General features: G+C 40.9%; 2 protein-coding genes and 1 non-coding gene across 3 annotated transcripts; 2 read left to right on the top strand and 1 right to left on the bottom strand.

Annotated features, from left to right (window-relative positions):
* Positions 1-17,838: 17,838 nt before the first annotated feature.
* LOC100767997 (melanoma inhibitory activity protein 2) lies at positions 17,839-87,941 on the top strand. The gene is made up of 18 exons (XM_027419639.2): positions 17,839-17,972; positions 43,370-43,501; positions 44,882-44,903; positions 44,999-45,087; positions 46,659-46,724; positions 48,784-48,891; positions 50,084-50,155; positions 51,491-51,595; positions 55,864-55,986; positions 59,586-59,655; positions 66,314-66,372; positions 67,487-67,727; positions 78,614-78,672; positions 79,869-80,142; positions 84,022-84,319; positions 85,257-85,315; positions 86,278-86,518; positions 87,648-87,941. Exons 2-15 carry the CDS (start codon positions 43,394-43,396, stop codon positions 84,051-84,053), a joined length of 1,428 nt encoding a protein of 475 aa, XP_027275440.1. The 5' UTR covers positions 17,839-17,972; positions 43,370-43,393; the 3' UTR covers positions 84,054-84,319; positions 85,257-85,315; positions 86,278-86,518; positions 87,648-87,941.
* Positions 42,101-42,220, top strand: LOC113836220. The gene has a single exon (XR_003486207.1). It is a non-coding gene; the product is annotated as a small nucleolar RNA SNORA26 (small nucleolar RNA).
* A 4,947-nt stretch (positions 87,942-92,888) lies between the features above and the next one.
* Fbxo33 (F-box protein 33) lies at positions 92,889-119,256 on the bottom strand. The gene is made up of 4 exons (XM_027419638.2): positions 118,325-119,256; positions 98,342-98,452; positions 96,977-97,662; positions 92,889-94,927 (listed from the first exon to the last, which is right to left on the bottom strand). Exons 1-4 carry the CDS (start codon positions 118,924-118,926, stop codon positions 94,656-94,658), a joined length of 1,671 nt encoding a protein of 556 aa, XP_027275439.2. The 5' UTR covers positions 118,927-119,256; the 3' UTR covers positions 92,889-94,655.
* Between the last annotated feature and the right edge of the window lie 24,923 nt (positions 119,257-144,179).

The following is a 144,179-nucleotide window of genomic DNA, read 5'->3' on the forward strand; positions in this document are numbered from 1 at the left end:
CTTTGAACAATGGTCTCCTTCTGCCTTCCCAGTCACTGGAAACAGACTGAGCCTTGCTGTGCTGCCCTGGCTTCTGGGTCATGCCTCTTTCTCCTTGTCCCCACCTTTCCTTCTGCTCATGCAGCTCCCAATGAAGTATTGTCCAGTCCTCTCCCACGCCTCAGCCCAGGTCACATTCCTCCAGGTATCAAAGGCCAGTTCAAGATCAGGACATCCAGAAAGTCTTGCTGTAATTTTTCCCACCCTGTGTCCAAGGGGCTGATGTTTCAGTTCCATCCACCAGCTTGTAAACTCCTGCAGTCATGGGGTTATTCTGTACTTCCAACCATAACTAGCACCTGCATTATTTAACCAATACATGCAAAGTTGAAATTCTTAAACTTCTGCTTGTTTGCTCTGCTGAGCAGTATACCACCACAACTGCCCTCTATGGGCTAGCAGGACCTAATGAAAGATCTTGCTTACAAAGTATGGGAGCAGACTAAGCTGCCCACCTGCCAGACTCAATCCTTCATTCAGTCAGGCCCAACACTCAACACTGAACATAAAAAAATGACAAGCAACCAACATATATGAATTCCAATAAGGAAGGGTCTAGGGGAAAGTTCGTTGTTCATTTTTTTAAAATGCCAAGGACAAAATGTTTCATATCCTGAGAGAGGTTAATAAGTGGTACATGGCTGAAAAAGCTATCACTTGGAACAGCCAGAGGGAGTTCCTGTGCATTCTGTGTTTCTAACTCACAGCAAAACCTTAGAGGGAAGAAAGGTCGTCCCTACTGCCTATTTAGCAGGTGGAGGTGGTACCCAAAGTGAAAATTGCCATACAGCTCTCCTCTAGAAAGCCTACCAAATTCAATGAGGCCTGAAGTTATGTGAAGAGGTTGGGATGGTAGGCAATAGGAGCACTCAGTACCGCTCCCTGCCCCAACCCTCTTCTCTCGACCACACATTAATATTAATCTCTTACAACAAAACACCAAAAGCCTGAGCTGCAGATTTGGCTCAGACTTTAAGAGCATTGACTGCTCTTCCAAAGACCCTGAGTTCAATTCCCACCAAACACATGGTGGCTCATAACCATCTATTTATAATGAGATCAGATGCCCTCTTCTGGCATGCAGACATGCATGCAGATAAGGTATTCATACACATAAAATAAATAAAAAAAATCTTTAAAAAAAGAAAAGCCCACATTACAACCTCTGAATTAATTCTATTACGTGTTTTCTACTTGATTAAACTTTGTATTTCACATACGCACTTTTGTTTTGTTTTGTGCTGTTTTTCAATATAGGGTTTGGTGTGGAGCGTTGGCTGTCCTGGAACTAGCTCTGTAGACCAGGCTGGCCCCCAAACCACAAATATTTACCTTCCTCTGCCTCCTGAGTGCTGGGATTAAAGGTGTGCACCACTGCGGCCCAGCTCACATTCGATCTTCTTAGAAGAGAATTGAGATAACATTTTATCTTTTTTAAATTCAAAATAGAAACAATCTTATTTTATGTAGCAATCCCAGTTCCCTCAAGAATTGAGATAACATTTAAGGGAAGATTATTACTCATAAAAGAAATTTCCCTACCAAGCCTTTCTTTGCTCACAGATAAATCTAATCAGACTCCCACGTCTGAAAGAGTCACCATAGCAACAGAAGATGCTGTCAGTCACTACAACTCAAGTGTGTCAAATTATAGTGGATGCTTCCAAAAGTCACAGGCATATAAGTGGAGACACACAGACAGGCTCTCAGGCTGATACACATTCAGATAACTGGAAGTAAAATAATGTGTTTCCCATAAACCAGCAAATATGAACTTTATTCCTGACCACATAAACCTTGCTCATCTATAAAAACAAGCTTAATGATAATGAAACTTGAATATAGCCTGACTTGATTTGAGTTTGGGCAACTGCAGCTGAAATTGGTGACTCTACTTCAGTCTTTCAGTACTGACGTGACAGTTATTCATCTCTGCTTTCTACATTCAACTGCCTGCTGGTCTTGCTGAAGCTACTATCAAACAAAGAAAGGAAGAAATGAGTCCAAGAAAGAGTCTCATTGTTGAGCATACAGCCATTACTTCTAAGCAGACATGTCCCTTTCCATAGGTAACTGGACTGGCTACAGTTGGAATGAGAGAACACATTCTACACTCCCCAATTCTCTGTGGACCAGTGGCAAGTCCCACAGGATTGTGAGAAACCACCATGTACAAGGCCACCATGTGCCTCATACAGAAGCTGAGGTTTCTGCCTTTAGGCTTTCCAGGCTCTAACACATTTTGTTCCCAGCTCAGAGACCTGAGTCCAAAACAGGGAAGGCCTACTTCTCAATTGACTCCATTAAACTATTTTGAAATTTGAAAAACTGCATTTTTATTATTTATTTTAGCAGCTTCATCTGAGAGACTTTTAAATTGAAAATGTATGTAAAATCTTGCTATGGAACAGAATGTTTAATGTTTGCTGTTTGGAGCAGTAAATGCTGGCTCCCACCCTGAGCTCTCACAAGCCTCAAATACAGGTCTTGGTTTCAGTGAGACAGTGATTTTTCTGGAATGATGGGTGAGGAGAGGAAAGGAGGTCCATTTCGTCTCCCTCTGTGACTCAGTAACTTCTGGCTGGATGGCACTTGATATGGAATTATTATGACTTGAATATGTAATGTCCCCACAGGCTCATGTCTGAATGCTTAGTGCCCAGCTAAGTGGTGCCATCTGGGGAGATTATACAGCCTCTAAGGAGGAGAACCACCTGGAGAAAGGGGGTCACAGGATGGAAGCAGCCACATCACACTCCCTTTGCCACAGCCTCAGAGGTTCCTGTTGCCAAGCTTGCCAGTTACCATAGGCATAACCACACCAGCCACGAACCAAAAGAAATACTTCCTTAAGCTTTCTGTCAACGAGTCAGTCCCAGCAACAAGAAACTTAACTAATAGAAAAAAGATTTCAAACCTTTGGGATGTGAGAACAAGATCTTCCCACAAGACATGGAGACTGAAGTGCACTTCCCACAGTCCCAGGGTGAGACACAACCATGACAGGCAGGCATGAAACACTGTGGGCCAGACAGAGACAAACTTAGGAGATTAGACAGCAAGGGGGCTCAACTGAGGAAGGAACAGATCCACCAGGAAGAAGCGCCACCCTTGAGAACTGGTGTGTTTTGTGGTAACAAGAGGGAAAAGTCCAGGGGCTGAAGAGGTGCTGCACAATTAAAAGCACTTGCTGGTGAAGGACCCAGTCACAGCACCCACATGGCCACTCACAACCATCTGTAATTCCAGCTGCAGGTGATCTTCTGGCCTTCATGGGTACTGGTATACAATCAGTGCACAGACAAACATGTAAGCAAAACACTCATACACATAAAAAATATAAAGGAAAAAATAATAATAATAAAAAGAGACAGAGCTACAAATCAAATCAACAGAGAGCTGACCAGTTAGCAGATGACTTGAATATTGCCTACTTTTTTGGTAACTGCTTGAATGAACGAAGGCTAAAACCTCATTACTCCAATGTTCTTGACAGATTCTCTCTCCACAGGCCTGGTCATGTGAGTATCATGTAACTTCTGCATGTTTGAACCATGTTTTAAAATTTAGCTTTAGTTTGCTGGGTACTATGTACTATGCCATTGCTAACCATGTCCTTAAGATGAAACCAAATTATATGAATTATCATAAAGAATAATTGATAATCATTTATTTTAAAAAAGAACTGTTTTTATCCTGTTCTCTAGTTTTCCTTGTCCATATTATTTTCAGCTTAACACATTTTACCCACCTAATTACTAAATCTCAGTTGTGAATTCGGGAAACTTGGGATTAAAGTACATTGATATAGTCATTGATCCTGGGAATTAGCTCTTATTTTAGACCATAAAATGTGAGTTGAAGTAATTTTTGTTTGTTTTTTAAGGATTTTTCTGTACAACCGTCCTAGCTATCCTAGAATTAGCTCTTTAGACCAGGCTGGCCTCAAACTCACAGAGATATGCCTGCCTCTGCCCCTCTGCCTCTGCCTCTCTCTCTGCCTCTCTCTCTCTGCCTCTCTCTCTGCCTCTCTCTCTGCCTCTCTGCCTCTCTGCCTCTCTGCCTCTCTGCCTCTCTGCCTCTCTGCCTCTCTGCCTCTGCCTCTGCCTCTGCCTCCTGGGTCTAATGGTGTGAGCCACCACTGCCCTGTGATTTGAAGTAATTTTTAACTGTAATAAAGTATACATAAGATTATTTAGTTTGAGTTTTTGTTTTTTGTATTTTATTTATTTTTATTTCAGTTGCATTGGTGTTTTTGCCTGCATGTGTCTCTGAATGAGAGTGTTGTGTCTCATGGAACTGGAGTTACAGACAGTTGTAAGCTGTCATGTGGATGCTGGGAATTGAACTTGAGTCCTCTGGAAGAAGAGCCAGTGCTCTTTCTCCCCTGCCCCTTGGTTTGGGTTTTTATTGCTGTGAAGAGACCCCATGGCTAAGAATGCTATGTCTTGCAGGCAACAAGAAGTCGGTTCACAGTCATAACAGAGGAAATCTTGAGTAAAATATACCTCAAAGCCTGCCCCCACAGTGACACACCTTCCTCCAACAAGGCCACACCTTCTAATCATGCCACTCTCTCTGGAAGCCATTTTCGTTCAAACCATCATAATTACTATTTTAACTATTGTCAGTGTATGGACACTCTGTATAGCCACTGGAACTATCTGTAGAAACTGTGCATGGAGAGGGTGTAAGGAAGGCAGGGGTAGGTAACAGGAGAAAAGGGGGCAGGGGAAACTATGGTCAGGATGTAAAATAAATAAAAATTTTACTAATAAAAAAAGAATCCTGTGCATTTTTCCAAACTGAAACCCAGTAAAAGACAAATAACAAATCCTCCTTACCCCTCTTATATGAACTGATCATTTAAAAAATGTCCCTTCCATGAATTATTTTAAAATTACCTATTTCTACATTTTCTAAATTGTTCAATTTGCTACCAGTATAAATAAATAGGTAATCAATGTTCCTTTTATATACAGAACTAGCCCAGATGCCAAGCAGGGTTGACTCATATTTATAAAGACTGGTGCACAATTTTCCCATGATATTAGTTGGTTTCCTGGGTGACAGAGTCTTGTTGCATCATATTCTTTATCTTTCGTCCAAATTCCAATTAAATGTGCAAAAGCATACAAGCTGCATTTTTGTTTCAGAGGTTATTGGGAAAATATGCCAGTCTGACAATTTGTAATAAAGGTTTAAATGAAATATTGCTTTCATTTCATCTGAGATTCTGAGGATTTAAATGAACATATTTGAAAAAAATATTAAAAATGAAAGTGGATGGTAGCTTGAGTATTCTTAAAACCTGGATAAATTCTTATAGATGTGTCTATTTAGAACTGTCCTGATTTTATTTCTGTCTGTCTTTCCTGTCGTGCTCATTTACACTTCTCTCTTTCCTGACCTGTAAGTTCACCAGTTTCCTATGGTTTTCTCCATCACTCTTTTGTTTGAAAAATCTCTCTTTTTCCTGTTTCAATCTTCTCTCAATGGGTGAAACTATCCTTATAAGACAATATTTCTTAGTGTTTGACTCAGAATTCTGCAATAATTCCTTAGACATGATCTACTATTACCTAAAACAAAATGTTTATTATAGGAATCATTGTTTTCCATTCACTCTGTGAGTCCCCCAATCACTGGATGGATGGATGGATGGATGGATGGGTGGATCGGAGTGTGTGTGTGTGTGTGTGTGTGTGTGTGTGTGTGTGTGTGTGTGTGTGTGCGTGCGTGCATGCATGTATGTGGGATAATTTGATTGTACTCTGACAATGCAGAGATTGCTAGTAAGGTTTACTTAGGATCAGAGGACAGAGCTAGCTACTAAATGACCCAAATTAGCCATAGAGGTTTTGGAGGACCAAGGACATAGAGAGGGACACACAAAGTAGTAGGGAGGGGTTTAGAAAGACTCTCAGTCTTTCAGGATCAAGGGAGGAGAGAGAGAAGAGGGCACTGGTGTCTTCTCAGCTGCTTCTCTGATCGTTTAGGTTCTTACCCCAACATCTGACTCCTGAGTTTTTATTGATAATGAATAATTAGAAAAATGCTTCAGATGGATGCAGGGATGGATGAATTGATTGACTGATGCTAGGGACAGGTTCACAGCCTGTCACATAGTAAGCATGGGCTAGCTACCTTGGACCACTCCTTTTATAATGCCACTTCTGCTCTTATCACTATCCAAGTTCTATATTTCACGGGATTTCTCATTCTATTCAAAGGACCATTGGACCTAATTTTGTCTATTTTCCTAAGATCTGTCTCTTTGCCATGGTTAGTGAAAAGCTGACAATTATAGTCAGAAGATGATAATAAAAAGAGCACTTGGGAGAGTTTTGAAAGCATAGCCCATCCCAACGAGGAAAGCAAAGAGCTTTTATTAGAGTTCTCATGCATAATCATATAGGGAAAATAATCACATGAAATAGAGGCATGTTCCTCGGTACATATAGCTGGAAATCATGCCAACCTCTACATGGGATTTTTCAAAACTAGCAGTTAGAACTACCCATGGCTGTAGAATTGAGATTACTAATGAGAATATTAGGAGGAGAGCTTACTGTAGGTCACCTAGGAGATGGACTGAGTTGTGGAGCTGGTTTAAAGAAGTTCACTGGATTTTTTTCAGAGTGGGGGGACCTTATCAGTACCAGAAATACAACAATAAAGGGCTGTTAATAGGTTAACAGTGATTCTAATGGTACAGCTGTTCTCTTCCCCCACGACAGAAATTGCCCATATAAGTACCTCCTAGTGGCTAATGTCTTCCTCCTCATGTCCTCTGAAAACTGTACAGTGTAGGGCCCAGGGAACTGATGTCTCGTCCACTACAATAGTTATCTGCCAACATAATTTTCTTTCTTTTTAAAAATATTTTGTATATATTCATTTTATATGTATATGTTGTTTGCCTGAATATATGAATTTATGTGCATGCATGCAGGAGACCTTGGAGGTTAGAAGAGGCTTCAGATCCCCTGGAAAAGGAACTACAGACAGTTGTGAGCCACTGTCTGGGTGCTGGGAACCAAACACAAGTATTCTGCAAGAGCAACAAGTGCTTGTAACTGCTGAGCTACCTCTCCAGGTCCAATACTCATTTTCATTCTAGAACTTACAGTACTGTCTGCCAATTCTCATGTGAATATTTCTTTTAGATTATAGTTGACTTGTATTTCATCACTGTCTTTTTCATGTTTGATACCTCCCTGCTCCAACAAAAGCTTTGTATCAGTAGCTGGTACTCAGTTTTTGTGCATGTAAATAATAGTATTCTGACTATCTCTTTTACTTCTATGTACTTTGTACAGCATTGTTCTTACATCATTAAACAAACATTTCAATAATGTGTCAAGGACTCTTAAAATTAAGGAGATAACAGGGAGCCATTATAGGTTTAAAGAGAAATCAGACACTAGGGAAATGTCTGTAGATCTACAACTATGACACCAACTAACAATCTAAGCAACAGAGAAGAGGCTACCTTAAATTGCCCTCCCCTAAAAATGAGATTGATGACTGACTCATCTGCTATCCTAGAGCCTTCACCCAGTAGCTGGTGGAAGTGGAAGCAGACACCCACAGCTAAACACTGAACTGAACTGGAATCCAGTTGAATAGAAGGAGGAGTGATGAACAAAGAGGTCAAGCCCAGGCTGGTGAAACCCACAGAAACAGCTGACCTGAACAAGGGGAAACTCTTGGTTCCCAGACTGATGACTGAGAAACCAGCATGGGACTGATCCAGACCCCCTGAATGTGGGTGTCAGTGAGGAGACCTCAGAAATCTATGGGGCCTCTTGTAGTAGATCAGTACTTATCCCTAGTATAGGAATAGACTTTGGGATCCCATTCCACATAGAGGGATACTCCCTGAGCCTAGACACAAGGGGGTGGGCCTAGGCCCTATCCCAAAGGATATGACAGACTCTGGAGACCCCCTATGGAAGGTCTAACCCTTCCCTGGGGAGCAAAAAGGGTATGGGATAGGTAGGGTGTTAGTTGGGGGGCATGGGAGGAGGGGAGGCTGAGGGAACTGGGATTGACATGTAAAATTATCTTTTTCTAATTTAAATAAAAATGGAGAGGAAAATAAAATAAAAACAACAGATATGCAAAAAATTAAGGATATAATAATCAACAAACACAAAGCTATGGCCTCTGGATGTCTTAATTCTCGTGAAACTCAGCAATGATAAATTGGCAAAATACATACTGTGCTGGTGATGACTACTGCAAAGAAAAATTGAATGAAGAAAGATGAGTTTCATATTTACCTAGAGGTAGTGTGCTTGCCTGGTATGTGCAAGCTCCTGGGTTTGGATTCCATCACGTCCCACACTCAAAGCATGCATGGGCTGTGTCAGAGGAGAGAGGTTGATACTCAGGACAAAGTGGTGCAAAAAGGCCCTTCTGTAAGGTGGCGCTTAAGTGAAACCACGAATGAAGAATACAGTAAATATGTGGGGAGAGAGAGTTGCAAGTCAATTGTGGATGTAGCTGAAGATGGGCATGCAAGCTGACTGGGGATTCAAGGAAAAAAAAAGTGAAAATGTGCCTTTTGAGATAGGCATAGAGATTAGCGATGGAGATCAGACTAATAGCCATATGGGAGAATCAAAGGGTGGGAAAGGGGTTTGGAAGTAGAGCAAGAAATCCCAGAGTATCCAGAAAGTATGTCCAGGACATGGCAAGTATTTAAAAGAAAAAGTGAGAAAGAAGAAAACAGGAAAGTTATAGTTTTGTTCTGTTTCTCTTTTTTCAGTAAATTCAAAAATTGGGCAAGTTTAGCCCAGGTGCATGTCAGTATCTCCATAAGTAACTGTGCTGAGAGTAAAGGTTGTGGGAAGGAAAGAATATTATCTCATGAAAGGGATAATTATTCCTCCCATCTCTGTCACATGGTTTAAGGTGAAGAATTCTTGCTAAAGTGAGGTGTCAGGTAATGAACTGAGCTAGCTGGATTAGTGCCTATGTTTTGGGAAGCTTGGAATCTTTGATCTCTACCCAGGGCCAGAGATAGAACATAAAACTCAATTCTTTTGACCAGAAGAAAGTATCTTTGTTTTAATGGCCTCAACAAAACACAGATAGCCTTCAAAACTACTATAGCAGCTCCCTCTCTGAATAGGTAATCCTAACATCATTAGGAGATGGTCTGAAACTAAGGAATAAGTGTAATGCATTTTCATTATGAAAATTCTAGAGAATTGGGGCTTAGTGGTTAAGAGCAGTGGCTGTTCTTCCAAATAATCCAAGTTCAATTCCCACCACTGGCGTGGCACCCCCCAAATGTCTGTAGCTCCAGTTCCAGGAGATCTGACATTTCCACATGAAATAAAAAATAAATAAATCATTTGAGGGGCAGATGTGGCACATGCCTTTAATCCCAGCACTCAGATAGCAGAGGCAGGAAGAGCTCTGTGAGTTCCTAGACAGCCTAGTGTACAAAGTGAGTTGCAGGATGACGAAATGTACACAGAGAAACCCTGTCTTGAATAACAAACAAAAAAGGAAAACAAAGATATCCTAGAGAACTAAATCTAAAGCTGGTCACAAAAAGAAATTAGCATCAGGACTAGAATTTTGGTCACACCCTGATGTACCCTCTAAGCACAAGTGTTCCCTTGGAAGAAGGTAAGAAATCAGAGCTCCCTTCTGACATTCCTAGAGTGAGACTCAAGGATATTTTCTGCCTCTGACCAAGGACAAGGAAACTATTCATTCTGAGACCCTTGCTCCTAAACTGCCTGCCAGTTTTTATCTCAGGCCCTCATCAGTATTCCATAAACCAACTAACATCTGCATGTCAAGTAAACCTTTTGCCCCCTACTTTGATTAGCATTTATTGTATGAGAATACTTGGTTTCTGCCTTTTCTGGAACAAATGTTTTTTAAAAGATTATTTTCAAAGAGTTACATATTAAATTCTATAACAGGAATATTGCAGTAATTTCTCACAATTTACCTCTTTATGACAAAATTTGTATGGTCTCAAGAAGTATGATAGATATTTCAAAAGGCTAGGACTCCAACAAATTCTAGGCCTATCCAACTATTCTAACTACCTAAAATGGCCAATTTTCATCAGCTTATACTTTTCTTTCCTTTATTTTTAGGGATGGGGGTGTTTTGTTTTGATTTTTGAGACACTGTCTCTCTATTACTTATTTTAACTGTCCTGGAACTCACATTGTAAACTCACAGAGATCCACCTGCCTCTACCTCCCAAGTGCTGGGATTAAAGATGTGCTCCAACACACCTGGCCCTTATTCTTTTTCGAAACAAAGAAAGAAGATTAAATGTACATTGGGCAGAGGAACAAACACAAGGGTGTAGTAAATCCAAAGTTGTCTTTAGGGTATTGATACAAAATTTGAGCATTAATAGAAAAATAATTAGTGTTGCGGGCATAATTAAACAATACTGATCAAGATGTAGTCCTCATTACTTTCTTGGCTCAGATCCTCCAAGATGAAGCAGAAGTTATTAATCACTGTTATGCCCAAGGAAACTGATTTAGCTTCTTTTCCTTTTGCTGTGACAGAAATACCTTAAGGTGCAGTTCAAAGTACAGTCCATCATGGCGAGGAACTCAAAGCAACAAGAGTTTGAAGTGAAAGACCCCCGAAGAGGTACTTTCGTAGAAGGAGACCCACACCCAGGAATCAGCGAGACCACGAACTTGGATGCAAAACCGCAAGAGGCTTTATTGGAGATAAGGGTACCCGGGAGACTTAGCTTCTGTGAGGCCAAGCGCCCCGAGCCAAGGGAAAGGGGTCCTTATATAGGGAAAAAGGCGCAAGCTAGGAGCAGGGATTCTATTGGATAATTCTAATGAGGCATTGTACAGAGCTATTCCCATTGGTCAATGTAAATGAGGCGCTATACAGGGTTATTCAAATGAGGCGCAGTACAGAGTTATTCAAATGAGGTGAAACACAGAGTCTTTCAAATGAGGCGAAATACAGAATCATTTCTATTGGATGGTTCAAATGAGACACAGAGCCATTCCAGATCAGCATATTCTCAAGGTCTGGTGTCTGGTACAACAGACTCAATCCCCCCCCTCTGCGTCCAGATGGCTGACCTTGGGGGCGGAGACCTTGGGACGGAGTGTTTCTCATCGGGCGGGGGCTCAGGGGCAGGGCTCCAGGCCGGCTCACTTGGTGTTCGTTCTCGTGCCGGCCCACCTGGTGCTCGTTCTCGGGCCGGGCGTGCGGTGGGTGGCGGGGGAAGGCCGCCGGGGGTGGGGATCGGGGAAGCCGCTGACAGGAGGAAGAGGAGACAAACTTGAGAAAGAAAGGGCTAAGGGGCAGGGGTCTTTCATTCCCCCATTTCTCTTGTAACTGAATGGAATCTTTCATTCAGAGGTCTCTGGATACTCTGGATCTATTTGCTTTAGCTGGTGGTATTGTTGAGTTAAGACTAAGGCCTGTACAACAGATAGTCGTTCTCTGATGAATTGAGTCATCTTGTTCAGAATACAGGAACCAAATATGAGGATCAAAAATAGAATAACCAGAGGTCCCATGAGCGTGGATATAAGGGTAGTCAACCAGGGGGATTTAGCGAACCATCCTTCGAACCATCCTTGTTGAGATTCAAATAGCTGTTGCCTCTGTTTAAGCCTTTCCCTAAGTTTGGCCATGCTGTCCCTAACTATTCCTGTATGATCTGCATAAAAACAGCATTCTTCCTTGAGGGCAGCACATAGTCCTCCTTAGAAATAACAAATCTAATCCTCGTCTGTTCTGCAGGACTACCTCAGAGAGTGATGTCAAGGATTTCTCAAGTGCGCTTACTGACTCTTCTAGGGCCTGGATATCAGTATGCATGGCTTGCTGTAGAAGTTTGAAATGACTAGTTTCCTGTAAGGCAACCGTACTGGTCCCTATGCCAGCTGCTATACCTCCCATAGTTATTCCCCCTAATAATAGGGCCACGGTTAAGGACATTGGCTCCCTCTGATATCGGGTTGACTTTTCTAGTACCCTATAAATATATTCAGGTTGGTGATACGTGACTCTGGGCCAAAGTTCTGTCAATATACAAAAGTCAATAGTGGCATTGAGAACGGTAGTAGAGACGCAGGGGGTCAAACCAGTACTGCAAGCCCAATAAGTTCCATAGGGGGCAACAAGGTATCGGCTGTCCTGAGATAATGGCTCTGTTTGGTTACATAACTCTTGATATGAGGGAGGAACCCTGCCTATGCATAGCCCCTTTCCTGAGACCTCAGACAATGTGAGCTTGTGCTGCATAGCAGTTCCACAATTGGTAGGCACTGAGGTTTGGTTAGAGTATTTACCCAATACTGCTATGCCTTCATAATATGGGGGCTGGGAAACTAGGCATAGCCAGCATTCCTGAGTCTTGCTGGGGTCTGAGAAATTGAGGGCCAAGTAAGCCCCTTGTACTAGTTCAAATAATCTGTCCCCTGTCCCTGGATATGGGGAGGTGGGGATGTGAACTGGAGTAGTAGTTTTGGATGAGGGCGTTGGCGAGGGTGGGAGATGGGGTAGAGGCCTATGGGGCCGAAGCCCATGAGGCTTGGTGGGAGGTTTCTGGTCTGTCAGAACTGGGTTTGGGCCCATGGTTTTGGTGATAGTTTCTATTTTGAGTCGAATTTTGAAGATGGCCCCCCGGTCTGGTCCCGACAGGTACCAGCGAAGGCCCCAAACATATCCCTTCTGCCATTCTGTTGCTTTCTTACCCTTATCCGTAAAGGAAATGAGGAGAGGCATAGAGGTGGTACCGGTGGAGCCCTTTTGCCATCCTCTGGTTACCTGAATCTTGTCCCATGAGGATGAAGGCTTCCAGTAAGCATCCCCTGTTGTTTCACATCCCCAAGCGGCACAGAAAAATTGTCCATGACCCCCACAAGTCTGAGTCTGCTTCCAGGCCCGTCCGTCTCTAGGGCAGACATAAAAGTCCTTGCCCGACAGTTGGTCTTTGGCCCATTGACTGCTGCATCCAGGAGTGGTTTCTCTCGAACTTTGGAGTGACCTGCGCATTCGTGGCAAACTGTTGCCATTGCTGCAAGCCTTAGGGTAACAATGTGAAATGTCCCAGGTATCTAGACCAGCGACCAAGTCACAGAAATCGGGTGTCAATGTAGGCCACCATACACCGAGGGCATGGTTTTTGGTGGTCTCATAAATGACCTCCCCTGTCTGGGAAAGAACCTGCCAAGTTAACGCATGAATGGTATGGGGGCTGGTTGCTACATGGGGAGTAAACAGGCAAACAATCAATAGGAGGGTGTACGAGAGAGTCTTATCTTTAAAGGATTTTGAGTGCGGTGTACGGTCCATTCTGATGCAGTGGCTGAATCGGTGGGTCGGGCTGGTTTTACATAAGAGGCATGTATCCAAGCTGCAATGCCGTCTACTTTGAGTGCGGTGGGGGTGGTAAGCAAAACGATGTAGGTCCCTTCCAGCGGGGTTCGAGGTTCTTGGTCTGGTGACGCCGGACCCAGACTGTGTCCCCGATCTGGTAGGAATGGGGAATGGCAGGATGGTCCCTCTGGTCTTTATAAGCTTGAGCAAGGGGTTTCCAGACCTCCCGTTGTACTAGTTGGAGGGCCTGTAAATGAGCTTGGAGAGAAGGGGAGTTAGCAAAATCTGAGACATCTTGATCAAGAAAGTTAATGATAGGGGTAGGTACTCCATGCAGGATCTCAAAGGGTGTGAGCCCTTGTGGTCCAGGGGTATTACGAGCTCGGTAGAGTGCTAGGGGGAGTAGGAGGACCCAGTCTCTAGTGCCAGTTGCAAGCGACAATTTTGTTAAAGTCTCCTTGATTGTTCTATTCATCCTTTCTACCTGTCCTGAACTTTGGGGTCTATAAGCACAATGTAATTTCCAATCAATCCCCAACAAGGTGGCCACTGACTGACTTACCTGGGAGACGAAGGCGGGCCCATTGTCTGTTCCCAGTACCTGAGGCATCCCATAACGGGGAAAGATTTCTTCAAGCAATTTCTTAGTAACGATCTTGGCTGTTTCATGTTTAGTAGGGAAGGCTTCAACCCATCCTGAAAAGGTGTCTACAAAAACTAATAGATACTTGTATCCATATTTACCTGGTTTAATCTCAGTGAAATCTATCTCCCAATGTGTTCGGGCCGGTAGCCTCTGACCCGGTTCCCGGGAGGAAGCTTCAGTCTGGATGCGTTGACTCGGGCGCACGCATCACATTGCTCAGTTACCTGTTTTAGAATATCATTCTTCCCCAAAAGGAAATTGAATTCCTCTTCTCGTTCGAGGCGGGTGGCAGGGGAAGGCCGCCGGGGGTGGGGATCGGGGAAGCCGCCGACAGGAGGAAGAGGAGACAAACTTGAGAAAGAAAGGGCTAAGGGGCAGGGGTCTTTCAGAAGCACCTAATTAAATTGTATCAACAGTCAATAAACCAAGCAAGGAATGCTTGACAGTGCTCAGTTTGCTTTCTCTATTTTATATAGTTCAGGATTCTGGCCAGGGAATGATGCCACTCAAAGTGGAAAGTCTTCCCACCTCAGTTAATTTAACTGAGATAATTACCCTAGAGGCATACCCAAAGGCCAATCCCCAGCAATTCAAGAATCTGTCAAGTTGAAATTCATAGTAACAACACAGACACTAATCTAGTTCTGTGAAGGCCAAAGTTATTTTTTTAAGTTTAATTACTATGCCCAAGAGATCCTTTGATCTACAAACCCCTTGTCCAAGCACAGCTAGTTCCTGAAATAATGGAGGCTATTACTTATGGGAGTTTGTTTGATCTATCTGCACCAAATTTGCTTGATCACATGTGGGAGGGAGGTTCCCAGGCAGGAAATAAATCAAGATGTACACCTGTCCTTGATTGGACCTGATGGGAAATAATTTAAACCCCTGCAAACCATGACTCAGGGTCATTTTCTGGGAACCCAAGTATGGACCTGGCCAGAGAGCCCACCAACTTGCTAGTATTTAATAAAAACTTGATTCTAATTTGGCTTTAAACAATGATCACCAAGAGATTAGTGCCACCACTGGTGCTACATGCCTTTAATCCCAGCAGTCTGGAGGCAGAGGCAGGCAGACCTATGTGAGTTCAAGTCCAGCCTATTCTACAGAGTAAGTTCCAGGACAGCCAGGGCTACACAGAGAAACCCTGTCTAGAAAAACAAACAAACAGACAAAAACAAAACCTCATTTGGGAAAATACTTTTAAATTTGAATATGTAATGTCAGAAAACATTCAAACATTTTGTCAACTGTGAAGTTATCTTTGCAATATTTTTATAGAGACTGTATTGGTCAGGGTTCTCTGGAGTCACAGAACTTATGGAATGAGTCTCTGTACGTGTATTGGTGGGTGTGTGGAAATGACTGTAATGACTTACAGGCTGCAGTGAATGGAAAATTCAAGAATCTAGTAGCTGCTCAGTCCCAGGAGACTGGGTGTCTTAGTGGGTATTCCGTATATTCGGGAATCCCAAAGTAGGCTCCAATCCAGTGAAGGAATGGATGCCTAGCAAGGCAAGGACAAGCAGGCAAAGAGCCAAACCTTTCTTCTTCCATGTCTTTATTTAGGGTTGCAGAAGAATGTGTGGCCCAAATTAAAAGTGTATCATCCTGACTCAAGATCCAGATCAGAGGTGTGTCTTCCGGATTCAAAGGTCTGGACTAGAAGTGGAATCACCCATTTCAAACAAAGCAGAATATCTTTCAGAGGTACTAGCTATATTTCTGAATTATAGTTCACTCCAAATATTGTCAAGCTGACAACCAAGAATGCCGGCCACAGAGATGTACACTAAAGTGAGGCTCCAGAAGTCTATGGCTCTCAAAAAACACTTAATGATTTTGAAACTGAATTTCAAATCACAGTCTTAATTTCCTAATTTACTCTTACCACTTAATGTTCATAGAATGCTCAAAAAAACATAATAATTACATAGAATTTTATAGGCAAGGGTTCAGAGCAGTGACCTATCTTGAATATATTTTTATTAAAAATACCAAGTGAGCAGATGGAAATTCAGAGGTAACAGGATGCTACTATCGGTAGCTTATTAGGTGCATGACACCAAAACGTATTAAATGAAATGTGAGTGGAAAGGTCTGCTCTCATAGGGCTAAAAACATCTACAACAGCTCGTTTCTTAGTGTGTGCAAGACTGTTCCAACCCTTTGAAGCAGCAGACTCTGTTCAGCAGTCCCCAATTATTACATAAAATCTCTACTCCTTTCTGATTTTGCTGCCTCTTACAATTTGAGTGAGCTACTTCAAATGCTGAGAATCTGAGGGCCTGTGTCTTGACAACTTCTTTCTGTGGGGGATATCAAACTAAGAAAAGCTCTCCTCCCCTACTTGTTCGCAGGAGTACCATTTAACATTATAATACTTATTTTAACTCTTGTTATTTTTATATACCGAGGTACATGGTTATTGAGGTGTATGTACACTGATACACAGACGATCCTAGTCTGTGGGACTGTCTTCAAAACCACTTTAATGGCTTTATGAAGCTGAAAAGCAAAACCTGTCTCAACTTCCTAATTTACTGTTGTTGCCACTAAATGATCGGTAGCTATTAATAAAACATACTAATTCCACAAAACTTTTGCAGACCAGGTCCAGAGAGCCTAAGTCTGGGTACCTGCCCGAAAGGTGAAAAGCATTAGCCTTTTTGCTTCCTGCCCCTCTGAGGACAAGGGGTGGCGCTGTCCTCACTCCTTGTTCCTCACTGGGGCGGAAGAGGCCTTGTACGTCGTGGGAGGCCGGTCCGCGTGCCGCCTACACCTGCCCTCTTGGTAGTCGACTTTGTCGTACTCCGAGCAAGGAGGACGGAGAAAGACATCGATGCGGGTCCTGGGCTCCGCGGCCTCAGCTGAGGGCATGAGAAAGTGTCGGGAAGTTTCGCATCACTCAGAGGCGCTGCCGCGCAAACACCAAATGCTGGACTCAGCCTGCAGGGGCGCTCCGCGTGGCCACGCCCCCTCGCCGCCAGCCACGCCCTCCAGTCGGCTGGCGTCCTGGATCACGTGCCCCTCTTTCCAGGGACGCAGGAGCTTCCTGGGGCTCATAGTCGCGCCCAGCAGCGCCAGGCTCCGCCCCTCGTCGCTGACGTCAAGCTCAGTCCCTACCAGTCCCCGGCCTCCGGGTCCGGGGAGAATTGCAGTTTTTTCAGAGACAGCTCGTCCATCTCCGGGCCTTGGGTCCGTTGGAGCGAGGCTGTCTAGGTTGTTCGGTAGGCTGGCCGGGGCACCCCTGCTTGCGGTATGGAAGACCGGCGGCTGGCAGCGAGCAGGCCTCCCCGCCCTGCGGTTCCGCCCCCTTCTTCCTTGTCATTGATGTTGTTCTTGTCAGTGCCGCAGCCCCGACCGCCGGGAGCGCGAACCCGTTCCGGGGCCGCCCGGGTGGTGCGGCAGCGGCGGCGGCAGCGGCGCCGGCTGCGGGGGCTGCTGCGAGGACTGCGCGGGCGGCGGCGGCGGGCGGCGGGCGGCCCGGCCGGATGGCTCTGTGCGGGCAGGCGGCCGGCGCCGCGTCGCTGCCCAGCGAGCTCATCGTGCACATCTTCTCCTTTCTGTCGCCGCCCGACCGGCTGCGGGCCTCAGCCTCCTGCTCGCACTGGCGCGAGTGCCTCTTCTACCCGGCGCTGTGGCCCCAGCTCCGCATCTGCCTCCGCGTCTCGCCCGCGGAGCAGCCGCGGCTGGAGTTCCTCATGCGCAAGTGCGGCTGGTTCGTGCGGGAGCTGCGTGTCGAGTTCGCCGCGGAGAATTCCCTGAGCGGAGGCGGCGGCCCGGGCGACGGCGGCGGCGGGGGCGGCGCCGACATGGGCACCGAGGGCGAGGACGGTGAGGCCCTGCGGCTCTCCTCTCGCTGGCTGGAAGTGCTGCGCGTCTACTTGGAGCTGGTGTTGTGCGTGCTGCTCAGCATCCGCAACAACAGGTAGGCTCGCGTGGGGACCGCGAGGGTCTCTCCCTTCCCACGCCTGGGCAAGACCCCTGGGCTACGCTGGCCGGTCCCAACGTGGCCTTCAGTAGATGCAGCTCTCGGTCCTGACCTGGTTGTGTCCTGAGACAAGAGGTGATAATGGGACTTGGCCTGACACTTTATCTGACACCATTCCAGGCGCCTCCCATGCACTGTTCACTCATCCGTTCTTGGCCTTGAGATAGAGCTACTGGGCAGTTTCATTGTATTTTATGCGTGGGAAGAGTTGTGAGTTGAGTGACGCCTGTGCAAGAAACAAGACCGTTTACTTGATTCTGTGCTTGACCATTGGTAATAGTAATTCCTAGTGAGGGAGTGAGTAGCTTTACTGCTGGTGTCCATAATCATAAGAATTAATCTACAAGAAATCTTATGCCGGGCGTGGTGACTCGTGGCTCATCGCTGTAATCCCAGCACTAGGGAGGCAGAGACGGGTGGATCTATGTGAGTTCGAGGCCAGCCTAATCTACAAAGCGAGTTCCACGACAGCCAGGGCAGTTACACAGAGAAACTCTGTCTTGGAAAACCAGAAAAAGAAAGACGTAGTTAACCAGTCCATTTCTTACGTGGAATAGTTATATTCTTCTGGGTCAGGGCCAAAGAGTGAGGAGAGTGTTAAAGTTATTGGGGAAGGAGATTGCAGAGTTGAAGCCCTTCCCCATGCATCGTCAGACTAAACTTACTCCCAGGGACTCACACAAAAGAAAGGCAGTATAACTCGGGGGTGGGGGGACTAAGTATGAAACTGTCATTTGGGGTCAGAACTTTACCATAACTCCACCTAGAACTCATAATGAGTGTTCAGACTCCAGGACAGTCTCCATATCCTAATCAGTATTTCTCTATTGCCCTATGGAAGTGTATTGTTCTTCCAGCTGTATTTATAATTTCTTTATCTGGATATTTATTCCAACCTTACAATGTCACTCTTAATTTTGGAGAAAGTTTAAGAAAACAAAAAGGGAGAACCTTATATAGTTGTAATTGTAGCAGTTTACAAATACTTTAGTGGGTTTTTTGTTTTGTTTTGTTTTTGAGTTGACCCTCTGACATCATCAGTCAGAGTCAGGGTAGAAAGTATTTTCCCACTTTACAGACTGGAAACAGGTACTTAATAGGTCAAGTGATGTGCACTCTGTCATAAGGCATTAGGCTAAATAGGGTTGAGAACAGGTTGTAGATAATGCTAAGCCATAAATGTCTGTATAGAAAATACATTTTTCATAATCTGTGTCTCAATCAAGAGGTATAGCATATCATATTTGTGGAAGCCATACATGTTACAGATCTGGAATCCCCTTACTTGGGAGCTAGAGGCAGGGAGATCAGAAGTTTAAGGTCATTTGCTGATGAACAGCAAGTTCAAGGCCAAGCTGGGTTGTGAAATCCTGCCCCAAGACACAATACAAAAAAAATTTTTTGTTCATGGAATATGGCTCCAATATACCAGGGGCCTGTTTCTTAAGCTTTTTACATTAAGCCAGTTTACTTCCTTGCTTTGATTTTTGTCAAGATAGGCTATTAAGGCTTAAAATGCCCTTAATCAGGTTGTAGGCTTTCTGTCAGAGTTGAACATAGCTATGGACCACCTGATTTGTTCTGAAATCAGCTGGCCCCACAAAGGTGCTGTCGGGGTGGGGGGACAGCTGTGAATGCAGTAAAAACCAATCCTCACAGTTCTTTTAGGTATTTTAATAACTGATGGGTGGAATATATGGCATGTATACACAATAGTAGTATACCACATCTTGCCCTTTCATCTGCTGTAGTGATGGAACTGTACATTGCTGCTTTGATAGAGTAGTCTGTGTGTGTCTTTCTCTGTGTGTGTATGTCTGTGTGTCTGTGTGTATGCGTTCGTGTGTGGGCGAGCACATTGTATATTCTCTTGCTATTCCTTTTAAACTATTTTATGTTGGACTGGGGTGTAGCTTTGGTTAGTGTTATTTTCTGGCATACTAGAAGACCTGGGTTCAGTCCCCAACACCACTTAAATTGGCAATGGTAGCACACCTGTACTTTAGCACTTGTTAGAGGCAGAAGGATCCAAGTTCAAGGTCACCTTGGCTGTATAGTTCGTTTAAGGCCAAGCTGAAATACACAAGAACCTTTCTCTCTCTCAAAAGTCTGTGTTTATGTTTGGAAATATGTTAATGTTGTCTTTATTTTGGGGAATGTCTCAATACTCTGATATTGGAAGTATTCAAATGGTAAAAATATAAACAAGACTTTTGAGTTTTAACAAAATCATTTTAAACTAAGGTTTTTGGGATTTGTTTTGTTTTGGGGGGATTTCTCTATGTAGCCCTGACTGTCCTAGAACTCACTTTGTAGACCAGCCTGAAACACAGCTGGAGATCCACCTGCCCCAGGGTTAAATTCCTGTGCTACCACTGCCCAGTATTAAAATAAGTGGTTCACTATCTTTAGTTTACTAAAGATTAGTAAAGCCAGTGACTTTCTTTTAGTATATGTGCTTTTAGTGACATTGGTGATTGTATGATCCAAATCTATAGACCTTTAATTCCAGCACTGGGGAGTGAGAGGCAGGAAGATCTCTGTGAATTGCAGGCCAGCCTGCTCTACAAATCAAGTTCAAGGACAGCCAGAGCGGTTTCACAGAAAAACCCTGTGTCAAAAAACCAGGGGAATAAAGTTATTCTTTATCAAAACTATGGACCTAAAACAGGGTGATAACAATATCACTCAGTAGTTTTTTGATTGTTTTCAAACCCTAAAATTGAATAACTAATGAGAAATATAAATACTAACAGATTCCTTTAAAATTCATAATGCTCTTGCTTTATGATTTCTGCCATGTTTTAAGCATAAAACTATGAATCATTGTATCAGGCATTCCACTTCCAAGCTTTGTGCTGAATTGCTGTATTCAGTTCATAGTCATTTTATTTTGTTCCAGATATGTTCATGCCCTCAAAGGAAAAAAAACTAAAATCTCAACTATATTTGTGGGAGAGTAACTGGCAGTTTGGTTTTTTTGATTTGAATTAGATGTACTGTAGAGGGATTCTGGCTGCCATGCTGGTTTCTGAGGTGTGAAGAGCAGATGGTGATCAACAGAGGTAAAAGAGTACCCCTTTGAGGTTAAACTGTCCTGCAGGTTCCAGAAAAGCTTTCTCTGCAGAAGGCAAGAAGTCCTGTCTTGACTAGAGATATAGTAAGAGTTCACTAAAATGTGTGTTAAAAGGGATCACCTTTTGCAGTGGCTCCACAAGAAATTCTGCTACATTTAAAACAACTAGTTCAGAAATGTATTTGTAGCTTTCAGCCTAGATGCCAGGTTAAATACTTAGTAATGAAACATTGTGTTCCATATTTAGGGAAAATGAAAACCTTAAAGTTATCAGTAAGATTTGAGAGAATTTATAATAGGCTCACTCATTAAAAATACTCTTTTCAGGAGCATTCCCAGAATATCATGCATCCTAGGCAAGTGCAGTTCTTCAGTAGTAGTTGTGGAGGCATTAATATCATCCAGGTGAGCCGGGCGTTGGTGGTGCTCGCCCTTTAAACCTAGCACTTGGGAAGCAGAGGCAAGGCGGATCTCTGTGAGTTCTTGGCCACCTGGTCTTCAAAGAGAGTTCCAGGACAGTCTCCAAACTGATGGGGAATGTACTGTGTATGTTTATCTTTTTGATTGTTAAATAAAATACTGTTTGGCCAATGAGGCAGCAAGTAGACTGGACTAGGAGTCAAAGAGGATTCTGGGAAATGTAGTAGAGAAGTGCTGATCCAGGCAGGAAGTGACATAGCAAGGAGACTCATATTTAAGCAAAGGAGAAACAGGAAGGGCCCTCTTTTCCCCTTCCTCCTCCAGCGGCAGGATGTGAGCCACCGGCAAGGAGGGACGCCAATAAGGCGCCCGATAAGATAAGTCTTATAAAATATATAGATTTTTGATAGTTAAGACTGAGTTAGCAGATGAGAATCCTAGTCATTGGCCAAGCAGCTTTGTACCTAATACAAGTTTCTGTGTATTCATTTGGGCCCTAACTCGGGCAGGTGGCTGGCCTAAAGCGCACACGTGGCGGTGGGGCTCAGGCAGCTTTTGTTGGAAAGATTTATCGTAACACCAAACCTACAGAGAAACCCTCTCTGGAAAAAAAATCATCCAGTGATGTTGATCTTCCATGTGTACACATTTCATATGAGCTTCTCTGAATCTGAACACTATGGTTTCTAAAGACTAGGTGTTTCATCAGGCCAGATTTTTGTATGGACTTTGTTCTTCTTTACAATTCTAGGTTCTGCCTCTCCTTACTAGTTTGTTTTATTGCTTTGTTTTTTGTTTGTTTGACTTGTGGTTTTTCGAGACAGGGTTTCTCTGGAACAGTCCTGACTGTCCTGGAACTAACTCTGTATAGCAGGCTGGCCTCGAGCTAACAGAGATCCATCCTCCTGTCTCTGCCTCCCAAGAACTGGGATTAAAACTGTGCCACCACCACTGTCCTGCATCCTTACTAGTTTGTAGACTGGCCATTTCATGGTTGTGTCTACTTCATTGTCCTCTGTGTTAGCTTTTCATTCCTATGACAAATGCTTTAGATGAAACGAGTTGTAAAGAAAAGTTGCCAGGCTTGGTAACCAATGCCTTTAATCCCAGCACTGGGGGTGCAGAAGTAGGTAGATTTCTGAGTTTGAAGCTAGCCAGAGCTACACATGAAAGGCCCGCTGCCTCTCTGTCTCCCCCCGCCAATGCTGATGCTGGGTGTTCTCTCTGGAGCAGGGCAGAGCCAGGATACCGCCAGGGGCTGGAGAGTGCAGCGCGGGCGAGCTGCCGCAGAGCCGCCCTGCTTCCCCTTTATCCTGCTGTCCCTGCCCCCGCCGGCCTCCACTTCCCCCGGCTGCCGTTTTCCCTCCCAAGCCGGTTCACCCAGGCGGGGCTGCCCTGGCACCGCGCCGGGGCTGGGGCCGAGCAGGGAAAGGGCACCCCTCGCCCCCACGCCCCCCCCCGTTGAGAAACACTCCGTCCCAAGGTCTCCGCCCCCAAGGTCAGCCACCTGGGCGCGGAGGGAGGAATCAAGTCTGTTGTACCAGACACCAGACCTTGAGAATATGCTGATCTGGAATGGCTCTGTGCCTCATTTGAACCATCAAATAGAATCCCTGCTCCTAGCTTGCGCCTTTTTCCCTATATAAGGACCCCTTTCCCTTGGCTCGGCGCGCTTGGCCTCAGAAAAGCTAAGTCGCCCCGGGTACCCGCGTCTCCAATAAAGCCTCTTGTTTTTACATCCAGTTCGTGGCCTCGCTGATTCCTGGGTGTGAGTCTCCCTCTACAAAAGTATCCTCTTCGGGGGTCTTTCATTTGGGGGCTCGTCCGGGATCGAGACCCGCCCAGGGACCACCGACCCACGTCTGGGAGGTAAGTGTTGTGCGGATCCGCTGTTTTGTCTTGTCTGGTCTGAGTCTGTCTTGTGAATTGCGCTTGCGTTTGTAGTATACAGCTGTGTACATTTGTAGGCGGATCCGAGGAGGGACTGACGGGTTCGAACTCCCGACCGCGGCTCCAGGAGACGTCCTGGTAGCGTTTGAAGCCCTCGATGTGAGGGATTTGTACTTTGAACTTGGGAAGCCCTCGATGTGAGGGATTTGTACTTTGAACTTAGATCTATGACTGGACATCTTCCCAGTCTCTTTGGAGAAGGCCCTCGGCTTGAGGGATTTGCAATCTTTACTGGGGACGAAGAAGGAGGGCCCCCTTCTTCGACCCCCCCTCAATTCTTTCGACTCTCTGTCGAAACCGCGCTGCGAAAACCTGTTCTGTGTTCTATGTTGTTTGGCCTTTGTTTTGTAATTGATGTGCATAAACGCAAATGAATTACTCTTTGTTCCTCAGCTCGAGCGTATAAACTTATCTGGCCTGATCCGGACATCTAAACGGCCTTAAAGTTATTAAGAACTGTAAAAAGGACTTTGATAAAATTTTGATGTTAACTGAGAAATGAAAAAAAAATGTAGGAGACTTAAATAATAAAGAGGGAAAGGAAAAAGGAAACTTGTCTAAGAATGTCTAAGAGAGTCAGAGAAATGAACTAAAAGGTTATAGAAAATTAAAGCAAGCAAGTCATAGCAGAGAAGATTGTTACAGAAAGTTATGGAGGGTCAAAGCAAGTTGTAAAAGGTCAGAGGAAAGTTGTTAAAAGTCAGAAAAAAGGTTATTATAAGTCAGAGAAAAATGTAAACTGTGCTATGGTTTCTCATGTCTAAAATTTTAACCATATTAAGCTAATTCTGTTTTATATATACTTGTTTTAAAATGTTCATATGACTTGACTGGTCGCCATTTTGCTAAAATTAAAAAAGGAATACTTAAACCGCCATCTTGACTAAAGATGACCGCATGGAAATTAGAGGTACCATCTTAGAAACAAGTTTTTCAATTGAGATTTACAATGTTAATGCTTCTATATATTACAGAAAGACCTTAAGGGAATTTAAATTTCTTTTTAAAACCAGTTTTTTTTAATGTTTGTTTTTATTAATATTTATACTTAAAGAGCTTCAATTTAAAATTATTTTTGAGCAAAGCCTGACAATGTAAAGTTTTTGTTTTATGAAAGATGCTGATCTATTATAAGATATTACAGTTTATATTTTAGAAATAAGTTTAGGATGTTGATAACACACACCTTTAAGCTCAGGATGTTGGTAGCACACACCTTAAGTTTAGAACATTGGTGACACATGCCTTTAATCCCACCACTCGGGAATAAGAGGCAGATAGATCTTTATGAGTTCAAGGCCTGTCTGGTCCGGCAGATCGAATTCCAGGACAGGCTCCAAAGTCACAGAAAAACCCTGCCTAAGAAAGAAGTTAAGCTACTGTTTAAGGAATATAAGGTAGCTCTATGCAGTTTTAAGTTCAGCTGTGCTGTTTCAAACATCTTACTAAGTTAAAACCAGTTACAGTCAGACTAAAAATTATTTACAGAAATAAGACCTTACCTAGCCACCTGTATACTTAATGTATGCTTAAGGCAAGTAATTAAAACAGACAAACAGACCTCTAATGCTTCAGAGATCTTCAGAATATGGCATTTAAATTGTTATCTCTAAAGTTTATAATGTCAGACAGACTGCCAGATCCTGACAATGACCCGAAGATTACAGGCACCTCAGTTCCTGCACCTGGACCAATGAGCAGATGCTCAGATATGAAACCTGCCGCCTGCCAGAACCTGGCCGAGACTGTGGACAAAGCTGCTGGACGCTGGAAAATTGATTGTACCCCTTTGCCTAGACAAAACAAGGTCAGTCTTTTCCATGTCCCTCTTCCACAGAGAGAAAATAAAACCTCTCACAATATAGGCCTGGCGAAGATTGCTGTTCTTTGAGACAGCTGCCTCCAACGGTAATGGAGAAACTTGGGTTTGGCTAACTGTATATGGACTTGCTTCTGACTGGCTTCTGTCCTTTTTAGTAGATTCGGATAAAATATACCCTTCTCAGATCTCTGAAATATTACTGGTTGTCAGCTTGACAGCATCAGACAGTCAGATCCACTATAGACTAGTCAGTATGTTAGCTGATAAAATAATGACTATCTACTGTTCAGGCACAAGCTCAAGGTTTTTAAGTTTATTTTGGTTGTCATCTAAGTACAAACTTAAAGGGCTTTTCATCAGGCCAAAGGCACCCCTGTCCAATCCATACCTAGCTCTCTGGACAGAAGAAAAATGTACATGCTTATAGCCCAAATCTGTAGTTTTTGCTAGGACTCAAAGTTATAAATATGTTCTTGCTGTTTGAACAGATATCCAGATATCTGCTTTTTCTGCACTGTGGGCTTCTATAAATAAGTTTTAACCTCTGTTCCTAGTTTAAATATGTCTTAAACAGGTTTCTGCTTCTGACAGACATCTGAGTACCAGTTGCTGACTTCAGACTGTTCTAAGTAGACTGCGAACCCTAGACTTGCTATGGATGTGAACTAGTCTGCTGATATGGACACCCCCTATCTCTGCAACAGTGTCTGCTAACCAGAAGCCCCTGATGGATTCCCCGTTGCCTAAATTCCTTTTTGCTTTTGACTAGCATTTCAACCTTCTGGGGTCCCTAACTTCGTCCCAAAGTCAGCAGGAAGCAGTTTGGAAAAGAATTTCGCCGTCCATTCTCCCTGGTTGAAATGCTAAGTCAAAGGGAACTTCCTTGCGTGGGGATGCCAGTACCTATCACTCCCTGATGGGGACTGGGCCCTCCTACTCCCCCTAGCATACCCCTAGGCCATATGGGCTCACACCTTTTTAAAAAAACTTATAAAGACCAGAGGGACCATCCTACCATTCCCCATTCCTACCAGATCGGGGACACTGTCTGGGTCCGGCGTCACCAGACCTCAGCGCCTACCAGTTGTGAAACTGCCATGCAGCACAAGCTCACATTGTCTGAGGTCTCAGGAAAGGGGCTATGCATAGGCAGGGTTCATCCCTCATATCAAGAGTTATGTAACCAAACAGAGCCATTATCTCAGGACAGCCGATACCTTGTTGCCCCTTATGGAACTTATTGGGCTTGCAGTACTGGGTTGACTCCCTGTGTCTCTACCACTGTTCTCAACACCACCATTGACTTTTGTATATTGATAGAACTTTGGCCCAAAGTCACATACCACCAACCTGAATATGTTTACAGCGTACTAGGGAAATCAACCCGATATAAGAGGGAGCCAATATCCTTTACCGTGGCCCTATTATTAGGAGGGATAACAGTGGGGGGCATAGCAGCCGGCATAGGGACCGGAACCATTGCCTTACAGGGAATTAATCATTTTAAACTTCTACAGCAAGCCATGTACACAGATATCCAGGTCCTAAAAGAGTCAGTCAGTGCACTCGAGAAATCCTTAACATCACTCTCTGAGGTAGTCCTGCAGAACAGACGAGGATTAGATTTATTATTTTTACAGGAAGGGGGGCTATGTGCTGCCCTCAAGGAAGAATGCTGCTTTTATACAGACCATACAGGAATAGTTAGAGACAGCATGGCCAAGCTTATAGAAAGACTTAACCAGAGACCTCTGAATGAAAGATTCCATTCAGTCACAAGAGAAATGGGGGAATGAAAGGCCCGCTGCCTCTCTGTCTCCCCCCGCCTATGCTGATGCTGGGTGTTCTCTCTGGAGCAGGGCAGAGCCAGGATACCGCCAGGGGCTGGAGAGTGCAGCGCGGGCGAGCTGCCGCAGAGCCGCCCTGCTTCCCCTTTATCCTGCTGTCCCTGCCCCCGCCGGCCTCCACTTCCCCCGGCTGCCGTTTTCCCTCCCAAGCCGGTTCACCCAGGCGGGGCTGCCCTGGCACCGCGCCGGGGCTGGGGCCGAGCAGGGAAAGGGCACCCCTCGCCCCCACGCCCCCCCCCGTTGAGAAACACTCCGTCCCAAGGTCTCCGCCCCCAAGGTCAGCCACCTGGGCGCGGAGGGAGGAATCAAGTCTGTTGTACCAGACACCAGACCTTGAGAATATGCTGATCTGGAATGGCTCTGTGCCTCATTTGAACCATCAAATAGAATCCCTGCTCCTAGCTTGCGCCTTTTTCCCTATATAAGGACCCCTTTCCCTTGGCTCGGCGCGCTTGGCCTCAGAAAAGCTAAGTCGCCCCGGGTACCCGCGTCTCCAATAAAGCCTCTTGTTTTTACATCCAGTTCGTGGCCTCGCTGATTCCTGGGTGTGAGTCTCCCTCTACAAAAGTATCCCTTCGGGGGTCTTTCACACAGAGAAACCCTGTCTCAAGAAATGAGACATGCATGCATGCATGCATGAATGAATGAATGAATGAATGAATTTTTTGGCTTACCATTTTGAAGGTTTCAGCCTATGGTCAGTTGGCCCTGTTGCTTTTGGAGCTATCCCATCTTTAGAGTTTTCTGCCACCCTCCAGAATTGCTCAGGCCTACTTTCTTTTTTTTTTCCTTTTTTATTATTTTTAATTAATCGTATTTACATATCCACCCCCCCATTCCCTTGCCTTCCAATCCTCCCATGTTCCCCACCCACCTCTCCACCCCCGACCCCTCCCCAGGGATAGTGAGGCCCTACACCAAGGACCTTTAAAGTCTGTCATATTGTTTGGGGGAGGGTCTAGACCCTCCTTGCTGTATCTGAGCTACAATAGTATCCCTCCATAGGGAATGGGCTCCCAAAAGTCCATTTGTGCTCTAGGGATAAAGACTGGCTCCTCTGTTAGAGGACCCATAGACTGTCTTGGACTCCTAGCTGGTACCCACATTCAGAGGGCTTGGTTTGGTCCAATGCTGTTTCCCCAGCTTTATGACTAGGGTCTCCATTCTATCAGTAGGTCAGGTCCACTGTTTCTGCAGGTCTCTCCAACCTTGTCTTGGCTCCTTTGTTCAACCCTCCTCTAAACAACTAAATTCCAGTAGGATGGTTCAGTGCTTAGCTGTGGATGTTTGTTTCTGCTTCGAACAAAAACTGGATGAAGACTCTCCTTCCTCTCCATGCCCCCGGGGCTCCAATTTGGTCAGGGGTTCTTGTCCCCATCCCCTTCTTCGAGGGACTATGCAATTTTCTCTTGGGTTCTTCCTTATTTCCTAGCTCCTCTGGCAGTGTGGATTGTAGGCTAGTGATCCTCTGCTCTATGTCTAAAAATCAAAAATCAGTCAATACATACCATGTTTATCGTTTTGTGATTGGGTTACCTCACTCAGGATGGTTTCTTCTAGTTCCATCCATTTGCCTGCGAATTTCAAGGTTCCATTTTTTTTTTTCCTTCTGAGTAGTACTCCATTGCGTAAATGTTAACACATTTTCTTTATCCATTCTTTGGTTGAGGGGCATCTAGGTTGTTTCCAGGTTCTGGCTATTACAAACAATGCTGCCATGAACATAGTTGAACATATGTCCTTATTGTATGAGTGTGCATTCTTTGGGTATATGCCCAAGAGAGGAGTGGCTGGATCTTGAGGTAGACTGATTCTCATTTTCCTGAGAAACTGCCATACTGATTTCCAAAGTGGTTGTACAAGTTTGCACTCCCACCATCAATGGAGGAGAGTTCCTCTTTCTCCACATCCTCTCCAGCATAGATTGTCATTGGTGTTATTGATTTTAGCTATTCTGACAGGAGTAAGATGGTACCTCAGAGTGGTTTTGAATTACATTTCCCTGATGGCTAAGGATGTTGAACACTTTCTCAAGTGTCTTTCAGCCATTTCAGATTCCTCTGTTGAGAATTCTCTATTTCTGTACTCCATCTTTTAATTGCATTGTTTGGTGTTTTGGTAGCTAGCTTCTTGAGTTCATTGTATATTTTGGTGATCAACCCTCTGTCAGATGTCAGGTTGGTAAATATCTTTTCCCATTCTGTGGGCTGGCGTTTGACTTGCTGACTGTGTCCTTTGCTTTACAGAGGCTTCTCAGTTTCAGGAGATCCCATTTATTAATTGTCGATCTCAATGTTTGAGCTGCTGGTGTTATGTTCAGAAAGCTGGCTCCTGTACCAATTTGTTCAAGGGTGCCACCTACCTTCTCTTCTAGGATGTTCAGTATGGCTGAATTTATGTTGAGGTCTTTGATCCATTTGGACTTAAGTTTAGTGCATGACGATAGATATGGATCAATCTGCAATCTTCTACATGTCCAAATCCAGTTATGCCAGCACCATTTGATGAAGATGCTTTCTTTTTTCCATTGTATAAATTTATCTTCTTTGTCAAAAATCAAGTGTTCATAGGTATGTGGGGTAATATCAGGGTTTTCAGTTAGATTCCATTGGTCAACCTGTCTGTTTTGTGCCAATACCCAGCTGTTTTCAGGACTATGGCTCTATAATAGAGCTTGAAGTCAGGGATGGTGATTCCTCCAAAAGTTTCTTTATTGTACAGGGTGGTTTTGGCTATCCTGTGTTTTTTGTTTTTCCATATGAAGTTGAGTACTGTTCTTTCAATGTCTGTGAAAAATTGTGCTTGTATTTTGATGGGGATTGCATTGAATGTGTAGATTGCTTTTGGCAAAATTGCTATTTTTACCATGTTGATCCTACCTATCCAAGTGCATGGGAGATCTTTCCATTTTCTGGTATATTCTTTAATTTCCTTCTTTAAAGACTCAAAGTTCTTTATGTTGTTAGTTGCTATTTGTAAAGGGTGATGTTTCTCTGATTTCTATCTCAGCACATTTATCTCTATATATAGTAGGGCTACTGATTTTTTTTTTTTAGTTAATCTTGTATCCTGCCACTTTGCTGAAGGTGTTTATCAGCTGTAGGAGTTCCCTGGTAGAGTGTTTCGGGTCACTTATGTAGACTATCATATCATCTGCAAATAGTAAGACTTTGTCTTCTTCCTTTCTGATTTGTATTCCCTTGACCTCCTTTTGTTGTCTTATTGCTCTAGCTAGGACTTCAAGTACAAAATTGAAGAGATATGGAGAGAGTGGACAGCATTGTCTTGTTCCTGATTATAGAGGAATCACCTTGAGTTTCTCTCCATTTAGTTTGATGTTGGATGTTGGTTTGCTGTATATTGCTTTTATCATGTTTAGGTATGTTCCTGTTATTCCTGATGTGTCCATACCTTTATCATGAAGGGATGTTGGATTTCGTCAAAGGCTTTTTCAGCATCTAGCGAGATGAGCATGTGTTTATTCTTTTTCAGTTTGTTTATATGGTGGATTACATTGATGTATTTTCATATGTTCAACCATCCCTGCATTCCTGGGATAAAGCCAACTTGATCATGGTGGATGATTTCTCAGATGTGTTTTTGGATTTGATTTGCTAGAATTTTGTTGAATATTTTTGCGTCGATGTTCATGAGGGATATTGGTGTATAATTCTCCTTTTTCCTTGTGTCTTTGTGTGGCTTAGGTACCAAATTAATTGTAGCCTCATAAAAAGAGCTTGGCAATTTCCCTTCTGCTGCTATTGTGTGGAACAATTTGAGGAGTACTGGTATTAGCTTTCCTTTGAAAGTCTGGTAGAATTCTGCACTTAAACCATCTAGCCCTGAGCTTTTTTTGGTTGGTAGATTTTTGATGACTGCTTCTATTTCATTAGGGGTTGTAGGTCTGTTTAAATCGCTTATTTGTTATTGATTTAATTTTGGTAAGTGATAACTATCCAGAAAATTGTCCATTTCCTTTAGATTTTCAAATTTTGTGGAGTACAGGTTTTCAAAGTATGACTTGATGATTTCTGGATTTCTTCAGTGTCCATTGTTATATCCCCCTTTTCATCTCTGATTTTGTTAATTAGCATGCTCTTTCTCTGCCTTTTGCTTAGTTTGGATAAAGGTTTGTGTATCTTGTTGACTTTGTCGAAGAACCAACTCTTTCTTTAATTGAGTCTTTGTAGTGTTTTCCTAGTCTCTACTTTATTGATTTCAGCCCTCATCTTGATTATTTCCTGGTGTCTTCTCCTCTGGGGAGAGTTTGCTTCCTTTTGTTCTAGAGCTTTTATTTGTGCTGTTAATTCTCTAGTGTGACTATTCTACAGTTTCTTCATGTGGGCACTTATTGCTATGAACTTTGCTCTTAGCACTGCTTTCAACTTGTCCCATGGGTTTGGGTATGTTTGGGTGTCTAAATTCTCATTAAGTTCTAGGAAGTCTTTAATTTCTTTTTTTATATATATATATCTTCCTTGACCCAGGAATGGTGCAATTGAGCATTATTTAATTTCAATGACTTTGTAGGTTTTCTGCAATTTGTGTTGTTGTTGAAGTCTAACTTTAAAGCATGGTGGTTTGATAAGATACAGGGGGTAGTTCCAATTTGTTTGTATCTGTGTAGTTTTGCTGCATTGTCAAGTATGTGGTCAGTTTTAGAGAAGGTTCCATGTGGCGCTGAGAAGAAGGTATATTCTTTTGTGTTTGGATGGAATGTTCTATAGATATCTGTTAAACCCAACTGGATCATAACATCTGTTATTTCTTCGTTTAGTTTCTGTCTGGTGGTCCTATCTAGTGGTGAGAGTAGGTTGTTGAAGTCTCCTACCATAAGTGTGTGAGATTTTATGTATGATTTGAGCTTTAGTAATGTTTCTTTTACAAATGTGGGTGCCTTTGTATTCGGGGCATAGATGTTCCGGACTGAGACTTCATCTTGATGGACTTTTCCTGTGATGAGTATGAAATGCCCTTCTTCATCTCTTTTGATTGACTTTAGTTTGAAGTGTAATTTGTTAGATATTACTATTGCTACACCAGCTCGTTTGCTGGGTCCATTTGATTGGAAAATCTTTTCTCAACCCTTTATTCTGAGGTACTGTCTGTCTTTGAAGTTGAGATGTGTTTCTTGTATGCAGTAGAAGGATGGATTCTGTCTTCGTATCCACTCTGTTAGCCTGTATCTTTTTATAGGCAAGTTAAGACCATTGACATTGTTTGTTTTGGATTTCTTGTTGGTGGTGTTATTGTGTGTGGATTTCCCCACTTTTTTGTTTCTTTGTTTTTGGTGTTTGGTAAAGTGAGATTATCTATTGCCTATGGTTTTGAGTGCAGTTATCTTCGTTGTGTTGAGTTTTCCTACCAGTAATTTCTGTAGTTCTGGATTTGTAAATATATATTATTTAAATCTGGTTTTGTCATTGAATATCTTGTTTTCTATACTATCTATAGTGATTGAAAAGTTTGCTGGATACAGTAGTCTGGGCTGACTATGTTCCCTTAGCGTTTGCAGAACATCTATCCAGGATTTCTGGCTTTCAAAGTTTCCATTGAGAAGTTGGGTGTAATTTGGATAAGTCTGCCTTTGTATGTTACTTGGCCTTTTTCTTTTGCTGCTCTTAATATTTTTTCTTTGTTCTATAAGTTTGATGTTTTGATTATTATGTGGCAAGGAGATGTCTTTTTGTGGTCCACTATATCTGGTGTTCTGTAAGCTTCTTGTACTTTCATAGGCATATCCTTCCTTAGGTTTGGGAAGTTTTCTTCTATGATTTGGTTGGCTAAATTTTCGGTACCTTTGAGCTGAATTTCTTCGCCTTCTTCTATACCTATTATTCTTAGGTTTGGTCTTTTCACGGTGTCCCATATTTCCTGGATATTTTGTGTTAGGAATTTGTTGGACTTGAGATTTTCTTTGGTCAATGACTGTATATCCTCTAATGAGTCTTCAACACCTGAGATTCTCTCTTCCATCTCTTGTATTCTATTGGTTATACTTACATCAGTGGTTCTTGATTGTTTACCCAGCTTTTTTATTGTCAGCATCCCCTCATTCTGTGTTTTCTTTATTGTTTCTAATTGTGCTTTCAAACAGTGAACTGTTTGAATTGTTTCCTTCACTTGTTTGGTTGTTTTTTTCTTGGTTTTCTTTAGATTCTTCAAGAGATTTGTTTATTTCTTGAATTTTTTGGTTTGTCTTTTCCTCCATTTTATGTAATTTCTTGCTTGTTTTTTCTTCTATTTCTTTAAGGGTTTTTCTTGTTTCCTCTCTAATGGTCTCTATTATCTTCATAAGATAATTTTTAAGGTCCATCTCTTCTTCATCCTCTGTGTTGAGCTTTTCAGTTCTGCTGGTGTGGTGTCCCTAGATTCTGGTGGTGTCATATTGGTCTTTGTGTTGTTGAGTGTGTTCTTAATCTGTCGCCTTCCCATCCCTTCTTCCAGTGGGTGCAGGTGGCATCTCTCCCTCTCTCAGGCAGCACTCAGAGGGCTCAGGCAGGCTCAGGCTCAGGCAGCAACTGGAGGCCCGAGGGTGGAGGGCGTACAAGGGTGAAGTGTGTCCGGACTCAGGGTGAGCCTTCCAGTCTGGGCAGGTCCACTCTTGTCCAGGGTGGGGTTCAAGCAGAGTTGAGCAGGGGTTGATGGGGGCCATTGGGGGACAGAGCAGTGCCCAGACTCACCTCAGGCTTAGGCTGCAGCTGGAGGACAGATGGTGGTGGGAGGACAATGAGGCAGGCCTACTTTAATACTTGGACTTAGAGAATAATCCATATCCAAATTTCATCACTATCTCAGTAACAAAGTCTACTAAGCATGATGGGGAATCCACAAAGAATCAATTTTAAAAAGTCTATTAATTCTTAGATTTGGTACTGCTGTTTGACTTATATGGGGAAGAAATCATGCTCCTCATTGTGATCCTACTAAGACATAATAACACAACAAGTCCTATAAAAAACACTAATTAGGACCTGGGGAAATGGCTTAATGAGTAAGAGTATCTGCTGTGGATGCCTAAGGACCTGAGTTTAAATCTCAGTACCCATGTAACCTCAGAGGACACACACAGGTAGATCCTAGGAGCCCACATGCCAGCCAGCTTAGCAGAAAAGGTGAGCTTCCTGTTGGGTGAAGGACACTGTGCCAAGATAGTCAACAGCCTCCTCTGGCGTCTGTGTGCATGAACATGCATATGAGCATGCACAGCTGCATACATGTGCATGCACCACACATGCATCCAACACACCACACATAGCAGAGATATTTGCACATCCATGTTTACTGCTGTGCTACTCTCAGTAATCACAAATGAAGTCAGCCTGGATGCCCATCAAGACGTGATTGAATGGATCAATGAGATGTATCCACAAGAGAATTTTCTTTAGGTGTGAAGAGCAGCGACATCCTTTGCAGAAAAATGCATGAAATGAAAGATCTGCCAGATCGGGACTACAAGTATCACATTTTCTCCTGTATGTATTTCAACTATAAATAAATATAAAGTCGAAGTTGTCTAGAAAGTCAAAGGGACCAGCAGAAGTGGAAAGGGGAACAGCAAAGGGCGATGGGAGGTAGATATAATCAGATACATTATATTCATGTATAAAAATGTCATACATGGAAATAGCAGGAAACCCATTAGTTCGTATAGTAGATATACATTATTAAAATCTCAAGGTAAAGTTTCTTTTTCTTTTTTTTTTCTTTTGTTTCTCTAGTAAGGGTTTCTCTGTCCTAGAACTCCCTCTGTAGACCATGCTAGCCTCTAACATACAGGGATCCACTGTCTCTGCCTTTGAAGTGCTGGGTTTAAAGCAGTGCACCACCAACACCCAGCAAGTTAGTTTCTTTAGCCTTGTCAGATACTATCTCAGATGATAAGGATGCCTTGAAGTTGAAGGTGTCGTCTCCATCAAATTTGAGCCTTACTTACCTTGAAAGAAAGTGTTTCCCAGCAAGCCACAAATAACATATAAGTCAGTTTTCATTTTGATGAGCTTATTGATTATTCATTGCTTTTAAAAGTTCATTTATAGAATTAAAAAAGAAAATTTGGGGACTGACCAATTCATATTGTTCAAGAAGTAGTGCTTGTAGAGAAGATGGGTGAGTCTGTGCATTCCCAAACAGGCTCCACCTTAAAACTGACCTTATCTTCCCCAAAAGTAACATAAATATCACTGAGAAGAGAGGCTAATCAAACTTGTTGGGAGTGCTGCTATGAACACGATCAGAGTTTCTCTCTAGGAAATTGTAAAATCTTATATGTGTTGACAAACTGATAGAGAATAGGATATAAAACTCAACAAGAAAAAAAATCTTAAACGAGTGAAGTAATTAAATCCACAATAATGAAGTATTATCTGTAAGGCAGCATTGGAAGAGTTCTTATAACTTGAGACCCAAAGTGATGATTAAAGAAAATAAAGGGAACTTTTATCTTTCTAAATATTAAGAGCCTACTATGTGCCAGAGGGTATAGACATTAGTGATGACAGCACCAACCTTTGTCCTCCGAGGGGCAGGAAGCAAAAAGCCTAACGCTTTTCACCTTTCGGGCAGATACCCAGACTTAAAAGCTCTCTGACCTCATATGCAAAAGTTGTGTGTAATTAGTATGTTTTATTAATAGCTACCGATCATTTAGTGGTAACAACAGCAAATTAGGAAGTTGAGACAGGTTTTGCTTTTTAGCTTCATAAAATCATTGTAGTGTTTTTGAAGAGGGTCCCATAGACTGGGATTGTCTGTGTATCAGTGTACATACACCTCATTAACAATGTTCCCCTGTATATAAAAATAACAGAGAGTTAAAATAAGTATTATAATGTTAAATGGTACTCCTGCGAACAAGTAGGGGAGGAGAGCTTTTCTTAGTTTGATGTCCCCCACAGAAAGGAGTTGTCAAGACACAGGCCCTCAGATTCTCAGCATTCGAAGTAGCTCACTCAAATTGTAAGAGGCAGCAAAATCAGAAAGGAGTAAGCGATTTTATGTAACACTTGGCGACTGCTGAACAGAGTCTGCTGCTTCAAAGGGTTGGAACAGTCTTGCACACACTAAGAAAAAAAGCTGTTGTAGATGTTTTTAACCCTGTGAGAGCAAACCTTTCCACTCACATTTCACTTAAAATACATTTTGGTGTCATGCACCTAATAAGCTACCGATAGTAGCATCCTGTTACCTCTGAATTTCCATCTGCTCACTTGGTATTTTTAATAAAAATATATTCAAGATAGGTCACTGCTCTGAACCCTTGCCTATAAAATTCTGTGTAATTATTATGTTTTTTGAGCATTCTATGAGCATTAAATGGTAAGAGTAAATTTGGAAATTAAGACTGTGATTTGAAATTCAGTTTCAAAATCATTAAGTGTTTTTTGAGAGCCATAGACTTCTGGAGCCTCACTTTAGTGTACATCTCTGTGGCCGGCATTCTTGGTTGTCAGCTTGACAATATTTGGAGTGAACTATAATCCAGAAATATAGCTAGTACCTCTGAGAGATATTCTGCTTTGTTTGAAATGGGTGATTCCACTTCTAGTCCAGACCTTTGAATCCAGAAGACACACCTCTGATCTGGATCTTGAGTCAGGATGACACACTTTTAATATGGGCCACACATTCTTCTGCAACCCTAAATAAGGACATGGAAGAAGGAAGGTTTGGCTCTTTGCCTACTTGTCCTTGCCTTCAGACATCCATTCCTTCACTGGATTGGAGCCTACTTTGGGATTCCAGCTTACACAGAATACCAGCTGAGACATTCAGTCTCCTGGGACTGAGCAGCTACTAGATTCTTGAACTTTCAATTCCATGCAGGCTGTTAAGTCATTACAGTCAGTTACACACACACACACACACACACACACACACACACACACACACACACACACACACACAGAGAGAGAGAGAGAGAGAGAGAGAGAGAGAGAGAGAGAGAGAGATTCATTCCATCAGATCTATTTTTCTAGAGAACCCTGACTAATGCAGTCTCTATAAAAAACATTGCAAAGATTACTTCACAGGTGACAAAAATGTTTAAACGTTTTCTGACATTCCATAATCAAATTTAAAAGTATTTTCCCAAATGAGGTTTTGTTTTTGTTTGTTTTTCTAGATAGGGTTTCTCTGTGTAGCCCTGGATGTTCTGGAACTCACTTTTTAGAACAGCCTAGACCATGAACTCACATAGATCTGCTTGCCTCTGTCTCCCGAGTGCTGGAATTAAAGGTGTGTGCCACCAACACCCGGCCAATATGGTTTTGTTTAATTTTTTTTAAGTTCTCGTCCTATTGTATGCTTGACAACTGATGGACTCTGAGGGGGGGAAGGGGAACAGTTATTGCCTTCAGTAGTGTACCAGGTAGTGAGCCCATCAGGCTCCAGTGAATAGTTCCAAACCTGTGGCCACTTATATAGTGCTGCATACAATTAGTAGATCCCAAAGCAAAACAAAACAGCATGAATTCTGGAAGGGCTCAGTGAAGAAGTGGGAGGGGTCATGGGTGAGAGGGAAACAAAAGGAGGTGGTGGAGAGAGTAAGCAGAATGCACTAAAATATGCATGAAAACAAATTCAATCCGTAAAAGAGTAAATTAAAACAAAGATTCCTTGCCTGGGGTTGGTGGCTCATGCCTTTAATCCCAGCACTAGGGAGTCAGAGGCAGGAGGATCTCTGTGAGTAGGCGGCCAGCCTTGTCTACGGAGCCAGTTCCAGGGCAGCCTCCAAAGCAACAACAACAAAAAGATTTCTTGAGCAGTTTCAGTAACACTGAGTGGGGGTTTCTGCAGCCTGACAGTGGTGGAGCACATCTTTAATCCCAGCACAAGGCAGGCAGAGGCAGGCAAATCTCTGAGTTCTCTGCCAGCCTGGTTTACAGAGTGAGTTCCAGGACAGTTAGGACTACAAAGAGAAACACTGCCGCAGGGAAAAACAAACAAACAAACCAGGAAACAAACAAAACTAAACAAACAAAAAGAAATATCCTCCACTGAAAATTATACCAGAGAAATTAAGAAGTTGAAAAAATAATTTAATAATTGGAGCATGATATTTGAGTCTCTGTTAAGTATTTAATGAAACCTACTAAGTATGCTTACTTTTGTGGGCTTAGTAAATATTGTCAATTATATTTTCCTTAACTATGTTGGTTGAAATTATCTAGACATGAAGTGTGCTTGAACAGGAAAGGTTAAACTCTGAAGCCTCAGTGTCCAAAGTTCTAGAACTCTGAACTGGTGCGCCAGACTATTTTCTGACCCTCATTATGATGCAGGTCAGATTCTCTGCATAAGAGGGAGGGTTGCCCCTGGTTTCCACAGTGTTGTTTTTGGACTGGAGAGGATAGGACAGTGCTATAGGAGCTGAGACTAGCCAGGGGGCTGACCGCTTTCACTCCGGGGCTGTGCCCCAGTCTCGGGGTGTAGGTCTGCAGCCCCACACTTGGTGTTTCAGCTTTTCGTGCTCTAGCTCTTCCCTACTCCGGTTTTGGAGGGCACAGTGAGTGCCCTTTCAGTGCTAGCAGGGAAGTGTCCCCAGAGCTAAGGAGGTAAAGGGGGCCTCTCCTCCAGGCTTCCAAGACCAAGGGTGCAGCCAGGGCTCCCCCAACAAGGCAGCAGTGGTGCAAGCCCACCAAAGCCTTCCCATTCACAGCACCCAGCTCACTGAGCCCAGGTGTGCTGCTTGCCGGATGGCCAGCTACAGGGCCTCCACCCATCACCTCAGCGATGCTGGGGCCCTGGACCGCTGTGGTGTGTGTGCAGTGGATTTTGGAGCTGCTGAAATGGGTGAGTCCTGGACTCTGGAGCTGGGGGTTCTGGACGCAGTAGCCTTGGCCCCATGGGGCTGAGCAGCCTTGGCAGGGAAGCCCAAGCTTGGGCACCAGGCCTGTGTTTGGCTGTTGCTTGCAGCACATGCAAGGGGACCCTGGGACCTGGAAGGCATGGTGGTTTTGACAGGGGTCAGTTACAAGTGGTTCGCCTCACTCCAGGAACCTGGAGTTTCTTGGTGATGAAACTTCTTAAGAGGACACGTAAGGTGGGGCCAGAGCTAAGATTCTAATAATACTGCATTATGTTTCCCCCAAAAAGGAATGCCCTGTGGAGATGCTTAAACCATGGAGTTCCTTCCTGCTTTTTGTATTGTTACTGTAAAAGGTGTTCTTGTAAACTCTAGAGATAGTGAATGGTCAGGATCCAATATATAATTTGTTTTATTTTTTTACCAGTTGCTAGAGATTTTCCTCTTTAAGTGTTTGTAGGCAGCTGTGTTGTTGTTGACACCTTTAGGGACACACACACACAGTTTTTGAAAACTGCATTACATTTTTTAAAAGACCATTTAAATATTGAGGCTGTTCCATTTAACCAGTTCTATTATCTTTATGTTCTGTGAATTTAAAGTAGTGTTGTCATGCTCAGGGTTCATTTGCCCGTGAATGAAATGAATGGAGCCCTCTAAGGCAGTGTAAATTCTGGGTGGAGGTGTGTGTAGAGGAATACTAGGTTCACTGGTCATCTGCTTAGCAAAGACTGTGACCTCTAGATTCAGTGAGAGACCCGGTCTCAGGAAAGTTAGGGTGGAGATGGAAGACATTGCCACATCAACCTCTGGCTTTTCTGTGCATGCTCATGCAGCAGACACATAAAACACACATGCACCTCGCAGTTACCAACAGTGGGTTTTGATAAGGTTGGGAATGAGGGGCGTGAAGAAATTTTGCAGACTTGACAGGATTTCTGTCGTTCAGTGATCTGTGTGGATGTGTTTGGCTGGTCTTAGGGGAACAGCCCTTCTCTCACCTTCAGGATGGTGTTAGCTGTGGGTCTTATATTGGTCCTGTTTGTCAGATTGAGAAATGTAATCATAGTTTGCAGTCTCTTGATTTCCTTAAATATATTCTTAGTATCTGTTGATGTCTTTTTTACTTTATTTTACTGTGATATATTACATTGATTTTTTTAACTTGAAAATTACACGCACGCATGTGCACACTTGGGTGTGTGTGTGTGTGTGTGTGTGTGTGTGTGTGTGTGTGTGTGTGTACATGGAAATCCAAATACCCAAGAGTCCAAGAGTCTGTGTTTTCCTTCTACCATGTGGTTCCTGGAGGGTTCAAACTCAGGTCGTCAGGCTTGGTGGCAGAGTTCTTAAGTGTTGAGCTATCTTCCTGGCCCAATAACTTTTTATTGCTATTAGATTTATTTATTATATATACAATATTCTGTTTGCCTATGTCTCTGCAGGTCAGAAGAGGGCATCAGATCTCATTACAGATGATTGTGACATGTGGGTGCTGGGAATTGAACTCAGGACCTCTACAAGACCAGCTAGTGTTCTTAACCACTGAGATGTCTCTCTAGCCCACCCCCCATAACTTTTTTAAAAATGCTTTTACAACTATAATTTCCCTGTTACACACGGAATTAGTTGCCTTCTATAAGTTTTGTGTTGCATTGTTTCAACTTATCTGAAAGTATTTTATTTTTATTACAATAAATACTATTTTATGTGCATGGGTGTTTTGTTGTTGCATGTATGTCCATGCACCACATGTTTGCAGTGCCTGAAGATGTCAGAATATGGTGTCATATTCCGCTGGAACTGGAGACATGCATAGAGATGAACCAACATATGTAGAAGGAAACCTGTATCATCTATCTACAAGAATGACAAATGCTCTTAACTGCTGAGCCTTCTCTCGAGCATTCCTGTTTTTTGATGGCTAATTCCTTTCTTTTACTTATTTTGTTTCATGTGCATTGGTGTTTAGCCTGCATGTATCTCTGTGAGGGCATCAGGTCCCCTGGAACTGGAGTTAAAGACAGCTGTGAGCTGCCAGTGGATGCTGGGAATTTAACCCAGGTCCTTTGGAAAAGTAGTCAGTGCCCTTAGCTGCTGAGCCATCTCTCCAGTCCCTTTGATAGTTAATTCTAACTCATTGTAATCATATCACATGCTTCTCAAGATTTAAATTTTTTAAATGAATTTTTTCTATATTAAATTATGTGTATGTGTGTATATGTGTGTGTATGCATGTGGGTTCAGGTGCCTGAGGAAGCCAGAAGAGGGCATCAGATCTCCCAGAGCTGGAGTTATGGACAGGTAGTTAAGGACAGCCTGCCATGGATTCTGGGAACTGAACTCTGGTCCTCTGCAAGAGCAGCAAATGTGCTCAGCTGCTGAGCCATTTCTCTGAGCTGGGCCCTGTAATTTGCTTATTTAAAAAAACATTGAGGTTTATTTTAGTTTGATTCCTGGATTTGTTCTGAAGTTTCTGCCATGTACATTTGAGAATGAATGTCTTTTCTGCTGTTGTTGTGTAGTATTTTGTTAGTGTGTTAGCCTAACTGGTTTATAGCCTTGTTTCAGTTTTCTCTTTTCATACTGACTCACTGAAAGTGAGATCTTGAAATTCCTAACTACTGTTGAGGAACCTGTGTTTTCCTTTACTTCACCAGATTTCCTTCATTTTGTGCTTCTTTAGTTGGGTAAAACCCTACATCCTAAATCCTGAGCCTGCCTTGGCCATTGTGTCTTTGATTCTAGTAACAGTTTTTCTCTTAAAGTCTTTTTTTTATCTGATATCAGAGTAGTGAATCCACCTGTTGATAATCAGTTAGTATCTGGGGCCTGGTGGTAAAGAATAGAATAACCGAGAAGAGAGGATGGACTCAGGAAGAGGTAAAATACAAATCAACTACAGGCCTTAATCTGTGAGGTGTGGAAGAGCATTTCAGAAGGAATGCCGAGGGCCCAATTATGCATTCATTTTATCTCGGAGAAATGATGGAAAGAGTTGACTTTACTGAATCTCTGTCCTTGTGATCCGGGAGGCAAATCCTTTTATCATTGCCTAGCAATATGATGTCACATTTTGGTGTATCAGGCCCAGGTGAGGAAGGGCGAGACAGGATCAGGATAAAAGACTTTTCACCCTTTTCTGTGCCCTTTTGAGGTTGGTGCTGTACCTTAAGAGGCTAACAGGAAGGGTAAAGGAACTCTCCATTAAACCCAGAGCAGAGGCTGTGCACCTCCTCTTAGATCCTGTCTGGAGTCACAGATATAAAAAGGAAAATAAAGATACGGGGCTTAAAAAAAGAGCATAATATTGCATTATTTATTTGGTAGAAGTTAATAAACTGTAGATAGCAGCTTGGAAGGGAACCTTGTGGATGTACTAGCTAAAAACAGATGTCATACAGAGTAACTATCATAGGAGTTGTTTGTTGTCTATTTTGTCCCACCCCCAAGGAGAAGACTGCTGTGCAGGTTCCAGAGGGCCTGTGTTGATGTCTGAAAGAGTCAAGCCCATCATTTCTAGGGTTGTTTTTCAAAGAGCATTTTTCTTCTTGGGCTCAAACTGCATTATTTTAACTCAAGATAAGAGACAGGAGGGAAAGGTTTAAATCCCAAATCTAAAGCTCTGTTAGTTGCTTCTGACCAATCCCCCTTCCCATCCGACAAGCTGCAGATCTGTTTGTCAAACCCAGTGTGTACAGACAAATCATGAACTTGAAGTCAGGGAAAAGCAGCCAACTTAGGTCATTAGGTCATTGACATTCTGCTGTAGTTGTGTGTTTGTTTGTTTGTTTGTTTGTTTGTTTTGTTTTTTTTACAACTCTCTGTGGGTCTCATGCCCAGCTTCCAAATAAATACACAGAGATTACTTCTTGTTTATGAACTCCTGGCATTAGCTCAACTTTATTCTAGTCGGCTTTTGTAAGTTAAATTATCCTGTTTCTCTTTAACTATGTTTTGCCTCTGGGCTTTTTTTTTTTCCTTCCTTTATTCTATATGTCTTTCTTCTTACTGCATGGCTGGCCCCTGTGTCATGGTCGTCCTCTTCTGCTTTTCTCACTCAATCTTCTCTAGGTTTCTCCTATTTATTCTGTCTGCATGCCAGCTCTGCATATCCTTTCTCCTGCCTAAACATTCTTTTCTGGACACTCTGTCCTTATCCTCCAACCCTCCTGGAGTTAAGCTCTGAGGATCTCCTCATAACTCCTGTTTGAAAACCATTGTGTTTCACCACACTTAGTCACTCAGGTAAAACAATTGTAAGTTGCCAGAAAGTGTGGTTGGAGGCTTTCTGCTTTGTATTTTACAGAAGCCCATTCCATATTAATAGAGTTGACCATGCCACCTGTACCTGTCTTAGTAACAGTACTGTGGAAGATGCATGTTTTTAAGCTCAACTTCTTTGTCTTGAAGGTTGTGGCAGCACTGCCCGAACATATGACAGCAAGCTTTGATTCTAGTGAGGCATCATTCCAATTGGTGATATGTGTGCTTACTCTTGGACTGCTTGCTGTTTTTGTACTTCTTTGGAGAGGCTTCCGATCAGTAAGTAACCACTCATAGTAAGAGAATGGTCATCTGGGTTTTTAAAATTTATTTTCTTTTATGTGTATGACTGTTTTCTCTGTATGTATGTTGTATGTGTATCACATGTTCCTGGGACACACAGAGGTGAGAAGAGGGCATTGTTGGATCCCCTGATACTGGAGTTACTGATGATTATGAACTACAGTGTGGGTGATGGAAATTGAATCTTGGTCCTCTACAAGAGTAACAAGTGCTCCTAACCACTGAGCCATCTCTCTAACCCTCATTCTGTGTTTAGACTGGACAACTTATTTCAGGGAAATAAATCATGTCATAGTGTTCTGGGTTACTTGTGGTAATATGTAGTTATTATGAACTGAATACAGATTTAGAGTAATATTTTTGTGTGTAAGGATTTTTAAAGGATTTTCTTTTTAGGGATACTATATAGTAGTACTAAAGCCCCAATCTTCTTTCTTTCCCTTTTTCTTCTTTTCTTTGGGGGGAGGGGTCCTGTGTTTGTTTTTAACAGTATTAAAAAGCCAGCAGATGTTTCTACCTCCCAACTTAGAATAAAAAAACACTACTGCCATTTATATTCAGTTAATAATCCCTGATATCATCCCTCTGGCCTGCTGTGAAGAGGTACACATGTCCTGGATCCTTTATTGCCTTTCCAATACTTAATTTTGTTTTTTAGGAGGGAGTCATACCATATCCTTTTCTCTCTGAGACTTTTTTAGATATTTGCCCTTGTGCGCTGACTTCTTTTCTGTTTTCTTCATGGAGACCCTCTACTCGTGTTGTCCTTATATCTGTTTACATACATCCCACTTTATCTTGTCTTTCTATTTTTTCTTCTGATTTTCTGTCTCTGTTGTGTAGGTGGGAGAAGTCTTTTGTTTCTTTCCTTTGATCGTTTTTCCCTAGCACCAGTGCTCTCAAGGGTGGATTTCTCCCTTCTTCATTGAGAGCTGAAACTTAAAGAAGACAAAGGCTAATGAGTTTTTTAGAGTCAGTCCAGGTCTAGAGCCCCATGATATTTCATAGACTTTTATTTTGAATATTCACGGTAGGAGACTTAATAATAGGGGCTCTCTAAAATACTTTGTTTTAGGGCCAAATATATGTGTGGGAAACATAGGATTAAGTGGAATTAAACTATTGTCTTTAGAATTAGGCTATTTCAGAGGCTCAATATGATAACATATAGTGTAAATCTTCAATGGGAGATCTTACTGTGTAGCATTGTTTTCATTGAAAATAGAGTGCTTTTGGGTAATTCATTCACTCTAAGGCCATAAGAAAGTTGTTATCTTAAAGCTGGGAGTAGACTTCATATAGATTTACTTGAATTTACATTTGTTTTAATGTAATTTTCTTAAAAATTTGTTTCAGATTCAAAGCCGATTTTATGTTGGTAAGTTGTCATTTTGATTTTAGATCTTGTTGTTGTATATATTTTACAAAGTGACAACAACTTTGGTTATAATAATCTTTATTTTGCTTTCTCAGTAAGAGAGAAAAGCCTCCATCTCAAACTTTCCGAGCTAATAAAAGAGAAATGTAAACTACTTGAAAAAGTGAGCCTTGCTCAAAAGGAGGTAAGAGGTGTTTGAAAATGACATTCATCCTAGTGTGGCACTTAATGGTTCTCCATGGATTATTCAGTGCCATCAGAGCTTTGTTTCATTGCAGAGTTCCCTTGCTCCTCACCTTCATCACTTAGCCTCCTGGTGATGTATAGTGCTTATCTATCTTCCCTGGCTAAGGAGTTGGGAGCACCTTGATTTGCTCATTGCTCATTTAGATATTGTGAAATTGCCTTTTAAGTCTTCACCTTAAAAAATGACTGACTTTATTATTATTGTGTGTGTATATTTGTGTCTCTCTGTGTGTGCACACATTTACCAAGAAGGCATTTGTGTGGTTATCATAGGTCTCAGACCTATGTCAGCTTTCTCCTTTTACCAAGTGGATCCCTGGGTTGAACTCAGGTTAATCAGTCTTAGCAGCAAGCTCCTTAACTATGGAACCATCTCACTGGCCCATTTCTACCCTTTTAAAGGCACTCATAACCTTTGTCCTTTTATATCATATAGAAGAAGGGCTTTCGTTTTTTAATATTATATCTTATGTATAAGAGTTTTGTCAGATATATATTGATTGTGAATATCTTCTGCTCTGTGGTTTATATTTCTGTTTTGTTTGGGGTCTTAGAAGGTTGAGGTTTAGAATTACAATTTTACTGTGGTGTTATGTGTCATGAGATTTTCACTTAACAAGGATGTAAAGGTACTTTGTTACTTGTTATGGTATAGAGACTTTATTCACTGTTTTCATTTGGGCTTTGTATTAGCTTTCTAGGGCTGCTGTGACAAAAATGCCACTTTAGCAGTAGGAGTGAATTTCCTTACAGTTCTGGAAATGAGTCCATGGAGATGTAGGCAGGCTTTGCTTCCTCTGTGGCCTGTCCCTTGACTTGTAGATAGCGCTGTCTGCTTATTATGTCTCACTCTGTCCTAATGCTCTGCTCTTAGGATACTGTCATGTTAGGTTAGTGTCATCTTAACTGCCTCATTTTAACCTAGTGATTTTTGAAGGCTTTGTGTCCAAATAACACACATTCTTAGGTGCTGAGACTTAAGAGACAGGGTTTCTCTGTGTAGCCTTGGCTGTCCTGGGACTCTCTCTGTAGATCAGCCTGGTCTCAGACTCACAGATATTTGTCTTCCTTACTGTCTGGATCTTAAAGATTGTATCTTCCTTTCTTGCATTGTCACATTGTGTAAATGTGATAGCCAGTTACTACACATGGCTCCATTGAAAGACTGGAGAAGCTGTTGATTTGTTCAGGGGATAACAGACAACTTACTTCTTTGGATATGCTTTAGTCACTCTTGCTGTTAGAGTTTTCACCCCCAGCAGACTTGGGACAACTTTGCTGGTCAGAAGGGTAAAGTTCTGCCACATGTTACCCAGGGTGTTGGTTGTGGCTTGTTTGCGGTCCTGACTTTGCTCAACACAGTGGTTAGATTGCAAAACTAAACTCAGAAAATCCAAGGGAATTTTACATATGTGGAGATAGATTCTGTTTGCTTCGTTGACATCTATTTAGATACGATTTGATATAAAATTTGTAGTTTTTACTCATTTGTTGCCTTGTTTCATTTAGTATGAAGACTTAGAGTCATCTTTAAAGGAGCCCAGCAAGGTGTCAACAGAAACACAGAATCTGAAGGTAAAAAAAAAAGTATGATTTAGAAGCTAGGAAAAAGATTCTTATTAAAAATATGTTATCTTCTCAAAAATAATTATTTCAGATAATATGAAATGGTATATCTGGATCTTAAACTTTATAGAAAAAGTTAGGGGAAACATTTGTAGTTAGCATATAACATTAAAGAACAAAACAGTTTCAGCTCTTGTTATTACCTTGTTTTTAGGGATAGTTTATCAGAATCTATAAATTTATATGAAGAAGAAATACTTTATTCTGTACTCCTAAAGATGCATTGAAAAGACCATTCTTTTTTTTTTTTTTTTTTTTTGACATAGTTTGCTTCAGGAAAGAGAAACAGAACTCTCACAAATGTAAGCATAGTAGGAGACAATTAGGGTGTGACCATATTATCTTTTTCTTACCATGGTAGTAAGCATTACCTAAAATTAGACCAGAGGTTTACATTATAAATAGGGGCATGGAGATAAATACTTAATCCCTGTCTACACACTCCATCATGACCAGTTTTCGGTCAGTAACATGATTATCACTGATTGGAGAGTTTAGGAGAGAGAGAGAGTTAACTCTTCTGTTTCAGAGGACACAATGATTCATCTTAGCAGAGTAGGATGTGATGGAGTGCCTGGATACTGTTTGCAGATGGATGGGCTGTAAAAAGTGAGTGTGAGCCTGTATAGTAAGTAGAAGCAGCCTACTCCTGCTGGTGATAAAATAGAAATCAGACCTTGTACCTTTGATTTAGGTGTTCAGTCCAGCGTGGCAGTTCTGTCATTGTCTGTCCTCAGTAGGAATTCTGTCTTATGATTTAGAATGCCCTTGTAGAACCCACAAGAAGTTTAGACTCCAAATACATTCCTTAATTTGTTACCTATGAAATCCTTAGGAGGTCTTTGTAGTTGCTATGTTTTATTGGGTAAGCCTGAAGAACCTTTTGTGATCGCTATGTGTTATGTTTCGAGCCTCTATTGTAAGTGCTATCCCAATGGGAACTTATTAGTTTCCCAGAATGAAAGGAATTTATCAGGTGTGGGGCATGCTTATCGCTGTGGAACTTGGGGGAGCTAATGTTGGAGGATTGCCAAATCTGTCTCAAAACACACACACACACACACTCTCAAACCCAAAACACATAGAGTTTTAGAAGCTGCTTGGCATGCATGCTGACAGGAAAGTTGTTACTGGGTAAGAAAGACAAATATTTATTCAGACTTGGTGTTACAGGTAATGTAAACTCAAGTTTATGACAGTAAATTTATGAAGATTATGAGTAAGATGAGATTTGGCTACATTGAATACCTTAGAAAGTTATCTAATTTTAGTAATTGAAACAATCTTTAGGGGTATTAATCATAGTTGCACACAAACTATAATGTAATACAAGTTTTACAAAGCTTGAGAGTTGAATTTGCAGGTAATCATCATACCAGAAGAGTAGTCTTCATTCAAGCCAAAAGTCTTGTAATGAAATAGCCAAATTTTGAGAGATCCATTTTTGAGACTAATATAATACATTTTGGTTTTGTTCTTTTTAACAAGTTTGTTGAAGTTTCACAAACATTATAGGTATGTTAATTATAGTATCTAAAATCCAAAAACTAATCTAATAATTAATCACTTTAAATTAAAAATATTATACAAAATGTCATTCAATGGAAAATATGATGACATACACTTGATTTTTAAATTTATTTTTCTATTTAATTGAACTTGTCCTTTCTCCCTGTAACATGCTTTTTAACATGCTTTAGAACTGTTGACAAGCTGTGCTTACTGGATTTTCCCCTGCCTTCTGTCTTTGTACATAAAAGTTTCATTGAAATGCAACCATATTAATTCCTTCAGGAGTAGTCTTTGTCATGGTTAACTGATGGGAGCGTGTAATACTTACACTTTTCATAGTAGTTGCTGGCTGCTGCTAGGCCTGCTTTATTTTAATATCAGAGAAATGAACAAATTTATAAGGTGCTTATAAATTTGTTTGATTATACTCATCTGATTTTTACCCTAACTGAAAAATTCTTATGTCTGGCTTGTTAAAGTTAGCTTTCTATTGTAGACAACATATGAAAATCTAGAAAGACATAAATCTCAACTTGAAGATGAAATACTATCTTTAGAGAAGAAACTAGAAGAAGAGAGAGCTAAGCATGAACAAGATGAATTGGTGAGTCCTGTGTATTCCAAGAGAATTATGAATCTTACATAATACTATGATATTGATGAAAATATTCCATGTAAGCCAGCCATAGTGACACAAACCTGTGTTCTGGAACTTGGGAGGAAGAGGCAAGACTTCCATGATATCCTGGCCTGACAGTGGGAGGACACACTATCTTCAAAAGTGTAAATAAATGAAAATAAATTAATAAAACTCCAAAACCAACCAAGCAAATAATAAATCTATCCAAAGCTAAATGAAACAAACAAGAAACTCATGTATGTAAAAAATAGAATGTAAAAGACCCTGAGAACAATATCCACATCTCATCTTTTCACTTTTTTTGTTTGTTGTTTTGTTTTTTTGGTTTTTTGAGACAGGATTTCTCTGTATAATAGTCCTGAAACTCACTCTGTCAACCAGTCTGGCCTGGAACTCACAGAGATCCACCTTCCTCTGCCTCCTGTTTGCTGTGATTAAAGGCATGTGACACCACCTCCAGTCAAATTATTACTCTTTAAATGTTATGATCATAAGTGTTTTGACATTCCTTTTTTCTTTTTTTTTCATTCCTTTTTTCTTATTGTTTTCATTTGTGGAGACAGTCTTAGAATATATACCAGTCTGTATAACTGTATAACTGAGGCTGGCCTCAAACTGATGACCTTCTTGCCTATGTCTCCTAAATGCTTGGATTACAAGTGTGCACCCCCACACTTGGCTCTCTTGTACATTTACATGGGAAATTTCTATATGTGCTGTGGAAGTAACCACTAATAATATACTTTGAATAGTCCTAGTGAAGGAGAAATATTGTGTGTGCATAAAGACACATATATATTTTTTAACTTGTAGTATTTATAACTATTTTTCTTTAAATTCTGGCATAAGGAAAATCTTGATGTGTGTGGTATTATGTGAAATATGAATTAGTGGGTTCATCTTGAACCTGAAAAGTGCCGTGATACATTCAATTTGTGAAGATGTACTATTATCACATAATTTGTAAAATCCTTGTGAGCACTTGGTAAGCAAGCTGACAAGGTCTCTTCATCTGGCCTCTCACTTTTATTAATAATAAATTAACAATGTACCTAATGTACATTGTAATTAGTTACATTAGTACAATGTAACTAATGCATGTTGTCTTGGAGCAAAAGGGTCATATTAAATATACTGACTGATACTGTCTTTTCAGATGACAGACATTTCAAAAAGGATACAATCTCTAGAAAGTGCATCAAAGTGTGTCAAGACACAACTCACTGAAGTAAGTTAAGTTGAATTACTTTAAGTGGTCTGTCACTTGTGAAGAACATTCATGTTTTCAGATTATAATTAGATATATTAGTCAGAATTCTCTAGAGGAACAGAACTAACGGGATGACATCTATCCCTCTTCCCTCTCTCCCCCCCTCCCTCCCTCCCTCCCTCCCTCCATCCATGTATCTATCTACCTACCTATCTAAAGGGGATTTATTAGACTAATCATCAGACTGTAGTCCAGTTAGTCCAAAAATGGCAGTCTACCAACAGAGAGTTCAATAATCCAGTAGTTTCTCAGTCTGTGAGGCTGGGTTTCTCACCTGATATTCAGTATCCACTGGAATCCCAAAGAAGTAGTCTGAATGGACTTGCCAGTGAGAGTGAGGACAAGCATGCTTCCTCCTTCCATGTCCTTTAGATAGGCTGCTGCCAGAAGGTATAGCATCTCAAAAGATCCAGATTAAAGGTGGGTCTTCCAACTTCAAATGATTTAATTGAGAAAAATTACTCAGCATTAATTCCAGATATAGTTGATAACCAGGAATAGCCAGCACATTAGGTAATAAAATAGTACATTTGTATTTGAAATATAGAGAATCTTAAATATGCATTTGCTTTAACTTGAGTTACTTTGAGTGACATTATCTTCCCCTGGATAGATTTAAACTATGGCTGTTTCTGAGCACTCTTGAAGTTATGTAACAGGTAACGATACTAAACAGAGTTGCTTCCTGAAGTACCAAGTTTAGGGCAGGAGACAAAGAGTAAGTAGTGTGCGATCTTTCTGGAATAACTACTCCTGCACTAGTGATTGTGGAAGAGAGATGTCACCATCACCAGTGACAGGGCACCTCCTGAAAGCCTTTAATTCTGGGTCCGGTTTCTTTTCTAAAATCACAATGTGGGCAGCAAGCAAGCAAGATTTTTCTGAAGTGCACATGGCAATAGCAGGTTGCTAAGGATGATGACTCATTGTATCAGCGATTTCTTCAGGTCATTCTGTTCCTGGTAGCAAGTGAAGCCATGCTTGGCAAATAGGCAGTGCAAGCAGTGTTTTAAGTGAGTCTTGAAATAAACCAATAATTCAGTAACTAATACTTGTTCTTTTCTGTCTTTCTATTTCAGTAGTTAACAAAATTGTCTGTATAGTACATGGAATTTCAATAATTTGCTCAAAGTCACTTGACAAATGAGTGTTGCATCAAAGTAGTGTTGATACTGCTTCTGCTGTTAATAGTGTCATGTTTTGGCTTTTGCTTAAACTTTGTATTTTTCAGAGATTACATAAACAGGAGGTTTTCTGTTAAATTGTTATAAACTGTGTATTTCTTTTACTTAGGCAAAAACTAACATCAGTATATTTCAAATGAATGAAAAACACCTTAAGGAAGTAATACAAGATACCCTGAATGAAAATTATCAACTTGAGGAAAGCCTGAAGGAGGTTTGTTGCCTACAGATACTCTTTTAGATGTGAATATAGCGTTTGGTGTTCTAGACACCTCACGACTGACCCATGTGTGGAGTTGTGTAGTGAATGAGTAGGCTTTTGAGAGCAGCTAGTGTCCCATGCAGACTTCCATCTCCCATAATGGATTTAAAAGTGGATCCTTCCATCTCATCTTCTGTCATGAAAGAAGTAAGCCCAGGCTGTCCGTCAGCATTTTGACACTCACAGCACACTGCAGCTAACACCACTCCTCACAGCAGAGAATGCAGTAAGAGTGAATAGATTACCAACTGGGGCCTAGAGGAAGAAGGAGTCCTGGGGGCAGGTAAAGTGGGACTTAGCTTTTATTCTCATTCCACTCTCACTTAGACACTTGAACACATGTGCCCTCCCTTCTGTTGTCCCAGTACAATTTTTGTCGAGAAAATTCTGTTTGTCTGTCTTCCCCCTTTCCCTATCTGTCTCTTTCCTGCCTTCCTTTCCCTTGCTTGATCCCTCTCTCCCTTCCTTCCTTTCTACAGTATGCATATTGAGGTAGGAGTGTGTGTGTGTGCTGTGAGAGTTCGACTGTGCACAGGTTATGACTTGGTGTTGGTCCTTACCTTCACCTTGTTTAAGACATACTGTCCCTTTTCTCTTGCGTTAGAGCTTTTACCATCTTCCCACCCTAGTGGTGTGACAATGTCTGGTTCCATTATTATGAGTGTCTAAAAAGCAGCCTGTCTGACTTGACTATCCTGTTGTTAATAATTGCTTGGTTTCCTGTAATATATTTTTGTAATCTATCTCTATGGATATGTCATTCACTCAACCACTTTGGCTAATTTGTTCATTTAAACTTCTATTACTACTATTATTATTTTATTTACTCTTTTAGAGAGAGTCTTCTAGTGTATTTTAGGGTGACCTAGCACTCACTGTGGTAGTTAGCCTCCAAATTGCTGGTTTTATCGGTGTGTGTTACCTTGCCTGCTGCCACCTCTGTCTCTTCTTCTAATTTTTAATTTTGTCTTGAGTGTTGTTATGTGCACACATGTGCAAGTGCCTCTGGAGGTCAGAGGCATCAGATCCCCCACAGAACTGAATTACAGGCAGTTATGAGCCACCTGCTATGTGTAAGGGAAACCAAACTGAGGTCTTTTGCAAGAACACTGGGCACTCTTCAACACGAGCCATCTCTCCTCCTTCATTGCCTTATGGGAGCCATTTTCCTTGGGAACTTGGATTCTCTTGGTGGTGGTGCATACCTTTGATCCCAGCACTCAGGATAGAGGCAGGTGAATCTCTTTTGAGTTCCAGGCCAGCCTGGTCTACAGAGTGAGTTCCAGGATAACCAGGGAAACCCTGTCTCAAAGAAGAAGGAGAGAGAGAGAGAGAGAGAGAGAGGGAGAGACAGTGAGAGAGGAGAGAGAGAGAGAGGAGAGAGGGAGAGACAGTGAGAGAGGAGAGAGAGAGAGAGAGAGAGAGAGAGAGAGAGAGGAGAGGGAAAGAAAGAAGGGAAGGAAGAAGAAAGAGGAAAGAAAGAAAAAGAAGGAAGGGAGAAAAGAAAAAAGAACCTGTTCTATAGATCTAGTGGGCTTTTGTTGTCCTGAGGCTACAGTTCACTCAGCTGTGTATTGTAGGGGAAGCTGTAGCCACACCTACTTAGGGGCTGGCTACAAGTGTGCCTGACCAGGATTGTGAGGGCCTGGTCAGGGTGACATAGAGCGATACTTGCATGGGACTGCGTTTTCTCTTTTCAGTTTCACTTTTGTACTTGCTGGACAGACGCTGTAGCCTCGCCTACTTAGGGGCTGGCTACAGGTTGCCTACAGTGTATGTGTATGTGTATGTGTATGTGTATGTGTATGTGTATTTGTGTGCATTTGTGTTCATGATTAAGGTGCCCTCAGAGGCCAGGACAGGATGTTGACTCTTTTGCAGTTGGAGTTATAAGTGGCTGTGACTAGGCTGATGTGGGTTTTAGGAAGTGAACTCAGGACCTCTTGAGAACAGTGCTTGGTATTAACCACTAAGCAGTAGGTCCAACTCCTTGTTCTCTTTCATGTTCCTGATATTTAGTACTTATTTGGACTTTCTTTTTTGTTTTTTTTGTTTTGTTTTTGTTGTTGTTGTGTTTTTTGGGGGGGAATCGAGGGTTACTCTGTGAAACAGTTCTGGCTGTTCTGGAACTACCTATGTAGCCCAGGCTGACTTGAAACCCAGAGATCTTTCTGCTGTACTGCGTACAGCACAAAAGTGTGTATGTAAATAAAATTTTGACATTGCTGCATTGTCTTCCCTTTCCACTTTTGGTTTGGGGACTTGAACGCTGTGTAGATTATGATGCCTTCTTTGTTTCCTGCTCTTTTTTCTTCACAAACAATATCCTTCTGTTAACTTTAGCTCTCTGAAATTATGTGATGATGTCTCATAATGTTTCTTCATATGTTAGACACTTGCATTCTGAAATCTCTTGATTCTGTGCGTTACTGGAATTATTATAATATTTAACATTATTTATTTATTTATTATGTATACAACATTCTGCTTCCACGTATATCTGCACACCAGAAGAGGGCACCAGATCTCATAACGGATGGTTGTGAGCCACATGTGGCTGCTGGGAATTGAACTCAGGACCTCTGGAAGAGCAGTCTGTGCTCTTAACCTCTGAGCCATCTCTCCAGCCTCCATAATTTAACATTTTTATTTGTTGATTTTGTGTGTGTGTGTGTGTGTGTGTGTTTGTGAGAATGTTAACGTGTGCATGTGAATACATGTGTAACTGTGAGTAGGAACCAGAGGCCTTAACAGTGTCAGGAATGGATCTCCCCCCACCCACCTGGCTTTTAATTTTTGAGACAGAATCTCTCTATGTAATCCTGGCTATCCTGGAACTCCCTATGCTGCTCAGGCTGACCTTGAACTCACAGAATTCCACCTGCCTCTGCCTCCTGATCACTGAGATAAAAGATGTGTGTGACTGTGCTGGGCTAGGTTCCATCTTGTTGAGCTGGCTCGTCTTAAATCCAATTAGGAAGTGGTTGGTTACTTTCATAGCATTTATGGCACTACTGTACCAGTAGGCATGTAGCTTGCATGGTTCACAGGTAGGTGACATTGATATAATTTTTTTCTCTGGTGTATGCATAATACCTTCCAGCATGATTGAAGCACACCAGTAGGGCTGAAACATCCAGCTATATGCAGGCATAAAGGAAACAAAGATAAGAGATGAGTGGCAGAGAATGAGACGTGCATATGCATGTCTAGGAGAAGACAGGAGCAGGAGGGAGGAAGGAAGGAGAGAAAAAACAGGAGCATGCATGTGTGTGCTTCTGCGTGTTGGTGTGTGCATGTGTGTGCAGGCACCCTAGAGGCCCGAAGAGGACATTAGCTCCTCTGGAATTACAGGCACTTGTGAGCTGCTCAGCGCAGGTGCAGGGAATTGAGCGTGGATCCTCTGCCAGAGCAGCATGTGCTTTTAACTCCTCAACTGTCTCTCCAGTTCCCCAGTTCTTCCCTTTTGTTTTCCACTACTCCCTCTGTTAGTACTGCTTTCAAATCATGAGCCTTTCTGGATTGTGTGAAATCATCTTATTTTCTGTTTGTCTAACTGGCTTAGGTTTCTTCTGTCTATTGTCTGTGGAGTCTTTTTATCACAGCTGTGTCCCTACGTGCTATTTGTTCATTTTCTTTTTGGGTTGATGCCTTTTCCTTTTACATCTTTGTTCTGTCATCTTAGATTTCAGAGAACATGGTGGTGAGGACTCCTGTGTAGATTTCCCATACTGTAATCAATAGTGCCTCCTCCTCACTTCAAAGTCCTGCCATGTAGCCCAGGCTAGACTGGAACTTCCAGTGCAGTTCAGGCTCAGAGCATATGCAGAATATCTGTTCAAGATCAATAGTGTGCTTGAGGGTTAGCCATCTTCAGTTAACCCTGAACAAAGCAGCATGGTGACTAAAAAAATATCATTAAATAATGAGGTCTGACATATTATATGTGATACAAAGAAAGAGTTGACTAGATTTATCAGACAAGTGTGTGTCAAAATCTTGTACTTGATAAAAACTTACCTTGTAAATCAGTTGGAGAATATTGGTTATTTTCACAGTCGTCTTTTTTGAAAGTTCTTTATCAATGGGAGCCACATCTGAGTTCCTTTTTTAAATAGCAGCTCTACCTTTTTAATATCTTTTAATAATGCATATAAATATTTAAATAAATGCATCTAAACATTGTGTTGTCTTTCACATCCTTGTTGTTTTCTTATCAGCTTTTAGAGGAATTTGAAAAAACGAAAGAACAAACTGACGAACTGAATAATCAGAAAGCAATATGTGGAAGATCCAAAGTACAGGCAGAGCAAGTCCTAAATGAAAAAGAAAATGAGATCAAGGTAATGGTTCCTTGGTTTTAGTCATTAGTTGGCCACAATTTTATACTTAATTGGAAATACAAATAATTTTAACAGCTTTTATTGCTATTGTTGTGTCTTTTGTCACATTTCAAATGCTTCTTGAAGATACATAAATTTTAATATATATGTTATCACCCCATGTCTTTGTCGTCCCATATTTACGCCAGGTGTTTATCAGTAAATAAAGAAGATAATGATTTTTACCTTTTCTTGTTATGCTGACATCTGCTTCTGTTGATTAAGAAAACATTGAGAAACTGGGTTTTAGTTTATATGTTTTGGCTGAATATTCTTGTTATCTCTACTAAGTTTGTGTTACTTCATTCTACAAATGCTTTTTAAATCATTAAACTCAGGATGGGAAGATGGCTCCCAGGGTAAATCATGTTTCGTAAGCCCAATATAGGAGTTCAGATCCCCAGAATCTAAGAAGCTGGGTTTTTTAGCATAGTATCTAATGCCAGTGCCCTGTAGTAGAAAGATGGAGGCAGAGTGTGGTAGAAGCTTGAGGTCAGCTAGCCTGGCTTCCACAGCAGTGGAGAGACCTGTCTCAAGCAAGGTGGAAAGGAAAAACTGACCCCAAAAGTTTTCTTCTGACCTGTTTAGGTTTTTTATGGTGTGTGTACTTGAACCCGTCGATAGCCATATCTCGGTTCACACCCACATACACTAATTGGAACTTGACTCTAATTTTAGGAATGCAAAATAACATTACCTAGGCCGTTGAATGTACTGAGTGTGTAAAAGCATTTGCTGTACACTTCCTAACACGAGTTCATTTGATTCTTAGGACTCACTCTGTGGAGGGAGAGAATTGACTCCTAAATTGCCCTCTGATCTTCCGGCTTATGCCATGACACATATGTTGCTCCCCACCTAAATAAATAAGTGTAAAAAAAATATTAAAAATGTTTTCAAGACATTCTAGCTTTAGTTTTACTCACAGTTTGCCATATACTGGATTCTCTATCTCTCTAAATTCAACCAATCACAGAATGGTGCTCTTAACAAATTTGGACTGATGAGAGGGTTCATTGAGTAAAACAGATGACCTGAGTTTGGTCCCCAAACTACAGAAAAGTAAAAAGAGAAAGCCAGCTGACTTCAGTAGTCCTCTGACCTTCATGTGCTTGCCCTACATACTCAATTCACAGACATACCAAAACAAACACTAATAATAAATAAAAGAAAATAATGGCCTCTGACTGTGCATGTGCAGACTTCCTCTCATTCCCTGAATGATACAGTATAGCAACCGTTCTATGCAGCGTTTGTGTTTGTGTTGCACTCATTATTACAAGTCGTCTAGGAGGATTTGACGTGTACATGAAGATACATACAGGTTATATGCAAGCACTGCTATCTGATGTAAAGGACGTGAACACCCATGCAGTTTGTCTTCATGCAATGGTAGTGACAGGTATCCTGGAGCAGTGCAATGTGGATGCCGAGGGATGACTGTGCTTTCCTTCCTCTAACTTCCTTACTCTACTTGGAAGCTCAGGGTTCTTCCTAAGTAAAAAGGAATGGGATGTGAGACCTCAGCACTGCTCAGGGTTGGAGGGCATTTTGTTTTTCCAGAAGCCTTGAAGAAAGGGAAGAGATTAGCAAGTAGTTTCAGATGGGATCCTCCAGAGAAAGGCATGGTGCACAGTCATCTTGTTACTTGTACATCACACTTGGCTTTGGTCAGTAGGCTCAGAAGCAACGTTACCTGTGTTACTAGAAAATACTCTTTCCTTCAGGAGATTAAAACAGCACTGCTGAGCCAGGCATGGTGTGTACACCTTCAGTCCCAGCACTGGGAGGCAGGCAGATGTGTCTGAGCTCCAGGCCAGCCAGGGCTATATGGTCAGACTGTCTCAAAAAGCAACAGCAGCAAAAACACAGTTGGAGAACTTCCAGGGCTCCATTCCAATCCTTTTACAATGTGTCTGTCTGTCTCAGTTGGACTCTCCAGCTAGTTGTTTCCTTGAATAAATCAAGAATCTATGGCTTATTTTTTGTGGGTCTTTGTGTGTGAGTTTCCCTCCCCTCAGAAAGCAGAAGTGTTGGAGTCCCTGCAGCTGAGGTTACAGGGAGTTGAGAACTGTTGGATATGGGTGCTGGGAATTGAACTTGGGCCTTCTGCAAGACAGTGTGTGCTGTTACCTGCTGAGCCTTCTCTCCAGAGGGATGTTCATTTTTTTAACTAGTGTGTATCTGTATGTGTCCATGTGTAGGTATGAGCCTGGGAGTGCATTGCCAAGGTGTCTATGATCTTTTTATAGATTTTCATACATCTTTATAGCTTCTGTATCTCTCAGATAGATGAAACACCACACAGCTTTTACCCTATATGTTAATGGCCTCTCTGTGGATGCCCACCCAGGCCAGAAGAGACCATTGGATCTCCTGGAGCTGGAGTTACAAGCTGCTGTGAGCTGCCTGATATGGGTGCTGGGAAAGGAGCTTAGATGCTCTAGCAGAGTAACAAGTTCCTAACTGCTGAGCTGTCTCTCCAGTTCAGCTCTTATTTACTAAGACATGGAAGAAACGCCATAAGAAAATATTTTAGGGGCTGGTGAGATGGTTTATTAGGTTAGTGCACTTGGCTCTGCAAGCAAGAGGACCTGTGTTTGAATTGTAAGTAACCACTTAAAAGATGAGCATGGCTGTTTATGCCTGTAAGCTCAGCACTGGGGATAGAGACAGTGGATCCCAGAGCTTGTTGAGAGCCTAAGCTTCTGAAGTAGTGGAGTTCTGATTCCATGAGAGGTCCTGTCTCCAGGCCATAAGCTAGAGTGTGAGAGAAAAAGATACTTCTGTCTTCCTGCCTCATGTTCTTGCAGCCGGATGTGCCCCTGCACACTCAGGTGCAGATGACACAGAAGAAAATACTTTATTCTTTTGTAGTCATAGTAGTTAGCAAGTCGATCCATCATAAAATATTGTTTGATTTTGTTTCTATCTTTCCTACCTTCCCTTTCTTTCCCTCCCTGCCTGCATCCGCCTTCCCTCCCTCCCTTCCTTCTTTCCTTTCCTTTTGGATACAAGGTCTCACGAGGTAGTCCTTTCTTACCAGAACTCACTTTGTAGATCAGGCTGGCTTCAGACTTACAAAGATCTGCCTGCCTCTCCCTTCTAAGTTTTGGAATAAAAGATGTTGTACCATGCTCAGCAAGGTTTTTTTTTTTTTTTCAAGGTGTAGTAGTCAATAAATTGCAGTTACAAAATAAAAACCAAACAATTATTTATGTGTCTTAATAGCACGTAGAAAAATAGAGCACATGAGTATTTAATTTAAAAATGTATTATGTTTAAAAACTTACTTGTATATGTATGTGTCATGTATGTGCCTTCCATGATGTGTGTACGGAGTTCAGAAGACAGCTTTTGGGAGCAAATTCTCCTACCATGTGGGTTCTGGGGTTCAAACTTATATGATCTTGCTTAGTGGCAGATACCTTTACCTGCCAAGCCATCTCATTGCCTCTAGATTGAATTTTAAATTACTGTTAATTAAGTTCTAAAATGTAAAGCTATTAGTCTGAGTCATTACCTTCTCTTTTTATTTTCTTCTTTTGTTCAATATCCAGTCTCTGATGGAGAGCCTGCTGAAGACCAAAGTTTGGACTTGCTTGTTTGGAGACGATATAACAGATTATGGTAACCTTGATTTAGAAGTCAAGAGTGACTTAGAAAATGATGTGCACTTGCGTATGGAGACTGGCTCATTGTTTCCTCTTCATTCTGCATGTTTGTCGTGCTCCTTGTACACTTGAACTTGGCTGTTACACATAGAAACTCTTGTGTTGAAAAAGAAATAATCAAACAATTTTAGTGAGGAATTGGTTTGAAAATACAGTTAATAGCTCAATGGATCTTAGTTTTGTGATGGCCATACTATAACCAGCAACTGCAGTAACAATTAGTGGTGGTAGGGGTTAAGGCACTCTAAACTGTCTAAAACAAAGTGCTTCACAAATTAGTTATTCTGACACCCATATGCATAGCCAAAAAAAAAAGAGTAGGCACCACAGTGGTTATGATGCAAATTTTTAAGTTGTTGTAATGAAGAGAAGTATGATACATAGAGCAAAGGAGAAGGAGGCTACAGCTCTGAAGAGGTGATGAAAGATATACTCAAAAGTCTAGCTACATGAGGTGGTCAGAGTGCATGGCATTTCACACAGATGGACAGACTGCTCCTGAAATAGTTAAGGGGAGCTTTAATAAATATATTTGTATTTTTTATTTAAATTTCTCATGTAAGAAATAGTTTTTTAAGATGTCCTCTTTGTTCCATCGTATAAATTTGGATTGTTTGTCAAAAATCAGGTGTTCATAGGTGTGTGGGTTAATGTCAGGGTATTCAATTCTATTCCATTGGTCTACCCGTCTATTTTTGTGCCAATACCAAGCTGTTTTCAGGACTATAGCTCTGTGATAGAGCTTGAAGTCAGGGATGGTGATGCCTCCAGAAGTTCCTTTATTGTAGAGGAATGTTTTGGCTATCCTGGGTCTATTGTTTCTCCATATAAAGCTGAGAATTGTTCTTTCAAGGTCTGTGAAGAATTGTGTTGGGATTTTGATGGGGATTGCATTGATTCTGTAGATTGCTTTTGGCAAGATTGCCATTTTTACTATGTTGATCCTACCTATCCAAGAGCATGGGAGATCTTTCCATTTTCTGGTATCTTCTTTAATTTCTTTCTTTAGAGACTCAAAATTCTTATGGTACAGGTCTTTCACATTTTTGCATAGTGTTACCCCAAGGTATTTTATGTTGTTTGTGGCAATTGTAAAGGGTGATGTTTCTCTGATTTCTTTCTCCACGTGTCATCGGTATATAGTAAGGCTACAGATTTTTTTGAGTTAATCTTATATCCTGCCACTTTGCTGAAGGTGTTTATCAGCTGTAGGAGATCCCTGGTAGAGTTTTTCGGGTCACTAATGTAGACTATCATATCGTCTGCACATAGTGAGAGTTTGACTTCTTCCTTTCTGATTTGTATTCCCTTGATCTCCTTTTGTTGTCTTATTGCTCTAGCCAGTTCTTTAAGGACACTATTGAAGAGGTATGGAGAGAGTGGACAGCCTTGTCTTGTCCCCGATTTTGGAGGAATTGGGTCGAGTTTCTCTCCATTTAATTTGATGTTGGCTGTTGGCTTGCTGTATATTGCTTTTATTATGTTGAGGTATGTTCCTATTATCCCTGATTTCTCCAAAACCTTTATCATGAAGGGGTGTTGGATTTTGTCAAAGGCGTTTTCTGCATCTAGTGAGATGATCATGTGGTTTTTTTTTCCTCAGTCTGTTTATATGGTGGATTACATTGATGGATTTTCATATTTTGAACCATCTTTGCATCCCTGGGATGAAGCCTACTTGATCATGGTGGATGATTTCTCTGATATGATCTTGTATTGTATTTGCCAGGATTTTATTAAGAATTTTTGGATCAATGTTCATGAGGGATATTGGTCTGTAGTTCTCTTTCTTAGTGTGTCTTTGTGTGGCTTGGGTATCAAGGTTATTGTTACCTCCTAAAAAGAGTTTGGTAATGTCCCTTTTACTTATATTTTGTGGAACAATTTGAGGAGTATTGGTATTAGCACTTCTTTGAATTTCTGGTAGAATTCTGCAGTGAATCCATCTGGCCCCTGGCTTTTTTTTTGGTTAGGAGACTTTTGATGACTGCTTCTATTTCCTTAGAGGTTATAGAGGTATATTTAAGTTGCTTATCTGTTCTTGATTCAATTTTGGTAAGTGGTAACTGTCCAGAAAATTGTCCATTTCCTTTAAATTTTCCAATTTTGTGGAGTACAGTTTTTCAATGTATGACCTGAAGATTCTCTGGATTTCCTCAATGTTAGTTGTTATGTCCCTCTTTTCATTTCTGATTTTGTTAGTTAGCATGATCTCGCTCTGCCATTTGGTTAATTTGGATAACGGTTTGTCTGTCTTGTTGATTTTCTCAAAGAACCAACTCTTTGTTGTATTGATTCTTTGAATTGTTTTCTTTGTTTCGACTTTATTGATTTCTGCCCTCAGTTTGATTATTTCCTGGAGTCTGCTGCTCTGGGGTGAATTTGCTTCCATTTGTTCTAGAGCTTTCAGCTGTGATGTCAAATCTCTGGTGTGGCTATTCTCTATAGTTTCTTCATGTGAGCACTTAGAGCTATGAACTTTCCTCTTAGTACTGCTTTCAAAGTGTCCCATAAGTTTGGGTATGTTGTGTCAACATTTTCATTGAATTCTAGGAAGTTGGAGTATCTTATTCCAACACTTGACTCTGAGGTAATATCTGTATTTGAATGCAATCACCATCAAAATGTCTACACAATTCTTCACAGACCCTGAAAGAACAATTCTCAACTTTATATGGAGAAACAAAAGACCCAGGATAGCCAAAACAACCCTGTACAATAAATTAACTTCTGGATGCATCACCATCCCTGACTTCAAGCTTTATCACAGAGCTATAGTCCTGAAAACAGCTTGGTATTGGCACAAAATTAGACAGGTAGACCAATGGAATAGAGTTGACAACCCTGATATTAACCCACACACCTATGAACACCTGATTTTGGACAAACAATCCAAATTTATACGATGGAACAAAGACAAGATCTTCAAAAAATGGTGCTGGCATAACTGGTTGCAGATATGTAGAAGACTGAAGTTAGACCCAAGCCTATCGCCTTGCACAAAACTTAAGTCAAAATGGATCAAAGACCTCAACATAAATCCAGCTACACTGAACCTATTAGAAGACAAAGTGGGAAATACCCTTGAACTAATTGTTACAGGAGACCTCTTCCTGAACATAACACCAGTAGCACAGACACTGGGGTCAACAATTGATAAATGGGACCTCCTGAAACTGAGAAGCTTCTGTAAGGCAAAGGACACAGTCTGCAAGACAAACGGCAGCCCACAGACTGGGAAAAGATATTCACCAACCCCATATCTGACAGAGGGCTGATCTCCAAAATATACAAAGAAATCAAAAGCTAGTCACCAAAACACCGAACAATCCAATTAAAAAGTGGGGTACAGAACTAAATAGACAATTCTCAACAGAGGAATCTAAAATGGCTGAAAGACACATAAGAAAGTGTTCAACATCCTTAGCCATCAGGGAAATGCAAATCAAAACAACTCTGAGATACCATCTTACTCCTGTCAGAATGGCCAAAATCAAAAACACCAATGACAGTTTATGCTGGAGAGGATGTGGAGAAAGGGGAACACTTCTCCACTGCAGGTGGGATTGCCAACTTGTATAGCCACTGTGGAAATCAGTATGGTGACTCCTCAAAAAAATGGGAATCAGTCTACCACAAGTACCAGCAATTCCACTCTTGGGCATATAGCCAAAAGAAGCACATTCATACTGCAAGGACATATGTTCAACAATGTTCATAGCAACAGTATTTGTAATAGCCAGAAACTGGAAGTAACCTAGATGCCCCTCAACTAAGAATGGATAGAGAAAATGTGGTACATTTGCATAATGGAGTACTACTCATTGGAAAAAACAATGGAATCTTGAATTTTGCAGGAAAATGGATGGATCTAGAAGAAACCATTCTGAGCGAGGTAACCCAATTGCAAAAAAACAAACATGATATGTACCCACCCATATGCTGATTTTAGACATAGAGTAACGATTACCAGCCAACAATCCACACTGCCAAAGAAGCTAATTAACATGGGGGTCCCTAAGAGAGACATACATGGTCCCCTGAGAAGGGGAAAAGTTCAAGATCTGCTGAGCAAATTGGGAGAATGGGAAGAGGGGGGAGGGAGCTAGGAGAATGAGAAGGGGAGAAGAAGAGGGATGCCGAGGATATGAGGGAGCAGAAAATTTGAGTCAGGAAGAATACACGATAACAAGACTGGAGACATCATAATAGAGGGAGACATTTTTGGTTTACAGAGAAATCAGGCACTAGGGAAATGTCTGGAGATCTACAAAGATGACACCAGGTAACTAGCTCAGCAACAGAGGAGAGGCTACCTTAAATGCCCTCCACTGATTATGAGATTGATGACTGACTTATATGCCTTCATCCAGAAGCTGGTGGAAGTAGAAGCAGACACCCAGAACCCATAAGAGAAGGACCAGTGAAGAGCACAGAGGTCCAGACCAAGCTGGTGAAACACAGAAACAGCTGACCTCAACATCTGGGAACTCTTGCTCCCCAGTCTGATAGCTGGAATACCAGCATGGGACTGATCCAGACCATGGGTTTCTTTGAGGAAACCTTAGAAATCTATGGGACCTCCTGTAGAAGCCCAGTATTTATCCCTAGCATAGGTGTGGACTTTGGGAGCCCATTCCATATAGAGGAATACTCCCTGAGCCAAGACCCTATCCCAAAGGATACGAAAGACTCTGATGACACCCTATGGAAGGCCTCACCATCCAGGGGGAGCAGAAAAGATATGTGACAGATAAGGTTTTAGTTGTGGGGACGGATAGGGGAGAATGGGTGGGAGAAGGGAAATGGGATTGTTATGTAAAACAATCCTGTTTCTAATTCAAATTTAAAAAGTTGGGAAAAAAGAAATAGTTTTTTAATAGATTTTTTTTAATATTACTTAATTTGGAGCCATGGTTTAGTGTTTAGGTGAATACTTAGTTTGTGTTGGGACTTTGTAGTACATTAAATTGCTTTAAAAGTCTAGCTTCCTGGGTGTAGGTCACTCTACCTCATATAAATTACTATTTTTGTTTAATTATTGTTTTTCTGAGACTGTGTCTCATTGTAGCTCAAGCTGGCCTGGAATTCACACTGTAGCCCCTGCTGGCCTCTCATGGTAATCCTCTTCTCTGAACTTGGAAGTGTTGGGGTTTCAGGCAAGAGCTGCTAAGCTCATCTCCAAATTGTTTATTGTTGCAAGAAGAGAGTTTGTAAGACTAGCTGAGGAACTAATGCATTCATTTGGATGTCTTCAATAATTAACATGTATGGGTCTTAGTAAGATGTACCAGTGTAGCAAGGAATCAGTTTGCCAGTTATTCCTCCAGTCTCTCGGACAGTATCCTCCCATCCCCCCTCGCCCCAAGTAATTTTGGAAACCTGTGTCTGTGTATAGCATTCCTCCAAATCCAACTTTCTTTTCTCTTGGTATTTTTGTAATTATTTAATGGTTTCTGTTTATTTTATTGGTTTCTTTTTTTCTTGCATATATGTCTGTGTGAGAGTGTCAGATCCCCTGGAACTGGAGTTACAGACAGTTGTGCGCTGCCATATGGGTGCTTGAACTGAATCCAGGTCCTCTGGAAGAGCAGCCAGTGCTCCTAACTGCTGAGCCATCTCTCCTGCCCCGTATGGTTGCTGTCTTAGTTAAGGTTCCAGTTGCTGTGAAGAGACACCATGACCACGACAACTCTTATAAAGGAAAAATTTACTCGGGTGGCTTATGGTTTCAGAGGTTTACTCCACTGTCATCATAGTGGGAAACATGGGGTCATGCAGGCAAGCATGGTGCTGGAGAAGGAGCTGAGAGTTTTACATCTTGATTCCCCAGGACACAGGAGGTGAACTGTGACACTGTGCATAACTTGAGCTTAGGAGACTCGAAGCCCACCCCCACAGTGCCACACTTCATAGGGAGATTCATGCATGTCTCTCTCCCCCCACACACTCTTCTTGTTACTTAGGCTCTCTGGGTCTGTGATTATAGCATGACTATCCTTTTCTTAATAGCATATATCCACTTTGGATATATACCATGTTTGTTCTTCTGAGTCTGTGTTACCTCACTGCAGATGATTTTTTTTTCTTAGTTTTTCAAGACATGGTTTCTCTGTGGCTTTGCAGGCTGTCCTGGAACTAGCTGTTGTAGATCAGGCTGGTCTGGAACTTAGAGAGATCCGCCTTCCTCTGCTTCTTAGTGCTGGGATTAAAGGCTTGCCCCTCAACAACCTGGCTCTGAATTTGTTGAGTTACCTATAAGGTTGCTTTCATACAAGTATATATTATGTACTGGTGAAAGGAGGGCTCACAGAAAAGACAGGAAATGGATGCTGAATCCCAAGTTGTTCACTTAGGCTGCCGAAGCATCAAAATATCTAGAAGCCAGCTAGGCAGATCACCAGCACACTGCAAAAGAATGTCTCTTCTACTGAAATATCCAAAAGTCTCAGGCTGCTTTGAGGCCCCTAAGGGGAATACTAGTGTATTCGTGTCAAGTTGTTCCCTGTCCCAGCAAGGGGAGTGGAACATGTTAGTGTCATTTGGATCTGGAAATTGTCTGATAATGAAGTTGAGAACTCATGAATTTTTCCTGGTTTAATTTTTCTGCCTAGATGGGCCAGTATTCTCAAAATTGGAATTGAGGAAGAATGAAACCAAAGTTGACCCTGGGGTAAGTATTAGGAATTGATTTCTACCCCTGAATCCACAGCTAGTTTCTGGCTTTTATTAGAATAAGGCTAGAGCTATTCTACTTTGTGATATCAAGATATTAATATACCTCTACATAGCATTAATACTTTCATTGTTGGCTTGCAACCTTCTGTGAAATAGTACAGATCACAAGCCAAGTTTTGATGGTGCATGTAATACTGGCATTTTGGCAGGCTGAGGCAGGATTGTAAATTAAAAGCTAGTGTGGGCTATATAAGCAGATCTTATCTCAACCAACCAAATCGACTGGAGAAATGGCTTCCAGGTTAAGAGCACTGGCTGCTCTCCTAGAGGACCTGGGTTTGATTCCCAGCACCCAATTGGAGGCTCACAACCCTTCTTGACTCCAGGTTCAAGGGATTAGAAGTTCTATTCTGTCCTTAGAGAACACTGGATGTGTATGGTATGCAGACATACATGAAGGCAAAACACCCATGCATGTGAAATTTAAAATATTAAAAGACAAGAGAAAGAAGCCTGATATCTCTCACTTAAATAAGAACAACTTTTAGATGAACTTGAAAGCTTCTATGCTAGCTATACTATTTCAGATTTTCTTCCTTGAAATCTTAATGAATTTTAAAATGTATTTTAGTTTTATAATATAGCATTGATCTTGATCATTTTGAAAATATCTATCTTTTTGTTGTTGTTGTTCACTTTGAGATAGGGTTTCGCACTAGCTATGGAAGCTATGGAGCCACTCTTGAAACTCACTCTTTGACCAGGCTGGCCTGGACCTGACAGATCTATGCCTCCTGAGTACTGGGATTAAAGGCTCGAGTCCCCACCGCCTGGGGTATATCTATTTTTTTTAAAGTGTCTCCTTTGATGTGCTTGAACTGTGTTCATGCTTTAGGGAGACCCAGGTAGACTATTACTACCATGCTTAAAGTTTTCTGCTGAGTTAGTAATAATACTTCTGATAGCACATAAGGGGCTGGTGTGGAAACTGAACCTGTTCGAAGGTACTGTGGAATGTCATAGACTGCTTTCTTCTATGCCTGACACTCCCAGGAAAGGAGCTGGGCATCACGTGGTTTTACTGACTGCTGATTGTCACTCTCTTACAGAACTCAACTGTGCCCAACTCTGTTCCTGCTGAATTTGAGGCAGCTGGCCCCGGCTTCATCCCATCACCGGTTCCCCAGGATAGAGGCCCCAGAGGCCCTCCCATTGCAGAAGATCCAAGAAGTCCCATTATGAGTAGGCCACCCCTATTCCCACCGCCTCCTCTGGGAAACATCCATGCCAGTCCTCCGGATTATTTTACACCAAGGGACTTTGCTGACCCACCTTTCCCGCCATACCCAGGTAGGCTTTTTTTATAAGTCCAAGTATGTGTCAATATTCATCTGTGTGTTTCTTATTATTCTGACAAAGACTGGCCAGAACCAACTTGAGAATCAAAAAGTTTATATGACTCACCGGTTACAGTCCAGCAACAAAGGAAGCTAAGGCTTAACCTGATCCACCTTGGGTAATTTTGAATTTTAACTGTATTGTGAAAGGTCAGAATATCAGTAAATTTACAAGCAGTTTTATTTTTGTTAGTGCCCTTCCCCCAAGGCAGGGTTTCTCTATAGCTTTGGAGCCTGTCCAGGAACTCTTACTCTGTAGACCAGGCTAGCCTTGAACTCACAGAGATCCACCTGTCTCTCCTTCCCTAGTGTTGGGATGAAATTTATTGTGGCCATTAAGGTAATTGCTCATATTTATTTCTTAAGATTACTAAGTGTTTTAAAGTATTTCTCATAAACAGTAGGTCCCATATGATCATATTTAGATCATTTAGACAAGACCCTGCTTAGTTTTCATAGGTGTCTGCTCTCTGCCTTCACCTCTACTCTCTCTTTTGTTGTTGTTGTTGTTTTTTGGTTTTTCAAGACATGGTTTCTCTGTGTAGCTTTGGAGCCTATTCTGGCACTTGCTCTAGAGACCAGGCTGGCCTCGAACTTTCAGAGGTCCGCCTGCATCTTCCTTTTGAGTATTGGGATTAAAGGTGTGCACCACCAACGCCCAGCTGTCACCTCTACTCTTAAACTTCTAGTCAATTGAGATGAGTTTTGTTTGGGAAGTTTTAAGGTCATCCTTGACATTACAGGAAATGCTTTCAATAGGATATCATGTCAGGATCACTGATCTGAATATGAAGTTGAAAATTTTACTCCATTGAAAAGCTGTTTTACAGTAAGTCTTGAAGTATTGGAATCTTGAGTACCTGCCAAGATAGGACAAACACAACTGAAACTGATGGTGGGTGATGTTCTTACTAATCCTATGTAGTTTAGAAGTACATTTTACAATGTCAAGATTTATGTGTGAGATCAAGTTTTGTGGTGTTTGGGTATCAGAATAGGGGCTGGAGCTAGTGTTTCAACAAGTGCACAGTACAGGGTTTCACCTTTCAACTTTCACCGTCTTTTGCCCATCTCTTCAAACAGGAAGAACTGTGTGAGAACTGAGGGGCTTTCCACCTTACCTTTCCCCAAGAGCTGGGTTCTTCCCCTCACTCCCACATCCTGAAAGTAGAAATGAGCTACCCCCAGACTTGATTCTGCCTTCCAAACAACCTGCTCCCAAACCTCTGGAAACACAGGAGACCTGAGAGATTCCTCGGCGCTCATTTTTGGCTTAAGGAACTGCTGTTACTTAAGTGATTGTATTGTTATTTAATTGAAGCTTAATGGAATTATAATTCTCAGAATGGTAATTTGTAAAGAAAGATGATTTAAATATGAATCCTATGAGTAAATTATTTCCCTCTATTTTATTATGGATAGTATGTTTTACTTTGATTAACTCTTCCATAATTATGGTAGATTTATACATGTAATCTAATAGTTGGGGATATCTGCAACCCCAAATGCTGTGTCTTTATACTAGGCATGTGTTCGCCATGGTTGTAGAAAAATGGAAAGGTAATTGTATGTTTAATCAAATAAATTTTAATGTATTTAAAGTCTTGTTTGGCATTGATAATACTAACACCAGCCAGTTTCACATAAGCATGGCTCCATAATTTAGTCTTTTTACCTGTACCAATAATTCAGTGGTTCGAAAGGGAAAGTGTCTGGGACTGGAGAGATGGTGGCTCAGTGGTTAAGACTGGGTGCTCATGCGGAACAGAGGATTGGGCTTGGTTCCCAGCATCCATATGGCAGTTCCAACTCCAAGGAATCCAATGGCCTCTTCTGCCTCCAAGTGCACCAGGAATGCATGTAGTGCACATGCATGCATGTGGTGCACAGACATGAAGGTAGTGCACAAGGTATGCATGTGGACGCTGCATTCATGTAGAATACATCATGCACTAGTGCATCAGGCATGTACAGAGTGCATCAGGCATGCATGTAGTGTCCAGTGTGCATGCAGTGCACAGCATGCCTGTAATGCACAGACATGTATGTAGTACACAGGTGTGTATTTAGACAGAACATCTGCACATATAAATATATATAAAGAGACAAAAAGCCTTGATGCTTTTTCTGATGTGATTATCTGACAGAATATGTACCCTACTTCTTTCAGTTACATGTGACTGACCCAAATAAAATAATAAACCTTAAAGCCTTAAATATGTCTTCATTTTAAAGAAAATGGGGATATTGTCTAGTGATGAGTTTCAGAATTTATTTTAACTTAGTTCACTGATTAAGTTTTGTTTTTTTAACATTTCAAAAACAATGTGTGTGTGAGAGAGAGAGATGTAGAGAGAGAGGAGAGAGAGAGAGAACACAACAGCAGGCACACACAAGCCCACTCTCGTGCAGGATGTATGGTGATCAGAGGACAGCTGGAAGATTATCTTTCTACAGTAGGTTCTGGAGACAGCTCAGGTTCTCAGGATCATACAGTGAGCACTTTCCTCTGTATCCTGCCAGTCCTACTGAGTGGTTTTCTTACATAATTTCTCTTTCTCTTACTTTAACTATTTATCTATTTATTGATTTTGTTTGTTTATTTCTTAGACACTGGGTTTTTGTGTGTAGCTCAAGTTGTCCTGCAACATGCTGTGTTGACCAGACTGGCCTTGAATATGGAGATATTCCTGTTTCTGCCCATGGAGTGCTGGGATTAAGACTGTGCACCAGCTGGCAAATCCCACCCCAGGATCTGCGGGCAAACCCAATCAGTCCCTGAGGTCCAGGGGATCCTGACTCTGCTATTACGGCCACCAGAGAGTGCAGAGGTGAGCTTCTTCAGGCCGGCCTTGGACCCAACTTTCATCTGCCCACCCTGCCAAACTCTGCCCTGGGATCTTTGACAGGACGACTCAACCCCTGAGGTCCAAGCAACTCAGAAATGCTGACATCTCTGCGTCAGTCCTGCTCTCACCAACCTGGAGAGTGAGTGTCTCAAACCTGCCTGCACCCACCTTGAAACCCATCAGAGTATAAGAGCCAATTGCACACATCTGAAGAGAACACAGACCCATACACACCAGAAAAGGAAGTGACACCACCTGTACCCACTGGACGAAGAGATGGGAAGACGACAATAAAAGAACACATCCAACAACAGGTAAACCAATATGACACCACCAGAGTCTAGGGACTCTACACCAGCAACACATGAACATCCCAAAACAGAAGGAGCAGAAGAGAGCAACCTTAAAAACAACTTCATGTAGATGATAGAGAACCTAAGAGAGGAAATCAGAATCCTTCAGAGAACTGGAAGAATAGATGAACCAAAAGATGCAAGACATCGAGGAAAGCCAAAAAAGCCAAAAAAAATACAATGAAACAGCTGAAGGAAACAGTTCAGAACCTGAAAACTGAATTAGAGACAAAAAAGAAAACACAAATTGAGGGAATGCTGGAAGTGGAAAAGCTGAATAAACAATCAGGAACCACACATGCAAGCATAACCAACAGAATACAAGAGATGGAAGACAGAATCTCATACGCTGAAGATAAACTAGAGGAAATAAACTCATCAAGCAAAGAAAATCTGAAGTCCAACAAATCCATAACACAAAATATCCAGGAAATATGGGACACTGTGAAAAGACCAAACCTAAGGATAATAGATATAGAAGAAGGTGAAGAAACCCAACTCAAAGGCGCAGAAAACATATTCAACAAAATCATAGAAGAAAACTTTCCCAACCTAAAGTAAGACATGCCAATGAAAGTACAAGAAGCCTACAGAACGCCAAATAGAGTGGACCACAAAAGAAAGTCCCCTCATCACATAATAATTAAAACACCAAAAGTACAGAATAAAGAAAACATATTAAGAGCAGCCAGGGGAAAAGGCCAAGTAACATATAAAGGCAAACCTATCAGAATTAGACCAGACTTCTCCATGGAAACTCTGAAAGCCAGAAGGACCTGGATAGATATTCTACCAACCCTGAGAGAACACTGATGCCAGCCTAGACTACTATATCCAGTAAAGCTTCCAATCACTATAAATGGAGAAAACAAGATATTCCACTACAAAACCAGATTTTAAACAATATGTAACCACTAATCTAGCCCTACAGAAAGTACTGGAAGGAAAACTCCACCCTAAGGAAATTAACTACACTCACATGAACATTGGCAATAGATAATCCCAGTCTACAAAAACACAAAATAAAAGGCAGGGTAAATCCACATACAATACCAGTACCAACAACAAAAAAATCAAGAATAAACACTCAATGGACCTTAATTTCCCTCAATATTACTGGTCTTAACTTGCGTATAAAAAGACACAGGCTAGCAGATTAGATACAAAGACAGAATCCATCCTTCTGTTGCATACAAGCAACACACCTCGAATTCAAAGACAGACATTACCTAGGAGTAAAGGGTTGGGATAAGATATTCCAATAAAATGAAACGAGGTGGGGTAGCTATCCTAGTATCTAACAACATAGACTCCAAACTAAAATCAATCAAAAGAGATGAAGAAGGTCATTTCCTAATCATCACAGGAAAAATCCACCAGGCAGAAGTCTCAATTCTAAACAAAGGCACCAACATTCGTAAAAGAAACATTATTAAAACTCAAATCACAAATGAGACCTCACACAGTTATAGTGGGAGACTTCAGCATGCCACTTTCACCACTGGACAGGATCACCAGACAGAAACTTAACAGAGAGACAAAGGAACTAACAGAAGTTATGACCCAATTGGTATTAACAGACATCTATAGAACTTTCTATCCAAACACAAAAGAATATACCTTCTTTTCAGCATCACATGGAACCTTCTCAAAAATCGACCACATACTTGGCAACATAGCAAACCTCAACAGGTACAAAAAATTTGGAATAATCCCCTGTGTCTTATCAGACCACCATGCTTTAAAGTTAGAAATCAAAAACAAAACAAAGTGCAGAAAACTTACCAACTCATGGAAATTGAACAACACGCAATTGCACCATTCCTGGGTCAAGGAAGAAATAGAGAAAGAAAGTAAAGACTTCCTAGAATTCAATGAAAATGTAGACACAACATACCCAAACGTATGGGACACTTTGAAAGCAGTACTAAGAGGAAAGTTCATAGCTCTAAGTGCTCACATGAAGAAACTAGGGAATAGCCAGACCAGAGAGTTGACATCACAGCTGAAAGCCCTAGAACAAATGGAAGCAAATTCACCCTGGAGGAGCAGAAGCCAGGAAATAAACTGAGGGCAGAAATCAATAAAGTCGAAACAAACAATTCAAAGAATGAATATAACAAAGAGTTACGAAAATTGAATCAAGAACAGATTAGGAACTTAAACAGACCTATTACCTCAAAGGAAATAGAAGCAGTCATAAAAAGTCTCCCAACCAAAAAAAGGCCCAGGGCCAGATGGGTTCACTGCAGAATTCTACCAGAATTTCAAAGAAGAGCTAATACCAATACTCTTCAAATTGTTCCACACAATAGAAACAGAAGGGACATTGCCAAACTTATTTTACCAGGCTACAATAACCTTGATACCCAAGAAACACAAAGACACAACTAAGAGAACTACAGACCAATATCCCTCATGAACATTGATGCAAAAATTCTCAGTGAAATACTGGCAAATCGAACCCAAGAACACATCAGAGAAATCATCCACCATCAACAAGTCGGCATCATCCCAGGGATGCAAGGATGGTTCAACATATGAAAATCCATCAAAGTAATCCACCTTATAAACAGACTGAGAGAAAAAAAAACACATGATCATCTCACTAGATGCTGAAAAAGCCTTTGACAAAATCCAACACCCCTTCATGATAAATGTCGTGGAGAAATCAGGGATAACAGGAACATACCTCAACATAATAAAAGCAATATACAGCAAGCCAACGGCAAACATCAAATTAAATGGAAAGAAACTCAATGCAATTCCCGTAAAATCTGGGACAAGACAAGACTATCCACTCTTTCCATACCTCTTCAATATTGTCCTTGAGGTTCTAGCTAGAGCAATAAGACCAACAAAAGGATGTCAAGGGAATACAAATCAGAAAGGAAGAAGACAATCTTACTATTTGCAGATGATATGATAGTCTACATAAGTGACCCCGAAAAACTACCAGGGAACTCCTACAGCTGATAAACACCTTCAGCAAAGTGGAAGGATACAAGATTAACTCAAAAAAATCTGTAGCCCTACTATATACCGATGACTCATTGGTGGAGAAAGAAATCAGAGAAACATCACCCTTTACAATTGCCACAAACAACATAAAATACCTTGGGGTAACACTAACCAAACAAGTGAAAGACCAGTACCATAAGAATTTTGAGTCTCTAAAGAAAGAACTTAAAGAAAATACCAGACAATGGAAAGATCTCCCATGTTCTTAGATAGGTAGGATCAACATAGTAAAAATGAGAATCTTGCCAAAAGCAATCTACAGATTCAATGCAATCTCCATCAAAATCCCTACACAATTCTTCACCTACCTTGAAAAAATAATTCTCAACTTTATATGGAGAAACAAATGATGCAGGATAGCCAAAACATTCCTCTACAATAAAGGAACTTCTGGAGGCATCACCATCCCTGACTTCAAGCTCTATCACAGAGCTATAGTCCTGAAAACAGCTTGGTATTGGCACAAAATTAGACAGGTAGACCAATGGAATAGAGTTGACAACCCTGATATTAACCCACACACCTATGAACACCTGATTTTGGACAAACAATCCAAATTTATACGATGGAACAAAGACAACATCTTCAAAAAATGGTGCTGGCATAACTGGATGTGGACATGTAAAAGACTGCAGTTAGACCCAAGCCTATCACCTTGCACAAAACTTAAGTCAAAATGGATCAAAGACCTCAACATAAATCCAGCTACACTGAACCTATTAGAAGACAAAGTGGGAAATACCCTTGAACGAATTGGTACAGGAGACCTCTTCCTGAACATAGCACCAGTAACACAGACACTGAGGTCAACAATTGATAAATGGGACCTCCTGAAACTGAGACGCTTCTTTAAGGCAAAGGAGATAGTAGGCAGGGCAAAACGGCAGCCCACAGACTGGGAAAAGATATTCACCTATCCCACATCTGACAGAGGGCTGATCTCCAAAATATACAAAGAACTCAAAAGCTAGTCTCCAAAACACCAAACAATCTAATTAAAAAGTGGGGTACAGAACTAAATAGATAATTCTCAATAGAGGAAAGACACATAAGAAAGTAATCCTTAACCATCAGGGAAATGCAAATCAAAACAACTCTGAGATACCATCTTACTCTGGTAGGATGGCCAAAATCAAAAACACCAATGACAGTTCATGTTGGAATGGATGTGGACTTCTCAACTGCTGGTGGGAGTGCCAACTTGTACAGCCACTTTGGAAATCAGTATGGTAACTCTTCAAGTAAATGGGGATCAATCTACCACAAGATCCAGCAATTCCACTCTTAGGCATATAACCAAAAGAAGCACATTTTTTACAAGGACATCTGTTCAATGATGTTTACAGCAGCACTATTTGTAATAGCCAGAAATTGGAAGCAACCTAGATGTCCCTCAACTGAAGAATGGATGGAGAAAATGTGGTACTTTTACACAATGGATTATTACTCATTGGAAAAAAAAAAACAATGAAATCTTGAAATTCGAATGTAAATGGATGGAATTAGAAGAAACTATTCTGAGCGAGGTAGCACAATCGCAAAAAGACAAACATTGTATGTACTCACTCATATTCGGATTTTAGACATAGAGTAAAGGATCACCAGCCTATAATCCACACAGACAAGAGGCTAATAAACAAGGAGGACCCTAAGAGAGAGAGACATGGTCCCCTGGAGAAGGGGAAAGGGTCAAGATCTCCTGAGCAAATTGGGAGCATGGGAAGAGGTGGGAAAGAGCTAGGAGAATGAGAAGGGGAGAAGACAAGGGATGCAGAGGACATGAGGGAGCAGAAAGGTTGAGTCTGGGGAAGAATAGATGATAACAAGAATGGAGATATAATAGAGGGAGACATTTTTTGTTAAAGAGAAATCAGACACTAGGGAAATGTCTGGAGATCTACAAAGATGACACCAGCTAACAATCTAAGCAACAGAGGAGAGGCTACCTTAAATGCCCTCCCGTTAAAACGAGATTGATGACTAACTTATTTGCCAGCCTATAGCCTTAATCCAGCAGCTGGTGGAAGTAGAAGCAGACACCCACAACTAATCACCGAAATGAACAGGAACCAGATGCAGAGAAGGATGAGTGAAGAGCTCAGGGGTCCAGACTGGGCTTGTGAAACCCACAGAAACAGCTGACCTGAACATCCGGGAACTCTTGCTCCCCAGACTGATAGCTTGAATACCAGCATGGGACTGATCCAGACCCCAGGAACATGGATTTCTGTGAGGAAACTTCGGAAATCTATGGGACCTCCTGTACAAGTTCAGTACTTATCCCTAGCATAGGTGTGGACTTTAGGAACCCATTCCATATACAGGAATACTTCCTGAGCCAAAACACATGGGGGTGGGCCGATGCCCTATCCCAAAGGATACAATAGACTGATGGCACCCTATGGAAGGACTCACCAGCCAGGGGGAGCAGAAAGGATATGTGATAGGGTTTTAGTTGGGGGGAGGTTGTAGGGGAGGACGGGTGGGAGAAGAGAACTAGGATTGTCATATAAAACAATCCTGTTTCTAAATCAAATAAAAAAGTTGAAAAAAAAGAACAATAAAGTTGAGATAGTTAAAAAAAAATAAGAGTGTGCACCACCAACCCTCTCATTTTATTCTAACTTGTATCATGTTGATTGTGTTCTGTGGGTGTAACCACCATGAGTCCCCTCTTTCTGAGGAAGGGAGTTCAAGTGTCTTCAGACTGGTGTTCCTGTTTTTGGTCTTTCACACTGATAGGAATGGAGAGAGTGAGACCCACCACTCTCAAACCCAATGGATTTCCTTTAAATATGTTCAGCCAGTGGTTTTCACCAGTTCAGTTGGGGTTTCCGTAGGTGTCAAGCGACTGGGTAAGTAACATTCTTTAGCACAGCAATGTGATTGTGACTGGAATGTTTCCTGAGTGTCATTGGGAACAGTAGTCAAGAGGTGTTTTTGCTCACACCGAAAGAACAGCTTTGCACTGAGTGCACTGTTTCTCCTGTTCTGATTCTAGATTTTTACAATATGAACTTAACTTCATTCCCATTTTTTTTTTACTTAATTCAGAAAATGTATCAGAGTATGTATTTTTTCCCTGTAGGAAGAACATATGATTTTAGTATTTGTCTACAATCAAGTTTTATATTGAAACCTTTGTAATCTTGACATCATTAAATCTTTGTTTAAACCCACTTTTCAACAGGCATTGGTGGCACATGCCTTTAATCCCAGCACTCTGGAAGCAGATCTCTGTGAGCTCCAGGCCAGCCTGGACTACAGAGCGAGTGCTAGGATAGGCTCCAAAGCTACACAAGGAAACCCTGTCTCAGAAAACCAAAAAAAAAAAAAAAAAAAAGAAAAAAGAAAAAGAAAGAAAAAGAAACAAAAGATAGAATCAGAAACCAAAGCAGATCACATGCTTTAAACACATAATGGCACAGGACATACATTACCATTCCAAAACATAGGGAAAGGTAATAGTGAGGAAATACTGGAGCAAGCAAGATCGAAAACCAGCTGGGCAGATTCCAAACTGTACATCTCCATGTGTGAAGTCAAAACACTCTTCAGATCTCCAAATCTTTTGAGGTTTATTGACTACAATGCACTTCTCTCTCTTGGGCTGGTTGCACTCCCCATGAACAGCTCTCCTTGAGAGGTGTCCCAGGAACTCTGGCAACTCTAAAGTATTTTTGTGTATCCCATGGATGCCTGACAAGTGAGAAAGACAGAACAGGGCATCAGAGCCTCTGGAAGTAGACTTGCAGATGGTTGTGAGCTGCTGTGTGGTTGTTGAGATGAGCACAGGTCCAATGAAGGCGCATCCAGTACTGTTAAGCACTGAACCATCTCTCCAGCCCTTTCTTGTTGTCTCATATTTCAGGCATGTCACCTAATATATGTGTTGAAAGTTAGTTTTGGGATGAGAGTAAGGGTTGACTGTATCTCGCTATAATACAAACTTTACTCTGTTCCATAGCTAACTTCTCATTGTCTTTTATCCATTTACATATATCCTCTTTAGCAGTCAAGGTTATTAGACAGGCAAAAGTCAATGGTCATGTAAAAGATAACCAGTAAAATACTTTGGGTTCTTATTATTAATTAGTTATCTTATTTAATCATTTCATATTTAGTAGATTGACTCTGTCAGGAGCTCTCCAATGTTCACTCACTAACCACTGAAGCTGGGAAATATATGTTTCTATGATAGGTATTAAAGTAAATAACAGAAAAAATAAAATTCCAAAATTTAAATTTTCATTGTATATTTGTTGAGTTATCTATAAGGGTACTTTCATACAAACATATATTATGTACTGAAGGAAAGGAGGGCACACAGAAAAGACAGGAAGTGGATGCTACATCCCAAGTTATTCACTTTGGCTGCCACAGCAAGATAGCCTAAGACCTAGCTGGAAAGGTCACCAGCACACTGCAACAGAAAGTCTGTTCTACTGTAATTTCCACAGGTCTCAGGCTGCTTTGCGGCCCCTAATATGGAATACTCGTGTATTTGTGTCAAGTTGTTCCCTGTCCCAGCAATGTCAGTGTCATTTGGATATTGAAATGGTTTAGGAATAAAGTAAAAACTCATGAAATTTTTCCGGTTTAATATTTCTGTCTAGATGAACCAAAATCTTCAGAAATGATGTCCATGAAGAATTACTCCAAAAGCAAGCCTGGAGTAAGTATTTGAAATTGAATTCTACCCCTGTATCCACAACTAGTTTCTTGGTTTTATTAGAGGAAGGCTAGAGCTCTCCTACTATGTGATATCAAAATATTTATAAAGTATACTTCTACTTAGCATTAACACTGTCATTGTTGGCTTGTAACCTTTGGTGAAATAGTACAGATGACAAGCAGGTTTTGAGGATGCATGTCATCCTAGCTTTTTGGCAGGCTGAGGCAGGTGGATTGTAAATTCAAACCCAGTGTGGACTATATATATAAGCAGATCTTGTCTGCACCAACCAAGTAGTCTGGAGAAATGGTTTCCAAGTTAAAAGCACCGTCTGCTCTCCTAGAGGACCTGGGTTTTATTCCCAGTACCCAAATATTGCCAACAACCCTTTGTGACTCCAGGTATAAGTGATCTTACACACTATTCTATCCTTGGAGAACAGTCAATATATATGGTATGCAGACATATATGGAGGCAAAACACACTTACATATGAAATAAAAAGTATTTTTTAAAAAAGACAAAGAAACCTGATATCTCCCACTTAAATAAGAACAACTTTTACATGAACTTGAAACTTTCTATGCTAGCTGTACACTATTTCAGATTTTCTTCATTGAAATTTTATTTGAATCTTAAAATGTATTTTAGTTTTAAAATATGTAGCATTGATTTTGGTCATTTCAAAATATCAATATCTTAACCATTTTCCTTTTGTGTATGTTTGTGTGTATATCTGTGTGTTTGATACAAACGTCCATCTTTGTTTTCTTTTCCACTTTGAGATAGGTTTTTCCAGTAGCTCTAGAACCAGTCCTGGAACTCACTATATTGCCAGAATGGCCTCAAACTGACAGAGATCCACTTACTGCCTCCAGAGAACTGGAATTAAAGGCTTGTGCCCCCACAGCCTGGTGTTTACCTGTTTTTTTAAAGTGTCTGTTTGGATGTGCCTGAACTGTAATTGTGATTTAGGGAGAGCCAGGTAGACTATTATTACCTTGCTTGAAATTTTCTGCTGAGTAAGTAAAAATACTTAGAATAGCAAATAAGCATCTCCTCCACTGGTGTGGAAATTGAGCCTGTTCCCAGGCCTTGTGGAATGTCATGGACTGCTTTCTTCTATGCCTAACACTCCCAGGAAAGGAGCTGGTCATCAAGTGGTTTTACTGACTGCTGATTGTCACTCTCTTACAGAACTCAACTGTGCCCATCTCTCCTACTGAATTTGAGGCAGCTGGCCCTGGCTTCATCCCTCCACCGGTTCCCCAAGATAGAGTCCCCAGAGGTCCTCTCTTTGCAGAAGATCCAAGAAGCCCCATTATGAGTTGGCCACTCCCATTCCCACCACCTCCTCCAGCAATCAACCTTGCAGTTCCTCCAGGATATTTTACAGCAAGGGACTTCAGTGGCCCACCCTTCCTGCCTCCACCAAGGGACTTCCCTGGCCTACCCTTCGCACCATACCCAGGTAGGCTTTTTTTAAAGTCCATGTCAACATGTATCTGTGCTTTTCTTATTACTGTGATAAAGACTGGCCAGAACCAACTTGAGGAGAAAGAGTTTATATGGCTCACAGGTTACAGCTCTGGTGCAAAGGAAGCCAAGGCTTAGGTACTTTTGGTTTTAATTGTACTGTGTAGGTCAGAATTTACAGAAATTTACAAACAGGTTTTTTTTGTGTGTTTGTTTGTTTTGTTCTTATCTTCCCAAGGCAGAGTTTATCTATATAGCTTTGTTCCCTGTCCTGGAACTCTTAATCAGTAGACCAGGCTAGCCTTGAACTCATAGAGTTGCACCTGACTCTACTTCCCAAGTGGCTGGAATTAAGGTGTATGCCACCAAAGCCCAGCTTCAAGCATTTTTAAGATTGTAATTATGTGTATTACATTTGTGGCCATATTTAAAGCAATTTCTTATATTTTTGTCCTACAATTACTGACATAGTTTTTTGAAATATGTCTCATAAATAATAGTTCCCACATGATCATATTTAGTTATTTGTTGAATTTATTGAGATTCCTTCAACCCTACCATTTTAAAATAAAAGTACTTTATTTACTTTACAGCATACTTTATACATTGGAATCAAAGTTTCTACCCAGTAAATCATGTTTTCAAGTTCTAGATGATAGTCAGTTTAGTTGCCCTAGGTGTCTGCTCTCTGCCCTCACCTCTACTCTTCTATTTGCATGAAACCCTGAGGGCATGCAAGATATTGAGATCAACTTACTGCTTAGTATCTGCTGGATACTTAGTATCCTGGATCTAAGTGCTGGGCAAAATATTTGTATTATGTGAAATAATAAACTCTGAGTTTCTGATATTTTGATGAACATTAGAAGCAAAATGCTAATGTGGTGTCTTGAGATCTGAATTAAGAGTAAAGTTTGCAGTTTCCCTACTCCATCCTTAGATTTAAGCAATCCCATGTTTAAGAACAAACCTGTGTTTGCTAAGATTCCTTCATCTAAGCTGTGACTCCTCACCTGTTGACTTCACACCCCAAGTTGTGAAGGTAGTGAAAATTGTCGAACCAAAGACGTTTTCTGGATTACTGCCTGCTGAGATGACAAAAGTAACTGTAGAGCAGTATTTCTTTCTCTGTTTTTTTTTTTTTTTTTTCCTACTCACTTTGTAGCTCCTCCTCACCATTTCTTTTTGACATGTTGATGTGGTTTTCTTTCTTGGGCTAATAATATGTTTGAAGGTGAAATGAACTTAACTGAATTCTGCTTTCACATATGGTAAGTTGTCTTGTTTCAGCATTTCATGTGTAGATTTACATATGTGCTGCAATTGTGTCACAACTGCTTGTTGAATGAGAATGCAAAGGAAGTCCACCGTCTCTCAAATGATTGACTAGTGCCTAACAGTAACAGGTGACAGGTTTTGTTTTTAGTTTTGGTGAAATGTCTAAGTCAAAATAAGCAAAACAAAACTAGACTCATGTTTATCCTAATGAAGATATTCAAAAATTTATTTCTAGGCCAAACATATTCTGAAGCTGCTCTACAAAGGCAAGATAGATTTTATCCTAACTGTGGTAGACTCCCTCGACCAAAAAAACACACAAAGTATAATATGCCTCCTTTGCTTGAAGTCAGTAAGAAATACCTTGTGTGTGTGTGTGTGTGTGTGTGTGAGCATGCGCAGCTGGGTGTGTATATATGTAAGCATATGTGCCTCTGAGATTAAATAGTTGAGATAGTCTAGAAGACAGGGAATTGAACCTGAGGCTAATTTAATTACTGTCCCAGATTGCTCTAAATTCCAAATCACCTTCCTAAATTTCCCGTGTTTGTATTTCTCATTGACTTTTTCCAAAAGATTATATTTGTTTTTGTTATGTGTATGGCATTTATTCTTGTGTATCCCATGCATGCCTGATACCTGAGAAAGATAGAACAGGGCATCAGAACCCATGAAAGTAGCCTTGCGGATGGTTGTGAGCTTCTGCGTGGTTGTGGAGAATTAAGCACAGGTCCTGTGGAAGAGCAGCCAGTATTCCTAAGCTCTGAACCATCTCTCCAGCCCTTTCTTGTTGTCTATAAGGGTACTTTCATACAAGCATACATTGTGTACTGAGGGAAAGGAGGGCACACAGAAAAGACAGGAAGTGGATGCTACATCCCATCTTGTTCAATTCTGCTGCCACAGCAAGATGGCCTACCACCTAGCTGGAAAAATCACTAGCATACTGCAACAGAATGTCTGTTCTACTGAAATTTCCACAGGTCTCAGGCTGCTTTAGGAACCCTAATATGGAATATAGTGTATTCGTGTCAACTTGTTCCCTGTCCCAGCAAGGGCAGTAGGACATGTCAGTGTCATTTGGATCTGGAAACAGTCTGGGAATCATTGAGAACTCAATTTTTCTGGTTTAATATTTCTGTCTAGATGAGCCAGAATCGTTAGAAATGACTTCCACAAAGACTGACTCCAAAAGTGACGCTGGAGTATTGGAAACTGAATTCTACACATGTATCCACAACTAGTTACTTGATTTTATTAGAAGTCGAGAACTCTCCTACTATTCGATATCAACCTATTTATTAAGTATACTTCTACTGAGCATTAACACTTTCATTGTTGGCTGGTAACCTTCTGTGAAATAGTACAGATGACAAGCAGGTTTTGATGATACATGTAATACTGGCATTTTGGCAGGCTGAGGCAGGAGGATTGTAAATTCAAAGCTAGTGTGGGCTATATAAGCAGATCTTATCTCAATCAACCAAATAGACTGGAGAAATGGCTTCCAAGTTAAGAGCACTGGCTGCTCTCCTAGAGGACCTGGCTTTCATTCCCAGCACCAGAGTGGAGGCTCACAAACCCTTCTTGACTCTAGGTTCAAGGAATAAGAAGTTCTATTCTGCCCTTAGAGAATACTGAATGTGTATGGTATGCAGACATACATGCAGGCAAACACCCATACATGTGAAATAAAAAATATTAAAAAACAAGAGAAAGAACCCAGCGTTGGTACTGCACACCTTTAATCCCAGCATCGGGGAGGCAGAGACAGGCACATCTCTAATAGTTTGAGGCCAGCCTGGTCTACAAGAGCAAGTGCCAGCATAGGCTCCAAAGCTACACAGAGAAACCTTGTCTGAAAAATCCAAAAAAAAAAAAAAACCAAAAACCGGAAACAAAACAAAACAAAACAAAACAACAACAAAAAAAAAGAGAGAGAGAGAGAGAGAAAGAAACCTGATATCTCACACTTAAATAAAAACAACTTTCATATGGACTTGAAACCTTCTATGCTAGCTGTACACTATTTCAGATTTTCTTCATTGACTCTTAAAATGTATTTTATTTTTAAAGTATAGCATTGACTCTGGTCATTTTGAAAATACCAATATCTTAACCATTTTCCTTTTGTGTGTGTTGGTATATATGTGTTTGATACAAGTGCCCATCTCTTTTTTTGTTTATTTGTTTTTCATTTTGGGATAGGTTTCCCAGGAGCTCTGTAGCCAATCCTGGAACTCACTATATTGACAGGCAGGCCTCAAACTGACAAAGTTCCACCTACTGCCTCCAGAGTACTGGGATTAAAGGCTTGTGCCCCCACAGCCTGGTGTTTATCTATTTTTTTTAAAGTGTCTGTTTTGATGAACCTGACCAGTACTTGTGTTTTAGGTAGAGACAGGTAGACTGTTAATAGCATGCTTAAAGTTTTCTGCTACATTAGTAAAAATAATAAGCATCTCCTACACTGGTCTGGAGACTGAGCCTGTTCCCAGGCTTTGTGGAATGTCATGCTTTCTTCTATGCCTGACACACCCAGGAAAGCAACTGGGCATCAAGTAGCTTTACTGACTGCTGATTGTCACTCTTACAGAATTCAACTCTGCCCAATTCTCCTCCTGCTGAATTTGAGGCAGCCGGCCCTGGTTTCATCCCTTCACCGGTTCCCCAGGATAGAGGCCCCAGAAGCCTTCCCTTTCCATTGGATCCCAGAAGTCCCATTATGAGAAGGCCACCCCCATTCCCAGCACCTCCTCCAGGAAACATGCATGCAGGTCCGCCAGGTTATTTAACACCAAGGCACTTCAATGGCCCATATTTACTGCCTGCATGTCCTCCAGATCGTTTTCATCCAAGGGACTTTCCTGGCCCACCTTTCCTACGATACCCAGGTAGGGTTTTTAAAGTCCATGTAAGTGTCAACATTTATCTGTGCTTTTTTTATTACTGTAATAAACACTGACCAGAACCAATTTGAGGAGGAAAGAGTGGAAGAGCATCCAGTACTCGTAAGCACTGAACCATCTCTCCAGACCTTTCAGACCTTTCAGCCCTTTCTTGTTGTTGCATATTTCAGGCATGTCATCTAATATATGTGGTGAAGGTTAGTTTTGGGACCAGAGTAAGGGTTGACACTAACTTGCTATAATACAAATTTTACTCTGTTCCATAGCTCTGTTCTTCTTGTCTTTAATCCATTTACATATATCCTGTCTAGCAGTCAAGGATATTAGGCTGGCAATTATCAATGGCCATGTAAATGAAGACCAGTAAAATAATTTGGGTTCTTGTCCTTAATTAGTTATCTTATTTAATCATTTCATATTTAGTAGATTGAATCTGTCAAGTACTCTTTAACTTTCACTCAATAACCACTGAAGCTGGGAAATACGTGTATCTACTGTAAGTATTAAAGCAAGTAACATAAAGAATAAAATTGTGAAATTTAAATTTTCATTGTATATTTGCTATCTATAAGGGTAATTTCCTACAAGCACATATTATGTACTGTGGGAAAGGAGGGCACACAGAAAAGACAGGAAGTGCATCCTGCATTCTGAGTTTTTCAACTGGGCTGCCCCAGCAAGATGGACTAAGAGGCAATTGGAAGGTCACCAGCACACTGCAACAGAATGTCTGTTCTACTGAAATTTCCACAGGTCTCAGGTTGCTTTGGGGACCCTAATATGGAATACTCATGTATCCCTGTCAAGTTGTTCCCTGTCGCAACTAGGCGAGTGGACATGTCAGTATCATTTGGATCTGGAAACAGTCTGGAAATAAAGTGAGAACTCATTAATTTTTCCCCGGTTTAATTTTTCTGTCTAGATGAGCCAGAATCCTTAGAAATGACATCCACGAAGAATAACAGAAAAAGTGACCCTGGAGTAAGTATTAGAAATTGAATTCTACCCATGTATCTACAACTAGTTACTTGGTTTTATTAGAAGAAGCCTAGAGCTCTTCTACTATTGTGATATCAAATGATTAATACTGTACACTTCTACTGAGCATTAACCCTCTCATTGTTGGCTTGTGACCTTCTGTGAAATAGTACAGATCACATGCAGGTTTTGATGGTGCATGTAATCCTAGCATTTTGGCAGGCTGAGGCAGAAGGATTGTAAATTCAAACTCATTGTGGGCTATATAAGCAGATCTTGTCTCCACCCACAAAATAGGCTGGAAAATGGCTTCCAAATTAAGAGCACTGGCTGCTCTACCTGACGCCCTGGGTTTGATTCCAGCACCGGAATTGTAGCTCACAACCTTTCTTAACTCCTGGTTAAGGTATCTGAAGCTCTATTATGTCCTTCAAGAACATTGAATGTATGTAGTATGCAGATATACATGCAGGCAAAACACCCATACATATGAAATAAAAAAAAAACTTAAATAAGAACAACTTTTATCTTTTTTTGTTTATTTCCATTTGGGGATAGGTTTCCCATGAGCTCTCTAGCCATCCCTGAAACTCACTGTATTGACAGGCTGGCCTCAAACTGACAGAGATCCACCATCCGCTGACTCCCAAATTCTTGATTAAAGACATGTGCCCCCAGATCCTGGTGTATATCTATTTTTTAAAGTGTCTGTTTTGATGTGCCTGAACTGTACTTGTGATTTAGGGAGAGCCAGGTAGACTATTACTACCATGCTTGAAGTTTTCTGCTGAGTTAGTAAAAATATTTAGGATAGCAAATAAGTGGCTCCTATACTGTGTGGAAACTGAGCCTGTTCCCAGGCCTTGTGGAATGTCATGGACTGCTTTCTTCTATGCCTGACACTCCCAGGAAAGGTGCTGGTCATCAAGTAGCTTTACTGACTGCTGATTGTCACTCTCTTACAGAAGTCAACTGTGCCCAACTCTCTTCCTGCTGAATTCGAGGCAGCTAGCACTGACTTCATCCCTCCACCAATTCCCCAAGATAGAGACCCCAGAGGCCCTCTCTTTGCAGGGGATCCAAGAAGCCCTGTTATGAGTAGGCCACCCCCATTTCCACCACCAACTCCAGGAAACATCCATCCAGTTCCTCCATGTTATTTTATATCAAGGGACTTCGCTGGCCCACCCTTCCTGCCATACCCAGGTAGGCTTTTTTAAAAGCCCATGTATGTGTCAACATTTATCTGTGCTTTTCTTATTGCTGTGATAAACTGTCCAGAACCAATCTGAGGAGGAAAGAGTTTATATGGCTCACAGGTTACAGTCCAACATAAAGTAAGCCAATGCTTAGTTACTTTTGAATTTTAACTGTACTGTACAGGTCAGAAATTAAGTAAATTTACAAACATTTTTTTTTGTTTTTTTTTTTTGTTTTATTTATTCTTCCCAAGGCAGGGTTTCTCTATAGCTTTGTTGCCTGTCCTAGAACTCTTACTCTGTAGGCCAGGCTAGCCTTGAACTCGCAGAGATCTACCTGACTCTGCTTCGAAAGTGCTGGGATTGAAGGCATGTGCCACCAATGCACAGCTACAAGCATTTTTAAGATTAAAATTATGTGTATTTCATTTCATAGAATTGTATTGTGGCTATTATTTAAAGTAATTGCTTCTATTTTTTCTAAATATTACTGAGTAGAGTGTCTTAAAGTATTTCTCTTAAACAGTAGTTTCCACATGATCATATTTAAAATGTAAGATCATATTTGTTGAATTTATTGAGTTCATTCATACCCTTACATTTTAAAATAAAAGTAATTTGTTGCTTTCACTGCATAGGTTACCCTTGGAATCACAAGTTTCTGCACAGTAAATCATGTCAGTTACTAGACAAGACCCCTCTTAGTCGTCCTAAGTGTCTGTTCTCTGCTCTCACCTCTACTCTTAAACTTCTAGACAAGTGAAATGAATTTTGTTTGGGAAGTTTTAAGGTTGTCTGTGACATCACAGCAAGTGTTTTCAGTAGAATAGCATCACTGATCTGAATATTAAGTTGAAAATCTTTCTCCATTGAATAGCTGTTTTACAGTAAGTCTTGAGTGTATTGGGATCTTGAGTGCCTGCCAAGATAGGACAAACACAGCTGAAACTGATGGTGATGTTCTTAATAATCCTATGTAATAAAGAAGTACAATTTTCAATGTCAAGATTCATTTATGAGATCAAATATTGTGTTGTGAGTGTTTGGACATCAGAATAGGGACTGGAGCTAGTCGTTCAACAAATGTGCTGTACAGGATTTTAACTCCACTCTCCTTTATCCATCTCTTTGGACAGGGAGAAATGTGAACGAACCAAGGGGCTTTCTGCCTTTCCTTCCAGCAAGAGCTGGGTTTGTTCCCCTACCCCTACATCCTGAAAGTAGAAATGAGCTGCCCCCAGACTTCATTATGTCTTCCAAACAACCTGCACCTGAACTTCTGGAAACACAGGAGACCTGACACTTTCCTCAAGGGTCATTTCTTCTCATTTTCAGTTTAAGTAACTGCTGTTACTTATGTGATTATATTGTTGCTCAAATCAAAGCTTAATGGATTAGCATTTTGTAAATAAAGATTATTTAACTATGAATCTTATGAGTAAATTATTTCTCTTTTATTTCATTCTGGGTAGTATATTTTACTTCGATTACCTCATCCACCATTATGGTTGTTTTATACATAATAGCATAGTTGGGGGAAATCCTTTTTTGTTGTTGTTGTTGTTGTTGTTTCTTGTTTTTTCAAGACAGGGTTTCTCTGTAGTTTTAGAGATTTTCCTGGTGTCACTCTGTAGACCAAGCTGGCCTGGAATTCACAGAGATCTGCTGGCCTCTACCTCCTGAGTGCTGGGATTAAAGGGTGTGCCAACAACGCCTGGCTAGTAGGGGTATCTTAAACTCTATAGGCTGTGTGTTTATAACAGGAATGTGTTCACCATGGTTGTAGTCAAATGGAAAAGCAAGTATGTTTATGGAATAAATTTTAATTGAATTAAAGTCTTGTTTGTCATTGATAATTATAAAACAAGCCAGTTTCACATAAGCATGGCTCCATAAATTAGTCTTTTTACCTGTACCAATAATTCAGTGGTTCAAAAGGGAAGTGCCTGCGAATGGAAAGAGGGTGGCTCAGTGGTTAAGACTGGGTGCTCATTCGGAACTGAGGATTGGGCTTGGTTCCCAGCATCCATATGGCAGTTCCAGATCTGGAGATTCCAATGTCTTCTTCAACCTCCAAGTGTACCAGGAATGCTTGTAGTGTACACGCATGCACAGATATACATACATGTAGTGCACAGACATGCATCCAGAATACCAGGAATGCATGTAGTGTGCAAGTTATGCATGTGGTGCAGCAGGAATGGATTAATGCACAGGCATGTGTGTAGTGCACAGGCATGCATGTAGACAAACCATATGCACATATAAATTATAAAAAAAGGTAATGCATTGTGGGTTTTCTGATTTGATTATCTTACAAGATGTGTATCCTACTCTGGAGTTAGATATGAAAGGCCCAAAATAACGTAATGAACTTTAAATCCCAAATGTGGATTAAATTGTAAAGAAAGCAGGGACATTGTCTAATGAGGAATTTCAAAATTTTATTGAACTTAGTTCACTGAATAGTTCTCTTTTAACAGTTCAGAGAGAGAGGGAGGAGAGAGAGAGAGCACGAAACAGCAGGCACACACAAGCCCACTCTTGTACAGGGTGTATGGTGATCAGAGGACAGCTGGAAGATTATCTTTCTACAGTAGGTTCTGGAGACAGCACAGGATCTCAGGGACACACAGTGAGCACTTTCCTCTATATCCTGCCAGTCCTACTGACTGGCTTTCTAACATAATTTCTCTTTCTCTCACTCTATCTATTTATTGATTTTGTTTCTTTCTGAGACACAGGGTTTTGGTGTGTAGCCCTGATTGTTCTGGAACTTGCTGTGTGGACCAGGCTGACTTTGATTTTGGAGACTTTTCTGTTTCTGCTCATAGAGTGCTGGGATTAAGAGTGTGCAACACCACACCTCTCATTTTATTCTTAACTGGAAGATGTTGATTGTGTTCTGTGGGCTGTGTTAAGAGAATAACCAACAAGAGGCCCCTGTTTCTGAGGTAGGGAGTTCAAGTGTCTTCAGACTGGTGTTCCTGTTCTTGGTCTTGCACATTGATAGGAATGGAGAGAGTGAGACCCATCCAATAGATTTCCTGTTGATGTATTCAGCCATTGGTTTTCACCTGTTCAGTTGGGTTTTCCTTAGGTGTCAAGGGACTGGGTTGAAAGGTTCAGGCATTATGCTGGCCTGCCCGTTTCCTGGCAGAATCCACTCAGGCACCTGGACAGCCAAGGGTTCCATAGGAACTAAGTCTACACGAAGGTGTAGAGGACCCCTTTAAAACACAGACTCCTACCCACTTATACTCTCTCTACTCTCTACTCTTCTCCCCTCTGCTCTTCTATTGCTCTTCTCTCTCCTCCTATCTATACTCTCTCTGCCTCTCTATGGTGACCTGCCATGGAGGTCAGCCATTAACCCTGTTCCTCTTCTTGCTTAGTCTCTCTACTCTGCTGGACCTATAATAAACTGGTTAATATGTCTAATAGTCTCGTATCTCATCTTGTGTCTCATCTTGCGCCTCTTTTCTCTAAACAAAAGAATAACATGGGTAATTAACATTCCCTAGCACAGCAATGTGATTGTGACTGGAATGTTTCCCGAGTGTCATTGGGAAACAGTGGTCAGGAGGTGTTTCTGCTCTACACAGAAAGATAAGCTTTTCATTGAATGCAGTTTCCCCTGTTCTTATTCTAGAGTTTTACAACATGAACTTCTACCTCTTAATTCCCATTTTATTACTTGATTAAGAAAATGTATCAGTATATTGTTTCCGTAAAGAAAGAACTTACAATTTTGGAATTTATCTACAATCAAGTTTTATATTGAAACATTTGTATTCTTTGTTTTGGTCAGCTGTCTTCATGACTGTGAATGGAGCCAGCCATACAGTCCAGAGTCCGATTCTGAGTGGGGATTGTGGACTAAGGGAATCAAATTACCCAACGGCGCTAATGATGAGACACGAAACACTGTATCATCTTAGGAGGGATCCCAGCTGATGCTGAGAAGCCACAGTTTATTGAGAAGTTTATTTAAATAGTCTTCCAAGGGCAGAGGAAAGCATCTATATGGTGTATATAGCTGATATCAAGTGATTCTATTAGTTTAAGCATCACCTAAACAGCTCCTAGTCACATTGACTGAGTTCTCAGTCCAGGTGCGGCCCTACTCAATACTTAGGCCCATAGAGATGGAAACTAGGAGGCATTCTACACTGAGGCCATGCTAGTCAATAGCAGATTTGCTCACATCTGCAATACAATCATAGGCCGGAGCTCCTATTTACTAAAACTGGAGATTGGACCTTAAGACATTCCTTAATGGAACTTTCCTGGTCCCCAACAATTCTTGACATCATTAAACCTCTGTTTAAACCCATTTCTCTTCTTGCTCTCCCTAGACCAGGATCTTACTTTCTGTTAGCTATTTATACTTCCAATATGCAACTCCAAACTGTATATCTCCATGTGTGATGTCAAAATACTCTTGGAGAATTCCAACTCTGTTCAGGTTTGTTGACTGCAATGCACTTCTCTCTCTCCGGCTGGTTGCATTCCCTGTTAGCAGCTCTCCTTGGCAGGTGTCCCTTGACTCTGGCATCTCTAACACTTGGGTTCTCCATACAATCCAGGCTTTACCTTCACAGCTTTCACACAGTTGGCCTCTGTACTAGGTCTCCATTCAGGAACACTCCTGACACAAGCCTGGCCTCGTTGCTTTTACTCCATAACTCCTTTCTTCTGTCCTAGAACTCACTGTGTGGTCTACCTGACCTCAAAAAGATGTGCTTGCTGGGATTAAGAGAGCCTAAGTCCAGTTCTTCTCTAAAAGATAAGGACAAAGGAGCTTGTGCTGAGGCCAACTGAGACAGAATCAGAAGTTGAGACTTTCGGTTCAGTATTTTACCCTTCACTTGGATGCCAATCATCTTTACTCCTTCCTTTTGCAAACACATGGGGACACTTTATGTATACACACACACACACACACACACACACACACACACACACACACACACACACACATGCTGAGTCACTCGGAGTTATTAGATCTGTCTAGGAAATAAACAATTGAAAGGCACTAGACAACTCCAAGACAAATCAGGCATTAGATTCCAAGATGAATCAGTGCCTGTGAAGAAGGCATCTAGAACAATAAAGACAGGAAAAGGTGGAAATAAGAAAGAAGCCATTTTCTTTCCCATTGAATGATAGCTGTTAATCTCAAGGACCAAGACACAGATCATGTTAAAACCACAATTATATGGCTCAGCAAAAATTAACAGCAGTAATAATTTCTGCCTCTGATACACTGAAGAAAATAAGAAGCATGTTTAAATTACCAATAGTGTATACTAAATGCATGCTACATTGGGATATTGTTAACGAATATAGGGCCTTTGTTTTTCCATTTTTCCTTTTTTTTCAGTGTTTTATTTTTATTTATGTATTTATTTTTTGGAAGTAGGGTCTTAAACAGCCAAAGCTGGCTTCAGTCTCACTTTGCACCAGCAAAGGACTGTAGTGGTTTCAATAGGAATGGCCCCATTAGCTGATGTTTGAATATCTGGTGACCTGTTGATGGAATTCTTTGGGAATGATTAGGAGGTATGGACTGTCACTGAGTTTAGGTGCCATGGTTTTTGAATGAGAATGGTCCTCATAGCTCATATAATTGAATGCTTAGTCACCAGTTGGTAGAATGACTGAAGATTAGTAGGTGTGACCTTGTTATTGGTTTCCTGCTGGGGATGAATTTGAGGTCTCTAAAGCTGCTGCCAGGCCAAGTCTACCCGCATCCCCTGTCCCCAGCAGGTTGCCTGATCCAGGCAACTTGTTCAGCACCATGCCTGCCTACATGCTGCCATTCTCTTCACATGCTGATAATTGTCAAATCCACTGAGACTGTAAGCAAGCCCCTAGTTGGCACTTCCCTTTATAGGAGATGCCTTGGTCATGGTCTCTTCACAGCAATAGAACAGTAACTAAGTTATGGGGCTCTGATGCTTCAAAAGACCTCTGCCATGCTCAGGTCTTCCTGCCCCCTACTTGTGGATTAAGATGTGAGTTCTCAGATTTTCCTGCTCCCTTACAATCCTTCCACCTTCTTCAACTTTACCCCTCAGACACTGGAAGCCCGATTAGACACTTTCTTTAATAAGATGCCTTGTCATGGTGTTTTCTCACAGCAACAGATATAAGTTACTAAAACACTGACCTTGAACTTACGGTCTTCCTTTCTCCATCTCTAAGAGCCAGGGTTATAGGAGTGTGTCATCATGATGGACTTAAGTCTGTTTTGAAGCTTGCCTTTTCGCAAAGTGAAAAAAAAAAAAAAACTTTCTAAACTATGCAGCTTAAGAGTTTTATTTAAACACTGACAGTTTGTGTTTCATATACAAAAAAATACATTACAATGGTCACTTTTTAATGCTTTATTCATTGATTAAAAGAATATACATTTAACATAAACCATACAACATCAGTCATCAGGTCAAACATTCAGCTGGTTTCCTTACAGATTCTGTCAGGAGTTATTTTATCTGATCACATATACAAGGTAAAATCTCACCACATCTGGCATTTACACACACTGTGCCAGTGGATTCATACTACTGATGTACATATAAAATCCTCAAGGTAGGTGCTCACTGGACAAAACTGTGCACACCTGTCAAAAGGTCATTTAATATAAGATGGTAAAACCATTTGTAAAACATATAAACTTTTTCCATAAATAGAATCATATCTGGACATCTGTTGCATAAATTGTGTTTCCAAAGCTTACAATAGAGCAGCCAGGTCTCAGCACTGCTGGGCACCCATGTTGGCTACTTACTTTATTATTGCAGACTGTCCTTAACATTAAATGCACAACATTCGTACCTCTTAAAACTTGGGTCAGGTGGAAGTCTCACAGAGACCACGTCTGTACCGCGGTTGCCCTGAAACAGTTAAACTGGCTTTTAAAGCCGCTCAGATATAACAAGGTTTTAAAACATACTTCATGGAATGTTCTTCATGTATCATAGCAGCTCATACCTGTGATGGAACAAGCTTTTGGTTTTTCCTTCCTTTCCTTTACATTCACTATTCACAGTGAAACAGGTGCATTTTTTTCTTTTTTTTTTTTCTTTTTTCTTATTTTTTTTTTCATAGTTCTGAGGTTGCTGACTGAGCCACAGCACAGCTGTGTACCACAGGTCGAAATTCGACCTTAAATATTACAATCTAGCAGTATCTGGCTGGCCAAAGCAAGCCAGGCCCTGCCAGCATGTGGGCACTTCTTCATGTAAATCTATTCTTTGGCAGCTGACACTCGCGCTGACAGAGAGAATCCAGTGACTTGTTAGGGATTTCACGACTAATGTTGGTTTGCAAACCTGTGTGTCTACAGTTCTGTGCTTTGACTTAGCCTCAGAGGTTTCCCTGGAATATGGTTCTTTTCTTCCTTCCTCACTGTGTGACATCTGGGCTAATGAAGCTAACTTGAATGTAACAGGTGAAAAAAATTGATGTCAGATATAGTCTAAAAAGTCCAGCTATTTGAGTGTTCAGTTTATGTAAATGCATCTAAAAAGGGATTAAGCAATGTCTAACTTATGCTATATGAAATTCAGAATGGTAATTGGCAATATGAATTATTATATAGGGAATGAAAGTTAAACTCAGCTTTCTGTTACAGATAACTCATTTGGGACACTGTTTTCCCTTCTATTTCAAACCAAAGTCAATGAGATGCTATCAGAAGACATAGATGCAGTGCATTGCATACAAATCCACCCAGCTATGGATATCCATATATATATATATACGTATAAAAATATTAGGCTCCTGAGCTCTGGATTCTGACAAAGAAAGAATAAAAATGTCAACAAGGCAGAATAACTCAGTGAAAAACAAAGTTAGCCAGCAACCTCAGATAATCATTGGCTATTTGCCCTTAAGGTTTGGTAACAATCTCATTAACCGTGAAAGCCCTGTACATTGTCACTTTGAACTTCAAAAACCAATACCCGACTACGTTCTTTGATCAAGAAGTAGAATATACATATATAGTTCTATAAAGCTAATACTGATTAAACACAGCACAAAAGGGATTAGTTTACACTACTGAACAAAACAGAAAACCATAATGGGACCCTACTTGCATATCTGGCCACAGGAATTATACATTTTTAAAAAAGCTAAATGTCTTCGCTGAAGCTTTGCATCTCTCTGTAAAAATGACGATTTGGTTCAGTGAAGACACTGAGTGATTCAATGTCCAAGACTGCATGCCAAGGTTGACCAAGGCCCAGGGATACCTGCTCAACAAGGTTATTCACTGGATCCACATCCTGGTCGGCTAGTTCACCTTGGTCAAAATCAATGCTTTCTTCGGTGACTTCAAGCACTTTTAGATCAGAGCCACGAAGACGAGCAATGGCAATGAGGTTGTGTGCCCACACGGTGTAACCTTAAAGATAAGCAGAAGGCAACCCTGTCATTCTCTTCTGTTTTGAGAAGCTTCACATTTGTATTTCACCATGTTGGTCCTTTCCCCTTAAATCAAACTGAGAATAAAGAAACATGACATCCTATGCATTTCATACTATCTTTAAGAAAGCCATAGAGTGATGAGCTGTTAAGTGGTGTCTAATCTTATTCTGGTATTTCACTCAGCAAATAGACATTTAGAGTATAGGAATACATTTTTAACATTGGATAATAACTTACCATTAGGAACACATTTTATTTCCCACATAAGTCCCTATTAAAAATATATAGAACCAGGCAGTGGTGGCACACTCCTTTATCCCAGCACTCAGGAGGCACAGGCAGGCAGATCTCTGAGGTCAGCCTAGTCTACAGAGTGAGTTCCAGGATAGCCACAGCTACACATAGAAACCCTGTCTTGAAAACCAAAACAAACCAAAAAAACAACATAAAGTAAACTGGAATTTTTTCATCGTAAAACTCATTCCCTATGGCGTATCACAGTCCAAGTCATGACACTTGAAATTTTGAAAGCAACTGTTCATTATCAGAACTCATAGAAAACATAAGAATATGTGTCAGCTTCAGAACAGAGGTCACCTCTGGGAAAGAAAGGGAACAGATGATGAAGCTTTCCTTCTATGTAACACCCTGAAAGAAGAAAAAGCTTTTCAAGGGCTGGTTTGTTAACTTTTAAATAACCTGATGTTGGCAATTCCTGTTTTATTTTACACAATGTGCATGCATGTACATGTAGTGTGGGCACATATGTGTGTGCCTGCCCGTAGAGGTCTCAGGATGACACTGGGTGTCTTCCCTGATGACTTTCTGATTTATCTGTTGAGAGGGGATCTTGAAATTGAACCAGAGCTTGACCGGCTAGTCTAGCTAGACAGCTTGCCCAGGCAGGGGTTCTATTCTCTCTGCCTCAGTAGAGGACTTGAGACAGCTGCCAAGCTGTTAGGTAGGCTCCAGAGATCTGAGCTCTGGCCCCTCCCTGTACAGTAAGCACTTTATTTACTGAGCCATTTCATCCAACAACACCTTACTACTTTTAATATGGATGTTTCTGCTATTACCTGTCATTGTATGGCCCAAGTATAAAGCAAAACCTGAAAAGCACAATTGCAGATAAGTAAAATAGTTTCAAACACAATGAAAGAGTTAATATAGACAGCTTAACACATTCTTTGCTTCCTTTCTTATTTATTTATTTGTTGGGTTTTTTATTGTCATTTTTGTTTTTTTGGTTTTTTGTTTGTTTGTTTTGTTTTGTTTTGAGATAGGATTTCTCTGTGTAGCATCCCTGGTTGTCCTAGAATTAGCTCTGTAGACCAGGCTGGCCTTGAATAAACAGAGATCCGACTGCCTCTGCCTTTGAAATCCTGGGTTTAAAGGTGTGTGCCGCCATACCCTGCTTATTATTATTTTTCAAAAAGGTCTCACTATGCATCAAAGGCTGGCCTAGAGAGCACTTATGTAGCCCAGGCTGCCCTCTCAAACTCTTGACAAACCTCCTACCGAAGCCTCTCAAGAGCTGAGATCATGAATTTGTGACACCATGTACAGCTAAGACAATTTCATAGATTATTTTTGTAAATGGTTTTGAAGTAAAATGTTCTCTCAATTTATCTGAAAGGAACTCCATTCAAATAAGAATAGTATACATACTAAGATGAATGGCTAAGAAATAAACATGTACCTAACTAATACATTATTCAAAAACTATAATAAATCCATCAATACTAGAATCTAAAAGTTGAGGTGTAAATGTCAAAGCCACACTTTCCCTCCTCCTAAACATTTCTGGATCTTCTGGTTAGAGTGAATATACCCACTGTATGTGGTTACACATTTGTTTCTTTAGCTAAATTAGTATCAATTCCCTACGGCAGGAAAAACCATTAGAGAGGCCCTGAGATATAACACTCAAGTTTGAGACAGGACTTCCTAACTTGTGATATTTATCAGAATGAAATACTTTAAGGTATGATGTCAGTATCAAGTTACAGTGAACAAAACCACATACCATGAATTGCCAAAAGAGTGAGCTTTGTGCACCTCCATGCTAATAAAACCAACGGATCTTCATTCCTGTTGTCACTAAGATCTGGAAAACCAGACGTGTCAATGACATCATTCATCAATATAAAATGGGTGAGGAACTTGTCGTACTGCCTGGATATAAGATCAACAATAGCCCCTGAGACACAAGTGATGTAGCTGTCAAAGTGAACCCTCTCAAGTGGTATACTAGGCTTCAGAATCTTTAGCATGTCTTCCCCTTTGACATCAAAAGCCATTAGATAGACCCGAAGGCTGGAGCTCTTTCGTGATAGGGCTTTCCAGTGCTCATCGTTTGGCATGTTGTCTAATGACTTGTTCATCACTGAAACATTGTGGACCAGGAGAGACAGTCGCTGCAAAGGCACATGGTTGCTATCAGTTAAGACTCTTGCCATCTCAGCTGTAAAGTCACAGAAATCCAGGGCAAGTGAACGCAGATTTACAAACCGCTCTAGTTCAACTGCAGTGATAAGCGTGCTGTTGCCAGGAATATTGTTGTCCAGTAAACTCAGGTGTTCCATAGTATTGGCAATTGAGTTAGACAGAGACGACAAGGATGTTGGGGTCACTATTTCCAGCATAAACCCACAGGACAGCCATTTTAGTTGTCTACTATTGCTCAGTACTTCTTCAAACAGCTGCTGAATTCTACAAGGAAAACGTGACACAATGTTGTCACTAGCACTCAGCACTAATCTTTTAATGAAGACTTTAAAAAATGGGCAACACATATCATTCAATGTTGAGATATATTTTTTCTCATTACTTGATTTCTATCCAATCTACGAATGCAATTAAACTTTCATTACAATATAATAAATAAGATACATTAAACATGGAGAACTGTTTCTGAGAAAAACAGCATTTTTGTATTAACAATCCAGAAGAAAAGACTTACAGTAAAAGCAAGTGAAGCCTAACACATTTAAATAGCAGGAAGGGGCTATGTGAAGAGAGCTTTCTTCTGCAGAAGAATCCAGGTTCATTTACAGCCCCCACACAGCAGTTCACAACCATGAGTAACTCTAGTTCCCAGGGATCCAACACCCTCTTGTGACTTGTAGGAAACAGACATTCATATGGTACATGTACAGCCATGCAGGCAAACAATTAAAATGCATAAGATAAAATATTAGGAATTTATAAAGCAATATAAATTGCAGCATTCACATGGGATCTGGGAATGTGGACTGTAGGTTTACCTCCATATATATTTTTTTTTTTAAAGAAAACTAAGATCATTGTTCTTGATTGTGTCTCATGAGTTTTCAGTCAAAAGCTAGACTCACTATTAACACATGCCCCTGTAGAGTCACTGTGTACTTACTGCTTAATCTTCTTGCAGTCAGGGTCTACCCTGCTGAGGTCTGTGCTGGATAAACTTCCTTGCTGCTGGACAACACTCACATCTCCAAACAGACTAAACTTCTGGAGGTTCCTATGGGAGGAAAATGGTCAAAATGATTTCCCAAATGTTTACTACATTACACACAGTAAAATATGTAGAAAGGATATTCCAGAGGAGTTTCTACCTTCTAACTCACTTAGAGCCAAACCACCTTCAGACTGCTGTGCATGTTCAGAACAACAGTATGTATGGAGAAACAGCAAACATACTAAAGGAGGTGACTAGGTACAAAGCTTGTGCTCAAGCTTTAATGACTGTGGACAACACTGTGACCGAAGCCAAATGCTGAGCTCACAGGTCTCAGGTACAAGTAATGAGGCTACACAGGGAACAGGAGCACTTGAAGTTGTAAGAGATGTCAATCACAAGAACTTCTCAAGTCAGGTGGTAATGGTGCTCACCTTTGATCCCAGCACTGGGGAAGCAGAGGCAGGCAGTTCTCTGTGAACAGTTCAAGGCCATCCTGGTCTCTAAAGAGAGTTCTAGGTAGCCAGAGCTACCTCACAGAGAAACCAGGTCCCAAAAAAAACAAACCAAACCAAACAAAAACTCTGTAAAGATCCTTAAAGTTTTAGATAATTTCAGCTATAAAATACTTCTCTAATAGCAAAAGTCTAAATAAAATACAAGAAAGCAAATGAATAGTTAAGATACAAACTCCTAGATGGTAGTGTTAAGTTTCAAACCTGGGACAAATGGCTGAAGTGTCTATTCACATATCAAAGTGGACCTGGCTGGCAGGGTCTCCCAGTATCTCTCATTCCCTACCTGTCACAGGGTCTGGCTGGCTGCCCTGTCCTCTACCATGACCTCTCCAGCTTATGGTCTGGGCCACCCTTCCCTTTTATGAACAGACAATTGGTTAGCCACCCCCTTTTGTACCTGGTTCCCTCTCGCCCTTCTCCCTTCCCCTCCCCCTCTCCCCACAGCTCAGTGTGGCCATGTCCACTCTGGACTCTCCCAGATGTCCTTGTCCCTGCCTCTACCTCCATTCTCCCTTTTTATATGCAATAAACTTTCTCCTCCACCACACCTAGGAGCAGTCATGTCCTTTCCTTTCCTTTTCATTGATTTTCTTCATTCAGACAGCAGAAACCATGTAGAGATTTAACAACATAAAACTTAGGATAACTTTAATGGTAACTGTTTAATCTATGAAAGTGATTCAAACCAATGCAACACCATCAAAGTAAAATGTTAGAAGGACTGCTAAAGGAAACAATCTAACTTTTGTCCCTCAGAAAGTTTCAAATCGATCATTCTAGTAACTCAAGACAGCATCTCAATGATGGCTAGAAACAGTTTACTTTATAAAATATTCAAAGAAACTCAAAAAAAAAAAAAGAACTCAACATTTTTTCATATTGACAAAGGAACAGAAAGCTGCGCTTGTCAGACAGTGGACCCCTTTATTCTCAGCACTCAGAAGGCATAGATAGGCAGATCTCTCTAAGTTCAAGGCCAGCCTGGTCTATATAGTGAGTTCCAGAGCAGCCAGGGCTACACAGCTGTCTGAGACCCTGCCTGAAAACAAAACAAAACCTCCTAAAAAGAAAAACACCTCCCAACCAAATCAGAGAGAACTGAAATCAAAGGCGAAAGCAAAGAGCAAACCAAACAGAAAGAAAAGTACTCTTTTGAGAGCACTGGCATCTCACACACAACAGGCACAGCGTCACAGTTTGTAACTGTCAGCTTTGGAAGCATTTTCCACTTTGTCATTTCTTCATTCTAATTTGTCACATACAGAATTCTTATAACAGTTAATTCCTCAGAAGAAAAAAAATAAATACTTCTAAAAAAAAGTGTTAGAGGATGAGATTCTATAAAGTAAAAATTGCATCATTTTCAATTCCTTCTATTATTAGAGCAGTCATACAATCTGTGTTTTCCCCTTCAGTCCAACTGTCACTGGTGACTATTACATACTTTTAAGACATGTATTTAATTAAAAGACCTCGATCCAAAAAAGCATTTTAAGCAGATGGGATGGCACATGCTTGAAATTCTAGCACCTGGGAGGCTCAAGAGGGAATGCCATAAACTCAAGGCCAAACTGCTACACAATGAGTTCCAGACCAGCCTGTGGGAGATTTAGAGCCTGTCTCAGACAAAGGAAAACTCAGTAACAACAACAAAAACAGCAGCAGCAGCAGAAACACAGCCAATAAAATTCATGTAAAGGGTTGGAAGCGGAATGGCAACCAAGACAGAAGAAAGGTGAATAGCCCATGGAAACATGTTCTTCACTATCCCTCACCAGAGAAATGGATGTTGAAACCACAGTGGGATAACCACACATAGCCCCAGAAAGTCTAAAATGACAAAGATTTTAACACCAAGCGTGGGCAAAGATACAGAACGAAAACTCACACATGTTATTTCCACAGTGCAAAATGATACATTCAGAAAATTGTTCATCAATTTGTTTAAGAGTTAGATACAGATCAATAATTTCAAAAGTAATAACTTACCCAGGATAGATAAAAGAAAGTATATAAGAATTTCATTCAAAACTTCATAATAACTTTATTCATAATAGAAATTAAATTAGAAACAATTTAATTATTACCCAATTGGTAATATTCCACACAAAGGAATAAACAATAAAAAAGAACTAAGTGCTAATACATACTATAATATGGATATAAATTGCACTTATTAATTGTATATAATACAATTGTATTTTATCTGTATGAAATTATAGAACAATCATATAGCAGAGTTGGATCACTGTTTCCTTAGGGCAAAAGAGTAGAATTCATTAGATAAAAAAATGTTCTAAATCTTGAATTTAGCAAAATTAATCTGTAAACATCTACTGAGCTATACTCTTAAAAAATGAGTAAGGGGGCCTGGAGAGATGGCTTAGAGTCTAAGAGCATTAATTGCTCTTCCAGAGGTCCTGAGGTCAATTCCTAGGAACCACATTGTGGCTCACAGCCACTTAAAATGAGATCTGATGCCCTCTTCTGGTGTGCAGGCAACTATGTAGATAGAACACTATGCACAATAAATAAATTTATTTGTTTTTATTATTTATTTATTATTATTTATTATTATTATTTATTATTTATTATGCTCATTTTAAAAAATGAGCAAGGGACTGAAGAGATGGCTCAGCCATTAAGTGTGCTTACTGCTTTTGCGCATGACCTGGGTTCAGTTCTCAGCCTCCATGCAGAAGTCCGGGATGCCCTTTATCTTTAGTTGTGGACATCTAACTCTGCAGGCTCCAGAACACATGGGTTATACACACATACAATCAGGCATACACACATACAGATAAAATTAAATAAACCTTTTTGTTTGTTTTGTTTTCATCTCAAGTAGTCTCTGCTAATTTAGAAGGAAGTACCTTCTCAGCTTCTGAGATGAGAGCTCTCTGCAAATGAAAATACTTGTAAATCCAGTAAGTGCATTAGAGGTAAAGTCCACACATTTGTATTTAAGTTGAGAAACAAAAATGAAAGTGGGACTTAGTCCATTTCTTTGAATGAAACTAAGATGAACTGATTTTCATATTTTGAACTAAGACACAACACTGACATCAACATTAACACCTGCAGAGTTAATCATCTTCTTAGTGCATTTTCTGTTGCTATAACAAAATACCCCAGATCAGATAATTTACAAAAAAAATATCAAATTTACCTAGCACATAGTTCCAGAGGCTGGACAGTTAAAAGACAGGATGGGCACATTCTTGGTGCATCACACATGGGGAAGAAAGGGATAGGGGATCGTAGCGTGACCAGTCAAGCTCACCAGTTCCTGTCTCTCTTACTTTCAAAAGCTATTAATGCCAACATAGTTTTCCACTTACGACCTAATTCTAAGGATCTGCCAATGGCTCCATCTCCAAATCCACATGAATTTGAGGACTACGCTTTCTTTTAGAGAGGGGTCTCACTGGGTTTGGGCCCCAGCACCCACCTAGTGACTCAAAATTGCCTTTCACTCCAGTTCCATGGGACCCAATGCCCTCTTATGGCTTTTGCAGGCACTGAACGCACAAGGTGCATAGACATACATGCAAACAAAACACCCACACACATAAAACAAAGATCTAAAAGAAAACCTTCAACAGCTTAAAATGAGAAATCTGATATTTGCACAGCAAACAGATGCTGGGCAAGGGACCCCTGCACTAGCTCATTCACGGTACTGTGGTGGTGAATCATTTTAGGAGAGGCATTGTCATCAAATTTCTCCTCCAATGATAGCAGTAGCCACTGCATTTTTATATGGACAAGTCCTAAAGTTCTCCTCTTTCCACCAACCAAGTGATCACTGTGGAATGTTCCTTACACTGTGTGAATATGTCACTGTGACTGGTTTCATAAAGGAGCTGCCTGGCTAATAGCTGGATAGGATAAGGTTAGGGGGAGAGCCAAACAGAATGCTAGGAAGAAGAAGGGCAGAGTCAAAGGAGTAGCAAGCAGATGCAGAGAGAAACAAGATGGATATACGGTGCTGAGAAAAGGTACCAAGCCTCATGGCAAAGCCTAGATTAAAAATAAAAATATGGGTTAAGTGAAATGTAAGAGTTAGCTAGTAACAAGCCTGAGCTATTGGCCAAATATGTATAATTAATATTAAGCCCATGTGTGGTTGCTTTGGGAGCAGCTTGTGGGACAGAAACTTCTGCCACCCTGAGAATCATTGGGTCCAGGAAACTGCTGATGGCTGGGTACTGATTTATGCACCTGAGTCTATATGGGAGAAGAGTGGGCTCCACCACAGAGGGACATGGAGGACCCTAATAGCTGGGCCTGAGACCCACATGCTGGCCACGATTGAACACTTCAGTGTCTGTGCCCCATCCTGCCAACACAGACTTCCTTGGCCCTGCTGCTTTTTATGCTTTCAAAGTCCAACAGACAGGGTTAGAAATTCAGCTGGTTTGTAGGAGTTCCCATGCCCATATAATATAGCACACAGCCTATGGCATGAGACGGCATTTACCATAGTTAGCTGATCTTCCTTCCTTCCTTCCTTCCTTCCTTCCTTCCTTCCTTCCTTCCTTCCTTCCTTCCTTTTCTTTTTGAGAGAGGATCTATTTATGTTCTCTTAGCTGGCCCAGAGCTGGGTATGTAGACCAGACTGGACTTCAACTCACAGAGACCCACATGTCTCTGCCCCAAAATGCTAGTATTATAAGACATTGGCGCTTCCTTCCCATTCTTCCGACCTGATCCATAACGAGGTGAGTGACCCTCTGCTCTTGCCCAACTCCTGTCCAAAGCCCCATTAACCCTGACCTCTCTGGCCTGCCCCTGCCCCTGGTTGGGGTAGACCCGCCCAGGCAGGGAGGGCTCCCTGAATCTGGAAACACCCCACTCTTCCTTCCCGTTCCACCAACCTGACCCCTACTGAGGCCTAACACGGTCACAGTGAGGAGACTACCAGGAGAGGCAAGACCATCCAGAGCTGTGGACATTGAATCCCTGGCCCCCACACACAACTGGGTCACAAGAGGAGATAGAGAGACCCCACCTGCACCCACTGGAAGAAGATATGGGAAGAAGACAGAATAAGAGCACACTCAACAACAGAAAGACCAATATGACACCACCAGAAACCAGAATCTAGGGACTCCACACCAGCAAGATCTGAAAAGCTCCACACAAAAGATGAAGAGATGGACCTCAAAAATTATCTCAGCAAGATGATAGAGACCTTTAAAGAGGAAACAAGAAAATGCCTTAAAGAAATAGAAGAAAAAGCAAGTGAAAAATTATACGAAATGGAGGAAAAGACAAACTGAAAAAATTGAAGAAATGAACAAATCTCTTAAAGAATCTAAAGAAACCCAAGAAAAAACAACCAAACAAGTGAAGGAAGATCTTGAAACAGTTCAACGTATGAAAGCTGAAATAGACACAATAAAGAAAACACAGAATGAGGTGATGCTAGAAATGGAAAGGCTGGATAAACAATCAGGAACTAAAGATGGGAGTGTAACTAATAGAATTCAAGAGATGAAAGAGAGAATCTCAGTTATTGAAGACTCACTAGAGGATATACATTCATCAACCAAAGAAAACCTCAAGTCCAACAAATCCCTAACACAAAATATCCAGGAAATATGGGACACCGTGAAAAGACCAAACCTAAGAATAATAGGTATAGAAGAAGGTGAAGAAACACGCTCAAAGGTACAGAAAACATATTCAACAAAATCATAGAAGAAAACTTCCCCAACCTACAGAAGGATATGCCTATGAAAGTACAAGAAGCTTACAGAACACCAAACAGACTGGACCACAAAAAGAAGTCCCCCCAACACATAATAATCAAAACACCAAATCTACAGAATAAAGAGAAAATATTAAGAGCAGCAAAGGAAAAAGGCCAAGTAACATATAAAGGCAAACCAATCAGAATCACACCCGACTTCTCAATGGAAACTCTGAAAGCCAGAAGGTCTTGGATAGATACCCTACAAGCACTAAGGGAGCATGGATGTCAACCCAGACTACTGTACCCAGCAAAACTTTCAATCACTATAGATGGAGAAAACAAGATATTCCATGGCAAAAACAGATTTAAACAATACATATCCACAAATCCAGCACTACAGAAGGTTCTGGAAGGAAAACTCTAACCCAACGAACATGACCACACTCACAAAAAACACAGGCAATAGACAATCTAATTTTACCAAACAAAAAAGAAACAGGAGGGCGAAATCCACACGCAATGACACCAACAACAATAAATCTAAAACAAACAAGAACCAACAATCAGTGGACATTAATATCCCTCAATGTCAATGGTCTTAACTTATCCATAAAAAGATATAGGCTAACAGAATGGATACGAAGACAGAATCCATCTTTCTGGTGTTTACAAGAAGCACACCTCAACTTCAAAGACAGGCGTTACCTCAGAGTAAAAGGACGGGAAAAGATTTTCCAATCAAATGGGCTCAAGAAACAAGCTGGGGTAGCAATCCTAATATCCAACAAATTAGACTTCAAACTAAAATCAATCAAAAGAGATGAAGAAGGGCATTTCATACTCATCACAGGAAAAGTCCATCAAGATGAAGTCTCAATCCTGAACATCTATGCCCCAAATACAAAGGCACCCACATTTGTAAAAGAAACATTATTAAGCTCAAACCACACATAAAACCACACACACTTATAGTAGGAGACTTCAACAACCCCCTTACGCCACTAGACAGGACTACCAGACAGAAACTTAACAAAGAAACAAAGGATCTGACAGAAGTTATGACCCAACTGGGTTTAACAGATATCTATAGAACATTCCATCCAAACACCAAAGAATATACCTTCTGATCAGGGCCACATGGAACCTTCTCTACAATTGACCTCATAGTTGGCAGCAAAGCAAACCTAGACAGTTACAAAAGAACTGAAATAACCCCCTGTATCTTATCAGATCACAATGCTTTAAAGCTACAATTCAACAGCAATACAAATTACAGAAACCTACTTATTCGTGTTAATTGAATAACACCCAATTGCACCATTCCTGGGTTGAGGAAGAAATAAAAAACGAAATTAAAAACTTCCTAGAATTTAATGAGAATGTGGACACAACTTACCCAAACTTACGGGACACTCTGAAAGCAGTGCTAAGAGGAAAGGTCATAGCACTAAGTGCCCACATGAAGAAACTAGAGAAAAATCACATTAGAGAATTAACAGAACAACTGAAAGATTTAGAGCAAAAAGAAGCAAACTCTCCAAGGAGGAGTAGAAGCCAGAAAATAATCAACCTGAGGGCTGAAATCAATAAAGTAGAAACTAGGAAGACACTACAAAGAATCAATGAAACAAAGAGTTGGTTCTTTGAGATCAACAACATAGACAAACCTCTATCCAAACTAACCAAAAGGCAGAGACAGAGCATGCTAATTAACAAAATCAGAAACGAAAAGGGGGATATGGCATGAGACACTGAGGAAATACAGAGAATCTTCAGGTCATACTTTGAAAACCTGTACTCCACAAAACTTGAAAATCTAAAGGAAATGGACAGTTTTCTGGATACATATCACCAAAATTAATCCAAGAACAGATAAGCAGTTTAATTTGACCTATAACCCCTAATGAAATAGAAGCAGTCATCAAAAGCCTCTCAACCAAAAAAAGCCCAGGGCCAGATGGCTTCACTGCAGAATTCTACCAGAAATTCAAACAAGAGCTAATACCAGTACTCCTCAAACTGTTCGCACAATAGAAGCAGATGGGACATTCCCAAACTCTTTCTACGAGGCTACAATCACTTTGATACCCAAGCCACACAAAGATATAACTAACAAAGAGAACTACAGGCCAATATACCTCATGAACATCGATCCTAAAATACTCAATAAAATATTGGCGAATCGAATCCAAGAACATATCAGAAAAATCATCCAGTAGAAAAATCATCAAGTAGGCTTCATCCCAGGGATGCAAGGATGGTTCAACATACGAAAATCCATCAATGTAATCCACCATATAAACAAACTGAAAAAGAAAAACCACATGATCATCTCACTAGACACTGAAAAAGCCTTTGACAAAATCCAACATCCCTTCATGATAAAGATCTTGAAGAGAACAGGAATAACAGGAACATATCTAAACATGATAAACGCAATATACACCAAACCAATAGCCAACATCAAACTAAATGGAGAGAAACTCAAAGCGTTTCCTCTAAAATCAGAAACAAGACAAGGCTGTCCACTCTCTCCATATTTCTTCAATATTGTACTTGAAGTTCTGGATAGAGCAATAAGACAAGAAAAGGGGATCAAAGGTATACAAATTGGAAAGGAAAAAGTCAAACTTTCACTATTTGCAGATGATAAGATAGTCTAAATAAGTGACCCGAAAAACTTTACCAGGGAACTTTTACAGCTGATAAACACCATGAGCAAGGTAGCAGGATACAAAATTAACTCAAAAAAAAAAAAAAATCAGTAGCCCTACAATATACAGATGATAAATCCAATGAGAAAGAAATCAGGGAAACATCACTATCACAATATCCACAAGCAACATAAAATATCTTGGGGTAACACTAACCAAAAAAGTGAAAGACCTGTACAATAAGAACTTTGAGACTTTAAAGAAAGAAATTAAAGAAGATACCAGAAAATGGAAAGATCTCCCAACTTGGATAGGTAGAATCAAGAGTAAAAATGGCAATCTTGCCAAAAGCAATCTACAGATTCAACGCAATCCCCATCAAAATCCCATCACAGTTTTTCACAGACATTGAAAGAACAATACTCAACTTTATATGGAAAAATAAAAAACCCAGGATAGCCAAAACAACTCTTTACAATAAAGGATCTTCTGGAGGCATCACAATCCCTGACTTCAAGCTCTATTATAGAGTCAGAGTTCTGAAAACACCTTAGTATTCGCACAAAAATAGACCAATGGAATCAAATTGAAAACCCTGATATGAACCCACGCACCTACAAAGACCTTATTTTTGACAAAGGTGCCAAATCTATACAATGGAAAAAAGATAGCATCTTCAACAAATGGTGCTGACACAATTGGATTCGGACATGCAGAAGATTGCAGATAGATCCATACCTGTCACCATGCACAAAACTTAAGAGTAAATGGATCAAAGATCTCAGCATAAATCCAGCCACACTGAATCTTCCAGAAGAGAAAGTGGGAATTACCCTTGAACAAATTGGCACAGGAGACTGCTTTCTGAACATTATGCCAGTAGCACAGACATTGAAGTCTGCAATTTATAAATGGGACCTCCTGAAACTGAGAAGCTTCTGCAAGGAAAGGATACAGTCAGTAGGACAAAACAACCGCCCACAGAATGGGAAAAGATCTTCACCGATCCCACATCTGACAGAGGACTGATTTCCAAAATATACAAGGAGCTCAAGAAGCTAGCCACCAAAACAACAAACAATGAAATTAAAAAGTGGGGTGCAGAACTAAATAGAGAATAGTCAACAGAGGAATCTGAAATGGCTGAAATACACTTAAGAAAGTGCTCAAAATCTTTGGCCATGAGAGAAATACAGCTCAAAACAACTCTGAGATACCACCTCACACCTGTCAGCATGGCTAAAATCAACAATACCAATGACAATCTATGCTGGAGAGGATTTGGAGAAAAAGGAACACTCCTCCATTGCTGGTGGGAGTGCAAACTTGAGAGACCACTCTGGAAATCAATATGGCGGTTGCTCAGAAAAATGGGAATCAGTCTACTTCAAGATCCAGCAATTCCTCTCTTGGGTATATATCCAAATAATACACATTCATACAATAAGGACATATTTTCAACCATGTTCATAGCAGCATTGTTTGTAACAGCCAGAACCTGGAAGCAACCTAGATGCCCCTCAACTGAAGAATGGATAGAGAAAATGTGGTACATTTATACAATGGAGTACTACTCAGCAGAAAAAAGCAATAGAATCTTGAGATTCACAGGCAAATGGATGGAACTAGAAGAAACCATCCTGAGTGAGGTAACCCAGTCACAAAAAGACAAACATGGTATGTACTCACTCATATACGAATTTTAGACATAGAGCAAAGGATTACCAGCCTACAATCCTCTTCACCAAAGAAATTAGGAAACATGAAGTACTCTAGGGGATAAATGCATGGACCCCAGGAATGGGAAGGGGCAGGAACTCCTGAGCCAATTGGGAGCATGAGGGGAGGAGGAGGGGGTACTGCTAGAATGAGAGCAGGAGAAGAGGAGAGGAGAGGAGGAAGTGGAGGAGCAGAAATATTGAGTTGGGGGAAGAAAAGAGGAGAGCAGAATGAGAGCTACCATATTAGAGGGAGCCATTATAGGTCCGAGGAGAGATCTGGCACTAGGGAGACTTCCAGAGATCTACAAGGATGACAGGAACTGACATTCCAGGCATTGGTGGAGAGGATAATCTAAACACCCTTCCCCTAAAATGAGATTGAGGACTACTTTTTATGCCATCCTGGAGCCCTCATCCAGTGGCTGTTGGAAGCAGAGTCAGACACCCACAGATATACACTGAACTGAACTCTGGGACTTAGTTGCAGAGAGGGAGAAATGAAGATCGAAGGGGTCAGTACCAGGTTAGAGAAACTCCCAGATGTTGTCTTGGAGGCCAGTACAGGACTGTTCCAGACCCCTGAACATGAGGAGGCCTCTGCACTCTAGGAGGCCACTGGTAGTGGATTAGTATTTTTCCCTGGAATAAGAAGGGACTTTGAGAGTCCATCCCACGTGAAGGGATGCACTCTTGCCCTGGACACATGGGAAAGGGCCAACGCCCAGCCCAGGATGATGTGGTGGACTTTGTAGAGCCCCCATTGAGGGCCCTACCCTGCCTGGGGAGTAGAAGGTGGATGGGGGATAGGTCGGGGTGGGGTTAGAGGGGTGAGGGTGAGGGGAGGGAGAGGGAGAAGGGATTGACGTGAAACAAGCTTGTTCCTAATTTAACTAATAAAATAAATAAATAAATAAACAGATAGATAATTCCCTTCCAAGCCAAAAAAAAAAAAAAAAAAAAAAAAGACATTGGCACACCTAGCTTTGTTTTTGTTTCTTAATTTCTATGCTTTTAAATATCTGATCAGTTTCTGAACTATGTCTGCTTTCTCTCCTCTCAGCAGCAATGAGGACTGCGACTTCAGGAGACATCTTCCACTAAGATCCCTATGTAAAAGATACATATCCCAACAGATGTACAAATTTGCAGCGTGGAAACACCAGAAATATAAAGGCAAATACGAATGCTATTAAAGTTCAGTCTCTAAAACCCAATCAAATGATATTGAAATGGTTGAGATGTTAAGGAATTAAAACACTTTTAAAAGTGGCCAAGACTGAAAAGAAGATTCAAACAGGCATAAGGAAGTCAATTCAAGACTAGGATTAAAAATTAAACAACCTGTATAAGGATTCAGCAGAGGGAGATTCTAAAAGCCACTCGACACTACTCTTTCCTCATAGAAGCTCTGGTAATGACAATGTTTAGCAAAAGCATTTAGCAAAACAAATTTGACCCAGTGGGCAGCATACCATATGGATCCAGGGTATAGTGAAGGAACCGGCTTCCCTTTTGGCAGCCATAACAGCCGAACACGTGCTTGCCATAAACCTACCTTGGTCACGTAGAGGTCAGATGCCTGTCTCGTGACAAGGAACCCATCAGAAGTTAGTCACTAGAAAGTCAGATGCCTGTCTCGTGACAAGGAGCCAATCGGAAGTTAGCTGGTGGCGCTATGCTTTACGACCCTGGGTGTGCTTTACGGACAAGCGCACAGCAATGACGTAGAGAGCATAGCAACCACCCTGGGAGGGCCTATGAGCCATAACAACCAGTTGACCAATCAACACAGGGCAAGCCCTCCAAGCCTGGAGGCACACCAATCGTGAGCCTGTGCGTACCCCTAGACACTCCCCTTACGCTGCCCTATAAGATCTTTTGGGAGACCCAAGGAGCCGTCTTTTTCTAGCCGTCTGCCATGGCGGGTGGGTGAAAGACCCGAGCTAACATGGGGTTAGCTCGTAAAACTACAATAAAGCCTCATGCAGTTTGCATCAAGCTTTCGCCTCCATTCTGTGTTTGGGGTGGCCGCCGTCCTGGGCTAAGATTCTGGAAGCCTCAGCTTTCTGAGGGTCTTACATTAGCATACTAGATCAAGCAGGAGAGAAGTATCAGGAAACATCTAGAATTCCCAACATGACTAGAAAAGAACATCTCCCTGTGAAGAATCCAGAGCAAAGAAAGAATACACAAAGCTGCAAGGGAGAAGCTACACAGGCAAACCTGCCAGCATCACAGCAGACCCCTCGGGAGAAATGCAAAGGCCAAAGAGTACAGGGTGATGTGCTTCTAGCTCAAGAATAAACAACTGCAAGCCAAGGTCTCTGTATCTAGCAATGGTATCCGTTATCGCTTAAATGGATGGACCAAACAGGCTCCAGGATAAGCACAAACTAAGCAATTCCTGATCTCTTAAGTCAGCACCACACAAAATAATTAAAAGATCACTATGTACAGATGAGAAAGACTGTCACAACTATAAAAGCTAAGAACAAACTTAGTAAGAAATGAACATAAATCTGGGCATTGGTGCCTCATGCCTTTAATCCCCACACTTGAGAGGGAGAGGCAGGTGGATCTCTGTGAGTTTGAGGCCAGCCTGGTCTACAGAGATAGTTCCAGGACAGCCAGGACTACACAGAGAAACCCTGTCTTAAAGAAAGAAAGAAAGAAAGAAAGAAAGAAAGAAAGAAAGAAAGAAAGAAAGAAAGAAAGAAAGGAAGGGAAAAAGAACATAGTATAGGAAAGAATCAAACACATTGTAGTCAGTAGGCCAGCAAACCTTTAAGACAGGTAAGAGAGAAAGAAAAGTCAACCAGGAAACTACTGCAACACAATTGCAGGAATTTAACACACACTTCTCAATAAAAACCCTAAATGGTGGTCAGTCTCTAATTCAAACAAGCTTAATAATAAGACCAACATGGTCTTCAATCTCCAATTTAAAAACACAGATTGGCTTAAATGGATTTGTGAGAAAGCTCAGTTGGTACAGGTGCTTGCATGTAGGCTTGATCTGAATTTAAACCCCAGTAAGACAAGAGGAAAGAACCAACTGCCAGAGTTGTCTCTGACCTTCACACATGTGCCCCTACGCACACACAGGAAATAATAAACACACCCACAAGCCTCTAGCCCTTGACAACCACTGATCTGTTTACTATCTCCATAGTTTTGCCTATTGTATAATTTTATACATTTGAAACCATCCAACATGTAGTTTTTTAGACTGTTTTATTTAGCAATACACTTTGAAGCTTTTCAGTCTTTTCATAGTTTAAGAGCTCATACTTTTGAGCACTGAATAATATTTTATTATCTAGATTACCAGTTTATTCATCCACTTATGTAAGGCATATTGACTGCTTCTAAGTTTTGGCAATCATTAATACAGCTGCTATAAATATCCTTATGAAGGTTTTCTGTGTGGACATACATTATATACCAAGAGGTAAGGATGCAAGATAACACATAATTGCAGTTTTGAAAAAAAAATAAAAAAATCTCTCTCTCTCTCTCTCTCTCTCTCTCTCTCTCTCTCTCTCTCTCTCTCACACACACACACACACACACACACACACACACACACACACACTCTTGGTGTGTCTGCAAAGGGTTAACTGAAGCAAGGAAGCCCCATCCTGATGAGATTTAGATTAATGGCACAGGCCTTTAATCCAAGCACTTGGGATGCAGAGACAGGTGGATCTCTGTGAGTTTGAGGCCAGCCTAGCCTGATCTATGTTAATCTTATACATTTTTATGCCTTGAGAAAAGCTGCTAGAAGTCAATATAAAACCAAAGGATTATGAGATTAGTGGCAGCGCAATAGTCTTTAAATATTTGTTTTTCTTCTGTTCCGTATCAGGTGGCTCTTCCGACATGAGACAGAGATTTTTTTTATTTTTCTTTAACAAGCATGCTTGGTTTTAGAGAAGAGAGCTACACTCCAACTCAAAAGCCAGCTTTAATCTTTAATTGAACTGGGACTATAAAAGAACCATTTGCATATGTCTGTAGAGAAAAGCAGAAACAAACATTTGGGAAGATTTATGACATTTTATAATGTTGGAAATATGATATATCAATTTAATTCTTTTCCTTGGGATAATTTTTCTGGATTATTTGTCCCTTTTCTTCAGATGTCTCAATTGATCTCCAAATTCTTTAGCTGGATCCCTTTATTCTCCTGAAAATACAAAAATAAGACTCTTCTCCAACCCTAAATTTTTGGAGAGGTTCTCCTTTGGCAATTTATATGTGATCAAATGAAAAACATTTGTTAGTTTTATAGTTAGTTTAAACAGGCATGTTGTTTGGATGAACTATAGTCTCTTCTAACTAAGAGATGCCTTGTTAAAATCTAATTCTTATCAATTATAATGGTATCCATATTTTCTTTACCAGTGGAAACAAAAGCAAAATCTCTTCCCCAATGTAACACATGTCCTGGTTTCCATACAGAGGTGAAGATATCGTTAAAGTGTATCGGCTGGCTGATTTTTTTTTTAAGATTTTATTTATTTATTATGTATACAACATTCTGCTTCCATCTATATCTGCACACCAGAAGAGGGCACCAGGTCTCATAATGAATGGTTGTGAGCCACCATGTGGTTGCTGGGAATTGAACTCAGGACCTCTGGAAGAGCAATCAATGCTCTTAACCTCTGAGCCATCTCTCGAGCCCTCAGATGGCTGATTTAATTCAGTAGTTTTTTCTATTATCCAATGTCTCTCTGAAGCTGTTCTTCCTTTCTCATTAGTATTCAGAAAATTCAAAGTTAATAAAGTAGTATGCAATCTATCTTTGCGGTTCTTTATCATCCTGTTAATTTAGCATATCCTTTAGAGTTTGACTTAATCTTCCCATAACTTTCTGCCCTGTAGGATTGTGTGGTATACCTGTAATATGTTTTATATTATAATAAGCAAAGCACTGTTTCATTTTCTTAGAGACATATGCTGGAGCATTGTCTGTCTTTATTTGTGAAAGTGTATCCATGATGGCCATGATGTCTAGAAATTGTGGAATTACCGAATCAGTCTTTTCTGAACTTAAAGCAGTTGCCCATTGAAAGCCTGAATAAGTATCAATGGTATGGTGTACATACTTTAATTTTCCAAATTCTACATAATGGAACACATCCATCTGCCAGATTTCATTCATTTGAGTACCCTTTGGGTTATTTCTTGCAGGTAGTGGACTTTGGTTGTATAAAGATCAAGTAGGACAAAGCTGGGTATTGGTGCCGCACATTTTTGGCAAATGCAGGCAGATCTCTGTGAGTTCGAGAAAGGCCTGGTCTACAAGAGCTAGTTCCAGTACAGGCTCCAAAGCTACACTACACAAGACCTCTGTTCTTGTAATATTGTTGTTGTATTTGAATAAATGTATTTCATGTATTTCAGGCTTAGTCCCCAGCTGATGATCTGTTGGGGAGGGTTAGAGGTGTGACCTTGGTGGTGGCTGTATGCTGGGGTGAACATTGAAGTTCCAAAAGCCTGTCTGCTGCCTGTGGATCAGGATGCAAAACTCTGAGCTACCTTCCCAGAACCACGTCTGTCCATCTATCTGCCTGCCATGATGACAATGGACTCATCCTCTGAAAAGCAAGCCCTCAAGTTCAATGCTTTCTTTTATGAGTTGCCTTGGTCATGGAATCTTTAAGATATAAAGTGACTAAAACAATTGTACAAGGTGATTCCACAAGCTCATATAACCTCATCTTTCTTCCCTTCTTCCTCTCAGTTTTTCCTGACATGGCTTAGTTATTCATTTGCCCTGGTTGTCACTCTTTCCAGGATAAAAATCCTGTGAGGTTCAGGCCATGGAACTAACTGTTCCTCCTTGTACTTAGAACATTATTTGCATCTCAGGGCAGCTCTTGTCCTTCACCATACAGCTATAAATGCCTTCTCCAAAGAAGTCTTTGTGTACCATGCTACCCACCTTTGCAACTACAATCACTACTACAATCTGTTATAATCTACTTTTGGAAACTAGTCACCATGTGTATGGATGTGAGTGCATGTGTATAAAGGCCACACTTTTTAAAGAAAGGTCATCTCACTGAGATCTGTGTACATCCAATAGGCTAGACTGACTGGCCAGGGAGCCCCAGGGATTTCTTACTGAAGCTCCGAAACACTGCATGAGGATCACCATTCCTGATTTTTCATGTCAGTGCTGGGGATTCAACTCAGATCCTCGTGTATGTATGGCAAGGACTTAACAAACTGAGCCCACTCCCCAGCTCCAAATTCCTTTTGTTATTAGATTTTCACAAGCACAAGACATCTTTTATTTGGGTAATGTCTCCATAGAAAGTAGATGTCCTAAGAACAAGGAGTTTGTGTATACCCTCTGGCACACAGAAGCCTTTTGATAATTTGAAAAAATCAAAATACCCTATATTTTCTTTAATTATCACTTTGGGTCTCAACTTAGGAGAACTGTTCCAAGACTGCTTCAAGAAAATACAACATAAAAGTGGATTTAATTACTTCACTCAAGTTTAAGACAGAATTATTTTTTTCTCTTTGAGTTTTATATCCTATTCTCTATAAATTTATCAACACATATAAGACTTTACTATGTACTAGAGAGAAACTCAGATCGTGTTCATAGCAGCCTCTATTCTCAGTGATATTTATGTTATCTTTGGGGAAGATAAGGTCAGTTTTAAGGGTTGGAGCCTGTTTGGGAATGCACAGACTCACCCATCTTCTCTACAAGCACTACTTCTTGAGCAGTATGAATTGGTCAGTCACCACATTTTCTTTTTTTTTTAATTCTATAAATGAACTTTTTAAAGGAAGGAATAATCAATGAGCTCATCAAAATGAAAGCTGACTTATATGGTATTTGTTACTTGCTGGGAAACATTTTCTTTCAAGGTAAGTAAGGCTCAAATTTGATGGAGACAACACCTTCAACTTCAAGGCATCCTCATCATCTGAGATAGTATCTGACATGGCTAAAGAAACTAACTTGCTGGGTGTTGGTGGTGCACTGCTTTAAACCCAGCACTTCAAAGGCAGAGACAGGTGGATCTCTGTGTGTTAGAGGCCAGCCTGGTCTACAGGGAGTTCTAGGACAGAGAAACCCTTACTCTAGAAACAAAACAAAACAAAACAAAAAAAGAAAAGAAAGAAAGAAATATTACCTTGAGATTTTATTGATGTATATCTACTATACGAACTAATTGGTTTCCTGATGACATTTTATACATGAATATAATGTAAGTGATTATGTCCACCTCCCATCGCCCTTTGCTGTTCCCCTTTCCACTTCTGCTGGTCCCTTCGACTTTCTAGACAACTTCTACTTTATATTTATTTATAGTTGAAATACATACAGAAGAAAATGTGATACTTGTAGTCCCGATCTGGCAGATCTTTCATTTCATGCATTTTTCTGCAAAGGATGTCGCTGCTCTTCACACCTAAAGAAAATTCTCTTGTGGATACATCTCATTGATCCATTCAATCACGTCTTGATGGGCATCCAGGCTGACTTCATTTGTGATTACTCAGAGTAGCACAGCAGTAAACATGGATGTGCAAATATCTCTGCTATGTGTGGTGTGTTGGATGCATGTGTGGTGCATGCACATGTATGCAGCTGTGCATGCTCATATGCATGTTCATGCACACAGACGCCAGAGGAGGCTATTGACTATCTTGACACAGTGTCCTTCACCCAACAGGAAGCTCACCTTTTCTGCTAAGCTGGCTGGCATGTGGGTTCCTAGGATCTACCTGTGTGTGTCCTCTGAGGTTACATGGGTGCTGAGATTTAAACTCAGGTCCTTAGGCATCCACAGCAAATACTCTTACTCACTAGGCCATTTGTGTTTTTAACAGGACTTGTTGTGTTATTATGTCTTAGTAGGATCGCAATGAGAAGTATGATTTTTGCCCATATAAGTCAAACAGCAATCTAAGAATTAACAGACTTTTAAAAATTGATTCTTTGTGGATTCCCCATCATGCTTAGTAGACTTTGTTACTGAGATAGTGCTGAAATTTGGGTATGGATTATTCTCCAAGTCCAAGTGTTAAAGTAGGCCTGAGCAATTCTCGAGGGTGGCAGAAAACTCTAAAGATGGGATAGCTCCAAAAGCAACAGGGCCAACTGACCCTGAATCCTTCAAAATGGTAAGCCAAAACATTCACTCATTCATTTTATGAGTCAGGATTTCTCTGTGAAACAGCTCTGGCTGTCTTGGAACTTGATTTGTAGACCAGGCTGCCTGGAACTCACAGAGATCCTCCTGCCTCTGCCTCCCAAGTGCTGGAATTAAAGGTGTTCACCACCACCATCAAGGTCAGTAGTTTTTGATCACAGAATCACAAATGTCACTAAAAGCACACATAATAAAAAAGGCACAGGCTTTACTAAACTTTAGTAAACTAAAGAGAGTGAATAAGAAACTTAGTTTAATGCAGGGCAGTGGTAGCACAGGACTTTAGACCCAAACAGGAGACAGGGGCAGGTGGATCTCGAGTTCTTTGCCACCCTGATCTACAAAGTGAGTTCTACGACAGTCAGAGCTACACAGAAAACAAAAAAAAACAAACAAACAAACACAACAACAACAAAAAATAAACCTAAGTTTAAAATGGTGTTGTTAAGCTTAAGTCTCATTTATATTTTTACCATTTCAATACTTTCAATATTAGAGTATTGAGACATTCCCCAAAATAAAGATGATTTTTAACTTATTTCCAAACATATAAACAGGCTTTTCTTTGAGAAAGGGTGTTGTTTATCCCAACTTGACAATCAACTAGCTAAACAACCGAGACTGACCTTGAACTCCCTTTGTATATCCCGCTGGCCTCGAACTCACATAGATCCACCTGACTCCCTAGTGCTGGGATTATAGCCATGAGCCACAAGTCACCACGCCCGGCATAAGATTTCTTGTAGATTAATTCTTATGATTATGGACACCAGCAGTAAAGCTACTCACTCCCTCACTAGGAATTACTATTACCAATGGTCAAGCACAGAATGAAGAAAACGGCCTTGTTTCTTGCACAGGCGTCACTCAACTCACAACTCTTCCCACGCATAAAATACAATGAAACTGCCCGGTAGCTCTATCTCATGGCCAAGAACGAATGAGTGAACAGTGCATGGGAGGCGCCTGGAATGGTGTCAGATAAAGTGCCAGGCCAAGTCCCATTATCACCTCTTGTCTCAGGACACAGCCGGGTCAGGACCGAGAGCTGCATCTACTGAAGGCCACGTTGGGACCGGCCGGCGTAGCCCAGGGGTCTTGCCCAGGCGTGGGAAGGGAGAGACCCTCGCGGTCCCCACGCGAGCCTACCTGTTGTTGCGGATGCTGAGCAGCACGCACAACACCAGCTCCAAGTAGACGCGCAGCACTTCCAGCCAGCGAGAGGAGAGCCGCAGGGCCTCGCCGTCCTCGCCCTCGGTGCCCATGTCGGCGCCGCCCCCGCCGCCGCCGTCGCCCGGGCCGCCGCCTCCGCTCAGGGAATTCTCCGCGGCGAACTCGACACGCAGCTCCCGCACGAACCAGCCGCACTTGCGCATGAGGAACTCCAGCCGCGGCTGCTCCGCGGGCGAGACGCGGAGGCAGATGCGGAGCTGGGGCCACAGCGCCGGGTAGAAGAGGCACTCGCGCCAGTGCGAGCAGGAGGCTGAGGCCCGCAGCCGGTCGGGCGGCGACAGAAAGGAGAAGATGTGCACGATGAGCTCGCTGGGCAGCGACGCGGCGCCGGCCGCCTGCCCGCACAGAGCCATCCGGCCGGGCCGCCCGCCGCCCGCCGCCGCCCGCCCGCGCAGTCCTCGCAGCAGCCCCCGCAGCCGGCGCCGCTGCCGCCGCCGCTGCCGCACCACCCGGGCGGCCCCGGAACGGGTTCGCGCTCCCGGCGGTCGGGGCTGCGGCACTGACAAGAACAACAACATCAATGACAAGGAAGAAGGGGGCGGAACCGCCGGGCGCCTCGGCGGAACCAAGTGCACCAAGACTTGGCGGAGAGGGGGACTAGCTCGGGCGGGGAGGCCTGCTCGCCGCCAGCCGCCGGTCTTCCGTAGCGCACGTAAGGGCGTCCCGGCCAGCCCACCGAACAACCTCGACAGCCTCGCTCCAACGGACCCGAGGCCCGGAGATGGACGAGCTGTCTCTGAGAAAACCGCAATTCTCCCCGGACCCGGACCCGGAGGCCGGGGAGTGGTAGGGACTGAGCTTGACGTCAGCGGCGCGTGGCGGAGCCTGGCGCTGCTGCGCGCGACTTCCGGCACCAGGAAGCTCCTGCGTCCCTGGAAAGAGGGGCACGTGATCCAGGACGCCAGCCGACTGGAGGGCGTGGCTGGCGGCGAGGGGGCGTGGCCACGCGGAGCGCCCCTGCAGGCTGAGTCCAGCATTTGGAGTTTGCGCGGCAGCGCCTCTGAGTGATGCGAAACTTCCCGACACTTTCTCATGCCCTCAGCTGAGGTCGCGGAGCCCAGGACCCGCACCGATGTGTCTTTCTCCGTCCTCCTTGCTCGGAGTACGACAAAGTCGACTACCAAGAGGGCAGGTGTAGGCGGCACGCGGACCGGCCTCCCACGACGTACAAGGCCTCTTCCGCCCCAGTGAGGAACAAGGAGTGAGGACAGCGCCACCCCTTGTCCTCAGAGGGGCAGGAAGCAAAAAGGCTAATGCTTTTCACCTTTCGGGCAGGTACCCAGACTTAGGCTCTCTGGACCTGGTCTGCAAAACTTCTGTGTAATTAATATGTTTTTTCAGTAGCTAACGATCATTTAGTGGTAACAATAGCAAATTAGGAAGTTGAGACGGGTTTGCTCTTCAGCTTCATAAAGTCATTAAAGTGTTTTTGAAGAGAGCCACATAGACTGGGATCATCTGTGTATCTGTGTACATACACCTCATTAAAAATGTACCCCTGTATATAAAAATAACAGAGAATTAAAATAAGTATTATAATGTTAAATGGTACTCCTGTGAACAAGTAGGGGAGGAGAGCTTTTCTTAGTTTGATGTCCCCCACAGAAAGGAGTTGTCGAGACACAGGCCCTCAGATTCTCAGCATTCGAAGTAGCTCACTCAAATTGTAAGAGGCAGCAAAATCAGAAAGGAGTAAGAGATTTGATGTAATAATTGGGGACTGCTCAACGGAGTCTGCCGCTTCAAGGGGTTGGAACAGTCCCTTGCACACACTAAGAAACTAGCTGTTGTAGATGTTTTTAGCCCGGTGAGAGCAAACCTTTCCACTCACATTTCATTTAATACATTTTGGTGTCATGCACCCAATAAGCTACCCAGAGTAGTATCCTGTTACCTCTGAATTTCCATCTGCTCACTTGGTACTTTTAATAAAAATAATTCAAGATAGGTCACTGCTCTGAACCCTTGCCTATAAAATTCTATGTAATTATTATGTTTTTTGAGCATTCTATGAGAATTAAGTGGTAAGAATAAATATGGAAAGGAAGACTTGGATTTGAAATTCAGTTTCAAAATCATTAAGTGTTTTTTGAGAGCCATAGACTTCTGGAGCCTCACTTTAGTGTACATCTCTGTGGCCGGCATTCTTGGTTGTCAACTTGATAATATTTGGAGTGAACTATAATCCAGAAATATAGCTAGTACCTCTGAGAGATACTCTGCTTTGTTTGAAATGGGTGATTCCACTTGTAGTCCAGACCTTTGAATTGGGAAGACACACCTCTGATCTGGATCTTGAGTCCGGATGACACACTTTTAATATGGGCCACACATTCTTCTGCAACCCTAAATAAGGACATGGAAGAAGGAAGGTTTGCCTGCTTGCCCTTGCCTTGCTAGACATCCATTCCTTCACTGGATTGGAGCCTACTTTGGGATTCCAGCATACACAGAATACCCACAAGACACCCAGTTTCCTGGGACTGAGCAGCTACTAGATTCTTGAATTTTCCATTCACTGCAGCCTGTAAGTCATTACAGTCAGTTACACACACACACACACACACACACACACACACACACACACACAGAGAGAGAGAGAGAGAGAGAGAGAGAGAGAGAGAGAGAGAGAGATTCGTTACATAAGTTCTGTGACTCTAGAGAACCCTGACTAATACAGCCTCTATAAAAACATTGAAACGTTAACTGCACAGGTGACAAAAATGTTGAACATTTCCTGACATCCCATATTCTAATTTACAATTGATTTCCCCAAATGAGGTTTGTGTGTTTGTTTGTTTTTCTAGGCAGGGTTTCTCTGTGTATTCTTGGCTGTCCTGGAACTCCCTCTGTAAACCACCCTCTGTGTGGACTTGAACGCACATAGATCTGCCTGCCTCTGCCTCCCGAGTGCTGGAATGAAATGTGTTTGCCACCAATGCCCGGCCAATATAGTTTTATTTTTTTTTAAGTTCTTTTCCTATTGTATGCTTCACCACTGATGGATTCTGGTGGAGAGGGAGGGACAGTTATTGCTTTCAGTAGTGTACCAGGTAATGAGTCCATCAGGTTCCAGTGAATAGTTCCAAACCTGTGGCCACTCTAATAGTCCTGCATGCAAGTAGTGGATCCCAAAGCAAAAGAAAACAAAACAGCATGAATTCTGGAAGGGCTCAGTGAAGAAGTGGGAGGGGTCATGGGTGAGAGGGAAACAAAAGGAGGTGGGGAAGAGAGTAAGCAGAATGCACTAAAATATGTATGAAAACAAATTTAATCCATAAAAGAGTAAATTTTATAAAAAAAATTCCTTGAGCAGTTTCAGTAACATGAGTGGGGTTTCAGTCTTTTCTTTGCAGAGTTAGCTGTGATCTAGCCGGGTGAACGTTAAACAAGTTGCTTAACCTGTTCAGTCTTTGCTTTTTCATCAGGCAGGGATTTCTGCAGCCCTATTCTCTGACTCTTAAAAACATAAAGGCACCATTCCATTGAGATATATTTTACATGCTGTAAAACTTCCTATTTCAAGTATTTAATTGAATGGTCTTTCATAATTTTGTCAAGTGGTGCAACCATCAGTATAATTCAGATTCAGAACTTTTTCTTCCCATAAATAAGGTTCCATAAATGGCCAATCCCCACTTTAAACATTTCCCAAATCGTTTTTTGTACATTTTTATCTACGTTCCCATTTTTGTACATTTCAGGTGGAATTGTAGAATATATGGCCTCCCAGGTTTCTTTGACTCAGCAAAATATTCTTAGGTTCATTTATGATATACCACACATACTTTTATGTTGCAAACTAGCATTCTATTCTGTATTTTTGTTGTTGTTGTTTTGTTCACCCAATAATGGATAGATGTTTAGATTATTTCCAGCTCAGACTGTTATAAATATTCCGCTTTAATTTAAACTAGCAACTGAGCCAAAGAAAATTTAAAAGTAGCAGCATGACATTATTGCAAGTCACCAAAATGCATCAAAAACCGGTGAAAGCAAATATACTGACTGATTTGTAATTGGTAGTTTTTCCCTAGCATTTTACTACCAATATGCGGTCTTCTTCTTCAGCAGTATTAATGGTTAGGCTGTAATAATTAAGACTATATCTAAAAATAAAAACCCTTTAGCTTAAATTTAAAAAGTTTCTAGGTGTTATGTTTGTATTTTTATTTTCTTATTAAACAAAGATAATAGGAATAATTTTATCTGTAACTATGAGCTGAGACATGAATTAATAAGATATTATCATGCCCAGTTATAATAAGAAATCAGCAAATTCTTTTTTTTTTTTTAATTTTATTTTATTTTATTAGTTCTAGTTAGGGAACAAGCTTATTTCTTGTCCCTTCTCCCTCTCCCTCCCCTCACCCCCAAACTTTCTCCCCCACCCCCAGCCCATCCCCCCAACCCCATCCACCCACTACTCCCCAGGCAGGGTAGGGCCCTCAACGGGAGCTCAGCAAAGTCCACCAAGTCTTCCTATGCTGAAATCAGCAAATTCTAATAGCGACACAAAATTTATCAAAGCAACACACTCATTATTATCTATTGAGTATGTGTACCTAACACATTATTTCTTTTGACATTTATGTATGCATTATATTGCTAAAGGAGCAAAGTCGACTTACAAAGGTCAGAATAAAATCACATTTCATGAAGTTATGAAGCCTGAGCTATGATTCAGAGTGTGGGAGGAGGCACTGTGTTATGAAGCTCATAAATACCTAATACTATTGACTTCCAGGTTTCAAAAGGGGCATATTGTCACTATGGCAACCCCCATGCTTATGTAGCTTTGACTGCCAGGCAACTGGTGGTTGTTAGGACTACCTCATCCAGCTAGAAAGATAGAATTGAATTACCTACCTGTTGACAGTCAATGGGTCTGTTTTTTCATTTAATTCTGAGATATTAGTGTTGTTTTGTGTTATTTTTCCAAAAGATAAAGTATTCAGTGTTTTCATATGCTTCTTTTAAAAACCTGTTAAGTTTAGTGCTTTTTCCATTAGATAATAAGGACTTACTACCGATTGTTGCTTAAATTTGGCAACTTGTTTTGAGCTAAATACAATTTTTATAATACTGAATCACTGGTAATTTTATATCAGAAAAAAATGACCCTGACAGAATTCACTTTATGATACTTAGAGCTACTGATAAAAAATTTCCTAACTTTAAACATTATTTGAGACAGTTATTTTTTCCCCTAGAGCAAGTCCTCATCTTAGATGATGTTGGCTGGTGAAGATAACATAACTATCCCAGATGATCTCTTAGTGCATTGATAAATGTACCCAGGGGTAGCCTTTAATTCTGTCACTTGGAGTTAGAAGCAGGTGGACCTCTGTGAGTTCAAAGCCAGCCTAGCTCAATGTTAGGCCAGCCAGGACTACATAGTGAGACCCTGTCCAATAGTGAGACATGCACGTAGAGGGGTCTTCTGTGAAAAAGATCTTAGAATTTTAATTTACTTTTCTTCCTTTCTTCTCTAGTCTATAATATGGAAACTTTTTTTTTTTTGAGACAAGGTTTGTCTGTGTAACAACCCCGGCAGTTCTGGAACTCAGTTTGTAGACCAGGCTGGCCTGGAATTCACAGAGATCATTCTGCCTCTGCCTCCAGACTGCTGGGATTAAATGCATGTAGCACCAGTGCTGGCACTAATCTCTTGCTAAACAAGTAGGATGATAATAAGATAGTTTAAAGCCAAATTTGAAGCAAGCATTAATTAAATACTAGTAGGTTGACGGACTCTCTGGCCAGGTCCATAGTTGGGTTCCCAGAAAATGACCCTGAGTTACAGTTTACAGGGGCTTAAGTATTTCCCATCTGGTCCAATCAAGGGCAGGTGTACATCCTGATGTATTTCCTGCCTGGGAACCTCCATCCCACATGTATCCAGCAAATTTGGTGCAGATAAATCAAACAAACTCCCATAAATAATAGCCTCCAGTATTTCAGGAACTAGCTGTGCTTGGACAAGGGGTTTGTATAACAGAGGTATTTTTGTTTCATGGATCTCTTGGGCATAGTAATTAAAACTTAAAATGTAACTTTGACCTTCACAGAACTAGATTGGTGTCTGTGTTGTTACTATGAATTTCAACTTGACAGATTTTTGAATTGACAGGAAATATGACTTTGGGTATGCCTCTAGGGTAATTATCTCAGTTAAATTAACTGAGGTGGGAAAACTGTCCACTTTGAGTGGCATCATTCCCTGGCCAGAATCCTGAACTATATAAAATAAAGAAAGCAAACTGAGCACTGTCAAGCATTCCTTGCTTGGTTTATTGACTGTTGATACAATTTAATTAGCTGCTTCAAGCTCTTGTTGCTTTGACTTCCTCACCATGATGGACTGTACTTTGAACTGCACCTTAAGGTGTTTCTGTCACAACAACAGGAAAAGAAACTAAGTCAGTTTCCTTGGGCATAACAGTGACTAATAACTTCTGCGTCATCTTGTAGGACCTGAACCAAGGTAAAGAGGACCACATCTTGATGAGTACTGCTTAATTATACCCCCAATGCTAATTATTTTTCTATTGAAGCCCAAATTTTGTATCAATACCCTGAAGACAACTTTGGATTTACTACACTCTTTTTGTTTGTTCCCCTGCCCAATGTATATTTAATCTTCTTTCTTTGCTTTAAAAAAGAATAAGGGCCAGGTGAGGCGGCATGCATCTTTAATCCCAGCACCTGGGAGGTAGAGGCAGGTGGATCTCTGTGAGTTTGAGGATGGCCTGGTCGACAATGTGAGTTCCAGGACAGTCAGAAATACATAACAGACAAACCATCTCTCAAAAATAAATAAATAAATAAAACAAAACACCCACCCCCAAAAGAGAAAGGAAAGAAAGGTCTAAGCTGATGAAAATTGGCCTTCTTAGGTAGTTGGAATAGTTGGATAGTCTTAGAAGTTGTTGGAGTCCTAGCCTCTTGAAAATATCTATCACACTTCTTGAGACCATACAAACTTTGTCATGAAGAGGTAAATTGTGAGAAATTACTGCAATATTCTTATTATAGAATTTAATACGTAACTCTTTGAAAATAATCTTTTAAAAACCATTTGTTCCAGAAAAGGCAGGAACCAAGTATTCTCATACAATAAATGCTAATCAAAGTATGGGGCAAAAGGTTTACTTGACATGAAGATGTTAGTTGGATTATGGAATACTGATGAAGGCCTGAAATAAAAACTGGCAGGCAGTTTAGGAGCAAGAGTCTCAGAATGAATAGTTTCCTTGTCCTTGGTCAGAAGCAGGAAATATCCTTGGGTATCAGTCTAGGAATGCCAGAAGGGAGCTCTGATTTCTTACCTCCTTTCAAGGGAACACTTGTGCTTAGAGGGTACATCAGGGTGTGACCAAAATTCTAGTCCTGATGCTAATTTCTTTTTGTGACCAGCTTTAGATTTAGTTCTCTAGGATTTTCTTTTCCTTTTCTTTTTTTTTTTGCTTTTCAAGACAGGGTTTCTCTGTGTACATTTAGTCATCCTGGAACTCACTTTGTAGGCCAGGCTGTCCTAGAACTCACAGAGTTCTGCCTGCCTCTGCTTCCTGAGTGCTGGGATTAAAGGCATATGCCACCTCTGCCCGGCAAATGATTTATTTATTTCATGTGGAAATCTCAGATCCCCTAGAACTGGAGCTACAGACAGTTGTGAACTGCCGTGTGGGTGGAGGGAATTGAACCTGGATCCTTTGGAAGAACAGCCAGTAGTCTTAACCACTGAATCATCTCTCCAGCCCCTAATTCTCTAGAATTTTCATAATGAAAGTGTGTTTATATTTATTCCCCAGTTTCAGCCCATCTCCTAATGATGTTAGGATTACCTATTCAGAAGGGAAGCTGCTATAGTAGTTTTGAAGGATATCTATATTTTATTGAGGCCATTAAGACAAAGATACTTTCTTCTGGTCAAAAGAATTGAATTTTAAGTTCTATCTCTAGACCTGGATAGAGATCTAACATTCCAAGCATCCCAAAACATAGGCACTAATAACATAGGCCAGCTAGCTCATTTCATTACCTGACACCTCACTTTAGCAAGAATGATTCACCTTAAACCATGTGACAGAGATGGGAGGAATAATTATCCCTTTCATGAGATAGTATGCTTTCCTTCCCACAACCTTTACTCTCAGCGTAGTTACTTATGGAGATGCTGATATACAGCTGGGCTAAACTTGCCCTTTTTTTTATTTTTTTGAATTCACTGAAAAAACAAAACCAGAACAAAACGATAATTTTTTTCTTTTCTTTCTCTCTTTCTTTTAAGTTCTTGCCATTGTCCTGGACATACTTTCTGGATACTCTGGAATTTCTTGCTCTTCTTCAAAACCCCCTTCCCACCCTCTGTTTCTCCCATATGGCTGGCTATTGGTCTGATCTCTATCGCTAACCTCCATGCCTAACTCAAAAGGCACATTTTCACTTTTTTTCTTTGAATCCCCAGGCAGCTTGCATGCCCATCTTCAGCTACATACACAATTGACTTGCAAGTCTCTTCCCCCACATATTTACTGTATTCTCCATTTGCCTGCGAATTTCAAGATTCCATTGCTTTTTTTCTGCTGAGTAGTACTCCATTGTGTAAATGTACCACATTTTCTCTATCCATTCTTCAGTTGAGGGGCATCTAGGTTGCTTCCAGATTCTGGCTATTAAAAACAATGGTGCTATGAACATAGCTGAACATTTGTCCTTGTTGTATGAATATGCATTCTTTGGGTATATGCCCAAGAGAGGAATTGCTGGATCTTGAGGTAGACTGATGCCCATTTTCCTGAGAAACCAACATACTGATTTCCAAAGTGGTCTTACAAGTTTGGGCTCCAACAATGGAGGAGTGTTCCTTTCTCTCCACATCCTCTCCAGCATAAATGGTCATTGGTGTTTTTGATTTTAGCCATTCTGGCCAGTGTAAGATGGTATCTCAGAGTTGTTTTGAGTTGCATTTCTCTGATGGCTAAGGATTTTGAGTACTTTCTTAACTGTCTTGCAGACATTTTAGATTCCTCTACTGGAAATTCTCTATTTAGTTCTGCACGCCACTTTTTAATTTCATTGTTTGGTGTTTTGATGGCTAGCTTTCTTTTTTTTTTTTTTTGAAAGTTTAATTTGAATTAGAAACAAGATTGATTTACATGACAATCCCAGTTCCCTTCTCCCTCCTGTCCCCCCCTACCACCCCCCCCAACTAAATCCCTACTTATCACATACCCTTTCTTCTATTCTTCACCTGACTCAAAATTTCTGCTCTTTCATGACCTCTGCATCCTTCCTCTTCTTACCTTCTCATTCTTGTAGCTCCCTCCCCACTCTTCCCATGCTCTCAATTTGCTCAGGGGATCATGAACCTTTCCCCTCCTCCAAGGGACAATGTTTGTCTCTTTTAGGATCCTCCTTTTTTACTAGTTTCTCTGGCAGTGTGGATTGTAGGCTGGTAATCCTTTACTCTGTGTCTAAAAACCACAGATGAATGAGTACATACCATGTTTGTCTTTTTGTGATTGGGTTACCTCCCTCAGAATGGTTTCTTCTAGTTCCATCCATTTTCCTGCAAATTTCAAGATTTCATTGTTTTTCTCTGCTGAGTAGTACTCCATTGTATAAATGTACAACATTTTCTCTATCCAATCTTCGGTTAAGTGGCATCTAGGCTGCTTCCAGTTTCTGGCTATTACAAAGAGTGCTGCTATGAACATCATTGAACAGATGTCCTTGTTGTATGAAAGTGCTTCTTTTGGGTATATGCCTAGGAGTGGAATTGCTGGATCTTGAGGTAGACTCATTCCATTTTCTTGAGGAGTCTCCAACTGATTTCCACAGTGGCTGTACAAGTTGGCACTCCCACCAACAGTGGAGAAGTGTTCTCCTTTCTCCACATCCTCTCCAACATAAACTGTCATTGGTGTTTTTGATTTTAGCCATTCTGACAGGAGTAAGATGGTATCTCAGAGTTGTTTTGATTTGCATTTCCCTGATGGCTAAGGATGTTGAACACTTTCTTATGTGTCTTTCATCCATTTTAGATTCCTCTGTTGAGAATTGTCTATTTAGTTCTGTACCCCACTTTTTAATTGGATTGTTTGGTGTTTTGGAGACCAGCTTCATGAGTTCTTTGTATATTTTGGAGATCAGCCCTCTGTCAGATGTGGGGTTGCTGAATATCTTTTCCCAGTCTGTGGGCTGTCGTTTTGTCTTGCTGACTGTGTCCTTTGCCTTACAGAAGCTTCTCAGTTTCAGGAGGTCCCATTTATGAATTGTTGATCTCAGTGTCTGTGCTACTGGTGTAATGTTCAGGAATCGGTCTCCTGTACCAATTAATTCAAGGGTATTTCCCACATTATCTTCTAATAGGTTCAGTGTGGCTGGGTTTATGTTGAGGTGTTTGATCCATTTTGACTTAAGTTTTGTGCAGGGTGAAAGGCTTGGGTCTATCTGTAGTTTTCTACATGTCCGCATCCAGTTATGCCAGACGGCTAGCTACTTGATTTCATTGTATATTTTGGATATCAGCCCTCTGTCAGATGTAGAGTTGGTGAAGATCTTTTCCCATTCTATGGGCCGTCATTTTGTCTTACTGACAGTGTCCTTTGCCTTACAGAAGCTTCTCAGTTTCAGGAGGTCCCATTTATTAATGGTAAATCTCAATTTCTATGCTACTGGTATTATATTCAGGAAGTTTTCTCCTGTACCAATTCGTTCAAGGGTATCTCCCACTTTCTCTTCTAAGAGGTTCAGTGTGGCTGGATTTATGTTGATGTCTTTGATCCATTTGACTTAAGTTTTGTGCATGGTGATAGATAGGGATCTATCCTGTCAATCATCTGCATGTCCGAATCCAGTTGTGCCAACACCATTTGTTGAAGATGCTTTCTTTTTTCCATTGTATGGATTTAGCTTCTTTGTCAAAACTCAGGTGTTCATAGATGTGTGGGTTAATGTCAGGGTTTTCACTTTGATTCCATTGGTCTGTCTACTTTTGTGCCAATACCAGGCTGTTTTCAGTACTATATCTCTATAATAGAGCTTGAAGTCAGGGATGGTGATGCCTCCAGAAGTTTTTTTATCATACAGGATTGTTTTGGCTATCCTGAGTTTGTTGTTTTTCCATATGAACTTGAGTATTGTTCTTTCAACACCTGTGAAGAACTGGTTTGGGATTTTGATGGGGATTGCATTGAATCTGTAGATTGCTTTTGGCAAGATTGCCATTTTTACTATGTTAATTCTACCTATCCAAGAGCATGGGAGATCTTTCCATTTTCTGGTATCTTCTTTAATTTCTTTCTTTAAAAACTCAAAGTTCTTACTGTACAGATCTTTCACTTTTTTGGTTAGCATTACCCCAAGATATTTTATGTTGTTTGTGGATATTGTGAAGGATGATTTTTCTCTGATTTCTTTCTCATTGTGTTTATCCTCTGTATATAGTAGGGCTACTGATTTTTTTTAGTTAATTTTGTATCCTGCTACTTTGCTGAAGGAGTTTATCAGCTGTAGGAGTACGCTGGTAGAGTTTTTCGGGTCCCTCATGTAAACTATCATATCATCTGCAAATAGTGAAAATTTGATTTCTGCCTTTCCAATATGTATCTCCATAATCTCTGTTTGTTGTCTTATTGCTCTAGCTAGGACTTCAAGTACAATATTGATGAGATATGGAGAGAGTGGACAGCCTTGTCTTGTTCCTGAGTTTAGATGAATCTCTTTGAGTTTCTCTCCATTTAGTTTGATGTTGGCTGTTGACTTGCTGTACATTGCTTTTATCATGTTTATATATTCCTGTTATTCCTGTTCTCTCCAAAATCTTTATCATGAAGGGATGTTGGATTTTGTCAAAGGCTTTTTCAGCATCTAGTGGGATGATCATGTGGTTTTTCTTTTTCAGTTTATTTATATGGTAAATTACATTAATGGATTTTCGTATGTTGAACCATACTTCCATCCCTGGGCTGAAGCCATCTTGATTATGGTGGATGATTGTTCTGATGTGTTCCTGGATTCAATTCGCCAGTATTTTGTTGAGTATTTTTGCATCGATGTTCATGAGGGATATTGGCCTATACTTCTCATTTTTGTTGTATTTTTGTGTGGCTTGGGTATCAAGGTAATTGTAGCCTTGTAAGAAGGGTTTGGCAATGTCCCTTCTGCTTCTATTGTGTGAAACAATTTGAGGAGTACTGGTATTGGCTCTTCTTTGAATTTCTTGTAGAATTCTGCAGTGAAGCCATCTGACCCTGGGCCTTTTTTGGTTGGGAGACTTTTGATTACTGCTTCTATTTCATTAGGGGTTATAGGTCGATTTTAGGTTGCTTATCTGTTCTTGATTTAATTTTGGTAAGTGATATCTATCCAGAAAATTGTCCGTTTCCTTTAGATTTTCAAATTTTGTGAAGTACAGGTTTTCAAATTATGATTGATGATTCTTTGGATTTCCTCAGTGTCTGTTGTTATGTCCCCCTTTTCATTTCTGATTTTGTTAATTAGTATACTCCCTCTCTGCCTTTGGTTAGTTTGGATAGAGGTTTGTCTATCTTGTTGATCTTCTCAAAGAACCAACTCTTTGTTTCATTGATTCTTTGTAATGGTTTCCTAGTTTCTACTTTATTGATTTCAGTCCTCAGTTTGATTATTTTCTGGTATCTACTCCTCTGTGGTAGTTTGCTTCTTTTTGTTGTAAAGCTTTCAGTTGTTCTGTAAATTCTCTAGTGTGACTATTCTCCAGGTTCTTCATGTGGGCACTTAGTGCTATGAGTTTTTCTCTTAGCACTGCTTTCAAAGTGTTCCATAGGTTTGGGTATGTTGTGTTTTCATTCTCATTAAATTCTAGGACGGTCTTAATTTCTTTTTTATTTCTTCCTTGACCCAGGAATGGTGCAATTGGGCATTATTTAGTTTCCATGAGTTTGTAGGTTTTCTGTGATTTGTGTTTTTTTGAATTCTAACTTTAAAGCATGGTGGTCTGATAAGATACAGGGGGTATTACAATTTTTTGTATCTTTGGAGGTTTGCTATGTTGCCAAGTATGTGGTCAGTTTTAGAGAAGGTTCCATGTGGTGCAGAGAAGAAGGTATATTCTTTTATGTTTGGATGGAATATTGTATAGATGTCTGTTAAATCCAATTGGGTCATAATTTCTGTTAGATCCTTTGTTTCTTTATTAAGTTTCTGTCTGGTTGTCCTGTCCTGTGGTGAGAGTGATGTGTTGAAGTCTCCTACTATAAGTGTGTGAGGTTCCCTTTCCGGGCAGGTCCACTCTATGCCAGGAGCAGACCCAGAGAGATCCAAGGGGTGACGGCTGGAGTCAGGCAGGAGCAGAGGGGACACTCACCTCTGACTGAGAATCTTTCTAAACCCCTCCCTATTACTTTCTGTGTCCCTCTGTATGTCCTTGGTCCTCCAAAATCTCTATGGCTAATTTTGGCCATTTAGTAGCTAGCCCCACCCTCTGATTCAAAATAAACCTTACTAGTAGTCTCCAGAGTATCAGAGTAAGATCAAAATATCCCATAATACACACACACACACACACACACACACACACACACACACACACACCAATCCATCCATCCATTCATCCATCCATCCACCTGGAGATTAGGGGCCACACACACAGAGTGAATGGAAAAACAATGAGTCCAATATTAATCATTTTGTTTTAAGTAATAGTTGATCATATCTAAGGAATTATTGCAGAATTCTGAGTCAAACACTAAGAAATATTGTCTTTAAGGTTAGTTTTGCCCACAGACAGATCTTTGAAACAGGAAAAAGTGAAACTTTCAGAAAAAAGAGTGATGGAGAAAACCATAGGAAACTGGTAAATGGAAGAGAGAAGTATAAATGAGCATGACAGGGAAGACAGACAGAAATAAAATCAGGACAGCTCTAAATAGACACAGCTATAAGAATTTATCCAGGTTTTAAGAATACTCAAGCTACCTTCCACTTCCATTTTTAATAAGTTTTTCAAATATGTTCATTTAAATCCTCAGAATCTCAGATGAAATGAAAGCAATATTTCATTTAAACCTTACAAATTGTCAGACTGGCATATTTTCCCAAAAATACAGCTTGTATGCTTTTGCACATTTAATTGGAATTTGAACGAAAGATAAAGAATATGATGCAACAAGACTCTGTCACCCAGAAAACCAACTAATATCATGGAAAAATTGTGCACCATTCTTTATAAATATGAGTCAACCCTGCTTGGCATCTTGGCTAGTTCTGATATAAAAGGAACATTGATTACCTATTTATTTATACTGGTAGCAAATTGAACAAGTTAGAAAATATAGAAATAGGTAATTTTAAAATAATTCATGGGAGGGACATTTTTAAAATGACTAGTTCATGGAAGAGGGGGTAAGGAGAATTTGTTATTTGGCTCGTACCGAGTTTCAGTTTGGAAAGATGCACAGGATTGTTTTTTTATTCATTAGTAAATTTTTTTCATTTATTTTACATCCTGACCACAGTATCTCCTCTCTCCTTTTCTCCTGTTACCTTCCCCAGCCTCCCTTATATCCTCTCCATGCACAGGTCTCTACAGATAGTTCCAGTGGTTATACAGAGTGTCCATGCACTTACAATAGTTAAAATAGTAATTGAGGTGGTGTGAAAGAAAATGGCTCCCAGAGACAGTGGCACGATTACGATGTGTGGCCTTGTTGGAGGAAGGTGTGTCACAGTGGGGGCGGGCTTTGAGGTCTTTTTTACTCAAGATTTCCTCTATATGACTGTGAGCTGACTTCTTGTTGCCCGCAAGATATAGCATTCTCAGCTCCCGCACCTGCAACACCATGTCTGCCTGCACGCTGCCATGCTCCCCGTCATGATGATAATGGACTGAACCTCTGAAACTGTAAGTGAGCCACCCCAATTAAATATTTTCATTTTAAGAAAATATTTTACCTTGGCCATGTTGTCTCTTCACCGAAACCAAGGGGCAGGGGAGAAAGAGCACTGGCTATTCTTCCAGAGGACCCAAGTTCAATCCCTAGCAATCACATGACAGCTTACAACTGTCTGTAACTCTAGTTCCATGAGATCCAACACCCTCATTCAGAGACACATGCAGGCAAAAACACCAATGCACATGAAATAGAAATGAATAAAATTAAAAATCAAAAACCAAAACTAAGTAATCTTATATATACTTTATTACAGTTAAAATATTACTTCAACTCATAGGACATTGGTGGCTTACACCTTTAGGCCCAGGACTGAGGAGGCAGAGGCAGAGACAGGCAGATCCTTGTGACTTCCAGGCCAGCCTGGTCTAAAGAGCTAATTCCAGGATAGTGAGGACTGTTGTACAGAGAAATCCTTAAAAAACAAACAAAAAATTACTTCAACTCACATTTTATGGTCTAAAATAAAAGCTAATTCTCAGGATCAATGACTATATCAATTTACCTTAATCCCAAGTTTCCAGAATTCACAACTGAGATTTAGTAATTAGGTGGGTAAAATGTGTTAAGCCAAAAATGATATGGACAAGGAAAACTAGAGAACAGGATAAAAGCAGTTCTTTTTTTTAAAATAAATGATTATCAATTATTCTTTATGATAATTCATATAATTTGGTTTCATCTTAAGGACATGGTTAGCAACGGCATAGTACATAGTACCCAGCAAACTAATTTTCGTAAGCTAAATTTTAAAACATGGTTCAAACATGCAGAAGTTACATGATAATCACATGACCAGGCCTGTGGAGAGAGAATCTGTCAAAAACATTGGAGTAATGAGGTTTTAGCCTTCGTTCATTCAAGCAGTTACTAAAAAGTAGGCAATATTTGTGTCATCTGCTAACTGGTCAGCTCTCTGTTGATTTGATTTGTAACTCTGCCTCTTTTTATTGTTATTATTATTTCCTATATAATTTTTTATGTGTATTAGTGTTTTGCTTGCATGCACCACTTGTATGCCAGTGCCCATGGAGGCTGGAAGATCACTTGCAGCTGGAATTACAGATGGTTGTGAGTGGCCATGTGGGTGCTGTGACTGGGTCCTTCACCAGCAAGTGCTTTTAAGTGTGTAGCCGCCTCTTCAGCCCCTGGACTTTTCCCTCTTGTTACCACAAAACACATCAGTTCTCAAGTGTGGCACTTCTTCATGGTGGATCTGTTCCTTCCTCAGCTGAGCCCCTTGCTGCCTGATCTTCTAAGTTTGTCTCTGTCTGGCTCACAGTGTTTCATGCCTGCCTGTCATGGTTGTTTCTCAGCCTTGGACTGTGGGAAGTGCACTTCAGTCTCCATGTCTTGTGAGGAGTTCTTGTTCTCACATCCCAAAGGTTTGAAATCTTTTTTCTATTAGTTAAGTTTCTTGTTGCTGGGACTGACTCGTTGACAGAAAGCTTAAGGAAGTACTTCTTTTGGTTCATGGCTGGTGTGGTTATGCCTATAGTAACTGGCAAGCTTGGCAACAGGAACCTCTGAGGCTGTGGCAAAGGGAGTGTGATGTGGCTGCTTCCATCCTGTTAGCAGACAGAAAGCTGAACTGTTGGTCTGGGTCCCTGGTCTTGCCATAACTACAAGGCCTGCCCTCCAGTGACCCCCTTTCTCCAGGTAGTTCTCCCTCTTAGAGGCTGTATAATCTCCCCAGATGGCACCACTTAGCTGGGCACTAAGCATTCAGACATGAGCCTGTGGGGACATTACATATTCAAGTCATAATAATTCCATATCAAGTGCCATCCAGCCAGAAGTTACTGAGTCACAGAGGAAGATGAAATGGACCTCCTTTCCTCTCCTAACCCATCATTCCAGAAAAATGACTGTCTCACCAAAACCAAGACCTGCATGTGAGGCTTGTGAGAGCTCTGGGTGGGAGCCAGCATTTACTGCTCCAGACAGCAAACGTTAAACATTTTGTTCCATAGCAAGATTTTACATAAATTTTCAATTTAAAAGTCTCTCAGATGAAGCTACTAAAATAAATAATAAAATGCAGTTTTTCAAATTTCAAAATAGTTTAATGGAGTCAATTGAGAAGTAGGCTTTCCCTGTTTCTTCTGATATTGGACTCAGTCTCTGAGCTGAGAACAAAATGTGTTAGAGCCTGGAGAGTCTAAAGGTGGAAACCTCAGCTTCTGTATGAAGCACATGGTGGCCTTGTACGTGGTGGTTCTTCACAATCCTGCATGACTTGCTGCTGGTCCACAGAGAATTGGGGAGTGTAGAATGTGTTCTCTCATTCCAACTGTAGCCAGTCCAGTTACCTATGGAAAGGGACATGGTTGTCTGCTTAGAAGCAGTGGCTGTGTGCTCAACAATGAGACTCTTTCTTGCAGGTGTTTCCTTCTTTCTATCATAGTAGCTACAGCAGGACTGGCAGGCAGTTGAATGTAGCAGCAAAACTCAGAAAAGCAGAGATGAATATCTGTCACATCAGCACTGAAAGACTGAAGTAGAGTCACCAATTTCAGCTGCAGTTGCCCAAACGCAAATCAAGTCAGGCTATATTCAAGTTTCATTATCATTAAGCTTGTTTTTATAGATGAGCAAGGCTTATGTGGTCAGAAATAAAGTTCATGGTTTGCTGGTTTGTGGGAAACACATTGTTTTGCTTCCAGTTATCCATACGTGTATCAGCTTGAGATCCTGTCTGTGTGTCTCCAATATGCCTGTGACTTTTGGAAGCATCCACTATAATTTGACACACTTGAGTGACAGCATCTTCTATTGCCATGCCGACCCTTTCAGATATGGCAGTCTGATTAGATTTATCTGTGAGCAAAGAAAGGCTTGGTAAGAAAATCTCTTTTATGAGTAATAATCTTCCCTTAAATGTTATCTTAATTCTTGAGGGAAATGGGATTGCTACATAAAATAAGATTGTTTCTGTGTACCATAGGATACCTGGTATCTACAGAGGCAAGAAGGGCACTGGATCTCTTGGAACTGGAATAACAGGTGGTTGTGAGCCATTGTATAGCTGGCTCACACCAGAACACTCCCTGGTTATTCAGATAGAACCGCAAGTGCTCGTAATGGCTGAGCCATCTCTCTAGCACCACCTCTACCTGACTAAGTTTACTGTCCGGTATTTTGACCACAAGGATGAGAAAGTAACAGCTATTAAATTTTGGGCATTCTTTTTATGTAGTAATAGAAATTGAAATGTCATTATCTAAATTGAGAATTCTATGTTTTGGAAACCTAAACATTTGTTTAACTATGCAAAGATGTGTTGTATTTGTTTAAATATGTAAAGATGAGTTGCCTTTGTTTAATTATATAAACATGTGTTTCTGTTTTACCTTGCCTGTCTAAAGGACCTGACTGGTCTAATAAAAAGCTGAGCAACCAACATACCTAAACATAATAAAAATCAGTATACAATAAACCAATAGCCAACATCAAAGTAAATGGACAGAAACTCAAGGTGGTTCCTCCAAAATCAGGAATAAGACAGGGCTGTCCACTGTCTCCATATCTCTTCAATATTGTCCTTGAAGTTCTAGTTAGAGCAATGAGACAACAAAAGGAGATCTAGGGGATACAAATTGGAAAGGAAACTTTCACTATTTGTAAATGATAGGATAGTTTACCTAAGTGACATGAAAAACTCTACTAGGGAACTCCTACAGCTCATAAACACCTTCAGAAAAGTGGCAGGATACAAGATTAACCCAAAAATTCAGTAGCCCTACTATATGCAGACAATAAGTGGGCTGAGAAAGAAATCAGAGAAACATCCCCCTTTACATTAGCTACAAACAACATAAAATACCTTGGGGTAACACTAACCAAACAAGTGAAAGACCTGTACAGCAAGAACTTTGAGTCTTTAAAGAAAGAAATTAAAGAAGATACCAGGAAACGGAAAGGTCTACCATGCTCTTGGATAGGTAGGATCAACATAGTGAAAATGGCAATTTTTCCAAAAGCAATCTAAACATTCAGTGCAATCCCCATCAAAATACAAGCACAATTCTTCACAGATCATGAAAAAATAATGCTCAACTTTATACAGAAAAAAAAAAGACCCAGGATAGCCAAAACAATCCTGTACAATAAAGGAACTTCAAAGGCATCACCATTACTGACCTCAAGTTCTGTTATACAGATGTACTCCTGAAAATAGATTGGCATTGTAAACAGACAGGTAGACCAATGGAACTGAATTGAAAACCCTGATATTAACCCACACACCAACAACTGATTTTTGACAAAGAAGCTAAAATTAGGCAATGGATAATAAGAAAGCATCTTCAACAAATGGTGCTGGCATAACTGGATTCAGACATGTAGAAGACTGCAGATAGATCCATATCTATCACCATGCAGAAAAATAAGTCCAAATGGATCAAGGATCTCAACATAAATCCAGCCACACTGAACCTCTTAGAAGAGAAAGTGGGAGGTAATCTTGAACGAATTGGTACAGGAGACCACTTCCTGAACATTACACCAGTAGTACAGACACTGAGATTGACAATTAATAAATGGGACCTCTCTGAGAAGCTTCTGTAAGGCAAAGGACATAGTCAACAAGACAAAATGGCAGCCCACAAAATGGGAAAAGATATTCATCAACCCCATAACTGACAGAGGGCTCATTTCCAAAATATACAAAGAACTCAAGAAACTAGTCACAAAAACACCAAACAATCTAATTAAAAAGTGGGGTGTAGCCCTATGGAAGGCCTCACATTCAGGAGGAGCAGAAAGGATATGTGATAGGTAGGGTTTTAGTTGGGAGGGTAGTAGGGGTGGGGGGAGGGAGAGGGAACTGGGATTGTCATGTAAAACAATCTTGTTTCTAATTCAAATAAAAAAAATCTGCAGGAAAAACGTGGGGTGTAGAACTAAAGAGAGAATTCTCAATAGAGGAGTCTAAAATGGCTGAAAGACACTTAAGAAAGTGATCGACATCCTTAGCCAAAAGAGAAATGCAAATCAAAGCAACTCTGAGATACCCTCTTACTCCTGCCAGAATGGCTAAAATTAAAAACAACAATGATAGTTTATGCTGGAGAGGATGTGGAGAAAGGGGAACACTCCTCCACTGTTGGTGGGAGTGCAAACTTGTAGAGCCACTTTGGAAATCAGTATGGTGGTCCTCAGGAAAATGGGAATCAGTCTACTACAAGATCCAGCATTCCACTCTTAGGTATATGTACATGCATACAACAAGGACATCTGTTCAAACTATGTTCATAGCAGAATTATTTATAATAGCCAGAACCTGGAAGCAACCTAGATGCCCTTCAACTGTAGAATGGATTAACAAAAAGTGGTACATTTACACAGTGGAGAATTAGTCAGTGGAAAAACACAGTAGAATCTTGAAATTGGCAGGCAAGTGGATGGAACTAGAAGAAACCATCCTGAGTAAGGTAACCCAGTCACAAAACGACAAACATGGTATGTACTCACTCATATGGATATTAGACATAAGGCAAAGAATTAACCAGCTTACAATCCTCACTGATAGAGAAGCTAGGAAACAAGGAGGACCCTAAGAGAGACATACATGGTCCCCAGGAAGAGGGGAAATGCACAAGATCTCCTGAGCAAGTTAGGAGATCGGGGAGGGGAGAGCGAGTTAGGAGAAAGAGAAGGGGAGAAGAGTAGGGGAGAGGAGGACATGATGGAGCAGGAAGACTGAGTCAGGAGAATAGAGGAGAGCAAGAACAGAGATTACATAATACAGGAAGTCATTATAGGTTTAAAGAGAAATCTGGCACTAGGGAAATGTCCAGAGATATACAAGGATGATACCAACTAACAATAAAAGCAATATTGGGGAGGCTATCTTAAATGCTCTTCCCTGATAATCAGATTGATGAATACCTTACATGTAATCTTAGCGAATTCATCCAGTAGATGCTGGAAGCAGAAACAGATATCCACAGCTAAACACTGAGCTGAACTCCTGGAATCCAGTTGCAGAGAGGGAGGAGTGATGAGCAAAGGGGCCAAGACCAGAATGGAAAAAAACACAGAAACAGCTGATCTGAACAAGAGGTTACTCATGGACTCCAGACTGATAGCTGGGAAACGAGCATAGGACTGTTCCAGACCCCCTGAACGTGGATGTAATTTTGGAGGTCTGGACAATCTATGGGGCTTCTGGAAGTGGATCAGTACTCATCCCTAGTATAGAAATGGACTTAGGGAGCCCATTCTATATAGAGGGATAACTCTCTCAGCTTAGATACATGGGGGAGGGCCTAAGCCCTGCTCCAAATGATATGACAGACTTTGAAGATCCCCCATGGAATGTCTCACCCTCCCTGGGAGCAGAAAGGGAATGGGATAAGGGTTGGTGATGGGCATGGGAGGAGGGGAGGAGAGGAAACTGGGAATGAAATACAAAACAAGCTTGTTTCTAATTTATTTTTTTAAAGGGAGGGGCTGAACAAACAATACCAAGGGAGGAGGTATAAGCAGGACTTCCAGGAAGGGAGAATAAGTAGGAGGAGAATTTAGGCTTGGGAAAGAAAGAAAATGAGACACCAGGAAGATACAAGGGACCAGACAGACAGGCAGAGGAAGCAGGAAAGTAGGACATACAATATGAAACAAAGGTATAAAGACCCAAAGCAAAATGTAGATGGGTAGAAACAGGTTAAATTAAAACAGCTATGGGAAAAGCCTGAGCTAAGACCATGCATTCATGATTAATAGTAAGTCTCTTTGTCTTTATTTGGGAGCTAGTTGGCAGCCCAAAGAAAAAGCAACTACAAAGGCAGGCAGGGTCTAGACTGGACAGGACATGAAAGTGGGCAGAAGTCAGACAGCCTTGGAGAGACTGAGAACTTGAGAGACCTTGGGAGGCTGTCAAGAGGACTGTACTGAAGGGGAGCAGTGTAAGAGGGAACTGGAGAAAAGCAGATAACTTTGCAAAAACAGAGGACTCAGCAAAATTCCAACCATGGTGATTTGAAAATCAGGCCATGGCTATAATAAATTTCAATAAAGTTCTTTCAGGGGAGAGTGTAAGGGGTCTGACTCTTGCTGCTTACAGCAAGATGTAGGAGAGAGATGAGCTGAGGAAGAGAGGGATGATCTAAAGAAGGAATTGTTAAATATAAGGAGCCAGCAATGGGTGGGTTTGAAAATAAAACTTGCTATTTTCCAGTTTCTCCAGATGGCAGACAATTCTAAAATTAAGAGAAGGCTATGGAAAGTCTAATCTATGGTCCAGAAGGAAAATATGGTATAATAGAAGGCTGAGAGGGTGACTAAACTCTTAGTTAAGACCTAATCCAGACATGAGAAGACTTTAGGGAGGGGCTGGAGAGATGGCTCAGATGTTAAGGACATATACTGCTCTTTCAGAGGACTCTAATTTGGTTCCCAGAATCCAGGCAAGGTGACAGCTCTGCCTCCAACTGCCAGCCCGGCAGGACCAGGCACGCCTGAACACTGCCGACACCCGAGTAACAGTGACACCTCCATCCACGAGAAGAGGACCAACATCAGATATTGGATCTGTTTGCATCTACCATAAGAGAACCTTGGTCCTACACCCACCAGAAGAAGAAGAAACTCTTGCTACACCCACCAGAAGAAAGGATGAGAAGAGGACAAGGTAAAAGCACATCCAACAACAGAAAACCCAATATGACACCACCAGAGACTAGGAACCATACACCAGTAAGACCTGAACATCACGATGCAGATGAACCAGAAGAGAATGACATTAAAAGCATCTTCATGAAAATGATAGAGGACCTCAAAGAGGACATGAGAAAATCCCTTAAAGAAATGGAAGAAAAAAACTAACCAAAAAATACAAGATATCAACAATTCTCTCAAGGAAACAGTTCAAGACCTAAAAACTGAAATAGAGACAATAAAGAAAGCACAATCTGAGGGAATGATGGAAATAGAAAAGCTGGGTAAACGATCAGGAACTACAGATGTAAGCATAACAAAAAGAATACAAGAGATGGAAGAGAGAATCTCAGGAGTTGAAGACACACTAGCGGAAATAGATTCATCAACCAAAGAAACTCCAACAAATCCCTAACACAAAATATCCAGGAAATATGAGATACCATGAAAATACCAAACCTAAGAATAATAGGTATAGAAGAAGGTGAAGAAATCCAACTCAAAGGCCAGAAAACATATTCAACAAAATCATAGAAGAAAACTTTCCCAACCTAAAGAAAGACATGCCAATGAAAATACAAGAAGCCTACAGAACACCAAATAGACTGAACCAAAAAAAAAAAAGGTCACCTTGCCACATAATAATCAAAACACCAAACATACACAACAAACAGAAAATATTAAGAGCAGCAAAGGAAAAAGGTCAAGTAACATATAAAGGCAACCTATCAAAATCACATCTGACTTTTCCTTAGACACGCTGAAAGCCAGAAGGTCCTGGATAGATATTCTACCTACACTAAGAGACCATTGATGCCAGCCGAGACTACTATACCCAGCAAATCTTTCAATCATTATAGATGGAGAAAACAAGATATTCCATGACAAAACCAGATTCAAATAATACATAACCATCAATCCAGCCCTACAGAAAGTTCTGGAAGGAAAACTGCAACCCAGGGAAATTAACTACAACCAGAAAAACATAGGCAATAGATAATCCCAACTAAACAACAGCCAAAAGGAAAAAGGGACAGAATCCCACACATAATCTTGCCACCATCACCAAATCAAAAACAAACAAGAATGAACAATAATCAATGGTCATTAATATCCATCAACATTAATGGTCTTAACTCCCCTATAAAAAGACACAGATTAGCAGAATGGATAAGAAGACAGAATCCTTCCTTCTGCTACATACAAGAAACTCAACTCAACCTCAAAGACAGACGGTACCTAAGAATTAAAGGTTGGGGAAAGATCTTCCAATCAAACAGACCCAAGAAAAACTCGGGGGTAGCAATACTAATATCCAATAAATTGGACTTTAAACTAAAACCAGTCAAAAGAGATGAAGGTCATTTCCTACTCATCACAGGAGAAATCCGTCAGGATGAAGTCTCAATTCTGAACATTTACACCCCAAATACAAAGGCATCCACATTTGTAAAAGAAACATTACTAAAACTCAAAGCACACATAAAACCGCACACACTTATAGTGGGAGATTTCAACACCTCACTCTCACCACTGTACAGGAACACCAGACAGAAACTGTTAAGAACTGATAGAAGTTATGGTTCAATTGGACTTAACAGATATCTATAGAACATTCCACCCAAATACAAAACAATACCTTCTTCTGAGAGCCACATGGAACCTTCTCTAAAATCGACCACATACTTGGCAACATAGAAAACTTCAACAAATACAAAAAACTTGAAATACCCCCTGTGTCTTATCAGACCACCATGCTTTATACTTAGAATTCAACAACAACACGAACTACAGAAAACTTACAAACTCATGGAAATTAAGTAACACCCAATTGCAAAATTCATGGGTCCAGGAAGAAATTAAAGATTTCCTAGAATTCAATGAGAATGCGGACACAACATATCCAAACCTATGGGATACTTTGAAAGCAGTGCTAAGAGGAAAGTTCATAGCGCTAAATGCCCACATGAAGAAACAGGAGAATAATCACACTAGAGAACAGCACAACTGAAAGCTTTAGAAAACAAAGAAGCCAATACACTCCGGAGGAGCAGACGCCAGGAAATAATCAAATTGAGGCCTGAAATCAATAAAATGGAAACTAGGAGAACAATACAAAGAATCAATATAACAAAAAGTTGTTTCTTCGAGAAAATCAACAAGATAGACAAACCTTTATCCAAACTTACCAAACAACAAAGAGTGAATATACAAATTAATAAAATCAGGAATGAAAACAGGGATATAACAGCAGACTCAGAGGAAATCCAGATAATCATCAGTTCATACTTTGAAAACCTATATTCCTCAAAATTTGAAAATCTAAAGGAAATGGACAATTTTCTGGACAGATTTCACTTTGCAAAATTAAATCAAGAACAGATAAGCAACCTAAATAGACCTGTAACCTCTGATGAAATTGAAGCAGTCATTAGAAGTCTCCCAACCAAAAAAAACTCCAGGGCCAGATGGCTTCAGTGCAGAATTCTACCAGAAATTCAAGATACATCTAATACCAATTCTTCTCAAAGTATTCCACACAATAGAAGCAGAAGGGTCATTACCAAACTCTTTTTATGAGGCCACAATACCCTTGATACCCAAGCCACACAAAGACACAACTAAGAAAGAAAACTACAGACCAATATCCCTCATGAACATTGAGGCAAAAATTCTCAATAAAATATTGGCAAATCGAATCCAAGAACACATCACAGAACTCATCCATCCTGATCAAGTAGGCTTCATCCCAGGAATGCAAGGATGGTTCAACATACGAAAATCCATCAATGTAATCAACCATATAAATAGACTGAGGAGAAAAAATCACATGATCATCTCACTAGATGCCGAAAAAGCCTTTGACAAAATCCAACATCCCTTCATGACAAAGGTCCTGGAGAAATCAGGGATAACAGGAACATACCTCAACATAATAAAATCAATATACAACAAGCCGACAGCCGACATCAAATTAAATGGAGAGAAACTCAATGCAATTCCTCCAAAATCAGGAACAAGACATGGCTGTCCACTCTCTCCATACCTCTTCAATATTGTCCTTGAAGTCCTAGATAGAGCAATAAGACAACAAAAGTAGATCAAGGGAATATAAATCGGAAAGGAAGAAGTCCAACTCTCACTATTTGCAGATGATATGATAGTCTACA

The sequence above is a fragment of the Cricetulus griseus genome, chromosome 5 (genome assembly GCF_003668045.3).
Source record: "Cricetulus griseus strain 17A/GY chromosome 5, alternate assembly CriGri-PICRH-1.0, whole genome shotgun sequence".
NCBI lineage: Eukaryota > Metazoa > Chordata > Mammalia > Rodentia > Cricetidae > Cricetulus > Cricetulus griseus.

Coding starts and splice junctions, on each gene's coding strand:
- LOC100767997 (XM_027419639.2), top strand. CDS start 43,394: ATGACAGCAAGCTTTGATTCTAGTGAGGCATCATTCCAATTGGTGATA. Junction 46,725..48,783: donor CAGAAACACAGAATCTGAAG/GTAAAAAAAAAA, acceptor TTTCTATTGTAG/ACAACATATGAAAATCTAGA. Junction 48,892..50,083: donor AGCATGAACAAGATGAATTG/GTGAGTCCTGTG, acceptor CTGTCTTTTCAG/ATGACAGACATTTCAAAAAG.
- Fbxo33 (XM_027419638.2), bottom strand. CDS start 118,926: ATGTTGTTGTTCTTGTCAGTGCCGCAGCCCCGACCGCCGGGAGCGCGA. Junction 97,663..98,341: donor GACTGCAAGAAGATTAAGCA/GTAAGTACACAG, acceptor TTTTCCTTGTAG/AATTCAGCAGCTGTTTGAAG. Junction 94,928..96,976: donor CACTCTTTTGGCAATTCATG/GTATGTGGTTTT, acceptor CTTATCTTTAAG/GTTACACCGTGTGGGCACAC.